Below are 142,788 nucleotides of genomic sequence, written 5' to 3'. Positions count from 1 at the left end.
AGCCCTTCCTCCTTCACGCTAACCACTAGAGCCTGAATTTCCTCAAAACCTGCTCACTCTAATTTCCTAACCGCAGACTTGCTGCAGCTGCAGCCCTGTTCCACAGCGGTCAGAAACCACAGGAGGAATTTGGGTCCCAGCGCGGCTGCCAGACGAGATGTGAGGGCTCCGGTGAAGGGAGAGCTGGAGCATCTCCTGCCTCCCAGGAACCTTCTGAGATGAGGAAATGGAAGGCAACTCCAGATCTGTTCCATGCTCTCCCTGTTACCCAGCACCTGAAAGGTTACATCCAGGTGAATCAAGATTTCAAGCGCTATTATCCTGATTACAGAGGAAATTAATGAGTAATAATTTCAAGAAGGGATTTAAAATTTCCATTTTCATTTTATTGTCAAAGTAAATATATTTCTTATGAAGAACAAAAGAAAATATACAGAATTGTAACTTATGTACACTGGCTTTATAGGCATTTTTTGTTTCCAATTTACACAAATTTGATACGTTATTAAAAGATATTTTATATAGATATAGCATCTATGTACAGTTTTATTTACATACATTCATAGGATGTGATATAAACCAGTCAATAGATGATAGTTCATTTATATTAATTTCTAGAGGACAAAAGGAATGCATTTGCCTTAGCTAGACCTGCTGTTCTGGCACAGCGCGGGCTCCTGCTCTGCCTAGCGCTAGAATCGCAGCTTCCCATTTCCCATTTTGCCAACAAAAAGACAAACCGATGCCGCCTGCGAATGGAAAGGAAATGCAACATCCATTATGAAATTGTTCCTAATCACTGAATTCTATTTTCTTCTAAAGCTTCTTACAATCGCCAGAGTTCAAAAGGAAAAAAACAACAGAACCAAAATGAGAGGAAACACAAACACAATCATTGCCTGCTACCATCTGATTATTTGTTTTAATTCCCTTCTTAGCCAGCTACCACACCAATTTGTTTCTTTTGGCTATTGTTCTCATCCATTCGCCCACCCCAGCTGCATGGAGCTCTGACATGGCTGTCGGCAAGGAGAAGATCACCCTTGGACCCAGATCTCATGGTGCTGTCCCCACCATGCCACGATGCCTCCCACCCACCCCTGGGTACAGGTCCTTCCTACAAGACCCTGCTGGCCAGCAGACAGAGACTTTAGCTCCAATGAGCAAGGCGATGGCTCGCAGTGGATGCTCGGGATGCCCGGTGCTCACCAGGACCACCGGGCACCTCTGGGGCTGGTGCTCTGGTTTCTCCCCCAAGATCACACACGAGGACAGAGGCAGAGACAGAAGTAGAGCTCAGCCATTCTCGCAAACATCTTCCTGCTGCTTTAGTGCTAGACAACAGCTCTTCTGCTAAAGACAGTGGATGCTGCAGACCAGAGCCAAAGGAAAGCAGTGTTTCCTTCAATGCATGGGCATCCTTCACCCCACAGAGGAAAAGGACAGGAGAAGCATGCACACAGTACGCACTCAGCCACGCCAAAAGGCTCCACTTCAAGCCATTTCATCCATCCTGAGCTTCCAGGTTTGCTTGGGATATTCCTTTGCTTAAATATATATATATGTATGTATGTATGAATATATATACATAAATACTTATATATAGCCCTAGCCAAGGAAAAGGTAGATGTGAGCTGGAGAAATCAGAGAGGCACAGAGGCACATTCCAGCACTCTCTATGCCTTGCCTCCCTGTCCCCAACTCCCACTGTTCCTCCTCCTATAGCCAGCCCCCTACAAATCCTTGGCTCAGGCGACCCAAAAACAAAGGAGTTGTTTTCATTTCCAAAGGAATTTGCTGTTTCCAAACTGGACAAATAGAGCAGCTTAATAAAAACTCACAATGAATGGCCTGTACATGAGCAAAGCCCTCAGGAATGCCAGGGCTATAATTAACTAGCAGCAAGCAACTCTTACATTTTCCTGTGCAGCAGAAAACAGCTAAAAATAAAACACTATAATTTCCAAAAGAAGCAGCAGCAAAGGAGGGAAAGATAGAAGGAAATAAGGAAAATAACATCCTTAAACAAAAAGACAAATAGGAAGAAGCATCCCCCTCCCCTGACCCAAAAAGAACTTCATTCTCATATCATCTTTAAAAGACGTGGGATGCTCGGACACGGTGGTATCAAGTAACAGCATTGACTGTTCCGTGGAGACAAATAAATTATCACTAGAAATGTAGTGAGCAAAGTGCTGTCGTCGGCTGCTGTGGGATGTGCTGGGCGGGAAGGGGAGAGCGGGCCTGGTCAGTTCACGGAGCGGATGGAGCGGTTGCTTCGTGGGAACCGATGCACCTTGACATGTTTGGACAAGTGGTCGCTTCGAGCAAACTTCTTCTCGCAGACGGGACACTGATAGGGCTTCACCCCCGAGTGGGAGCGCCTGTGCCGGGACAGCTCATCTGACCTGGAGAACCTGCAGGAGAAGAGAAGCCTGGTCAGGGAAATGGGTTTTACATTGCTCAGCATCTCACAGCAGAAAGGAGTCCCCTGAGGCCACTGGGACACTCCACTTGTGGCAATACCTGAACAGGCAGACTGAAAGGGACACACAACAGGGCCGGTCTGGCCCCAGCCAGCAGCAGTGATGGAAGGAAACACACAACTATCAGCCTCATCCCACATCAAATCTGGGCTCAGAGTAATGCATGGAGGCAATGTTTGTACCAACCTTGTCCTAAACCCAATAGCATAGGTACAGCTCACCAAAACCAGTGCTGCTTTTGATCCCTCTGCCAGTCCCTTTCAAAGCCTGTCCCACAACCTCTCCCCTGCAAATCCAAGCATGGACACTTCTCACACAGAGATAATACCCAACATCCTGCATGTGAGATCTGCTACAAGCTCCCACAGACACAAGCACAACAGACACCCAGTAATTGCACCTAGTTTGAGATGGACCCACAGATAACAGCCAGACAGAGCTACCCAGAAGCTACATGGCTTATCAGATCCAGCAGAAACTTTGTGGCTTTCGTACCTGCTCCTGCAGGCTAAATAAAGAGCTATTAACATCTCATACCAGAGATGCTCAACATCTTAATGGCCATTAGCATAGTCACTTCATGGGTAAATTGAAATCAAGATCGAGCATTTAATCACCAACGACTCCCAGAGTCATTTCAATTTGAGCTATTTTGCACCTTCCACCTCCCCAGAAAAATGCCCAAATAGCCACCATGAATCCTGAACTTCAATCACTTAATTGTTCGCTCTTAACAGCAGGGCTGGCTCTATTTCCAGCTTGGACACTGGGAGCCAGAGGGTTAACTAATAATGTCACACTAAAATAACCCTGTCCAGATGGGTACAAAAAAATTTGCTGCCTGACAAAGGGCAATAAAGTGTTCTGTTGCCAGAGCAGGAACAAAGAGTAGCACAGAAAGAGGGCTTGCAAGAAATGGTATCAGCTGTTTATTTACAATAAATAAATGAAGTCATGGGCACTTGCTGAATAAATGGGGGGAAGAACATGTAGAAAACTGTGCCTTTCTGGAGCAAAATATTTCATCACCAACAGAGTGAACACGCTTCTTATGAAAGGGGTAAAACAGGACCTCTGGGCTCCTGTGAATAAGTCCTTCATGCACGAAAAAGAAGTTTCCACATGAAGGTTGTAATGAGCTCTGATATCCCAGTTGAGAGAGAGGACACAGGCACTGGGAAAGCTGGGAGTGTTTTCCTGGGTTCCTGCAGCTCTTCAGCCCAGTGATGCAACCCAGAGAGTGTTCAGCCAGCACAAAGCAGATGTGGGTACTCGCTGTGGGTGAGATATGGCGTGGACCCATCATTCCCAGGAAGATTTGTAAGGGATATTCCTTCACCCATTCTCTTGCCTTTCTCCCTTTCCTTGCTTTGGTACCCCCATGGTGAAAGAGTCAAATTCACCAATAAGAGCAACAGGCAGATGCCCTAATGGAGCCATCAACCTGTTCCTTGTCTGGGACATAAAGACTATGACAGAGGTTTCTCTTCACCCCTAGTAATTGCACATTTGCTTTCTCTGGCACCCATGCTTCTTCCAGCCATGGCTTCCCAAAACCACAGTCTGCACCTGGGAGCAGCGAGGCCAGGGATTTCTCCTGAGTCCTTAGCAGTGAAATAGTCCCAGCACTGCATCCCTGGAGGGATGCTCTTGTAGAGCTATGGATGAGTAGGACTTTCTGGAGGGGGCAGGATGTTGCCTATATGGACTGCCTCAGCGGGACTCAGTGCTGTGGCTAGAGGTGGCAGCCACATCCAGGGAAAAGAGGGAACAGAGAGGGAAAAGAGCCTTTGCAAAGAGCCATCTTCTTGCATACAGGATTATCACCCAAAGGAGTAAAACCAGATGTGATTGAGTTGCTTTGTCCCATGTCCTTGGCCATCGAGATCACCATGTGCAACAAAAGTGCAGCAGCACATGGCTAATCCTGCACGAGAGCTCCACAAGTGCATTTCGGTGGGAATTGCATGGATGGTGGAGGAGCAAGAGGCGCATGTCAGGAATGAGCTCGGATGAGTTCATCCGATAAAAATACACTGTGCCTCATAACGATGTCCTTAGCTGAAGAGGCAGGAATGTTGCAATACTGTTCCCCAGCAGTCACGGAAAGATCAGCTTACAGAGGCCACAGAAATAAACCTCAAGCTGTTGGTGTGTTTACAGAAAAACAACGCAAAGGTTAGGACAAGGAAGCAGGGAGGATCTGGCGGCCTCACTCTGCAGTGAAAGGGTATTTGCAGCACGTTCTGGCGCTGACATCACCCCAAGAAAACTGCAAATAATCCCCAGTGGTATGCCAAATCCAAACAAAACCCATGTAAGTGCAAGGAGCACCTCACTATCCCGAGTCATTGGCGTTTCCAGAAGGATTCCTCCTTCTAATGGAAGGTGGAGGGATCTGGGCAATTCCACAGCAACGAGAAGACTCTACTTCCTCCTTCTATCTGGTGGGACCCCAAAGGACCTGTAACTTGAAGACAAATCCTGGAGTTCCCTGATGTGTAGGACATGTCCTGTGTCTCCCAGCTGTGTGATGACACTGCTGTGTGGCTCTCAGGGCAGGAAGGGTCAATAGCTTCAGCATGGTACACCATGGTCGCTACCATGGCCACCAGCCATTGAGACTGACTCAGGCTATACCTCTTCTCCACAGTAAATAGGAGGCTCTAGATTCATAGAATGGTTTGGGTTGGAAGGGACCTCATATCTCATCCAGTTCCAACCCCCTGCCACAGGCAGGGACACCTTCCACTAGACCAAGTTAGTCGAAGCCACATCCAACCTGGTCTTGAACTTCCATATTCATCTTCCCCATCCCCAAAGCTCTTCTATGGCAAACTAGCACACCTCCTACACACCCACAAACCCTTTTGCACAGCACCAGCAAAAAAGGCCAATGCAAGACGGCTGCCCTCACCTGTCCCACACACGATCCTCTCTATGCTTGTTTGGCCCCATACATGCTCCCAACCACATGCATTACAAGCCTTTAAACCCTCCCTACCAAGCCAGGCAGAGCTTGTACTGCCCGGTGTCACATGCAGAGCAGGGAAGTGCCACCAGCCAGAAGATGCACAGGGCGTTGAGAGGCGATTGCCTAATCCCTGCAGCCTTACAACTGGAGCTTTGTATGCTGCTGCACCAGGGGAGGGATAGAGCTTCCCCTGCTCCATGCCACAACATGGCTGCTGGGGACCAGCCCACGCTGCAGCTCTGATTTTTGGTCTCAGAGCAGCACTAACCAGAGGTTGCCGTGTGCCAAAGGTATAAACTGGCACGACATGGATCAGTGCGCTGACCGGTACAGCGCGGATCGAACGCAACGGGTCACCAGCCACCGATGCGAGCTCTGAAAACAGCTCTTGCCCTGTGCCAAGGAAGGGCACAAGCCAACAGGGTTCAGCCTCCTCTAGGGCTGAGGCTCTCCCACTGTCCTAGGGGTTAGCAAAAGCGTTTGCTGTGTGCACACCCCTACCTTGGTGCATATAAAGCATGCAACTTCACGAAAGCAGGGCTGTCCAGAGAGCTGGGAAAGGTTTAACCCCTTCCACAGCTCAGCCAATTGGTGCTAGGCAACACTTTGTCTTGTTTTAGAAATTACTGTCTTCAGTGAGGTTAGGTCTTAAGTGCCTTTGGTGAAAAAATAAATGCGCAAGCACAAACTTGCAGGGAAAGGAGGAGGAAAGCAGAGCCCAGCAGTGGTTTAGGGCGTAAATTCATCTGTGCTGATATAAAACTGGGAGCAGACAGCGAGTCCAGATGCATTTGAGTTAAGTCATGTGAGATCACAGCTCTCGCTGAATTTCTGGAAAAGGTAAACAAGTTTTATTGATGAAAGGGGACTGGTAATGCAGAGCTGGACCGGCTCTGGCCTTTGATGTGGGAGCAACGTGCAGGGGATGTGCTGCAATCTCAGGCTCGTGCTAAGGATCGCTGCGAGCTCAGGAAGTGACTCCCCAAGCGCTGCCTTTCCTGCTGGCTGAAAACCTCCCCCTCAGAGCAGAGCCCTTACAAAGTTTGGGGGTGTTGGGGGTCAGGGTATCAGCCTGGGCAGTGAAACGCAACATGACAAACAGCAATAGAGTTTGAAAAGCCCTTCTAGCTGCTGTTCGTGCACAGAATACATGTTCCTCATAGCTGAGGTGAATAATTTCTCATCCCTCTTGGGTTCCTCATGTTTAAAAACGTGTGGCTGGCTGAGAGTGAAAGCTCAGGGTGCTCCTGACTGCAGGACCTGCACATCTCCTGTCTCACCTCACCCCTGCACCCTCCTTCTGATCCACACCATTCACTGTAATGCTGGGAGAAGGCAGGCACCCCTCTGTAAACTCAATCTCCATCCCTTACCACGTCATGTTTTTCCTACATGTTCCCCTTGGTTTTGCAGCCTGGGGAATGCCAGCTCTGTAATAAGACAGAGCTGGAAAAGGTCACCCACAGGCTCCTGATCCTGAGCCACAGAATTCCCTGTAAGCATTGTATAAACCTCAGCGTGGATCAGACAAACCCTCACGTGCCACATGCATCTGTCACAAAAACGAGAGGTTTGCTCACATCCCAGCACACGGGAAGCCAACACGACACCCACAGGCATGTTTGCAGGCAGGAGGCACATCTGCTGCCTGCACGTACTCTGGCAACCAAATCAAGAGGAGCAAGTGCCTCTACTGCAGGTCGGGAGCAGACCAGCCTGTATGGGACCAGTGAGCTAAATAACATGGCTTAATGTCAGTGCATCCTGAGCAGTCCAGCTCATGAGAAGTGCCACCAGGACAAAAGGAAAGAGAATCACCACCAGTTTGTAGAGCCACCATAAACCGAAAAGGGAAAGAAAATAGCATTGATCTCGGCGGCAAACTTCAGACTGGCCCCATTGGGGAGCAGAGACTCAGCCCCACTCTGACCTTTTCCCTCAAACCAAGCCAGCCATCTCTAACTGCTGCGTGTCTCACATATTCGCATTTTTACACAACCCTCGCCTGTTACTTTTTACCTCGTCTGTTCGCCATGATCACAACCCATTTCCTCATTAGACATTGCTCGCTGGAGCTCTACAGGATATTCTTTTGAAAGAAATCTGGTTTAATTTACTACAAGGGAGTTAAGATTTTGCTTTCTCCCATCCTCATTTGTGGTGCTGTGAATTAACAGTTGCCAGCAGGCAGGCTCGTAACGCAGCTAATTGGAACGAGGGAGGAAAGCTTCCATTAAGGTTTCCTTAATATCAAAAGTTGACTTTTTAAAAACAGTTTCAGTTTTTCAACTAGTATTAAAAATAAATGAGTAAATAAATAAAATATATCAAGAGATGCCCTTTGCAAAACGTTTTGCTCAACCAAACTGCAATCTCTCATTCAAGCAGTGCTTAACTCCACCTCAGCCTTCTGGTTCTGTTGTTGCATCTGACAGCTTTTTGCAACTTCGAGTGGCACCCACTCATTTTTCTGAATCAAGGCAGAGAATAAAACCCCAGAGCATGCCAGGCTGTCACTGCCAGCATTTACAGGAGTGGGATGGAGCGTGTTTACCATGAAACTGCACAGAACACTGCTTCTAACCACACTCGCTTATCACAGCCCTTCAGTGATCACATTTAGCCCTGTGCAGCTGTGCCACATGCAGTGATTCTGCCCTAAACCATCCACTTCGCTTGCAGCCCTCAGCTCAGAGCAGCCGAGGATCTGCTGCAGCTTGCGTGTTGCAACCAGAGCAATATGAACACAAGCTCTTTCTGGTGGTTATAAGCTTAATCTGACCCTCTTGGAGTGAAATACAAACTATGATGAACTAGTTTTGACGACACTTAGGTGCCAGGCAGGGGATGCTCTGCTAGTCCATTTATCAAAGCCCATGGATCACCTAACAGGAAGAAAAAGGTCTTAATTTTCAAACCAACCGGACAAGTTTTGGGAACAGAAACACTTTATAAACCAGAGTGCAAACCCACTTGCTCAGCAAGTTAGGTCAAGTGAGCAAAAAGGGGAAAGGGGGGATTGGGCAGCGCTGTACCCTGATACTGACCTCCATCCGCAACCCGGCCACGTGCAGGCGAAAGGCTTTTCTCCTGTGTGCCTCCTCAGGTGGGCTTTCAAGTGGCTGCTTTTCGTGTACATCTTGGTGCAACCCGGGAAAGAGCATTTGTGCATTTTAATGAGTTCTGCTGCAGGGTTCTTTTGAAATTTCTGACCCATGATGATCCCAGTCTGCCCCGGGATCATGCCTCCTGGCCCAATTGGCTTGGCAGCGATGGGGACGGGAGCGATGCGGACAAACTTAGAGGACAAGTTCAAATTGGACGACTGAACTATCTGAGGCACAAGGGCAAATGTCTGTCCTTGGATGTTGACTAGGAGCTGTGCAATTTTAATGTTCTCTTGTGCTGGTCCTTGGGAAGTGGGGCTCGTGTTGGATTCCTGTTTGATCTGTACAGGCTGAATTTGGAGCATAACCGGTATCCCATTCTCCAGGGACATTCCTCCATTTGAAGCTTGGCCACCTTCCGTTGTTGAGCTGCTCAACTGTTCATTTTTACTCTCTTTTAAACTGGCGCTGGGTAACATATGGTCTTTTTGCTGTAGCGAAGCAACAGAAACTTGGCTGCAAGCTCTCAAGTCCTTGGTCTCACTTTTAGGCCTTTCTTTGAGCTCCAACTCCATGTTCTCCTCCAGAAATTCCTCAATTTCCTCAAGCGTGGGCTGAAATGGTCCTGAGTCTTCCATATCCACAGCAAATTCAGGCAACCTAAAGTACTCCTCTTTCACTATCGGCTGAAGTCTCCTTTTGTCCCACCATGATGCCGCGGCGTTCCCCAAAGATGCCTGAGACAACAAGTAGTCTAAGATACTGTCCTGGCTTTCTGCACTGGACGTGCTTCCATAGCTGGAGCTGAGAACCTGGGAGTCAGGGCTGGAACAAGAACAAAAGCTGGACGAGTCACTGTCATCTTCGGACAGGGGAGAGGGCAGCATTTGGTAGGACCTCACCCCTGCTGTCATGTCCCCAAAGTATCCAAGAGAAGATCTTGTAGATGAAAAGGATTCATCAGTAGGTAGCAAGTGATCCACCATTCCTGGACGATCTCTTATGGATATCCCAACAGCATATACCAGGCGGTGAAAGTTCAGGTGAGAGCCTGAGTGTAGGAAAACAAAACAGCAACAGTCAGAAGTCGGTTTAATCATTTATCTCCATGTACTAAGGCTCGTAAAGCCCTCTAGCCCGCAGGAAAGGCCAAAGCATCCAGCCTCACTGAGTACACATGCTGCTACATGCTTTGATATGTCTGTACCACCCCCTAAGGACTGTCAGGGCCAAAGCATTTCACAGGATTGCACCACATATTTGCAAAAGAATTCTTTCAGAACTCATTTCCCAACTGTGTGCGCTCTGGATTTACATAATATTACTGGTGAGAGAAGATAAATGATGGGCTTTCAGCTAAGAGGGAACCCTAGAGCCAAAGAAAAGAATGGGCAGAAAAAAGAAAGTGTTGAAATTTTTACCAACAAAAAAAAACACCCCAAAAATGTAAAAAAGGAGTTTATTGCTGGTGGCCATAAACACAAATCCTTCCCTTGTCTCTTGTAGCTTTCCACCAACCTTATTTTTAACTTCCCCAGTTCCACAAATATAGGCTAATCAGCATAATGCAAGGATCAATCTGTCAGGAGCCAAAAATATTTACTGTGCTTCAGCATCTAGGAGGCGGATTTTCCCCTCCAGATGTAATGAATCAGTGTGACAACGTCAGCATCACCTGCACTGCCCTTAATAAGGCTGGTGCTGCACTGAGCTCATTAACCACGGCCTGGCAGGCCAGTGGGTGGCTGGTGTCACCTCACCGCTCCATACTGCTCTCCGGGTACGGAGGTTGAGGTGATCTGAACCTCGTGCTACACTGGGAGGGCTCATACAGACCCCCGGCACCTCAATGTGCCCTGACCCACAGCAAGTGCTCCAAATTTCCCCCCTTACACCCTGCAATGCCCCATTCATGCGATCTATAATCCTGCTGCAAACCCATGGAGGCACGTGGGCAAAATCCATCCTTCCTAGCACGGCCGACAGTCCTGCGCTTTCCCATCTAAGCCATGCAAACTTCCTAGGAAGATTTATGGGGAGGCGAAAGCAGGGGGGGAATCTGTATATTTGTTTTCTTTCTCCCCCCCCCCCCCCTTCCCAAAGGAAAAATAAATAAATTGCTTACGGATGGAGACTATGCCTCTTAGAGAGCAAACGCAGAGCCCTCCAGATGGAGCGAACACTGGCCCTCAGTCATCCGCTCAAGGTGACTGATTGAAAACAGAGCTGTCCATGTGCATAATAAAACAACTCTTTCTGTGGAAGGTATGCGGGCTGCAGAGATAGGAGTCATTTGATCAGCGTATGAGGGTTTGTGTGTGTGTGAATTGGGAGGCATGTGACCCAGCGCGAAGGAAATGCCAGTCAATCTTGTTACACGCTGTCATTTTCCACAGGCTCTGCCGCTGCGCTTTGGACGCGCTTTGCCATGAATAGTCAATAGCTCCCAGTTCTGCGCAGGGAAGGGGATGGTTGTTACTGCTATTGCAGAGCATCCTTGCTGCCCGATCTCCACATTTTGCCCTGTCTTTGCCTTCTCTGGAGAAGAATCAAAAGGCATCTTACACGCTCGGTGCTGCAGCAAATGCAGAGCGAGGTATTTTACACAACACCCTTAAAGAGCTCCATCCCATTGGCAGCACTTAATAATATTCCATAGGAAATGGGGGGGGCAGAAAAAACTCCCAAACCAAAATATAGTTCTTAAAGATACAGCCTCCTCCTCCATACAGACATGGAGGAAGTAGGGGCAGGTTGAAAGAAAGACTTAAAAGTGAGATTGCACATTTTCCTGGTGTGCACAGCCTGTCAGTCAGCAGTGCCTCTGAACTGATAATGAAATACCCACATGTGCTGAACACGAGGAAGTTCACACAGAGGTTAGTGGCTCTGCTTTGTGACCTTAGCCTATAATCATTTCTTATAGTAAAAGTGAGGAGTCAGAAGAGCTGAACACACAGGGCTTCTTTTTTTAAGCCTTTGCATTGATGGGAAGTTCCTCCAGAGCTGAGCTCTTCCCAGTTTGCAAACAGAAAGCACAACCTGCTTCTGAGCAGTTTGCATTGGCTTCCAGTCAGAATTCACCCAAGCAGCTCGTTCCTACCTTGCACCAGAACCTGCTGACTGCCTCATGAGACGTGGGGCAGAAAGCAGGTCTTGCCCTCAGATGGTTTCTGATTATCCTTCCTACATCTGCATTGTTCCAGCTTGAACTTCTAAGGAATGGTGAGTGAAATCTGGACTGGAATGTGAGGTTTCTCTAAGGAAAGCTGCGTGTGGGGAAGGAGCGTGCACTGAGAGCAGCTGGTAAAGTTATTTAAAACAGAAAGTTCAAGTTTTCTTTAAATGCCTGCGAGAACTAGGAAGCCACATACCAAAATATCCATATATTTCACTCAGAATAGAGCTAAGCTGTAACCTGAATAAGGGCTTAAAGGACTGGGGGGGGAGAACAACAAACCCCCAGCAACTGCTGTGCCTGAGGTCCCTTGGCAGCAAACAGCCGGCATGCGTGTTCCCCATCTCTTTTGACAAGGAGCAATGTCACTTGGTGTAACCAGAGTCATTTTGAGAGGGGACTGTCAAGAGGAAAATAGATCCAAGAACATCACGGGCCAGATCTGCTTTCTGTGCACTCTCAAAACTTGCAGAACAGCCAAGAAGATTCTGGGGAATGCCTGGAATGCAGGATCAGGCCCGGGCTATATTTTATCCCAAAGGCCAGCCTAACAACCAGCAAGCTTTCATCCTGACTTTGCCTGAAGACACAGCCCAAACCAGAACCAAACAAACCCAAACAAGCCAGGGCTGTGCACGCTGCAAACACTAACAATGCTGTTTATATGAAGCACTTTCATCTCTAGAAGCCCTGCAAACACCTCAATAGGTGCACAAGCCACCCAAAACCAGCCGCTTCTCAAGTGAAATACAGCAGCTGCTCAGCAGCACGACTGCCTCCAACATTTAAGAGTTCCTTGGGTTGTTATGATGTCCTTCCTGCCAGAAACATCTTGTTCTGCTTAAAACCTGTCCATCTAATCGCCAGCTAAAGAAAATAACAACAACCTCCCCCTAAAAAAAACAGAGAAGGCACATTCTGACTCACAGTAACATTCAAATGTAAAGTCCTGGGAACTTGCTGAGGCATGGGACATACTTCCCAGCCTGTCACTTTTGGATGGTTGGAGCAGCACAACCGATCCCACAGCAGTTCATGGGCTCCGATACACTGACACCGGTTTCCTATGTGAACTGCGACAGCTTTTTCTAGTTTAAGACTAATCTCTTCAGCGTTTTCTCTTGTTCCCTAGAAGACCTTAAATCTCTTCAGGCTGACTCCTGCTCCACTGCCAAATAGAGCCATAAACCAGGCACTGAACCAGGCCTGGCGCTTCTAAGGAATTAAACTAGAAATGCATGAGGGGGGGATTAAAAAACCCTAAAAAATAAATGAGTCAATAAATATAGAAGCCAAGAGCCAGGAGGAAACCCGTTTGCTTCCATCTGTTGTGTAAGGTGGCTGCGCTGCTCCCTGGACATGGGGGGGGAGGTTTGTGTTTCGGGTCTCCCCGTTGTTTTTTTCCCAAACCAGCCTCTCTGGGAAGCTGCAGGAACATTCCCCAAGGCTCATTTTCTAGAACTATCCCCCCTCCACCCCCAAACTGTGGTTTCCATGCGAGGAAGCCCCATCCCAGCTGGCGGAGCCCCCTCGGAGCGAACCCCCCCGGACCCCCCCCCGGAAACGCTGAAGGGGGGCAATTCCTACCTCATTATAATTGTTTTCCTGCTCCCTCCATCCCTTCTCAGGAGGTTTTGAGGGCCCAATCCCCCCCTCTCCAATCCGGCGCGGTTCCCTTGCCGCGATACCCGGCATTATCCCTTCCGCCCCCCCCGCCTGTCACGACACAGCTCCAGCATGAAAACAACCCCCGAACCCCCCCGCTGCACGGCCGGTGGGGTTTGTGCCGCTGCTCCCCGGTCACGGGGCGGGGAGGGTGGAAGGTTAAACACATCCCCCCCAAACCTCCCCCCCTGTAACGGGGTGCAGGGGGGCCGCTGGCGGCATGCGCACCCGCGTAATGCTCCGCGCCTCTCGTACACCCTTACCTGAACTCCTCAGCGGGCCGGGAGCGGGGAGAAATACCAAGAATAATACCAAGAACGAGCAGAAGGCGGCAAAAAATAATGGGAAAAAACCCAAAACAAACAAACAATCAAAAATTTAAAAAAAAAAAAAAAAAGGAAAGAAAAAAAAGGAAGGAAAAAAATCCCACAAAATAAAAAGACGCAAAAAAAAAAAATATATAATTATAGAAAATAAAAATAATTAAAGAAATAAAGGCGCAGAATCGAGCGGAACCAGCGGCAGGAGCCGGGACAAGCGGCCCGCGGAGCGGCGGGCGGCGGGCGGCGGGCGCAGCTCCCCCGGGAGGCGGGTGCGCGGCTGCGGAGCGCGGCCCCGCTCCCGTAGTACTATATCCCCGCTCCGGACGGGAGCCCGGCGGCGGCGGGGGAGGCCGGGGAGAGGCTCGACCGCGTCCGCTGCCCCCATTGGTCCCGCCGCGGCGGGGGCCGGACCGACACCGGCCTCAATGGAAGCCGCGGCCCCGCCCGGCCCGGCCCCCGCGGCGGAGCATGGGCGAGTGGCAGCGCCTGCGAGCGGGTCTGTTTGTGCTCAAGTGTGCGAATCCATAGGGATGTGCGCTCCTCAACTGTGTAAATCCATGGGGAGCACGCTCCTCAAGTGTGCAGATCCATCTGCTGTGGGGCACGCAAATCCCTGCAGGGATGCATGCTCCTAAAGTGTGCAAATCCCTGCAGGGATGCACGCTCCTAAAGTGTGCAAATCCCTGCAGGCTCCTGCAGTTTTGCATGCTCGTGGAGGTGTGTAAGCCCTTGGAGGTGTGGAAACACCTGGAACTGTGCAAATCCCTGCAGGGTTGCTTGCTCCCGATGCTGTGCAAATCCCTGGATGGGTGCACAGTCCTGGAAGTGTGCAAATCCCTGGAGGGATGCACACTCTTGGAGTTTTGCACGCTCCTGAAGTGCGAAAATCCCTGGGGGGTGCACAATCTTGGAGCTGTGCAAGCGCCTGCAATGATGCACGCTCCTGGAGCTGTGCAAATCCCTGGATGGATGGATGGATGGATGCACACACTTGGAGCTTTGCACACTGCTGGAGTTGTGCAAGCCCCTACAGGGGTGCAAGCCCAGAGATGTGTGGAGGCTCCTGGAGATGGATGAGCCCCTGGAATGGTGTAAGCCCCAGCCCTCATACCTGCCCCTTTCCTGCTGGAGCTTGATGGGGTGATTTCCAGCATGCTAGAAAGCACTGGGCGTTTGGGGTGTCCCCCCAGTATTGCAGTCATTCAATAGTTTTTCATAGAGATACACACATTTAATTTTATATATATATACACATAAATATATGTGTATATATACACACACACTATGGTTATACAATGCTCAGCATGGATCAAGACCCATATTTAACTCCTGCAGAGGCAAAGCCCAGCAGAGGAAGCCACGGGGATGCCAGCTGCAGCATCAGAGAGATTCTCTGCTCAGCCAGTGGCTTTTCAAATTCACTTTCCCATTTTTCACATCATTGGAAATGTGCACTCCAGGACACCAGGATGCAGCCTTGTGACAACGGGTCTGTGCACCCTTTTGAGGGCTACGAGGTGACCCCAGAGGTGCTGCCTCACCCCAGTGGGGATGGACCTGGGGGTGCTCAGAGCTCTGCTCTCCTGCACAGACCTTGCTTTTCTTCCCAACGTTCTCTCCATGAATAATGCACAAATACACACTCATCAAATTCCTAGATACTATATTTATACAAACACATCAGGGCCAAGTTTTGCATTAGCGTAACGTCACTGATGTAAAAAGCATTACATTGGTGACAACGCTGGTCTGAAGTATTTTTACCCAAAATAGATTTTTAGCAAACCTTCCTTTTCTGCTTTTTCTCAATTAAAACCCTTTATTCCCCACGTAGGTGAAGTTTAGTTTGATGCAATGCAAAGAGATACAGGTAGAGCTAAAATCCCAAGCCCTCAAGACTGGGCTTAAATGGAATTTGAATGGGCAGCTGTACAAATAGGAAATTCCCTGATGATGTTTATTACCATTGAAACAACCATCAATTACAATCTTAATTTTCATAGAATCCCAGACTGGTTTGGGTTTGAAGGAACCTTAAAGCTCACCCAGTTCCAACCCCCTGCCACGGGCAGGGACACCTTCCACTAGAGCAGGTTGCTCCAAACTCCGTCCAACCTGCCTTGAGCACTGGGATGGGGCAGCCACAGCTTCTCTGGGCACCCTGTGCCAGCACCTCAGCACCCTCACAGGGAACAGCTTCTGCCTCAGAGCTCATCTTAATCCACTCCTGGAAGTGCAGCACTTCTCAAACTGTGGTCTGATTTACTGATTAGTTCTTTGAAGCCCTTTAACAGATGGCACACATCTAAGTTGTGCTCAAGGTTCTGGAAACACTATGAGCCTTTATTGACAGCAGGAGAAATGCACAGATCTAAGCAGATATAGTGAATTCTGATCACTTCTGGCTGCCAACTTTCCCTGAGAACCAGGGGTGACTGTAGGACTGGGACAGGCTTTGCGGGAGGAGGTTTTGTGCAGTTGTGACCAATGTCTCACAACAGCATCCTTTATCTGGTACAGAAGCAAAACTGAGCTCCTGCTCCCTGCTATAAAATACATTTCTCCTTTTCCCTGTCCCATCATTTTGTTCATCACTAAGAGATTTCCTTCCCTCCATTCATCTCTTTACCAGCTCCTTTTAAAATCTGTTATTACCTCTGTCCCGTGATCCTGCTTGGGGATTTTCCACTCTTTCTGTTGCCACCTTTTGGGAGAGAACTTTGGTCAAACTGGTTCCCCAGCTCAGACGACCTTTCCAGCATTCCTACAGCCCAGTCAAACACTGGGGCTAACGCAAAGTTAAGGTCCTTTTCATTGGCTTTTGTCTGGTGGCTGTGTGCTAAAGATCCAGTCAGGAAAGGCAAATAAACCTTGGCATTAAAGCCTTTTAAAATTTCCATGGAGATAATAATAGCACTGCATTAGAAAGTTAAAAAGAAACCGTAGGCTGCACTTGTTCCCGAGCTGTGCCACGTAGCGCAGACCCATTAAAGGTGGGAAAAGCAGCAAAAGGCTCCACAATTTACACCTAAGAATTGTTTGGCTCTGCCCACACTTTGCCTTTCCATAGGAGGCTGATTTCTCCTGCCCCAGGTTTTCCCATCTTCCATAGGCTGTTTGCACAGCTCTGTGTTACAAACAACATCTTGGTTTTGAGGGTAATGGAAGGGGAAGTGTTTGAACCTCATAGATGGTCAAAAAGAGGGATTGTGCTGCACAGGGTCAGTGCTTTGCTGCTGTTAGATGTCACCTGTGGCATTTCTGCCCCAGCCCCTGCAATTCACTATTGACTGTTGCAACAGGCTATTAGTAACCCCATGAGCCAACCAGCCACTTGGCCAAACAGGGGTTAGTCAGGCTGAATTGATCACTTGCACATTTCCATGTGATTTTCAAACCAAAGCTGCTGAAAGAAGAAAAAGAAATGAAAGAAAAAATTAAAAGGAAGTTCAAATTCTATTTTGGATCCTTGCCATGTGCCCCAGAGCCGATGGTTGTGTCAAGCTGAGCTCTGATGGGCTGCGGCTTTCAGCACCAGAACATTTACATGGACACAGAGGGAACCAAAAAGCCTGTCAGACTCTCCAATGCTGTTTATGACCACTTTAACTCAGCAGTCCTTGACACTCGTAGATAAGGACTGTGAGTTCTCTCGGTACTACAGAAATATTGACACAAAGAATATGTTTATCCCTGGCTGTCGTTCCACAGGACAAGGTGGAAACAGCAACAACAATCTCAGGACTTAATTTCTTTGGCCTTGAAAGGGCATCTGTGCTGCAGGGCTGACAAGCTATTGATTTGTTTCTTTCCTTTCCTTCACTAGTTCGGGAATTATGTTGTCTTTTCAAGGCAGAGCCATAGGTCCAGAGGGAAATGAGTTGGAAGAAACTCATTTTAGGGTTTTTTATGATAATACCCTTTTGGACTATTAAAGACAGTGGGGAGCTGGGACAGTTCCTGATTTTCTCCTAAACTTCCAGTTCATTAAGATACTGAGAGAGAAAATGCCAGCTGATTTCTGGCTGCTGTTTCTCTAGGCCATCTGTAGCCAGGCCCAGCTCCAACCTCAGGTTTCCGTGCACAGCTCCTGCATTTTAATCCATTGGCAAAAGCATCCACAAGCAGAGCTGAAGCTGTGAACATTGTGAATGTCCGAGGGAATCGGACCACATCTTCAGGGATACGGGTGTGCTGAGTGTGTGACAGACAAGTTGTCCCATCGCTGCCTCCCCTGGATTGATGGTGAGATGAAGCAGGAGAGCTGGGGCTTAGATGTTTAAACACTGGTCCTGAAGCTGCCAATGCCTTCAACGTGACATGAGGCTCATTGCGAGAGGTTCAAGAGCAAGGGGAACAGCGAAGCCCCAGCTATTGCTCCTGAAGATGACTTGGGGACAGGAAGGTCTATGAGATGTGACAAAACCCACTGATTCACTTGGAGGAGATTCAGCACCTACCTCTGTTCATCCAAGTTTAAGCTAGCAAAATAGACTGGAAAACATACAGGAAGATGAGTGACATGAGGAATGCTGGCTCCAGCTCAGGAGTGCATCTGCAATAAACTGTATTCCCCTGCCCTCTCCTGGAAGGAATACGACAAAGCTGGGTGCGTTTGTGCTGAGCACTCCAGGGAAGTGGCTCAAGGCGGTGAGAGGAGATGGTGATTTTAAAGACAGTGTTTACAGGAATGAACAAGTATGACCATGTTGTGTCCATGGTGCGTTGCCAACACCATGTCTGGCAGGAACTGGCGCACCACTCCAGAGAATGTGAATGTTCTCAAGGAAGAGCTGCCTGCCTGTCTGGCCGTTTGCATTGAATTGGGAAACAGAGAGGGTGACCCAACCCATGGAATCCTCTTGCTCACCTTAGATAGTAAACACAGAGATGAAAACACATGAAACTACACAAAAACATCAGTAACCTTCACTTAGGTCACAGCAGAGCATTGCCAGGTCAGAAATACACCACCACAGCACCAACAGGTACTGGTGCAGAATGGGCAAGTGGGACCCTATCACTTAGCCCATGACATGGTGAGAGCCCAGCAGGGAGGTTGACTCAATCTCTTTGGAGCTTATAGAGACAGTGCCAAAGTCCGAAATCCTCAGAATTGGGAAGATCCAGGTCTGGGGGTCTGGTTCTAAACCTTCAGCTCTGATGTTACTACTAACCTTCCAGACACACAGCTCAGTGACTATATGATCCATTTCCACAGATTCACACCTGAATATATCAGATGTTTTTGCAAAACTTCCTTCTTCTCCAGGCACATGAATTACATTCTTCTTTTTCCTTAACACCAAACATGCCAAGTAATACTAGCCCTGTTCTACAAAGGGACTGATGAGCAAATTGCCGCTCTTGAGATAATAATGGGAGCATGGAACCACAAAAACCAAGTGTAGAAACTCTATGAATAAGTCTATAGTTCAATTGTTAGCATAGGACTATTCATCAGGAGCTCTGGAAGGGCAGGGTCAACTTTATGTGCACTATATAACCTCGAAAGTACCTCACATACTTCGAGTTTTCTTTGCACTTGTATTTCATCAAGTCTTCCTAAACCCAGCACAGAGGTATGCCAAGATTCTCCAGCATGTTGGGCAGGTGAATCACCTCCTTGCAGCTGGGTTGCTGCTCAGCACAGGAGCAAATGAGACCACGCATTGTAGACAGGCTGTGAGCAAATGTTGGGGGGGCACTGTCTTTTAAACCTGGGCTAATTGCTCTGTCTTCATGATGAGGGAGTCACTGAAGACCACAACAGACATGTGTCTCCACCAGCTCCACAACTGGTTTCTTCCCCTGCTCCACTCGAGTCTAAGTCCCCTTTGCTGAGTTTGCAGTTTGTTCAGCACGTCTTTACCCTCCCCTTCATTCTCTTATCAAAGAGATGAACTTCAATAAAGCAATTCCAGCTGCCCCAAAAAGAGAGAAGATTCCTATTTCCTGCTTCATTACAGGGGTTAAGAACAACGTTTCTGTTCATCACAGAAATAAACGTTACATGAAAGCTGAGTTATATCCCTCCTGTGACTAATGTTCTAGCTTGTTTTCTAAACTTCATTCTTCATGTGCTTTTTCCCCTCCCCTCTTGTTCTGTCTTACATTTGTCCAGACTCCCGTGTTCCTGAGGGACTAATTACCCACTCAGCAGTTCCTCTCAATTGTAATAGTTGGCAAAACTCCGCTCTTCCATGCAAGCTTTCAAAATCATTCCTCAGTTTATTTCAAATAGCACCACTCTCTGGAGCTTCTTCCCAATTCGTGTCACCCTGGGTTGAGATTTATTACACCGCTGTTGAGAGCTGCCTGCTCTGCTTGTCACAGGGCAGCTATTCTCAGCAGGATCATTAAAAGCAAATAAACAATAAAAGCTCAAGCAAATGGATTGCTCATTTAAAATATTAGCCATTGTGATGTAATCTTCTGTTTTCTCAGCTAATGAGTCCTTAGTAGCAATGGAAGCAACGAAGAAAACACTGAATCAGACCTGGATTATTCATCCTCAAAATACAGATGTGATCCCAGCAAGTGTTTTCATTCACACCAACCTCAGGCTTGTTGGAAAGTTTGGGGCGAATTTAGTCATACATCCTGTGATGTAAAGATGCACATTTCTTTATTCTGTAGGTGTTTGGGAGCAAAATATTCACCCCTATTGGCGTCATGAGAAATAACAGAGAGCTAAATTCAGATTACTGGCATTTTTTCTCCCACAAACATTGCTTGAGAGGAAACCACAACCTTTCCCAGTTCTGCTACTATTAAATTGCCTATACAGCCAGAAGCAACTCACCTCATCTCCTTGCTCTTTGGTTTCTCCACCTGTTCCCTAAGGATAATAATCTTGACATTGTACAATACTGAACAAAGTGATGTTTGTAAGATGCACTTCGATTGTCTGGTGAAGAATAGATACAAAAAAGATGATGACAAAGCCTTTTTTTTCAGGATGCTTGAATTATGCCAATGGCACCAGAAACATGGCAGCTCCTGTGAGAAGAACCTGCTAGCACTGAATGGGAGAGAACATCACATCTTAATGATTTCATTCTTCCATGAATGGATCTCTACTTAATGACATGCTAATTCATTTTATTCTAGAGAAAAGATAAGTCTAAACCTCTGCACATCACCCAGTATTTGACCAAGTGGACCTGGAATCTGCCTGCTGCAGAGGCACAGTGCAGCCACCTCCTTGGCTCTGAAGCCAATTTAACCCCAATGCTTGGGCACTGTTCAGATCTGGACTTGCATTGAATTGTGATCACCCTGTGCACTAGCGCAGGCAGTAGGGCTTCTCTAGGTAGCACTGTGGCTCCTGTCCATCAAGTATCGACCCTCTTATTGCAGTTAAGCATTGATATGCAAACACGTCAGAGAAAGTTCACTATTGTAATGCTCTTTGCAATTCTGGTCTAAGTATCACAGCCCCTAAAGTACATACAGGCTAATTCCTGCCCTACAAAGAGCACAGTGTTGCCACGCCAGCCCTTCTTCTCACAACCTCACTGGCACAACCAGTCAAGAAAACTGATTTTGCCTTTACACCCAGAAATAAGAGTTATCACTATCAGAGAAGACAGAAAAGATGTTGCTTCTGGGATGTCAGTTTTTTCACTTCTAGCATACAAAAATCAATCGCAATCACAAGTGTAAGTTATTTGCTGATGAGACCCACAGCACCACCAGTACTAACCAGGGGTTTCACTGGTGAGCTCAGCAGAAACTAAAGAAATCAATTGCAAACCCTGGGTCTTTATCAAAATTGATCTGGTAATTAAATATTTACTTTCAAGGCTTGTCTCAGTCCTATTTCCAGCTCAAAATTGCATATTTTTTAAAGATACCTTACCTCTGCATGTTAAAACCCAATCTCTCCCATTTTTGTAAGCCTAGCTTTCTTAATACAGCTTTCCACGTATTATAGATTCTTCACCTAATGAGCCATCAAAAATGTTCCTGTTAACATTGCAGAGCATCTTCTCTCACTTTCCCTAAGGCATTCACCACGTGCAGCAGTGCCCAGGGAGCAGCTACCACCGCACGGCGCTGAGCTGCTTGAAGGAGCGGATGCTGGAACTCCTCCTGCTGGATTTACAACTCGGAAAATCCCAGTATTTCCAAAATGAAAACTTGGGAGCTATTCTTAATGTGTCAGCACCTTTTTAGGAAGAATCCAAGAACTGTCTGGGCATTCATATAAAAATTTACACTGTCAAACACTCCTTCCTTCCCCCTGACCTATGTGCAGAGCTGCCAGATGGACCCTAGGATGGGCCAGCACACAGCCAACTGAATCAGAAACATCATTTCACCCATCTAGGGCTGGAATCAGCCCACTTCAGAGTGGGTCTGGCAGATGTGAAATGTCAGCAGCCTCCTCACCAGCGGGTAGGTCCGGTGAAGGGCCGGAGAGGCACAGGCAAAGCTTGTAGTGATGCCAAGAGGTCACAATGAATCACGTCCTGCTGAGCAGCGCAATGGCGTTTCACAACACTGGAACGCAGCAGGCTGGGGTGCCTTGGGGCATGGGGAAGTCTGTATTGCCCCAAGGATGTGCCGGTCTCTCCCTTCACTACAGCACTGGGAAACCTTCCCTACTGCAAGCAGTCAGGAGGAGCAGTGTGCATCACCCTTATCTCACCATGGCTGATGGGTGTGAGGTGAGGCTGCTGCTTCAGCTGCCACTGTTGCCTTCAGCAGACCTCACAGAATCCCAGGCTGGCCTGGGTTGGAAGGGACCTTAAAGCTCATCCAGTTCCAACCCCCTGCCACGGGCAGGGACACCTTCCACTAGAGCAGGTTGCTCCAATCCCCTGTGTCCAACCTGGCCTTGGACACTGCCAGGGATGGGGCAGCCACAGCTTCTCTGGGCACCCTGTGCCAGCGCCTCAGCACCCTCACAGGGAAGAGCTTCTTCCTGATGTCTAATCTAAACCTCAGCAGCAAGCATTCAAAATAGCTGCTTACAGATAACGTATTCCTATTCTCCTAAGCAGTGCCACAGGGATGAGCACCAAACCACAGCCAGCAATTTCCTGGCACCCTCTGTTGTGCTGCCTGCTGCATCTCTGTGATAACCAGTATTTGCTTGTGCCAGCCTGAGTCCCAAAGGCATGGGAAAGGCTGTGAGTTCTCTGGAGTTTTATCTGTTCATAGGCCAGCATCAGAGGATGCTCCTTTTAGAAGCAACTTCCATGTGCTCTCAGTCAGAGGTTTCTGGAGCAGCAGGGATTTGCAGGGAAGAGCCATGCATGGAAGCACACCTCCACCTCTGCTGCCATTCAGTAACTTATTAATCGTGCTGCACGTGTCGAACCAGAGGCAGCCGCTGCAGCAGCACGTGGCCAGGCAGGACCCTGCCCGTCCCAGGGAGAGGTTCAACATTGCATCCTTTGACATCATTCCAGCAGGATCCAGCTCAGACATCTGTCCCGAGCAGAGATTGCGCATGTCCCATTCCCCCCCCCCAATAGAACAGACATATTATGCAATGCTGAAAGGCTTTACTAAGGAATTGGGCATAACCATGGCTCAGTACCACCAGGATCAGGCCTTCAGTGCGTAGAAACAGTAAGAGTTTGGCAGTAAAATTGGTGCAAATCTGCCCCAAAAGGTGTTTAATAATTTGCCTTCAGGCGAAAACATTTTAAAGCAGAGGGGACATCACTGTGCAGCAGAAAAATGATGGACAGAAGGCCTGTTTGCATTGGGTGGAGGAGAGGGTTTTCATCTTGTTTGAGCACTGCCTGGTCCCAATGGGCTCAGGCATTCTGTTTCCCAGCAAGGGCAGAGCTGAGCCTCCCAGGGCCATATCCAGGTATCCTGGGTGAGGCCTGGCTGCAGCATGGCTTTTCTGGAACCAGGGGATGGGAAGGTGGCCCAGTGGGTGAGATGGATCCTTATGTAAGAACACAAGCCAGCAGAAAAGCTTCATCCACCCAGAGCAAGAGGTGCAGGAAGGAATAAACACGATGACAAAAAGGTCACCTTGAGCAGAGGCTCCTGAGCTGCACTGGAAGGCAGCCTCCACGTGGGACAGGGCCAGTGTGAGGATTTGGCACTTCCCAACCCTCTTCTGGAGCCCATCGGGACCCAGACAGGAGATGAGAGATTCTGTTAATTCAATCACTGCAGCCGCCTCCTCCCTCATCCCCACTTTTGGGAAGAAAACGTGCCAGGAGCCTTCTTTGACTGCCTCCAAGCCCACGTGCGGGCTGAGGAGCCACATGGGCTGCTTCAAGGGTCTGTCTTGAGTAGTCGTACATTAACGGTGCTGCAGGGTTTTCCATCTGAAAAGGAGATCGAGCTGTGCCCCAGGATGAGCACAGCTCAAAGTCCTGGGTCTAACACAGCGTATGGGGAAGAGAAGCAGGAAAACTGCTGGAGATAGATTGTGTTGGGCTTATCCCAAAGTGATGTTATACATTCACACAGGGAAACTTAGAACAACTTAAGAGACCTTCAGGTAGGAACTGGGCTCTGTTACTTCTGCTGTAAAAAAACATAGATATATTGTAGTGGTAAAAACTCCTAGTTTCACCACTGAACTGTGCCAAAGGCAGAAATGGTTTACAAGATGCCAGGAAAAGTATCAAGCAAATAAATAGGAGTCTTTTAACTTGTCCTTGAGAATAGTTTAGCCACAGGCCAGGCTCAGAGAGCACTGTAAGGTTGACAGGAAGCTAAATAGGAGGATAACTGAAATCTAAACACTGACTTTACAAGACCCTTTCCCAGAGCCACTACGGATCTAAACAGCCTTAACAAGCTCCATTAGATTTTATCTGGGAAGCTTAAAAAATGGGAACTGGCAAAAGGGGCTGGATTGGAAGGACAGGCACCAGATTGCTTTTCCTTCAGGGTACAGTTGGAGCAGTAAACGTTAGCCTGTGTAACACATACATGAGGCAAAACGTGCATGTTACACACACAGAGGGTACAGCATGACAAGCGTTTTCAGCCTGTTTTCCATACCTGGAAAGTGTCCTGCTCCTATGTTGAAAAGGTCCACAGTAAGACAGAGGCTGCCAAGCTGAGCTCAGACCAAAGCTGTTCCAAAAAGAGGTAATTTACCTTGGACATGCTATTGCTGACAGGGGGAAAAGACATGAGCAGGCAGCGAGCAGAGTCCCTCTCTCTCAGGGCATTCAAGGGTGATTCAATGGCTTAGCCTGGCACAAGCCTGCATTCAGCAGAGTGAGATTGCTGCCATGCCCAGAAGAAACTCAGATGCTCTGAGCACTTCCACCCATATTTCCACAGGGAAAAGCCTGGGGTTGGGATATACCTTACATCTCCAGGGTGTACAGATAGAGTTAGCAATCACAAAGAACAACTCAAGAAGCCACTGTAAGACCTGCCCCCAGCCCAAATGCAGCAAAGCTGATGCTCTCTCCAGACAGTTCAGCTGCAAACACAACCTGTAGTAGAAGTTTGTCTCCTGTTGGAAGAAAATGGGCAGAGTCTGAACCAGAAAGCGGCTGAGAGGCCAAACAGCAAATCACCACAGAGACTGGGAGTGAAGCTGGGGAGGGTGCCGATAGGGGGTCATGGTGGCAGAACATGGGAGGTATATATTAGGAAACACATTTCCATGAACTTCATCTCCTAACCTCTAAACGTCTAAAACTCAGGCATCAATCAGTGCATGAGCCATTCACCCATGGCTGTCAGTAGTCAACAAGACACATTCAGAAGAAAGACAGGCATTGAGAGCTCAGCACAACAAGAACTGAGTCAGGAGGAGTGACTTACCTAAGCCACCAGCCTCAGGAGATGCCTGCCTGCAGCTGAGCTGGGGGGAAAAGAGGATTTTTCTACAGGCTGAAGGCACCCATGGGGAGCAGGTGTCAGTAATGACAGCAGTCACACCTAGGAAGAGAAAGTAGCCAAAAAAAGCACAGTCACATTAAGATCAGTATTAGCATCATTGCTAAGAGAGAAAGCCCAGCAGAAGGGAGAGCATTTCCGGGCAGGGTCCTAGGTACATAAAAGGAGCTAGGGGGACCAGGAGCATCTCGAGCACCATAAACTCAATATTACAAGAAAGGTCTCTCAACCCTGCTTTAGGAAAAAGAATCACCCCTCAAATACCCACCTCCTCCACCAACGTCGGCAGCTCTCAGGAGCTAATTCCACCTGCGAGCAGTGATGGGACAAGTAATCTGCAAGTTGTTTTCAGGTGAGAGGCCTTTGAGTTAACAGCAAATACAGGCAGCTGCCTGCTGTATTAAATGAACTTTATTCCATTTGCAAAACAACATGAGCTCTGCACGCTGCCGGGTCAAACTGTGTTGGAGGGATCTGACTCACTTCTTGCATCAGACCTGCAAGACAGTGAGTCAGGGATAATCTTAAATACCCCAATCAGCCCCCCAGGCCTCCATAGATCTGTTGCCTAAATTTGTCTCTCTCTGGCAATCTCTCTGGGAGATGAATTGGAGGCTCATTCAGCACAAGTAAGAGGTGGGAAATAGCAATAGTTATCACTCAAGGAGGTGGCAAAAGGAGAAGGAGTTAAGGGATACATACGGAGGAAGCAGGGAGGAGTTTGCACTGGGGGTTACTGTCTTTGCTGCCCTTGGTCCATGGAAGCCAGAGTGTGTTGTGGTTAGATGGGAGCACTGGTGCACAGGAGAGTATCACCGGACAAAAGAAAGAGGGGAAGTTTAGATTAGACCTTAGGCAGAAGCTCTTCCCTGTGAGGGTGCTGAGGCGCTGCCCAGAGAAGCTGCGGCTGCCCCATCCCTGGCAGTGTTCAAGGCCAGGTTGGACACAGGGGCTTGGAGCAACCTGCTCTAGTGGAAGGTGTCCCTGCCCGTGGAAGGGGGTTGGGACTGGGTGAGCTTTAAGGTCCCTTCCAACACAAACCAGTCTGAGGTTCTATGATCCTATGAAATCTCAGCAAGGATTGCCAGATTTATGATGGACCTGGTCAGGCCATCCAGGAAATGGGATCTGGCCCTGACGGAGAAGGAGGAAACTGGTGGTGTGGGAATGAAGGAAGGAAGAAGAGCCTGGGGGTGACATGGAGCAAAGAGGAAAGGTCCAGGGCTTGTAGGTGTGCCCTGGGAACCTTTGCATGGGACTGGAGCAGGGAGGGCTGGGAACACTGGTAAAGCCTCAATACTCAAACAGTGCTTTTGCCTGCTCTCTTGGGGAGGAATTGGAGACTAGGACAAGACTGAGGAACTACCCATCTGGAACAGACCAGTGGTGCCTGCAGTCAAGTACCCGGCTTCCAGCAGGGGCAAAATCTGGATGCTTTAGAGGAAAATCTTTGATAGCATCCCAATTCCAGGAAGAGTGCAATACTTCAAGTGTATTGCTCATGGTGGGATGGCTACAGAACCGTGGCAGGGCAGACAGGCTATTTATAAGCATATCAGGTGTCAGCTGAGCTCTTTGCACTTTCTATAGATTCTACGTCTATATAGTCTGATGAGAAGGAACACAGGCAAATGAGCGCAGGCTAAAGCAGAGGTGTCCTCTTAATATGTATGGCCCTGTGCCCAGCACTGCTTACAAGGGCTCTGCAAGCTGAGCAAGATCACGTTACTGAGAGCACTGTGAGAAGGAAGGGGGGAGAATGCTGGTGGTGATGAGGCGTTATTGGACAGAGAACTGTTTGCTCCTGAAAAAATAAGGATCCAAACGTAGTATTCATGGATGTTTCACTGTGCTCAGAATCTTCTAAGGACATGCTGTGCCTAACAAAAGCCAGCTGAAGGGTTAACTCTTTCATCTCCAAACCTGCTATGGGAGTGCTAGAATAGAGATTGAAGCACAAACAAAAGATGGTAGTTGCTCCAATTAATGTTCCAGCTTACATCTGCTCTTTTCAATCAGTTGAAGTCTGGTTTTGTCTGGAGAACAGCAGTGCTGAGCAGAACCGTGCTGGCTTCTTTTCTGCTTAGCCGGCTATTCCGATCTGTCTTGGTCTTTGGAAACATCTTCTTCATTTCACAGAGCCTATTGCGCATTGATACTTGGTACGTGCCCACAGACTGTGTATAGGTTTCACTGCAACAGGCTTCAAACCTGGGTTTCCCACTGGAGGGAAAACTGACACAAGAAGATATTTTATAGATCTGTGCATTTCACTTGTTTCATCTTCACTTATCGGCAACTCAGTTTTCTTCTGCATTAAAAGGCATTATCATAGAGCAGATGGAGGTGGATGGAGAAAGGTGACCCCGGACCTGTTCCCCTTCCTGCTCTGCTCAAAGCTCACTGATCCCTCACCTCCCTCTTTGTAAAAAGACCTTTGAGGATCTGTGTGTTTCAGTTACACACAGATGAATAATTTACAAGTCATGGCTGTTGCAATAAACAAGTCCTGCTCTGGCCAGGCACCCCATGGCTTGTCTTAAATATCCCTCACTTTGCCAGAACCTCCGTGACAGCAGCATTCGAAAGCCTTTAAAGGAGAAGCTGATGAAGCAAGAGCAGGGTGGCATATCACAGCAGCAAACAGCGCTCACAGCAGGTATTCCTCTTATCTCTGAGCAGGGCATTGACCTGTTGTACAAATCCAGGTAGGAAAACCACTGGCAAAGCAACCCCAGATGTAATATTTGCCTAAGAGGAGACATTACAGTGGAAAACAAGCTATGGGATTTGCTGACATCCAGGTGGGGAGAACAGCGGGCATTCACTCAGGTGCAGACAAAGGAATAGCAACAGGATCATAGGATGTGGAAACTTCCTAGCATTTCCAAGTAATAAAGCTGCCATTGCATCAGGAGCATGTTTGTGTTGTCCATGATTCCAGCTAAACAGATACAAGACGTGGATTTGGGGCTTGCCCCACCAAAGACCCACTGCAGAGCACTGGCAGAGTCACTTTGCTTCTCTGTGTCCCAGTTCTCCACACTTAAAGTAGAGATAAAAATAGGTGGATCCTCCAAGCAAACAGCCAGGCTGGCACCAAACCGCTGCTGCTGCTGGTACCCAGCGGTGCCTCATTCTCTGGCAAGGGAAAGTGGATCCCATGAGCTACCCTGGGGATATGAGCCACAGTTTTGGATCACAAATAGCAGTTCCTGTACAAGCGTCTCTGGAGAATGAGGTAGACAGGGCTGAAACAGCTCAGGAGCAAAGTGAGTAACAGGGTTGTTTTTATCTTTAATCCATTCCACATGAGCAGAAGCAATTTGGAGCCATGAAGCATGTGCTTCCCTCTGCAGCTCTCAGAAATCAGCATGACCTATAACTTTACTTTATGAATCTTTTTTGGTCTGCTCCGTACACCCCTGTTGAAGGAAATCCGTGTGCAGGGCTTTCAGGATCAGCCTGTTTTACCACCACAAAGCTGCAGTTTTATTGTCTCCTCAAGACGATCAAAGCACAGGCTACCACTGAAAGGGGCAATTCCACCTTCTCCCAGCCCATGTGTCCCCCTTCCTCAAGCCATCATGGTGATCATAATAGAAAGGATCTTTTCCCCAGGCAGGGTACTTTTCATCTGGATCAGTTCCCATGCAGTCACAGGAGCTGTAGTTTTGCCACAAAGCAAGGGCCAAGAAAAGGCTGGAATTGTGCCTTTAGAGCTTAAAGCAAAACCATGAAGTTGCAACCTCAGGTTCCTGGGTCATTTGTCCCTGCAAAAAGCCTGGATTTATAGCCCTGGTTAGGAAAGTCTCCTTGGCTGCAGCTCTGTGGCTCTCTTTAAAATGGGCCAAATGCACACTCGTGGGTCCCACAAGTACTGAGCTCTGAGGGAAGTCTGGAACTAGTTACAGTTTTCAGTTTGGGATCAGGTCTAAATGGTTATTCAGAACTGGCCTTGAAATTGCATCTATATCATCACAGGACAAGGGGAATGGCTTTAACCTGACAGAGGGGAGATTGAGATGAGCTCTGAGGCAGAAGCTCTTCCCTGTGAGGGTGCTGAGGCGCTGGCACAGGGTGCCCAGAGAAGCTGTGGCTGCCCCATCCCTGGCAGTGTTCAAGGCCAGGTTGGACACAGGGACTTGGAGCAACCTGCTCTAGTGGAAGGTGTCCCTGCCCGTGGCAGGGGGTTGGGACTGGGTGAGCTTTAAGGTCCCTTCAAACCCGAACCATTTGATTATTCTACGATTTATTTATACCCAAACCAGTGGCCGCCACCCTGAGCCCAAGCTCAGCCTCCCAGGTCTCACCTTCCGTTGTATGGAGAGTCTGTGAAATCTCCATCCTTAGGGGTTTTCAAAACAGCTGGCCAAGGCCTTGAGCAGCCTGATACGACTGCTTTGGGCAGGAGGTTGGACTAGAGACCTCCAGAGATCCTTCCCAAATGGTGGTATTCTGTGATTCTGCCATCTCCCACTGCATGTGCATCAGGCTCTGCTACACCATCACCACTGGCCTGGCCAGCATGCAGCCTTCTCACTGACTGATCTAGAGGTCAGGGAGCCCAAGTCCACCATCTCTACCTGGCATTGTCTGCGTTAGCTCAGAGCAGACAGAGCTTATCTGTGTGCAGTTGTCCGAGGAGCACGCTGCTGACAGTGACTACAAGCAAGACTCCTTGCCACCACAGCATGCACTAGAATAAGCTTTGCTTTGCAAAAGAAACTGGCCCAGAACTGGCGAGGATCCCAAGATAAAGATTGCAGAACATTTCTCCTCGGCAGGAAGGAGTCTGCATTCTCAGCAAGAACGAGTGTGAAATACAAATCACAGCACTTGCTGCTGTTTGCCTAAGTCATTACACAGCGCCCATGAGTACCTACAGTAAAAGGACGGATGACAAGGGCTGTCCTGTCATTTCCATGTGGCCCTTCAGAGATTTTAGCAGCTTTCATTCATTAGATTGAAATCAGATCAGTTGAAAACACACCACAAATTCATTTTGGATGAAACAGCCCAGGAACACACCAGGGGCTTGGGACCAGTGGTAGGACACACAGATCTGAGTGAGTCCTGCTCCACCTTCCCGCAGAGCCCCGCTTTGGGATCATTTCTTCAACCCAGAGGATGGGCCACGGTTTCCTGGTGCTCATCAAGCCTGGAACCTCATCTGTAAGGCAACAGGGACATGGAGAGGCAAGAGTGGGCAATGCATAAAGCCAAATCTCCAGCCCTGGCAATACGAGGTTGCTGCCATCTCCCGGCTGGCTCTGGCCATGCAAAATGTCACAGTACACATTTTTCCAGCTGGAAACATTTGCCTTGAGATAAAAAGCTTTCCTGACTTCCCCTTCTCCCTCCTGGGATGCTCCAGGTTCTGCAACCACACAATTGACCAGGAACCAGGACCAAGAGTTCCAGAGAAAGAAAAACCTGCTGATCCATTTGGTACTTCTGTGGCGTTTGCTGTTTGCTGCCAGGTTTTTCTCTTTGAGTGGTTCAGCTTGCAGCTCACATCACAGAAACTAAAGGGAAACGAACAAGTCCCGTTAAGAAGGCTCAGGGAGCTGATGCTCAGTGACCTGTGCAGCATCCTGGGGACACAGGGATTTTCTCTTAGTGATAAGACTACAAAGGAATATTTATTTATCTAGATACTTATTCAGCTTTCTTCTCTGGCAGCATTTCTCAATCAGCCATTTCAAAACGTTTTGCCAGCAGTTCGTAACCCCTGCAGCACCTCTGTGGTAGAGATCAGCATCCACACGTCACAAACAGGGTGACTGAATGGAGAACACAAGTAACCCCTTCAAAGAAGGAATGAAGGAGCAAAGAAATGATGATATCCTGAATTCCCAATCCCATGTCCCAGCAAACCTACCCCTACAAGCCTCCAAATCTGCAGATATCCTGTTGGAAATAGAAGCAGCATCCTGCCATTCCCATTATGCAAACTGCCTGTCTTAGCTGGGCATCATCTGGACACTGGATGAGCCCCAAAACCATAGTGGCCTGAAGTGACATGATACAACCCAGAAACCCCTGAGGAGCTGCAGCACTGGTCACTGCTCAGCCCATTTTCCCATGCTGTGTATTCCATTCACTAACCAAGTTAATGGTGGCTAAGAATAGACCCCAGATGTCCTTCTGGCCTTAAAAACTTCTCTGCCCTCAAGGAAATGCAAAGCCCAAGTGGCTTGTGGAATGTGTAGGGCATGAACAATAAGCCAAAGCTATGAGGAGTTTGCACATATCCAAGAATTCACCAAAAATCTCTGCTTTTAAATAATCTCTGTTCCAGTTTGGGGCAAAAAGTGTTTAGCAAAGATAGCACAGAACAGAGCAATGGATCTATAAATTAATCCTTCATTGAGATAGAGATTATGCCAGACAGAGCCAGAGCTGTTCAGATGTCTGTTTTCTGTTACCTAATTCTGCAATGTTACCACTGTGACAAATTCACAATTCTGTAATAGACTGCTATTTCTGAACAAAGACCATTTGATACGATGCCTTTAGAAAACTGCATCTTAAGTGCAATTTACTACTGCATTATTTTGGGGGGAATAGGAATTATTGTATAGTTCCATTTTATATACATAGTCCCCAATACATTTGGGAAATTTCACAAAACACACTAAAGAGAGCACTGTGGGGTTCTGCATCACTGCTAAAAATCAAAGCATTCATGTGCAGAATAAAGAGCAATTTCTTTCTGTATAAGCATTTTCCTTCTGTTGCCTGAATCCAGGCTCTTGATAATCAGCAATTACAGAGAAGAGCTGTAACAATCACATGGCAGTTTGCACTTACCAAAAATCATGCTATTTATTGCGTGAGTTATTCAGATGGAGAAAGCTCTTTGGAAACCTACTGGTAAATGAAAAAAAAGCTTTTTCAGAAAGCTGAAATTGTATTAATAGTGTCTAAAGAGTCCAGAGAAGAGCACAATCCAGTTGGAACTGATGTGGTCTTCTCAGGAACAGGAAGAAGTAAATATGGGGATTTAAGGATCTTTTCCTCCATTAAAATGTATTACTTTTTAAATGACGTGTTACCAAATCATCTTTAGAATTATATGATATTCTGGAAGGTGATATTTGGGCTTCTATAGCACCATTTGCTATAGCACTGTTAACCTCCAGTAAATGACAGTTCATTCACCTGTACCACACACAGCCCCCAAACTCTGACAGTTCAGATTTACAAACAGAAAGACCAAGGCAGAGGCTATAAAGTGATAAATTACAGTTACTTCCACAACCAGGAGCTTCAGCTCCCATTTTCTCAACCCACTGCTTTGCTTGCAGAGATGAGGTTAAATACCCAGTTCCCATCATGAAATAATGAGTAAAGAACCCTGCGAGCCAGGGGGACCTCTTATAGCACAGAGGTTTTCTTCCTTTTCCATGCCAACATCTGATCTCCGGTGAGCTGCCTGCTCCGGACACCTACCCATGAACCTGTGTTGCAGCCAGGCAGGTGATATTTTGAAGCCTCTCATGATGCCTGGGTTCGCGGAGGACCTACCTGGCTCTGCCCCGCTCCATTGGGGCAGGGACACTTGTCCTGGGCATAGGGAACCTAGGCCTAATGCCAGAAGGGAGGAATGCATCCCTCCCATGCACAGGTCAGATGCTGCCTGGCAACAGGAACACAGGTTTCCATGGCACTGCAAACAAGAGAACAAGAGACGGGAGAGAGCCCAGAGCTGAGCCGAGCTGCGGCCACATCACATCCATGACCACATCCACATCCATGACCACGGCTCCCCCGCGGAGAGGAGCCCTGAGGAGCTCTCCTTTGGGTGAGAAACCGGAGAATAAAGGGGTGAGGGCAAGCACAGCAGTTTCCTTCCTGTTTTCAACATCAGATTCAGCGTCTCGCTCAGACAAGTGGAGGTGCTGGTGTGTGTCGCTATGCACTAACCCTCTCCTTCTCCGTGGGAGAGTGGGAGGGAATGTATTGGGAAACAGGGCACATCTGCCCCTGGAAAGGCTGCTCTGCAGCTCCATGTTGGAGTGGTTTCCCAGCAAGCACAGTGAGCCTTCCCTGCAAGCGATGGGATCATTGAAATCATTTGAGTGTATAAAACAGAGGCTCGTCCAGTGCTCCGGGAACACGGTGGATGGATTTGTGCTGGTTTTGAGAGCTGTTTGCTTGTTTACTTTGGCAGGTTTTTTTCTGCAGCTTGATGCTAAGGGAAAAGGGCTGAATAAATGTTTCAGTAAATTAAAACCACGAATGTCTTATCTATTGGCTATTGGTATGTAGCTACTGAAACATTAAAGTGTCAGAGGCAGAAAAATATATGTCAAAGGATTCTGTCAACAAAGCTACTTTTTTATTTGCATTATTGAGCTTAATAATTATAGTTCCCTCAACTAGCACTTCTGTAGCTTTTGGCATTGTTTCCAATGTGATGTGCAAACAACCTATTAAAAAAGCCCAACAACCTCAAACAAAAAATACCTCGATAAAGCGAATATTTATAAGTTAATCTTAGAAACGGACTCCTATACTTGGCTAAAATTCTATTATAAGGCACTTTTTATCTCAAAGGGTTGCACTGACAATTATTTTCCATATGCCAGTATCCTCTGCTAGTCCTGCTTTTCAGTCCCATTCCCCGTAGCAGGAATTTAAATCAACCGCATGAAGATGTTTATGAGAATGGGTTTAGATTATAGAACCAAGAAGTGCACTAAGAGGGCTGAACATCCCAGTGTTTGCTGGCCACAAAGTGTATTCAATGGAATGCTGCAGGCATTTGCCTTCCTGCCCCTGCCCTGACGGGGTTTTCTCCAAAACTCACATCAGCAGCAGGGGTTATGTTGTTCCAGGATGTAGATGAGGGACCCCTAGAGAAAAATATCCCATCGTGTTATGCAAACAGGAAATCTAACCCACACGTCAAGGGGGCTTTTGGAAAAGGATCTTCGAGAACTGAGAAAGAGAGAGAAAACATTCGGGATGTATCGGAACAGCCTAAATTCTACCTCGGCCTCTGTGTCTCATCAACAACGAAGGTTCGACACCTCCAAAGAATAAGATACTAATTGGGCAGCTGCAGAAACACAGCCAATAGGAACCACAAAGCACGAAGGGCGTACATAGAAATTAGGCCAGATGAGTTTAGCTCAAAATGCTTAAAAACTGGAGGCTGTTCAGAGCAAGAAATGATGCTCTAAAATAGCCCTAAAACCAGTGCGAGCAGAAGAGGATATATTCTTGCGTGTCTTATGCCAGCACAGATCAGGAATGGTCCCAGCAGCAGAATTGCATCAATTCACTAATACCTCGCTGGACCCAGCTTGCTGCTTTTGTTGATGAAAGGGCAACTTTAACAATGGTGTATCTGTTCTTTGTAAGTGAGCTCATTACAATTACACCTTTTCCCCTAGGAACCATAGCAAAGGCTACAAAAAGAGACAGGATTCAGCGAAACCAAAAACTAACATTCAACAGTTTGCCAGCCTAAAATCAAACACGACAGAGTTCCCTGCAACATGTCTGTGCAGTCCAACAGCCGTTCAACCTTATTGCAAGAAACCCGCAGTGATGAAGCAGTTCCTGGTAAGAGCTCCAGGGAGCACGAATGTTGCTTGTGAACCAACAATAGAAGAATGAAAAAGTATGGGTGTGTATCAGACCTGGAGATGTGGGTGGAAGAACAGACAAGGGTCTTGAGTTGCTTGTTATCTCCAAATTGGATTGTCTTTGCTTTCCCATCAGTGTATGTCTAAGGGGGACTGTGTTTTACACAGCTTTCACATAAGCCAGGGATGAACATCTCCCTTTTGGGGTCAGAACACAAATATTTTCCAGTTGACTGAAGCCTTCTGTTAATTCCTACAGACACAAAAGGCTCAGTGGTTAAGATCCAGAAAGCCCCTAGGCCCATCAGTCTGTAAAACCTACTGCATCAGTTACTGGCAGGTCCCAACTGACTGATTTGTTTATGGTTTTCCTTGGGCCAGGGTCAAGATTGTCATCTGCACATACAATGTCAACATCTAAAAGTCTCTTTTCCAAAACTGGAACGGAATCCCAGCTTGTGGTGCCAGGTAAGACCATGATGCTCTAGCAGCTTTTCATTGTCAGGTCAAAGGAGAGGCCTGTGTTCAGACTCTTCTGCCCATCCTCAGACAAGATGGTAAACCAGCTTCAGACTTAGAAGCATCCCTGGCTGAAATCCTGAGCTGATCAGCAGATACGGTTAAGTGACATCAGTAAATAGCACAGAGGTCTCAGTTATATCACTGTCTTCTTATAAGCCATGTCCAGCTCCCTGCTCTTGATTCAGCACTGTTGGACATTTTCCCCCTTCAGGTGGGATGCAGCAGATCAGAGTCTCTTTGCACCAATCCTGATATTCTGCCTTGTGTCTTCTACATCCTCATCCTTTTTTTGCAGAAAGCCCAGAAAAGGATGAAGAAAAAATAAAGAAAAACCCATTTGCAGTTCCTCCAGATTTTGATATATTCACAATAAGGGATAAGGAAAGACAAAAGGCTCGGGAGGTACGTAAACATGCTTTAGGCCAGTGTATATACAAGCAGTTCACTGGGGCAGGCAACCAACCAATATAACACCAAAATTTAATGCATGAGAGAAATAGTAGCTGCCAGATTCAGCTGAGATTCCCCCAGATCAGCTTCAAGTCCACGATGAGATCTTAACTTTACCAAGAGCAGATCTAAGCACAGCCTTTCTTGTTGCTGGTTTAAGCCCAGCCGGTAACTCGGAACCACACAGCTGCTCGAACACTCCCCCCCTTCTTCTTCATCCCCCTGCTCCCAGAGGGATGGGGAGGAGAATTGGAAGAATGTAACTCCCACGGGTTGAGATAACAACAGTCCAGTATCTAAGGTATAATACAAAACCACTACTACCACCACTAATAATAATAATGATAAGGTAAATAACAAGGGGAGAGGATACAATTGCTCACCACCCGCCGACCGATACCCAGCCCGACCCGAGCAGTGATCAGGGCCTTCCGGGTACCTCCCCCCAGTTTATATACTGGGCATGACGTGCTGTGGTATGGAATACCCCTTTGGCTAGTTTGGATCAGATGTCCTGTCTCTGCTTCCTCCCGGCTTCCCCTCCTCCCTGGCAAAGCATGAGACTCAGAAAGTCCTTGGTCAGAGTAAACATTACTTAGCAACAACTAAAAACATCGGTGTTATCAGCGTTGTTCTCAGGCTGAAAGTCAAAAACACAGCACTGCACCAGCTACTAAGAAGGACGAAAATGACTGCTATAGCTGAACCCAGGACACTGGTGCAAAAGCTGGATATTGTCACTTTGTTTACCTACTTCAAGGTAGATTTACCACTCATTCATGTTCCTTGAGAAGATACCTGCCAGTGCTGTTAGCATTGATTTCTATATAAAGTTTTGGTGCAAGATCTCTTGCTTTCCACTTTAAAAGGCTTGGCTTTCTGTTTGGGAAGCTGTATTCCAATGTTGGATGTGACCACCTTCTGAACTGCCAACAAAAGAAATGGCTGGGAAGAAGGATGACATGGGTTTCATGACTTAGGTTTCTCTCCATAAAATAGGGAATTGCAACCCACCAGGCCAGAGAGCTGGGCCCCGGGTATGTCTCTATTTCTGCAGTAAACTTTCCTTAGGGCATGCCACCCAAAGGGAGAGGTTGTCACATCTCTGAGAGGTCTGATTGCTGCACACAGTTGCAGAAGCCAGGCAGTAGTGTGGAAGCAAGAGGTCTTTGTTTCTAAACCACAAAAGGAGGGCTCCAAATGAGCTTAAGCAGCCTCCTAACTTCATATTGATGACTGATATAGTCTGGTTTTCTCTCGGATTGAAAGTCACTTTGTAAGTATGGGGAAGGTCTTAGGAAGTGCACTAAGGATGTCTGCTGAGCAATGTCCTCAGCCTAGCGCATGTCCAAACTGTGCAGACAGCAACGAATTGCACTTCAGCCCATGTGAAAGCACTGAATGTGAAGAATATTTTACCATCCAGAAAGCTCTGGGATGGGTTTAAACAGATGCCCTCAATGTGAACTTGAAGGTTTACATGCCTTTGTGACAGTTGGAATAGTCAGTATTGAGTGTGGGCTGTCCTCTTGTTCCCTTTTACTAGGGGACTTGAAGGATGAATCTCTGAAAATTTCCATTCTCTCCCAGGAATAACCCAGGAAGGCAAAATGAGGACAGTGAGTAGGTACAAACTGGCACAGCTGGTGGCTGGATGCAGAATACAAATCAACAAACTAATGAGAACAAATGCTAAGAAAGGAAGCGTTTTGCTTGCCTTGAGGGAGAGTATCACGGGCATTAGTCAGATGAACCAGGCAAACGTGCAGCAGCAGGGGATCAGGAACCTGCAGATTTCTAGACTGTGAATAACCCCTCATGCCTTTAAACCCACAGCAAACAAAGCACACAATAAAACTGTCCACATAACTGCCTCCTCATAGGAACGTGAAAGGATGAAGACCATGAAAATCCATGAGAAAATCACTTACTCCACTAAAGTAAAAGCAAAGCAAAAAGGGTTAAGGCAAGCTCTGCAACAGGAGGAAAAGGAGGTGGCTGGAAAACAGGCAACAAATGAAGAGAGACTGAAAGCTCTTCAGGAGAGTCTTTTACGGGAGATAGCCTCTAAAAAAGGTAGGGAGCAGTTAGTATCTTTGCAGTGGTGCTGCTCAGCTGGGTGACAGCCTAAAGCAAAACTCAGAGAGGGGATGGGAGCAGCAGTTAGTTCTGGCTGACTTTGGTGAGCTCTTGTAGACACAACAGCCACACACTGCATCACGCCAGCCTTTGTGGGTCTGGGCCATTTCCATCTCATATCTATGGAGCATGTGTCACCTCCACTGCCATTGCCTGGGTTCCACCATCCCCTGTGGCCTTCACAGTAGCTGGGAGCTCTCAGATCATGGAGACGTTAATACTAAGCTGACTTAAAGTTCGATTTTAGCGGATGTGGGCCTCTGACATGAGGAGTAGCTTTGGTATTAATGTCTAGAGCACATTAACCTTTGTAAGGACTGGTTTTACTCCACAAAAGCCCATATGAAACTGATCCTAAACAAGGTCAAAACTACAATATAACAACCTTTATTGCTGGCTCCAGTGCCAGCCACATCTGTGCTCATAACAGCCTACATATCCACCGTGTTTTGCTTTGGCCATATTTCTTTCTCTAGTCTGATCAACTTTATCTCCCTATTTCAGATTACCCAGTAGAAAAGGAGACCTTCCGTGACTACGTACATGACAGGAGAGAGATATTTTTACTTGAGGTACTTGGCTTTAAGAACGTTACTTTCTATTAATTTCTCTTCCCTGCATTGCTTTGGTTTGGTTTTGGGGTTTTTTCCCCCTGAGATCCATTTCCTAGAGATCATACCAAGGAGGGGCACATCAGACCTCATGAACTGATTGTCCAAGCCCTGTGTTAAAGACACTCACGGTCTATAGCCCAGCAATCCCCAACCAGGAAAGAACAGAACATCCAGCAGCACCATCCAGTAGCAACTATTTCATTGCATATTATATATTGAAATATATTATCTATTTAGTATATATATTATATATATACTGACCTTTTGGCTCCTGCTGTCCTACACATAAATTATAGCTGGGAGCCATTCTGAACTCAAAATAAGGAAGCCATGCTGGAATATCCCCATTATTCACCTCTATTGTTGTGCTGTAACAGATGGAATAAATCTTTGTCAGCCAGGAGTTAATGCAGTGCTGGGATTTCTGGTTTCTGTCTTTAATTTCACCTTTTATTTGCCATGCTACTTCTGAAATATCTCCTGGCCTCTATGTACCTAGTTTGCATTAAGACAAACATACCTTGGTTTGAAATCCCTACCCTCTCCACCACTAACTATAAGGTAATAAGGTAACCAAGAACAAAGCTAAAGCAACATACCTTTAACATCAACCAACCAACATGACTGTGTTGCCTTTTGGGTTCATTTCAGTATGGCATAACAGTAAAGCAAGAGGAGATTCAAAGGCTGGAGAAGATAGCGAAGAATGAGGAAAGGAAACTGAAAAAGGCTGAATACCACCTGAATAAGGATGCTGCCATTTTTGAAGAGTTCCTGAAGGAAGACCAGAAAATCTGTGTTCAAACTCTGAAAATGTAATGGATGTTGAGGGAAACATCCATGTGCTCCTTTGTGCTGGACACAGGAGGTCTTTTGCTTGACCTCCTGCAGGGTTTTGGCTGGCAAATCCTCTATCCTGAGCTTGCCTGGAATTACAGCCCTGGTGGCACTTTCTTCCTGCACAGTCAATGAAAGAGAGGAAGAACAATAGCTGGGGAATCCCCTCACTGCAAAAGCCTTTAACTTGGCTACAGCAAAGGAACCTGCTGCTGACCCTACCACTTCCATCCTTCTCGCAACCACTTCCTCTCTTGCAGGAGGGAGATGTCTCTGCCTGAACCCTTACAGCAGGAACAGTCCCTTAAGTGGAGCCAGATGAGCACTTTGTTATCACAGGGGCAGAGCAGCAATTGATGCTCAGTAGCAGCCAAATTAGGAAGGTTTTAACCTGGAAGCATCACTGGGCCCCCATGCTGTCTTTGCCAAGACAGGCAGGAGCCAAGCACCTCCTGGGACACACGGCTAGCAGGGATTTCTAGCACTCCCCTCACATCTTTTTCTCTGCTTCATAAGCACCTCAAGTCACTCCCCACTTCCTGCTGAACTGTTTCACAGCTGATGTTCATGCATTCTTCCCTAGGGGTGCAAAAGAAGCTGAAAAGAAGACAAAGAAAATATCAGAGATCCAGGCTGTCACTTCCCAAATTGAGAACCTCCAAAGGTAACGGCTGCACACTATTCCACTATTCCTGCCCAGCCTTTAACAGCCCTCCCAGCGCCCTACCCTCCCAGCCCTCGGGAAACAGAGAATTGGGAAAAAGGTTTCTAAGAATGTTCAGTTTTAAGAGTTAGAGAATCCCAAACTGGTTTGGGTCGGAAGGGACCTTAAAGCTCCTCCAGTTCCAACCCCCTGCCACGGGCAGGGACACCTTCCACTAGAGCAGGTTGCTCCAAGCCCCTGTGTCCAACCTGGCCTTGAACACTGCCAGGGATGGGGCAGCCACAGCTTCTCTGGGCACCCTGTGCCAGCGCCTCAGCACCCTCACAGGGAAGAGCTTCTGCCTCAGAGCTCATCTCAATCTCCCCTCTGGCAGGTTAAAGCCATTCCCCTTGTCCTGTCCCTACAGGCCCTTGTCCAAAGCCCCTCTCCAGGTTTCTTTAGGTCAAAATGTCTCAGCATTTGTTTTCCAGATGCCAGTTTTGTTTCTAAAACAACTCAACCAGGTATTTTGTGATATTTTTTAAAAGCATAAATATCACAAACCCAAAACGAAATGCCCAGTCTCACATTAAAAACCAAACAAAACTAAGTAATAATGCATTTTAACGGTGACCTGAGGAAAGACGTAAAACACTATATAATTCCCATTGTGAATTGAACTGGCAAGATTTCTCATCCATTTTCAAGGAAAAATTCCCAAACCAGCAAGCTCAGTGCCATAGCAAGGGTCTGGCCGCAGGGATGTGACCAGGCAGCATCCACATGAAGCACCACAGAGAGCACGCAGGGCAGGTTCCCATTTGTCTTTGCATGTCCATGAAGACATGTGCCCTGTTGTCCCTTCCCTGGCTGATGCTGAATATCAGGAGTTAGAAAGAACCTGTTTCAACAGGGAACAAACTGCTAACAAACTCTGTCCCCTTCTCTCAACCCAGTGATATATCCCAATTCACGATCGACCTGCAGGAGTACGAGATGTACAGGAACTTCCTCCATCAACTCTCTCTCAAAGAGTGGCAGGGGGAACACAGCAAAAGGTACACAAGCACGAGGGATGTGAAAACAGCACCCAATGCTAGAGAAGGAGGTGCCTCACCTCCCATCACTGCAGAGCAGGGTGAGTGCCAGGGAAGAGCTGCCCACCCCTCACTGGGACAGCCCCGTGCTCTAAGGGTGCATCTCTCCTTGCCTCCAGGCCAGGATGGGATAGCCGGGACAGATGCTGTCAGTCCCTGCAGTACCAATAATATGGATGTGCCAAGTTTCCTGCTGTCTTCAAAGACTTTGACTGTCAAATCCTTGCGGGAGATCAAGCCACAGCTCATAAACTTCCTAAAGCCTCTGTCAAAGAGGAAAATGTAAGTAGAAGACAATGCACACAACAGACCGAAGTACTGTAGAGAGCCCTCAGCTGACTGGGAGTCAGCATAGAAGAAACCCACTCCTCAGATTTGCTGTGAGCACAGAGATCTGGGTCTGATTGGAACAAGTCAAAATAGCAGTAGAAATCCATCAGGTGTGTGAGTCAGTACCTATGTACCTCCTCCATCCTCAAAGACTCTGCTCAGAGCCTTGCCTGAAGAACTTGGGGTAGCGTTGACATAACCCCAGGAAGAATCATAGACCTTCAAATAGCTGCCTGTTGTTTTGCCATTAATGAAGGTTTGAGGCTGCTGTAGACCCACATTGCATTGACTGCTTTCAGTAAGAGCCTTCAGGCAGTACATGCTGGGGTGCAGGCAGAGAATCACTGCTGTAATGTAGGCAGGGCCAGCCCAAAAAGAGGAAAGGCAGGTGGGACTATGAGACAAGTATGTCCAGGTCCAGCTTCTTGAAGCAAATAAAGCAATTGCCTGGAAAAGCAAAGCATGAGTGGCTGGTGAATCTCCTAAGGCCAAAAAAACTGGCTATCGATTCAGTTTGAAGTAAATCATTGCTGCAGGGACATTTCCTCTGCCTCCACTCAGAGCATTGCAGATTCCAGGTTCTCCCAAGCCACTGCAATTACTGGGCTGCTGCCACATGGCAGGAATGTTGCAGACACAAGTGGGGCTGGCACTGAGATGATGCACATGGAGGTTCTCACCCCTCCGTGGCACAGGGGATCAGGTCCAGGTGAAGGTGATGAGCAGGCTTTGCTGCCAACAGGAGTAAACAGCAAAGCAAACACCAACAGTGCTCCTCGTTCACTAACACGGTCTCCTTTGAGCTGTCATTTCTCCAAGGGGCTGATGCACAAAATGCTTTTTCAGGATTTCACTGGAGGTTGCAGAAACCGAAAGCAGCTCGGACAAAGATGAGGTCAGGAGTCTCATGGTGAATATTTACATTTTCTGCTTGTCCTGTGTCATTTACTGATTTCTTTCACCTTCTTTCTGTTCATTATGCTATTGAGGAGTTACTATAGCCACCACTTGCCAAAAACCTACCATCATCTCAAAGCTTGGCATCCCCCAGTGAGGGGGTTGGACTAGATGATCTCCAGACGTCCTTTCCAACTCTAATGATTCTATGATTCTATGATCCTATACCACACCATATAATGGGAGATTGGGAAATGAGTGAAGTTGATGTATTTTCAAAGGAAAACCAAAAAGAGGAAGGCAGGGACTCATCTCATGTGTTTTGCACTCCAGGACCCCGAGTTGTACTTTACTGATCCACAACAACTGCTGTCTTTTTTCACGGAGATGAAGGATGAGAACTTGTCCTTCATCCAGAAATCCCAGGAGACAGAGGAAAGTCTGGACAAAGTTCAAAAGATTTTCATCACCACGCATGAAAGCATGTAAGTGTGATCCCGCAAGTGGTGGGAAGGGGTCCCTGTGCCCCAGCTCTAAGCAGAAGTGACCCCTATTCCTCTCACTAACGCTTCACCATCAGGCTGCATGCTGCAGACCACCTGGAATGCTGCTCACGCAGCACACAACAAAGACTCTTTCTCACACCTTAGAGCCCAACTGCAGCCCATCCAATTCACCACCTTGTGTGAGCCCATACGAAAGTGCCCCCTCTAGGAGGTGGGACTTGATCTTGGGACTAGTTCCTTAGTCCTCAAGGCACAGGCTGGGGAACTGATGCATTCAGATCCTGGAGCAAACATCAGCCAGAAGTACCATGTAATTCTCATCGGGAAAGATCAAAGGAAGACACCAAGCATGTCCTGGAACGATCCAGACCAGCACCTATCCCAGCTCAATGCAAACCCTTCCTAGAGGAAGCAGCAGGGAACCCAAGTGTATTTGCAATATAGTGTTTCAGTGACAGGTAGACATATGTATTCCCATTTAAAGTGTAGCTTGTCTCTTTGGGAAAGTTTATAAAGGTAATCTACTTGCCTCATTAGTTATTATAAAATCCTCACTGTTCAGCTTTGCCACTTGTCCCTCCCCAGCACCAGCGCAGTGCGTGTTATTCCAGAAAAATCCCAAATTCCCTCTGCCTCGGAGCTGTGGGAGCAAGTTCCCCAGGAATGGCACGAAGTGTTACCTCCATCTGCCGGCAGCAGGAGGGATGGTCCCAGGCTGGAAAGCAGCAGTTCAGGAGCCGTGTGTTTCAGAGATGCCCTTTCGATATCCGCCCTTTCTCTTCTGGCCTAGGGAGAAGGAGTTAGCAGAGCTGAAAGAAGAGGTGGCCACCCTCAAGTCCTCCATCGCCAAGGAAGAAGAGAGAGCAGCAGATATGAAGCTCAAAGCTCACCTCTTTTCCTCTGGAGAATGCAAAGCTGATGACCAGGTACATGCTGAGATGAAGGCAAGGGGGGTTAGTGCATAAATGGTTCGTCTCCACCAGCCATACCCATCCTGGGAAGAAAGCAGACAGTGGTTGCATTGGGGAGGGATCAGTGCTATTTCTCAGCAATGGAGCTACAGCAAGGGCAGGTTTGGGGCATTACTGAGGAGCAAAGTGATGTGTCTGCTCCATGCAGTGCCATGAGGTGGGAATTGGGCTCACAGAGGCAACTGGGCTGCAACCCATCCCAAGCCACAGTGAAGCTGGGGAGATGAGACCAACAGGAGAATGGCTCCATACATCCATCTATCCCAGACACTGGTGCTAAGGAAAGAGGGAAACAAGCAGTTGAGCTTTGTTGAGGGAATTAAAGTGCACTGATTTCCTCTGCTTTTGAGCGATGTTGTGGTTCTACCGGGCAGATCCCAGCCGTGCCTCTCACCACATCTCCCCTCATCTCTAGGACAACGTTCTTGCAAGCCTGAGCAAGAAGGTGCAGGAAGTCTATTGCCAGTGCACTGGGGAAAGTGAGGGAAACCTGCAGACAGTGCAGATGCTAATGGTGTTAGAGAAACAGCTCAACGATTTACTGGACATCCTGGAGAGAATCCCACCAGAAAAGATAGAACACGTGAAGAAACTCAAGGAAAAAGAAAGGAGGTTAAAGTAAGACGGGACACTCTTCTGGGAATGGGGCCTTTACCTTTAATGCTGACAGCCAAAACCAAAGCCACAGATCAACCCAGGAAACTAAAAGCCTGTGTGGCCAATCCATCCCATTTTACTTCTGTAAGGGCTTCACATTCACAGTCCTTGCATGTCCCAACCAGTAGCCCACAGCTGCATTAGAAAAGACCTGGAAGCTACATTAGAAAAAGGCAAAATTTGGAATAATGATAATAATAATAATAGCACAAACAAAAGCAGATTCGAGGATGAGAATAATCATCTAAAGAAGACAATTTACAGTAACAATATTTAAACTGACTAAATAGATAAACTACTGCTCTGTAGTTATTTAACACACTCAAGGTCTGACATGCCCTGATACTCGATCAGGCTTCGGTAGGTACATAAGGGCATTTGTCAGCAATGCCAGCCCTCAAATGCTTCTTCCACAAAACTCTTAAGTTAAATAGTAGCCAATTAACACAATCAGTGTAGGTTGAGATGAGACACATTCCCTTTGGCTCACACACATGAAATCCCCCCTCACAAATAGCAAAGATGCTGCTGGACAGCTGATTGTATCTGCCCAACCCCAGGTGAATCAGATCCAACAGAGAAAAACCAAATAGTGTGAGGATTTAAAGCCAGAACAATGACATTTTCCTTCCACTTACTCTTTTTCTCTGCATCCTTCTTCACCTTTGTAGTAGGAAGGGTGTGATGCTTCTTCCTGATGTTCTGTGAATGGTTTTGCATTCTTAGCTTACAGAAGAAATAGGACACATATTTATTCTACTCTGTGGAGGAAGGAGAAGAATTCAGGGAGGAATCTGACTCCCCAGATAAAAAGCAAATCCAACCAATGAAAAAAAACCTTCAAAGAGCATTTAAAACTCTCTTGAAGATCACAAGGTTAAGAATTCATTTCTTCTCTGCCAGAATGTTCCATAGCTCGAGCCCATTTCTGTTCCATAGCTTCATTTCCATAAGGAATTGGAGCTGGTTAATAGCATCAGCCTCCACTGTGCCCATTTAGTCAAAGTAGCTCCACGGGCTACACGGTTGCACTGCTGAGAACTTCAGACACAATAAGCATCATTCACCCACAAAGCTGGTGAGCATCCTGGTCAGCTGTAGAGTGTATGTCACCTGCTGAAAGTGGTACAGAGCATGTTTGCAACAGAGAACAACCATCCAACATCTCCATTTGCAAAGCGTGACATGCTTTTTCCAGCCCTCACTCCCGAAAGAGCAGGATCAACTACAGCAAGTGTTTCCCTCTCGCCACCTTCCCAGCAGCAGAACTCCAGCTATACCCAACCCGTGTGCTCCGGTAGTCCTACACTGTTAGATGTAACATGTAATGTTAGATGTTGATGCTGTGTGTCAAAAGCATATTAAGTGCATTTTATTAATCCTTTATTTGCTCCCTTCAAAAGGCTCAGAGAGGAAAAGATGAGGCAACAGGAGCAGCAGCAGGAGGAAAGATTGAAAAAGGCCCTGGAAAGGTCGAAAGCAGCTGTGGAAATGAAGGTAAGTGCAGTAATCCATGGGACCCCCTCACCAAACAGCCCACACCAGGAAAGCCGGGGGTACCTGAATGTCAAGGGTTTAAGGGAGGAGTGTTACAGTTTGGGGGTGGCACCCACACTCATGTGTAGCCCAGCTGACAGGACTGATGTAACTGCTGGGAAGTCAGTCACACTGCCAGTTATTCCAGCACAATGCAGGCTTCAGGCCACAGCTCCTGGTGCACATTTCATGGGTCAACACGACAGTGAGGACATGGGCTATTGAGAACAGGCACCACAAGTCCCTGCCCTTCTGCTCAAGATAAAGCAAGAGGGTTCTGCAGGCTCCCTCAGCTATTTCTTTGGACTTCCAACTTGCCTTCCTCACCAGTACAAATCAGGCTTTACTCAGAAACCAGTTGCAGGTGCAATAGCAGGCTGTAGAAGCTGATGCACAAGCACATGCACGGCCTTAAAGTGCTTGACACTCATTTTCTAGCAGAAAAAACCACACTTAGACACACTGAAACCTGTCCAGAAGAGAGCAAGGGGCCCCAGCCCCTCGAGCAGGAGCATGGCAGCGTGACTCAGCGCTAGGTGCGTGGTTCAGACACGCTGCCCCAGCACAGCGCTGACACCGGCGCCTCTTCTTCCTCTGCAGACCAGCAAGAGGCTGATGTTTCGCTCCGTCCTACCTCCCAAGAAGCCAAAAAGAAAGCCCAGACAAGAAGAAACAGATCAGGAGAAGGAGGAACAACTCTATTACTTCACCTGACAGCACAGCCTCACCCACAGCGTGCAGGGCTGATGCTGCTCTAAGTTTTTCATAGATCTACATGCTTGCTCAGTTGATCACTTCTCCTACCCCAAGATCCCAGGAGAAGGTGCTATGTCAGAGCTTCTTTTCCCCTCTACTGATCTTTCACCTAAATAAATGAATTTAAATTGTCACATTTTGCTTCTCAGGTTCCTTCAAGCAACAATGCTTTTCTCATGCAGGTTTTGATGCAATTAGCACTACCCCTACAAACCTGACTAGTGAAATCTACCACAGCCCTGGTAACAGTCTTTGTTAAGGCACAACTAAGCCAGGCGCTTGCCAGACATTTATTAACCACAAATCTGGAGAAGGACTATAAAAAACAAAGGCTAAGCGTAGCCTTTAATCCAAAGGATTGGTTTTATTACAGACCAGCCCACTCCTGTGCAGAAGACGTAAGCAAAGGAAAACCAGCAGCTCTGCAGAAATCAAGCTGCTAACAATGAGCTTTTTGTCCATCCATCCAAAGAACACCACCCAGTGACAAACTGACCATAAAAAAAAGCTTTATTAACCCTTTTGCACCATCAGTTCATCAGGTATCCATTGCCAGCAATGGAGTCCAAGCCAAGTGATCCCATTTTCGGCCCCAAGAGGTTAGCACTTTACATTCACTTACAAAGCTGAGTGAGGTACAGTTTCAGAAGTAGAAAGATTTGGTTGGAAGTCCCATAAAAAGATGGAGTGTTCCTTGGCCATTGTAATAGATTCAGAACTGGTACGGTCCTTGAGAACAGCGTAATGCTAATGCAGGCATCGGGAGCTCGAGGCATCTCAGCTTCCAGGGAGAGCATGGTGACCACTAGAGCAAGACCCAGTAGTCCCTCCAAATGATTCCTCCTCAATCCTTCTACCTCTCAGGAGCGGACTCCATGCTGCAGCCACAGCCACCAGGTAGAAGATCTCATCTACCAAAGAGTTTGGTTTGGAAACCCAACCTGAGAGGGTTAAGAGATTCCTGGACATAAGCTGTAAACTCAGGCTGAAGAACAGAGAGACCTCAATGGTCTGTTAAGCTAAAGATAGAAAAATAAAAACTGGTTCAACCAGAGGATATAATACTGCCTCAAACCAGGATGTGAAGGTGAAGGTAACCTGTATGTTTTTTCTCTCTCCCCAAGTCTTCAACCACAAAAAAGCATTTATCTGGACACATACATTGTTCAAAAGGCACAGGAAGTAAAAGCATTTCTGAATGACCTCGTGTGAATTCAACACCAGTCTAACTGTAAAATAAATAAATATGTGCAAGGTTAGAAAGATCACAACCTTCTCCTGCATGACATATCCTATTGTGTAAAAAAAATACACATACGTGCATACACACACCTCATTGAGAATAAAAAACAGTACATACACCCTCTTAGCAAACTCCTATACATCATTTGATAGGCATTCAGTACATCACCATAAGAAACATTTAAATTACTACCTTAAAATGTAACCAAAGGTGGTTTTCTTGTTTCCTATACAACCCTATAGTTATTTAGGTGTCTGCAATCCAGATAAGTACAGTACATACAACCTCTCCCCCCACCCCCAAGAGAAACTGCAGGTTTTCAGTGGGGCGAATCTTCCTACGTAACAACTGTCTCCCCTCATAAAAACACTCTTGACCATGGCATAAGTCTGTAAACCAGTTGGAAGCTCCACGTGTATGTGACACTCTGGGATAGCAAGAAAGAACAAGTGTTAACAGTGTTCCATAAAAAAATCCCCAACGAAACAACCCAACCCAAAGTAAAAAGTTAGAGACCAGTTCACAGGTAACTTGGCAGCAGTTTATAGATGAGATAAAAATCAAGGTGCTTAAATTTACGTGACAGTCAACATTCCTCCCCAGAAAGGGAACACAAAGATGAAACGAACCTCTCGGATGCTGTTGGACTCCTCACTCCTCACTTGCAGTGAGTACAGTTCTATTGCAGTTTTCAAGTTTTGCTGGAAGAATTCAGCAAAGTATTTGGGATGCAGGAGAGAGGAAAGGGAGAAACTCAACATGAGCTACAAACTGATTCACAGCTAAGGTAACGTTTAGAATCTAACTTCCTAAAGCAAAGATTTGAGAGCATCTCATTTTCATGGCGTGGGACATTCATTTTGTTACGTGTGACAACTTTAGTCCAGTTTTCTGCTAAAACACAGGGGCCAAACAATTACTTGTGTGTATGTGTGTGTGTGTGCGTGGAAGAACACTTGCAAAGTTTAGCTCTTAATTCCTCAATGCCACTGGCTCCAGAGGAGAACAGCAGAAGGAAGGTTTGAACTGTTGTAGGCAGGATAAATTTGTACGCGTTAGCTGTAGAATACTTGCTTTCCTGTGAAAACAGTAAATATTACCTCAGTTTGAAGTTTAATACAGTACTTCTCCCTGAAACAACACTGTACAGCAGTCTGCCTCAGCCTCGCCAGCCTCCAGGCAGACAGGGTATCTTACACAGGCACATCAAGTGGGATTTACAACTTGTAAGAACATCTTTCAGCTGCAACTGTCCCTAGCAAATTGCAAAGAGTGCAACCATCATCCAGTATTCCTGGTTTTCCTATTTTCCTTGGAAAAAGACCCACCACAGTTATCTCACTCTGTCAAGACGTGATTGCTCAATTTGTTTTCAAGTAACTCTTCTTAATAACGGTCATTCCAGATCCTGTAAGTTTATTGTGCTTCCAGTGAACTGAGAGTTATCAGAACCTGCATCATCTTCAGTGGAATTGTGTGGTTCCTGTTAAAGCAAACAGACACCATGAAGAGGTCAGTGCTTTCACTTCTCGATGCTTTTAGTGCTTATCAGTAAGACTACCTTGACATTTATCCAACACCAGCAAAATGCTTTGAATGGTCTGGAGGAAGGTTTTTCTTTGGAACACTTCAGATGAGCATGACTAATGGAGATCAATTTAAAATCACTATTTGTTTTTCCTTTCTTAACTCTCTACGATGGCCAACAATCCTATCACTCTCCTTGTATTTCTAGCTTTATATCACAGTAAGTGCTCCTCTCAAATACTAAAGCTTTATTTTCTATCCAGGAGAAGCACACTTGGTAAGAACAACTGCACTCACAGTCTATCAAAACCAAAGCCCCAAATGGTCAAGTAGAAAATGTGGTTTATGAACATGCCAATCCTTCACTGCTCAGTTCTCAACTGCTCCTACTCACTAACTTGCAGTTTACCAGAACAGCACGTAACAAAACATTTACACAAGAAGCTGTATGAAGTTTTCTGTGTTCAAGCACCACTGACACTCAGTAGTGAACAAGGGCGAGCAGTGAAACACAGACTGCAGAAGTGAGCAGGCTTTTTAACCTAACTGCCACCCCCATACAGACACCACTGAAATCTAGGCTCAAGATTTCATCTCCCACTTCCCTCCTCTCCTGTAGCCTGTTACACATCAATTCTGATCTTCTTTCTTGACCCACTTAATATCTGCAGGATGGGATCAAGAAAACACGGATGGGGCACTTCAGTAGTAAATGAGTAAACATTTAGTTACTCATTATTCAGAAACAGGAAGAAAAACGACCACCTGTGACATGTCAAAGGTTGGTAATATAAACAAGATCAATCTTGCAGTGCAGCTCTCTCCTTACTGCTTCCTGTAAGTGAAATTAAACTCCCAATGCAAAACAAGGTATTTGCATTAGGCTAAACACCAGAGCGTTCACCCTAAACTGCCTTCACTTTCAAGCTAGGTAATAAAACCCAAGGGCTCTGACATGCTGTACCTGAAGTATGTGAACAGGTAAATCCACTGTAAGCTGAGAATGCGACGAGGAAGACTGAGAGCTCAGTTGAAAGGGCAGATCCCCCTCTCCTGGGGAATCATCCTGTGAATACAGAAACATGATGCAGTTACAAGACCTTTGAGCATCCCCGCACAATGTGGCAAATTTCACTCGGCCTCGTCTGATAAAACCACTCTACTAGTAAGGCCTAGAGCCACAGAGATACCTGGAAATGTAACTGCCACTTAAATCAGCCCTTGAAAGATCACCATGCAAAATGGAAGTTTGCTAAAACTCATCACAAGTGTTCCCTCCATCAAGAGTATCCAGCCTCAGAAGTTGAACAGGATGTTCCTTACAGCTACAGTGCCCACATTGTGCTATTGAACCAGCTCTGCTTTTTGGCATTTCTAGATATCTCTAAAGCCAGTTTCATATGAACTTCCAAGGAAAGCGTTTCTTGCAGGCAAATGCCCTAACGGACACGGTACATACCACAAATCTCAAGATGCCATCTTGGGGCAGTAGCACCCAAACTGGCAGGTAGTCAGGTTCTTCCATAAATGTGCCAGTTTGGTTAACAGAGAAGATGAACGTGTTTTTCCTCCTCAGCTCTTACCTGAAGAAGCTGAATTTGCACATACTGGGCTCCAGTGGCAGGGTCCCTTATTGTCAGCCCTCCATTTGGCAGAACTATGTTGCCACCCAGTCGACTGCTAGGAGTGGACGATGAGAAGTTGGTAGGGCTCACTTTACCACCCTTGCTTTTCCTCTGACTAGAACCAGATGCCCCTAAAAGAGAGCAAGTTTAATATTGAGATGGTCAGAAGCAATTTGCCAAAGTTCCCTGCTAGTAGTTTTCAATTTGATGCAGTTATCTACACTACACACAGATGCCTGCCAACACTACAGTATTATTAAGCCCCATCTGATAACTGCTAAAAGGCCAGACAGCAACCAGCTGATGAACTCCAAGCTGACTGAGCATCTTTTTACACAGAATCCTTTAGGTTAGAAAAGACATTTAAGATCATTGAGTCCAACCATTAAACCTAGGAATGCCATTAAAACCACATGACAAACTGCTAAGCTTAGGGCTCACCCCTGTGGTAGCACAGAAGTATCAACATGTTTGTGGAGTTACACAAAGGAATTAAGAAGTAGAACTGCATTTACTATTTTTAATTTTGCAACTCATTTCCTGAGAAGTCATGTTCATCATTTTTCCAAACTGTAAAAGAAGCAGAGTGAAGCTCATCTATTGTCAGTAAGATTCCAAGGACTGTTAGGTAGAACAGGCTACAGAAGTACAACTATCATGATGTTAAGCATTTTCCAGTTTAAAACAAGATGAACCGGCTGCTTGTATGACAAAAGCTGAAGACCAAAAACCTGATCAAAATAAATGTAAGGATACAAACCTGCCAGCTGTTCCAGGTTTTGGTTTGGTTTTTAAATCTATAGTAAACAAAAGGCTTGGAAAACTTCCTTTTAAACACTGAACTTCCCTCTACATTGTTCGTTCAACCTGCTAAACCTATTTATCCTTCCGTGTGATGATGCACTGAACCACACAGAATGTATGCAGGTAAGCCTTTCACAAATACAGAAACATGACAGTGCTTAATCCAGAACTAGTCTCTTAACTCACCTTAAAAATCATCACCTTGATTGTCAGAGGTGGAAGGTCGGAGAGACAGCAAGGAAGAACTAAACTGTGTATGTGATATTCCACCCCAGCCCCAAGGGAAGACACAACTCAAACCCCTGAGCTCACACAGACCGCATTTGATCTGACAATGTAATGGTGTATAGCTCACATCAGACAGCTCTGAGTCAAACTACAGTTCAAGAGAAAGAGGATGCATCTGAAATCATGACCTAAACCTCACCCTGCACAAGACCTCTCTACTAAGCTAAAATCAAAGAGAGAGGCTTGAGTAGTTCTAGATAACCAAGAAACAAATTCCTTAACACTGCATGAACAGTGACTAAGTGAAACACAGAAATGAAACAAATCCAGCTGATCTTTTCAATGTCTGTACTGAGTAAAAGAGAACCCAATAGGTAAGACCAAAAGCACGGACAACAGAAAGCAAAGTGATCTTAATCGTTTTTTTAGTAAGAAATTATAAAGCAGATTAAGAGATGGAAGGATAGTGTCTTGTTAACGCTCCTGAAACATGTGGTGCAGATCTCCTTGTCAGCTTACTGTGAAGTTGATATTGCACAGAATGTGATTATCCTGAGTAACAGATGGCACACCACATGCACAATTATTGTAACTAGCAATGAAGAGGATGGGGTGTTTCAGGATGTTCTCAGATACCTGCTTCCATTTCACTGCCAAACCCCTAAATAACTGTATTTAGGAAACTTCACAAAATCAGTGACTTCTCACCTGTGCTGCTCCCATTCCCTTTTTGTTTCCTTTTCTTGGCTAGCTGAATGGCTCTGTAGTCTGTCCTTGCAGATCCACTGCTCTCCTGGTGAAAGAAAAGAAAGCCAAAAGATGTAAAGTTTTCTGACTGCAAGAATTCCCTGTTTGTACTTCCTCTCTGGAGTTGAACACAAAAAGAAGTTAGCTCCACGTTTACTTTGTAAAGTGAATTAAAAGTTAAGTCTGCATTAACACAGTAAAGCAGAAAGGGAAGAGTACTCAAAATGGGAATGAGGACTGAGATGAAGATGTTTCAGTTACTCTCCCAGTCCAAATCTTTCCCTGGAATGAAATGCACAAGATAGACCACATATTCTTGGGAATTCTTGTAAAATCCATTTCATTCTCAGACAGATGGATGCTTATTTTTTAATCCCTTAACTTTCCCCACCAGAAATCCAGTGTTTCTTAAGAGGACTTATTACCACCCCCAATCTACTTCTGACAACCTATTCAACATAACATTCTACATCACCAAAAAAAGCCAAAACACATGATGCACAAAATCTGAAAGGTCTCCGTAAAAGGTATCTCAAGTCATCCAGGGCTAAAATAAATAGTTACTGCATACCAAAAATGAGCTGCCAGTCACTGTGCCAAGGTCCATTTCTTTCTGTGCGCTGTAGCTCCCTGGAGGGTTGGAGAAGACAAACTGTGTCACTACTTTGCTGCCCTCTTGTTGACCAACAACATCCGAGCTTGGAAGCAAATTGCGTTCAGCTTTAGTTGGTGTTAGTAACTCAGGCACATTGGTACTGCCGAGGCTACTAGAAGGAGTCAAAGTGGCTGTGTCGATGGTTAGGTTATTGCTGGATGTCAAACCGTGCACATCTTGGCTGGAATTCCTCACCGACAGGGATGCTAGGGAACCCAAGGCTTCTGCATTCACAGTCTGTACATCATCCAAATTTAAAGTGCTTTGCTGTAGAACTGTTGTACTGGTTCCCAGCAAGAGAGAACTGTCCAGGCTCTGCGGCATATCGCTGCTCGTCACCAGTATCAAGGGGTCGACTGCCTGGCTCAAAGAACTGTTACTGACAGGGAGGTTTCCACCCAGCGTTGAGCCCACCGAAGCGACATCAATGGTGACAATTCCAGAGTTCACCAGTGCCATGTCTGTTGCAATTCCAGAATTGTTACTAGACACGTTGGAGAAGAGGGATACGAGGTCTATGTTGCTGAGATCGCTCTGTCCCGGACTAGTGAGTTCACTGCTGGGTGTGAGGGAGCTCGTTGCTTCGAGCTGAGTTAGGAGATCTGGAAGAGAAGGGGTTGGTTCTAAGACAGATCTTTCATAGGACAATGGGGAGGAAAAACATGAATGATCAAAGCAGGAAGCTTCAAACTCAGCCTACTGAAACATTTCCCAACTTCCCTGAAAGCAGATCTAAGGACAAGAAGCTTACTGAAGTTCACTCCTTTACTGAGAAATTTCAGTTGCAAGAGCACTTCCCAAAAGTAACACCAAGGCAGTCCAGGCCAAGTTAGGTTGTAGAGGAGTGGGAGTGCAAAAAGAAGTGCTTTTAGTCCTTGCTCATATTTTCCATATGGCATGGAGAAGGAGCAGCTCTGCTTCATTCAAAAAGCTGCAATTTGTCACAGTTTCCCAGGTCAAGCTTGAGCCTCACTTTCTGATACTCAGTTAAAGGTCCCACTGAAAATTTTACAGAGGGAAAACCAACTCCAGTCTGGGTGAAGAGTCCGTCATTTCTATCAATGGGGCTCAGATTTCGACAACAGTAAATACACATTTTCCTTAATAAAACATTCCGTCTTTCCCCTGCACCCTCCTAGAGTTTGAAACAACTACTTTACCTGGGCTGAAGTTATGCTGTTTGACCATGTGCGTCTTCATACTGTGTTTGGAAGTGAAAAATTTATTACAGCTGGGTACAGGGCAACGAGTCTTTAAGGAGTCCACATCCTGAAGATGTTTTTTGGAGTGAATATACAGGCTACTTCTTGCTGAAAACTTTGCACAACAGCCTGCAAGGAGATATACAAGGCTTTAAAGTTTCATCTGATTTCAATGTGATGTTCATATTTAGTGCCTTGACAGAACAAACGAGAGTAGCTCTGCAGAACTCTATTTGCTACTTTGCAGCGCCAGTGCATGCATTCAGAGGAATGAATATATATTTCATATATGTATTTTACACCAAGGACATCTGACTAGGTAGGATTTTTTGAGAACAGTCACCAATTCAGTTACGGCGTCTTCTGTTCAGTTTTACCTCTTCAAACTCTGTTAGAAGACTCCACTCTAAATTGTCCCAATCCTGAAACAAGCTTGTGTTTGGGGAAAACACAATCTTTAGGCAACATACACACCAACTACCAGTTAACACATAAGAGTGGAACAATACCTTCTACTGGACACTCAAACGGTTTTGTACCAAGGTGAGTTATACTGTGGCCTTTCAAGTGTTCTGCTCTAGTGAAGGACTTCCCACAGCCTTCTACCGGGCACATAAATCTCCTGTCATCTTCATGTTTCCTACAAGGGAAGGGAATTGCCATTGGCATGATTAAATCCACTGCTGCTCAAGCAACCGGAAGAAAACCAAACAAGCAGTAAGTGACTTTTAGGACAGTACAACCAGAAAAGGTTACCTTTTATGTCTCAGCAGCTTGGACATACTGGTGAAAGACCAGCCACAACCTTCAAAGTCGCAGATAAAAGGCCTTTCACCTTAAGCAAAGAAAGGTTATGTTAATAATCTGATAGGGACATGCACACTGCTACTGGAAAACCTCAAAAGCTGCTTAAATTGAACTCATTTAAGACAAGACAACTCAACCACCCTCTCCCGCTATTCGCTGCAGAGTACTGTGAGGTCCCTTCCCTCTCAGACAGTCTGAGCCTTCTTTCACTCCAGGCTATTGCCTCTTTCCATATACATCAGGAAGCACAAATAATTAATGACTAATCCATCTCTTTTTAATCTGAGCCATCTTGAAGATGCTTAAATAGCCAAGAACAGCATTATTCAAAACCTAAACACAACTGAAATGTGTTCTCCTGCTTCCATGACCTGTGGTTGTATGTCGACTACAACAGTGTGAACTTGTACCCCACCGCATTTAAGAACTTTCACTCAACAAAGTGACACTTAGAAAACAGTTCTTCCAGCAAACTGAAGCCCATGTATTATCTCCCATATATCTTCCCAGCTCCAAGTCACCCTCACCTGTGTGGCTCCTCATGTGGATTTTCAGTCGGCAGGCTTTGTCATACTGCTTGTTACAGCCAGGGAACGAGCAGGAGAACTGCTCCTGCTCTCGGAAGTGGGCTCGATTGTGGGAGAATAATGCACTCACTGTGATAAACGTCCTTTCACAGCCTGGGGAGAGAGAAGGGGAACAGCCCATCAGCTTCATATAAAATTGAATCAGGAAAACATTTTCTCCCTCCCAACTTTTAGCGAGGGACATTCATGATCCTTCTTCCAGGATATTACATCCTGATACACAGAAAAACCAAACAGTGCAATCCTAAACTACACTACTCCCAGGGATTGTGGCAATTTAGCCCAGGTGGGCAATCTGAATACATACAGCCTGGTTTAAGGCATACCACTAAATACTCATGCTGTGTTCCACAACAGCATAAAGCCACGTGGTAAACTGACCAGTGAAGGCACAGCACCCTCCCACTCCCAAACTGTCATGGAATCACGGAATGCTTTGGGTTGGAAGGGACCTTAAAGCTCATCTAGTTCCAACCCCCTGCCACGGGCAGGGACACCTTCCACTAGAGCAGGTTGCTCCAAGCCCCTGTGTCCAACCTGGCCTTGAACACTGCCAGGGATGGGGCAGTCACAGCTTCTCTGGGCACCCTGTGCCAGCGCCTCAGCACCCTCACAGGGAAGAGCTTCTGCCTCAGAGCTCATCTCAGTCTCCCCTCTGGCAGGTTAAACCCCTTGCCACGGGCAGGGACACCTTCCACTAGCCCAGGTCGCTCAAAGCCCTCTCGACAACCGAGGTGACCTGGAGCTGGCTCTTCCTCAGGACTCGGGGCGGGTGAAAAGGGTGCACCAGGGAGGACAAACGAGCTGAGCGAGCCGGTTTTGGGGATGGCAGGGCCCGCGGGCCCGGCGGCGCTGGCTTACCGGGGAAGTCGCAGCGGTAGGGCCGCTCGGGCTCCAGGTGGCTGCGGCGGCGGTGCGCGGCGAGGCGGGCGGCGCTGGGGAAGCGCTGTCCGCACAGCTCGCACTTGTGCGCCGCCTCCTGCTCGTGGGCGCGGCTGTGGGCCCGCAGGTTGTAGACGGTGGTGAAGCGCTTAGAGCAGCCCGGCGCCGCGCAGGCGAAAGGCCGCAGCTTGTCGTGCGAGTGCAGATGCCGCCGCAGCTTGTAGGCCGTGGCGAACGACCAGGCGCAGCCCGGCACCGGGCAGCCGAAGGGCCGTGCCGCCGCACCCCGGTCCTCCTCCCCGCCACCACCACCACCGCCGCCGTGCGCCGAGAGGCGGTGCAGCCGCAGCTGCTGCTTGCGGGGAAAGGCCTCGCCGCAGCGCGGCTCCGGGCACGGGAAGGCCGGCGGGGAGCGCGGCCGCGGCCCGCCCGGCGGCTCGGCGGGGCTGGAGGAGGCGGCAGCGGGGGGAGGCGGCGGCGCGGTGCCCGCGGCCTGCTCGGCGCCGGGGCCCAGCGTGAGGACGCCGTTCTCGATGCGCACCACCAGGCTCTGGTTGTTGATGGTGATGGTCCCCGAGAACGAGCCGTCCTCCGCCCCGCCGCCATCGCCGCCGGCGGGGGGCAGCGGCGGGGGAGGCGGCGGCGGCGGCGGCGGCACCGCGCCGGGGACCTCCTCCTCCGGCGGCGGCGGCTCTGCGGGCGGCGGGCCGGGCTGGGCGCGCCCCGCTTCGCCGCTTCCCGGGCCGGCTTCGGCCGCGCCGCGCACCACGTTGAGGACGAGCAGGAGCCCGTCGTTGTCAGGCGCGGGCCCCGCCGGCGGCGCGCAGGGGCTGGGAGCCGTGCTGGCCTCCGGCTTCTCCTCCACCAACAGCACCGGGAAGCTCACGTAGAGGCCCGACGCCGCGGCGGAGGAGGAGGAAGAGGCGGCGGCGGGCGGCGGGTCCCAGTCGTGCGGCGGGCGGCGCGGGGCGGCGGGCGGCGCAGCGGGGCCGCCATGTTGCGCGCCGGGCCGGGCCCGGGCCGCCTCCGCGGCGGGCAGCCCCTGCGTTTCCATCTTGGGGGTCCCTGTAGCAGCGCCTGAAACCGGAGCCGCGGGGCGGGGCTGGCGCGGGGCGGCGGGGAAACCCGGAGCGCGGCGCTACGGAGCGGAGCGGGAGGCGCTGGGGAAACCCGGAGCGCGGACATTACGGAGCGGAGCCTGGGCTGCCCCCGGGGGCTGCTCGGGTCCCCTCTCCCCAAGGAGAGGCTGCCCTAAGGGCTACCGGACCCCAGCGAGGTGCTGCACAGCAGCTTGCACCTTTAACAGTGGCACAATTGGAATTACTTCAACATTTGGGGATTATTCCGGTATTTGTCCATTCCTATTAATAGCAAGGAAGAGACTGTGCCAAATAGTGCAAGTCCAAGCCTGCAAACCACATTTAGAGAGGTGCGATAGGTGAATATTTTAGCAAAATATCCTATGGGTAGGCAAGACGCTCTAAAATAACATGCTGTTACTCGGGTCAGTTGAACCTATGCAAACAAAAGCCTAAGGATTCACGTAACGCATAAAAACTATTTTTCTCGCATGGTCATTTGGCTCCTGGCTCTCCAATACTTAAGGAAAAGGGAAAATTATCCTGTATTTGCCATGGAAATCACACCAGGCCCCTCCTGCTGTGGGACCGAGGAGCAGTCCCAGCAGATGGTGCTGTGATCCTTCCACTGCTCACGTTATTTTTCCTTCCACTGAGCTATTCAGCATCAACCCTCCAGCAGCAAGGATGGGAAGCTGCCGTCCCGGCACACTCAGCTCCGGGGAAGCTGGTACTTCTTGCCATGGAGCTCATTATAGAAATCCACTGCCTCTACATCCACTGCCTGGATCAGATCTGACACAGTACCTACATAGATAGACAGCTTGAAGGCTGCCATCCCCAAGTTGGGTTTGTCCAGCAGTGAGATCAGCTACCTAAAACCAACATCAGCATCCCCACAGAACAACAGCCCATTCACAGTCCCAGCTGCTCTGCAAACAAGTCGAGAACAGATAAAACAGGGTTCAGCAGAGCTCAGAAAGGGAATCTTCACATTGGGCTTGTGTATGATTTCTGTATGCTGGAAGCCACCCATTTCATCCCAGGCAGTAACATGTTACTGCTTCCCTGGGCCCTTCCAAAGTTACTCCAAACCTCAGTCCATTCACATTTGTTAAGGGTTGAGATGTGCAGTTCAAAGGCCAAAGCAGATTTAAATGTATACACATGACTGTATATACACTACGCAGTTAAACAACAGTAAATGTGAGCAACTGCTCATCAGTTCACTTTCTGATGCCTTTCTGTAACCCGTTTTGCCTTACTGATACTTTAAAATCTGAATTTCAACTGGTAGCTCTCGTATAGCACTCGTACATTCAGGCTCTATGGCTCCCTATAGACAGACCAGAGTTACAAACTCCCAGGGACTTAAGCACCAATAAACACAAGTATACTTGCAAGTTTATATCCTCTGGTCAATAAAGCTGCAGGGATGAAAATAAGGTTCCTTTTTTGTCTGTGATGTGAAGGTGAGCATGCTGGCAGGTACCCCAGTACCAAACAAAACAAAAGCTGAAGGATTCATCATAAGTATTTCATCAACAATTTGTCTTTGGTGGATTTTCAACTCAGAATTAAGATGAATCTATGGAGCAGCTCTACATTGCTTAGAACAGTGTATTTTCTGGTTGTTCCTCTTGACAAAAGAGTACCCTAGTGCTTTTGGGCTATAAAAACCGGAGTGGTTTTGTACAACACCAAGATACTAACTTTGGACCCAGGCCAGTGTGGTTGTTACTAATAGGTAATGTATAACATATGTCAAAGCAAGGACTGTCAAATCTGGCTGGCAACTACTCACATCTCAATCGTATAACTTGGCAGTGTGGGCGGTTTTTCCATAATATAAAGCACTTCCCATCAACTGCAGATTGCACCTCACAGAAGGCTCAGTTACAAGCAGATGCCACTCTCGCTATTCATCTGGAGACATATAACAGTACGTGAACAGAGTAAAGAAATGATTTGTGATTCCAAACAAATGGTTTCCTTTACCTGGCACCTGAGGCAGTACAGCGCTGCAGTGTGCTCACCCGGCAGGTAGCACAGGGCCCAACAGTTGTATAGCCTTGAGACCCCCCAGTCCTGTGGACAGCAGCTCATCACGCCTCATCTGCAGCAGGCAGTGCAGGTTTACCTGTGTAACCCCTTTCCCTTGCCATTCTAGTTCCTTTCCTTACAATGAATAGTTCTTATTCAAACATTGTTCCAAATATGTTAGTGAAAAGACCATCCCTGACAGATGCAGGTTTGCCCTATTAACAAGTTAAAGGGGAAGAAAAAGAACTCACATGGAACAGACATTTACAAGGCTTTTATCATTTGGCCAAAGAGCAAAACAGGGTATCAAGGAAGCAACTTCAAATGTATCTGCAAGGACAAAATTGCACTTGGAATACTGCTAATGTTTAACGGCTTGCTCCAGGATGTTCTCATCCACCACCTTGTGAGGGAGAGTCACCTTCAGAGTGGCATTCTCCTTCATTGCTTGGCAGATCGTTTCATAAGCATAGTCATTACCCGACCAGCAGCGTCTGGCAACCTGTCAGACCAGAAAATCAATGGGTGTAAAAATCATACATTTCTCTTGCCACATCCATCTTGCACAACATTTGCGCAAACACCAGCACCCAATCTCATGGCAATAAATCTTTCAACCAGTTTCTAGTTTCCTTACTGATTAGAGAAGTGATTTTTGTAATATCTACTTCATTTTTAGGAGTACTCTTTGGGTAGACTTGGTACATCTTCCTGGAGAAACATACCATTGGACAGATACATGGCTTGTGTCAGGTACCTTATAAACTTTACTAAATTCCCGCACTAAAAATCATTGTGCACTCAATCCCAGCTCTGTAAAACTAGTACTTGCTTTAGAGAAAAATGTCATTTAAGCAACTGACGCTTTTTGTAGTGGGATAAGGCAAGAAGGAATTCTGCAATTCTCTTGAGAAGTAAAACAGAACAGATCATATCAGTATTGGCAAGGAACTCCCTCAATACATCAAGTCCTTGTGAGGTTACATGACTGAAACACACCAGGTCTTGTCCTTTAACTGGACTGTTCATCAGTATGTTGTGTTTGTTGACTTGGTTCCCTGCAAATATTGAATCAAAACCTCTCTGCCACTTCAGAGATGGGATCCTAGTCTTAAACCCAGACAGGATCTATCTGGACACTAGTGGAAGGCAAAAACTCTAATGGCAGCAGGGGCTGGATGTGCTGGTACTTAAATGACAGGTCTTCCAAGATACCTAGATCTAGAAGTTTGGAATAGACAAGACTAAAGTTCATACAGTTGTCAACTGTATTATGTAGGCAAGTTACAATGCCAGCATGTCTAAGTTACAGTAAGCATGCTTGCCCTTCTGCTTAAAAAATAACAAAACACACACGGAGATGTGGAAATTATTGGGCTCCAGTATGTTGTAAAGTCAGAAGGGGTGGTCCCAACACTTTACAATGAGTTCCTTACCCAGGAATTATTCAGCCACTTTTAGCACTTAAAGTCCTTTGAAGTTGGTTGGAGAAAAAGAAACCCAACCAAACAAAACAACTCATTGATTCCAGTAGAATCAGGCTTATAACCACCCATATTAGAAGCAGGAATAGAATTAGTCTCTTGGCCCTAATAGGGCTATTCCTGGGGAACAAAAGCCACGTGCTAAAAACTCCTGCTTGAGTGCTCATATTCCCCATTCAGTTAAAAAAAAAAAAAGAATAGGAGCACTGGAACCCAAGTACCTAAACAAACATAGTCCTGGATGCAGGAAAATCTTAAAGTGAACATATATAATGAGTTTTGTTTTGCTTACTCCATTGGACACATCCCAGCTGAGCATCATCCTCGCCCGTTCTTCAGCCTCCTTGGACCCATCCAGCACCAGGCCAAATCCTCCATTGATGACTTCACCCCTAGAAAATATAAATGTAAGAGAATTAAATCAAAATCATTCAAACTAATCCCACAGAACTCACAAAAGGAGGTGATTTGTTCAGTTGCAGTGCAAGGATGAGAACATGGAAACGATGCTGAATAAGAGACACTATCGGTGACCTGTTGTACTTACACACACACACAAAAGGGGGATTTAGCAGAGCAAAGGCCTCATTTCCTGACATGCAGCAAACCTATTTCACTTGTAATGCCCAGCTAGCAGTCAGCATCTGCTCCAAGCAGGGGTGCCAAGCCAAGCTTGTGCTGCATCTCCTGAGGACTGTACTGGGTGTAGAAACACAAAGAAAGATTAACCCTGCTGATGGGAGGAGAGTTACCTATCTCGGAGTATTTTTAACATTAAGCTGTTCATTTGCTATACTACAGCCTGCCATATAGATAGGATCAGGAGGAGGACTGTGTACTTATTGAAGCAGACAGATGGATCTATTTATATTCTCCTGAGACAAATATGAGAGCAGAAGTATCTTATTAAAAAAGTGTTAACCACCACTTAATGCACATCTGCCTTGATCCTTTCCAAAACAGCCTTCACTTTGAATGAGATACATAGATGTTTAAAGACATCAGTGCCAACTTTACAGGAAGCAGACTTATTGGCAGAAGAAGAACAGAAATATATTAAAACTAACAGATTATACTTGGGAGAAATACCAGTCTGGTTTGAAAAGGACAGGGAAAACACGTAGAGCAGAACATCTTGTCTGACTTCAGAGCCTGCTCAAGTTCCTGTTTCATTGCATATGGTGAAGAGCAGAGAATGCAGTTGGATAGTTATCCATTGCTGTAAATCTATGAGAGTTCTGGTGTTATAACTAAGCATCAGCAATACTTGAGGGATGGGGCACATCATACAACACCCCATGGTATGAGAAACTACCCATGGAGATCCCTGGAGGCAGGATGTTGTCTTCTGTGTTATATAGTTAATAAAATAAGTTTTCTTGCAGCTGACAGTTCTCACAGCAGAATGTCACTGGCTGAAGCAGTCTCTCATCTTTAACAGGAAAATTTGAAACAAAGTCATGTTTTCAATTGAGATGTTTAAATATTTTAAGCTCTGACTCTTTAAAATACTGTCAACACTTTTCAACCTCAAATTTAACTCCTAGGATCTTTTTAGTGTGTGAAATCTTTCATTAGTTCTGCTCCGAGTCTCATTTTGGGATGAAAACCATCTAAACATCTGCATTTCTTGCAAATTCTGCTTTATGAACAGCTCAGGTTGTTGCTGTCTTCTCCAAAAGAGGGGACCAGACTGGATGACAACATTACAAATGTAATTAGGTGAAGAGCAGGGCCAGTTACCTCACCATACTCTGTTGCTTCAGTGCAGAGATTAAATTAGCACTATCCTTTGCTGTCAAAGTACCAAGCTGGAGTACACTTATGAACATCACTGATGCCATTGCAATGTAATTGGGATCACAGGGTGATCACATCTCAAAACAGCCTGTTGGCAACATCAGACAATAAAATCAGACCTCTGGAACAGTGCTTCATAAAGCTGTTCCATACAGGAAGATGGGGCTCTTTCGGTGGCAAAGATCCCTTCTGCACACAGCATCCCAAGGAGCATCCTTTGAAGCTAAAGCATAAACAGTGAGCATCTGATCTCACTCCATAAATTTAGAGCCTCTCCATTGATTTCTGTGGCGTTACTCCAGCGTAAATCAGAATCACTCAGCAGAATCTGTCCTACTGTCTAAAAATCGCTCATAAATCAAGTGCCAATGTTTGTTAGGATGGATTTTCTAGCAAAACCTCTCACTTTTAAAGGCAAGCTCTAGGCCTTCATTACCATTGGGTCACATTTTCAGGTAATTAAAGAAACATGTGGCATTTTGACCTAAGCTACCTCCTATAATTTCCAGATGTCTCCTTCTAAGGTGATCAAAGAAAACAAGGCCTCTCTCACAATCAAGATGTCACACTGTCAGCAGTGCAGTTTGATTCTGAGATTGCTTCTGCCTTTTTGTTACTGCAGGTTACTCAGGCTCCATGCTAATGTAAACCCCCCTGCAAATAAACAGGCAGCAAGAAATGAATAACATTCATTTGCTGTAATTAGAGCCAAGACTGTTAATCTTAAGTCTCTCAAACAGCGCATGTGATGCAGATTCCAGCTAAATAAATATTAATCCTGCTTTTTCTGTTTGTCCCATAAGAAGAAAAACCAAAGCAGGTAAAAGGCACTTCTCTAGTCTCACAGGGAAAACATGGCAGCAGAGAGTAATTTGTTATGCTTGGGGGTTTGTTTTGCTGCTTTCACCACCTTTAAATTATTCCTCTCTTCCTCCTGTAGAAGACAAAGGGCTGTAGCCTTTAACTAGCCAGGGTGGTACCTTGATGAGTTAAGCCAAGCAGAGCCCCCTGTTGTGCCACAGCTCTCCAGACCCCAGCATCTAATGACACAACATTGTCACCACCTCTTGAGTCTCAGCATGGTGTCTTAGTAAGGCTCATGCAGAGACAAGCTCAATTTTCAGGCTCTTCATTCTTCACTGAAGCACAGTGATTTAATCAAGGGGCTATGATTTTTCCTGAGAACAAGGTGAGCAGATATTGTTCCTCAGTGACAAGCTGCTAAGCAGCCATAGGAAATGTCAGAAAGGATAACCAAATCCTTGTTTTCCGTTGATATTTCTATTTCAGGGAATAGCCACACACTAATTTCTGATGTACCACATAAATCACAGCACCTCTGCTCTGCCTTGGGAAGGGCTTCCTTCTAATGATGTAACTCCACCTAAGAAACAACTAAAACAATAGAACTGAGATTGCAGAGTGGTCAGTGCCTGTTTTCCAGATGTAAAGGGCAGTCTCACCATTCAGCCAGTCCCTCTTTGAATTGGTCAGAGGGCTAGAAATGTGCAGGAAGAATTGGCCTTACAGAAACCAGAGAGATAGGGAATACAATCATTTGTATCTTTGAATTAAGCATCATCAATGCACAAAACATTTGTGGCATAAGCAATTCTAGTAATTAATTACAGTTATCATTAAAATATCCCGAACATTTTGCACAACATGTAGCAGACAGTTATTTTCTTTGCTGGTATTTCATAAGCAGATATTTTAAAAGGCTGAACTCAGCTAAGGCAATTCAGACAGAACTAGCCTGCTGCTGGAGTCTGAAATGACCATAGTAGGAAAACATTCCAATATGTATTTTCCATTCAGAATTACGCAAGTTGTAAATAAAATCCTGGCCATGGTGGGTATTATCACTGAAATCAGTAAAGGCAAATTTTTACTCCATGTGTCTAAGCCCTCAGAAAGTTTTCCTATCCCATCATTCGATTCTGCTCTCCTGTATCTGCTATTCAACAGCTACTTCACTGAAACCAAAGGAATCAGAGTACAGCTGAGGGAATTCTCCATCTGACTTGAAGGGATATTTTCTAGATTCGGCTTCATCCAGATGAATAACAATTAAGTATCATCAAATGTCTCCTTGGATAACAGCTGCTACAAGTTCTTTGGCTTGCTGTTGGCATATTCCAGAGCTGGATGGAACAGGGAAGTGGGAGGGTTCACTGCAATCTTTAATAGAGGGTTGTGCCACTTTTGACTGATGGCACCACCAAATGAAGGCTTGACTTTCCAACCCTAACCATTCTATGATTAGAAATGGGAAAGACTTTGTTGGACTAAAGAACAAACCAGAACTAAAGTCTCTGCAGTGTGGCCAGGCTCTCCTTTTCCTTACATCTCTGCTAATCCAGAGTAACCTTTTAGTGGCATATGAAGGAGATGAGTTTCTCCATATATACTATTTCATTCATTCTGCTTCTCAGCCTAGGCATTTCTCTTAGCTCTGCATCTGATGTGAAAGAGGTGTTTAATCCAGTCCTTACTTGTCTTTTATCCTACCAAGCATGAGCAAGGAGACAAAGACTGGGGGTTTGCTGGCACCTGAGCTGGTTTGTATCAATAACCCCTCATTACGCTTTAGCACATGAGCATTTATATAGGGGTCTTAAGGTCACAGATTTAAATACAGCTTAAGAGAAAACCTAAACACAATCCATCCACTAGCACTCTGGCTGTGCATGTGTGAAGACAACTTTGGAAGCAGGATCTGTTCAAAAAGACCATGGCAGACTGTCCTTGTTTGGCAAATTAAGTCCTTCAAACTGAGCTGTGGCCAATCTCCAACACACTTTTTGGAGACATATGGGCATTGATTTACAAAGCCTGATACAATATCACATTTTGTCTTCTGATACATCCTTTCAGCCCTTGTTTCCAAACCCATCCTTCCCATGATCACAACCACTCCAGTAATACATCTTTTCTGCAATTCCCCTCCTGCCTCTCCTCCCCACACGTGTACACAGCAGTGATAACAGGATTCAGAGTCCAGCTTTAGAAACATGGGTAAGTAAGTTCTTACCATCCAACTCCACCCCCGTTGTGCAATGCAACCCAGGTTGCTCCTCTGAATGCATCTCCTACAAAGTTCTGTACTGCCATGTCTAGGAGAGGAGGAGAGGAAAATAAAGGTGTTATGGATCTGATGTGCTGCATTCAGGTTGTTGTTGTGCTGCTCGCTTCTTCCACTGACACCTTGATTATCATGGAATGGCTTTTGTTGAAAGAGACCTTAAAGCTCATCCAGTTCCAATCCCCTGTCATGGTCAGAGACACCTTCCACTAGAGCAGGTTGTTCCAAGCCCTGTCCAACCTGGCCTTGAACACTGGAGGGATGGGGCAGCCACGGCAGAGGTGCTCCAGCCTTCTGATCATCTTTGTGGCCTCCTCTGGACTCAGTCATGGAAGAACAGGCTGGACACATCCACATGGAGGGTTTCAAAATGGGGGGGGGGCACCTGAAACACTACACACCTTGCAGTTCTCGGAAGCCTGAAGTATTTTCAGATCAGACTGCAGAGTTAATTCGACTCTGTGCAGAAAGCCAGTCGAAAGCTAAGGAGCTGCATTTTGGGGACAAAGCTGGGATAAGATATACTGGCCCCGATTCTCTGGACATGGGGGAATTTTAATCCAAACATGAACTGTTGAAATAACACAGGAGGATTAATTTGTTTAAAGAAATGAAGAAAAAGAATTTAGCAGACAAATGTAATTTGACTAATGACAAATGTACGATTTCCACTGAAATTCACTAGAATTTTGTATATTGACTACAATTTGTGCTAAAATGTAAACCCAGAGATGTAAAAAGAGATACAACTCAGAGGATAACAGGGTAAAACTGAAAACATTTGTCCAGATTTAATTCAGGATGGATTTAACAGATAGTTTGCTGGGCTTTTAACAGCAAAAAATGAGACAAACAGCAATATCCCCACCAACCACATTCACAGACCCACAGTTATGTCTCTGATGGAAAAACGAGTTTACTTGAGCACTAAGCTATGTTAAACCCTGTCAAAAGCCCCATTATGGCATCTTTTATCTGGCATTATGTCACTTTAATAACCCAATTATCATAATTACAGTGCTGTCAGGAGGGAGTGGGAGAAATCAAAATCCTCATATTCTATAATGTACAGATTTCTTCCTCAGTCACTAGTGTGAGAAGAGTGGAGGTTAGACAAGGAGATGGCAAGTGAACTAACGATGCAGTAACATGCTGCTGCTTGGCTTTGATAAAGGTCACTAACTGCAAATGTCTGTGCTGAAACACACTTTGCAGAGCAGCAATGACCCATGTTTGCCAAGGATCAGGCTGAGGAACTTACTGTAAAACACAATGAGACAGGCAAATGCTCTGGAAAATTCCCGTGTGCTACAGAGGAGCCAATTTTGCCTGAACCAGCTCAAATGTGGTGTTAAAACAGGAAAGAAGGGAGAGAGGAACACCTAAGATGGTTGGACTTGATGATCTTAAGGGTATTTTCAATCAACCTAAATGATTCTACGTTCTTTTATTACCTCCAGTGGTTCATCTGGTAAAACAGGCCTGGTTTCAAAGACCACTGAAATCAGTGGTCAACAGGCTTTAGATAAGCCCTTGGAGATGGCAAATGGTTTGTGTAAACCATAAAATGCAAAGAAAAACACATAGCATGATGAGCAATGGGGTTTAGCAAGCCTTGTTTCTGCTGCCCTGAGGTGGAGACCTGACTTTGGATTGCTGTTCTCTGTGCAGCTGCACCATTTTCTCACAGCTTGTCAGAACCAAGCATTATTCAAGGCATCTATCTGACCTATTAGAGTGAGCCTACAGGCTCAAGAAGTGTTGAAGTGAGACTGACAGACACAGCTAAAAGCCTCGTTTCATCAGGAAATCCAGTTGTGATAGCAGGGAACTTTTCTTCTTAAAATTGAGCCGTAATTTGGTTCTATTATGAATTGCCATAATGGAAGTAATTCAATATACTCAGCTACCTCTACCATAATTTCTCCTTCAAGAGCAGCTTGTAGCCTCCTGTCTCACACCACTTTGTGATTGTCAGTTCATGGCATGCAGGAGCACTACTGGGCTAAAGCTATTATCATCATTTCCACTTTATGGATGGAAAATTGAGGAAGATTTAGGTTAGAAATTGCTTAGTACTTCACTCATTTTTTCAGGTCTCCAATCTGATATTTCTTGGGTTAATTTCTCTAAAGCATCATTTCATCAATTTAAAAGCAGGGTCTGGTTAGCTCAGGGCAGGAGTGCAGAATTAAAGGCTCCTTTTGTATAGCAAACCTATGTGATTTGCCCACAGTCACACTGTAAGTGAGCAGCAAGGCTTGGAGTTGAATTCAGAATGCTTGGCTTCCTTTCTTATGCTTTTACTATGAAATTATGTTCCCTTATGATAAGAAAAGTTCCTTTCAGAAACTTCAGCCTGTTTTCCAAGTCCTCAGGCAATGAAATTAACACATCTGTGAATCTTTTTGCTTTAAGAATAATACTGTTATAGAGCTGATTTTTTACCTTGTGGATCCCAAGGGAATACAGCTGTAATTCTGCTCAGATCCCCTCTTTGTAACAATGAGGTGCAAAGTCAAACAGAAGATAGAGTCCTCGGGCAGACTGCTCTCCATTTACATCCAGGTAAATCTGGTGCATCTTCATTGAACACTCAGCACTTTTCTGGACCTCTCCTATTTAAGTAGCTCCACATTCATCCCTATCACTATCAAATCCCACAAACCTTCTCAGGAAATCTCATTAATCGGGATTAAAGGGTTAAATAAAAGCATTTTAAAAGTTTTGCATAAACCCCCAAATTCTCTTGTAAAGCAATTCCCTTGTTTGCCCGGACAGACAAGCCTCAGCTGCTCTGCTGACCTGCACAAAAGGCTGATCCATCATAGATGTTTGAGGTTTCTCTGTAAGGACTGTCAGTCCCACTCACATCGTGGTGATCTCGGCTGAGGACTACTGGAGCCTGCAAAAAGCCAAGGACAAGAGAACAGAATCCTTCATGGACTGCAAATGCTACCCAGGATGATAATTCATTGAATTTACTTCTGTCTTCAGTCATTTCAAACCTCAGCTTTGCCCCTTTCCTAAACCCCCTGAAACACCTTCTCTGCCTGTTATTTACTATAAACCAGTTGTTCACATGCTGCTGATGAAAGCCACGTTCCTTTCATAACTAAGAACAAGACAATGCTTCTATGCCAGTGACATCCTCGAAGGAAGGCAGGGAGAAGAGGGGCAGCCATAAGGTTATTTCATCTGAGCATTTCTTTGCCAGAATATCAAAGCCATTTCAGTATGTAAAAATCTTCATTGAAAAATAGTTCTTTTTTTGCTGTTGAAAATGAAAATTAACAAAATTTTATGCTTTTTCAGTCTTTTGGAAAACTTCAAGACTAAAAAAGTTAGGAGTGAAAATCAGTGATTTCATACAGCTCAAACAAGTCCATTCTCGATCAGGAATTTAACTGACAGTCTGAGTCTAGATCAGCTTCCAGGTCATCATTTGCCACGCACGAGGTTTATACAAGAATAATTCATTCTTGGCATGGTGTGGTCTGGAATTAGCTGGCTCTAGTTTATGCTGGCAGTGAATTAGGACATCATTGAAAATAGACACGAGCACCCAGCTTGCAAGAGGAGGAATGGAGATTTGCAGAAACACAGAACGGACACAACTAAATCCAAAGGGCCTGGGAGTGTGACCTGGTCAGTCAAAGCTCCAAGGGAGTGCTCAGTCTGGTCGGGTTTATTTTTTGAGCCTAGCTTGCAGTGACGTTCATTTTGAGTCCTGAGAAGGTCAACAGCATTTGAAACACTTCAACAAACATTTTCGGAGTAACAAAAAGCAGAATGCATTCCAGCTAAGAAAGGTCTAAGTTTTACATGAGTTCACTCCTTCAAAAAGGGCAATTCAGCTCTAAGAGAGATGGAGATGAATGAGTGACAATGCCTTGGTCTGATGCTGCTGTACACACAGTAAGTAATGGGAATAATTATGGAGTGATGCCCTCAGGATATGGGATCCCATGTAACCAGCAGGCACTTCTGCTCTCACTGGTTGAAGCTTTCTTCTTTCCCACCTGCCAGCCCAGTCGCAGATATTAAACACGATTACCAAATTGCAAAGACAAAATGACAAACCTTAATCCTCCCTTCAGAAATGGCTCGATTAATAGCCACGGCTATAGACACACGACCCCTCTGATCGGAATATAAGATTCTAGCTTGAGAGCCAACAACCTAGAAAACAAGAAGGCCAGAATGATTGATAAGGTTCTCTGTGCAACTGGCTTATCTCAGGCCCCAGATGAATGGAGTCACAGTAGTGACCCCTTCCCTTCTGTAGGAGAAAGTACAGATTATTTCTTCATCAGCATCCAGCTTCCATAAAGAAATTAAAATCCCTCTTTGTACCGAGTTTTATCTCCACTCACACAATGAGATGTATTTCTGTATTTAGCTGCTACTGTCCAATAAATCCCACTTTTTAAATCAATCTGATTGCTCGGCTATAATCCCCCTATCAACAAATCCCTTATCAAACAGCTGAGAAGTAGAGGTTTGGAACTGGCAGTGGTGGGCTGGAAGGGAAGAGAAATCAGGAGACAAAGAATGGCAAAGAACATCTGTCCTGCACAGCTATGCTCCTCTCTCCAGCTTTTACCCCAGGGACAAATCTGGCTTCCAGATACGGAGAGCACATGAGCCCTACAGTGTTATCCGTTAGCTTCACAGTGACAGCCTGCCCTAAAAGAAAAACAAAGGATGCTTCACTGGCATTCTGCTTCCCACTGTACAAAAGGACGGCAGGTCTTTGGCCTCATCACCTGTTTTGTAAAGGGTACCAAGAACTACAGGCATGAAGAGGCTGAGCCAAAGCAATGCCAAGAGCGACACTGTGAATAGCTCTGAAAGAAAGGTAGTTACAAATGAGATGGAAAGTGAATCATTGATGTGTTTCACTCCAGATATGAGACTAGGTGTTGCTGGGTTATTTGAACATTTCCAAATGAGGAAGTGAAGGAACTGCTTCAGCTCACCCTAAAATCCTGCTGTGGAAAGAGGTTTCAGTTATCAGCCCTGGGAGTTACAGGCAGTGATTTCATTCATGCCCATTCCTCCTTTTCACTCCAGCATTCAAATCCTGCACTGAAGGAAGTTGTGCACTTACCAAGCTGTGCCTTCCAGCTTCCCGAATCCAGCGGATGTTGTCATGGTACTGCTGCTTCACAGATGTGCTCACTTGCCAGAGAAAGCAAGAAAAGACGTTTTGAAAATGAATGCAATATGCTCTAAGTTTAATTTAATTCATCTGACAGCACTAGAAAGTCAAATTCTACTCTCAGATACAAGCACGCATATAGGAAGTGCTATACAGAATCTTCTGTGCAGCTGACGCAGTAACTGGTACCATACAGTTAGAGGTAGGTACGAGACGTCACCCAGGAGACAGCTGGAACAATAACTCCCATTCAGATCTTTAGCAAACTAAATTAAACCTTGAAATATGGGTTACATACTGTTCATTCCTGTTCACCTGGCTTGCTGCCTACTAAATGCCAATCCCTTTCTGAGCCTTTGCTAAATTAGTAGCTTTAGCAAACTCCATGACATTGGGTACTACAGGCATCAGGTAGTAAATAACTGCTTGAGTCAGCCAGCAGAAATTCCCAGAAGCAGCTGGCAATACATACTTGAGGATAAGTTTCACCAGCGCTGGGATATAGATCTGTAGCACAGCAGTTGCTCTGTACTAAGTGACCCACATGAATGCTTTTATCCCAAGATAAACCTGAGATCTCTTGCCCTACAAACTGAGGTATGTTGCCTCACATTATTATGGAACACAAACTGCACAGGAAAACTTATTATGGAGTAGTTACTTTATGTGTAAATCCACCCTATACCTTGTTTATATATATAGGCCAGGTTGGATGGGGCTTGGAGCAACCTGCTCTAGTGGAAGGTGTCCCTGCCCATGGCAGGGGGTTAGAACTGGATGAGCTTTAAGGTCCTTTCCAACCCAGTCTGGGATTCTATGATATGTGTTTTCTAAAAGAATTACATATAATGATTTTATATACTCCAGCTTCTCCTCTCATTTTCATCTGTGCCATCCCATCTTGAAGATGTCCCGGGTAACTGAGAAGAGTGTTTAGACTGTCTGCCCACTAGGCAGTATGTCAGCAGATATATGTAGTAAAACTAGAAACAAGGAAGAGGAAAGGCAAGATGCTCATATTTAATCTGAGTTAAACACACTGTTAAAAGGAAGATGTAAAATATGCTCATTCCTGCAGAGACAGGCCTCCACACAGAGAGTTTTAATGACCCTAAAAAGACCTGTCAGTGCTTTAGGGGTTGGCTCCAAGTGATGGCTTCTAAACTCTGCAACGAGGATTAACATGTCAGCTCATAGCTTTGCAGGGAGGGAAAGATGAAACATCTGCTGGTGCTGCTCTAGTGGGATTGTGCTGCCATTCATAAGCTTTAAGGAAGTATCTTCTAGAAAGTAATGGGTAATATTCATTTAGGTTATTATAGATATTTAATGAGAGTTTACAGGGGTTACTCTAGAAAAGCAAATAGAGAATGAGTTCCTTTTTCACTTTTATAAGCTATCTCAGAGAGTACATATCATGTTTTACACTTCACAGTGCACAAACTTAGAGAAAAGATCTTTCTGTCTTTACTTCTATAGAACATACCCAGAAAGAAGCCAGATGAGAATGCTGGCTACAAGGACATGTCTCAACACAGCACATCTGTCCCTCCCAGCCAGCTCCAACAAGCACTCATATTCTGTCCTAAACTGTGCTGTGTCCAAAGTTGGATTTCAGCAGTTATCCCTGGCAACGTGAAGAATCCTTCCTTTTATTTAGTCTTCAGTGATGTCTTTCATGAAAGAAGCAACAAATATTTCAATATTACTGATTAAAAATACTATGCTCGCATCCCAGTAAAATACACTTTGGATTTGTGACCCGTTTCCTTCGGATACCTTCTTGATTCTGAGAAGCACAAAGTTCCACCCTCTGGAAAGGGAAAAGCTGAGGACTTCAGTGCTAGGGGACAGTGACATTTAAATCTGAGTCTAGTGCCCAGTTAGTGTAAGAGTAGGCAAAGGGATAGGAGTAGGGCCTTCCACTGCAACCTGCTTGACTAGGATTCATGTTTGCTAACACAAAATGAGCTCTGTCTCAGTTCCCATTCAAAAGCAGGGGATAACAGTAATAGCCCACTTTCAGGGATGTGTTATTCCTAGATACTACAGTAACATACAGAGCCATGCAGATCCTCCAGATTGGTTCCACCAGCGAGTAGGAACTGCTGTCAGTTTATTAGCAACTGACAAAAGGAAGTCCTCAAAATTGTAATCACAAATAAGTGACACTGGATGGAGCACCACACCCAGGAAACCTGGTTTCATGCTCATCTGCTCACCAGCATCTTAAATCCCTCCCTAGATTCCCTCACCTCCTTCACCTGTGAGACAGGGCAAAGCAATGTGACTTCTTTAAGGAAACCTCTTGGAGACCTGTTGATGAAAGATGCTGTTTGCCTTGAAGTTTCAAGGTGACAAAGTGCAGGAAAACCCTTAAGAAATTAAAAGAAAGGCTCTTAGCCCAAATTGCAACTATAGCTTTGGGATCACTAACGTCTCTACATGGTGTTTTATACCTACTGGTTACATTCCTTACAGGAGTTTGGAGAACAGCAAGATTTGCTGCCCATGTGGAACAGACAAAAGACTCCTTTCTGTGGTTTCAGCCAAAAGTTCACACATTTCACAACTCTCTGCTTCCTTTTCTCCCCAGAAGAACCCCCAGAGTTGGGGCATGGGATGGTGTCTTACCTCCCTGACGTATAGACTCCTCCAGCACAGACATAGCAATGGAGTCAGTGGTAGCAAGATCCTGTGGGTCACCTGAGGTACAAACCCAACGGAATGGCCCAAATCCCAGGGAAAAAATGTCCCTGGGAAGAGAACATGCTTCATTAAGAGATAGCTGAAATTCTTTCCTTATTTATGCTGGCTTCTAGCAGTGCTTTTCTTTCATTAGCTGGAGACAGAAGAATTTGAAACATTTTCAATGAACTAATCTAAACAGAAGCATCAAGGATCATTAATTGAGAAATTAAGCAGTGCTGTTCCACACAGCCATTGACTGGAATATCAAATACACCAGGTTTGTGATAGGAATATTGGGCAATTCAGTGCATCCTCAGATGAAGTGCAAGTTTTCTTCTGTTTCATCAGATATACTCTCCCTGCTGCCTGGTGGTTTTGTGCTTAACCCAGGCTAATTGATTGCATCTTCATTCTCAGACAAGTGCAGGTTCTGAACAAGTGCCTGAGTCCAAACTCATTTGCTGTCCACATTGCTTACACACAATAGTAAGACATGCTTCAGTTGAGTTCCAAGAGAGATCTAATCTGGTTGGTGCTTTACTCTATGTTCAAGCTCTGATTCACATGGTATAGGCAAGTTAAGCATGCGTCAGAGGCCAAAGTGTAACTCTAAAGAAGGTAATAAAAAACATGAACATGGTGTAAGCATGATGCTTATAACCAAGGGGACATCTTCCTAAACCACTCTGGGCATTACTCCAGAGTGGAGAAAAATAATACTAACCCTGACATAACACCTGTGAGATGAATTTTCCTACTGCTGTTGACTACTTTTCATCATTTATAGTACATTGCAAGGTGTGCACTAAGTGGAACCTCTGTAGTAGTCTCCCCTGAACAGAGGGGGTCACAAGGGCCTTGAGTGCTTTATTCCAAGCTCTCCCCAGCATACCCCATGATGTGCTGGACATAGGAAGGGTATCGGAATTCTGTTTTATTGGCTCCTCTTTTCTCAACATCAGCACCTATAAAAGAATTTAATAGTCAGTGACTTGGGGAAGAAAAACTATAAGATGTAAAAAAAGACTCCACTTGGATTCCTGTGAAGGCTTTATCTGACCAGAAAGATGGCCAGAGGTCTCAGAATGAGAGAGACTAAAGAGTTTGCATAACAGTGGCCAGCCCTATCAAACCAAAATATATAACTGGGAAGATACATGCAGGATTGTCCTTATTTCCACCCAACAACTCCAGGATCTACTCACCAGCTCTTTGAGCTTCCAAGAGAAAAGCATTGCCATAATCCCAAAAAAACATGCCCTTGTCAGCTAATCTGTTAATAGCAGCCACTTGTCTCTTCAGACTGAAATAAAGAAGGAAACGTTTATTCTTGAGATTGATAAAATATCAAAAAGAGAATCAATTTCACTTGCAAGCTTCTAAGTCCGGAGTAGTTCTTATACAGTAGAGACTACTCCTGAAATAGTGGGTAAGTGATGCCTGCCAGACTCTGAGTGATAGCTGTATATGTACAAAGTTGGGCTTTATTAGTACTTTAGCTCTACCCCAGATTTCTACCGAAATATCAAAGAACAGAAACTCGTTGTGAGCAAGACAAAGATGTGATCACTTGCAGAGCAGCTAAACTTAAAGCTTAAAAACAGGTATCACCAAAGGATTTACCTCTCTTGTACCAGGGTCCGGAACTTCCCTGGGTTGGTGGAGAGGAGTTGCTTTCCTTCCTCAAAGCCAAGCTGTACCGGATAGTACCCCCCATTGAATGGGTTATGACACGAAGTCTGGTCAGATCCCAGATCCACCAGCAGCTCTCCTGTTGTGTCCAGCTCATGCACCAGCCTCTCCCTGGGGAAGACAGTGAATGGCGTGTTCAAACAGAAGCTGTCATTTCACATTCTAGCTCCTCATCCAGGTGAACTTCTTCCACCCCAAGAGGTTGTTTATAAAGGTATGCCCTTGCCCGGCTAAGTCTTTTTCTAGCAGTCATGAGATGGGAAATGATGGTGCAACTTTTATGCTTTACATTTACCTGTTCAGGAATGCTGATAGAAGAGCCAGATACCAGTATGACATTGCAGTCTCAACCCTTGGTATATGTTATGACAGCAAGATTTACCACTGGACAAAGGCTCAAGAGTGCCAGAATTTCCATCCATCATCTGATTATTTTTACTCAATCAATACATCAATACTTCTAAGCTTCACTGAAGTCAAAGACATTTTCTTGCTATCCAATTAGCAAAATGTTAGAAGGAAAGGGATGAACTCTTTCTTCATCCAAGGAAGAATCTTAGGGATTTCTTTCCTTAATTCATTGTTCCATAAGCAAAAGAGCATAGGGAGCAACTGGGAACTGGAACACAAGGGTGAAGACCCCTTTTTTGACAATACAGTTTTTCATGAGCATCTCAAGTAATGAACTCAGCACTAAACTTAATGCCTCTTCTTTTCCAAGTTTGGAAACTAATTCCAGGTTGACTAACAAGCCAGAGCATTAATATATCCATTATCCACATATACTACTTACCATAGATCGACCACGTTCCCATGGTAACCCAAACTAAGGGCAATTTTATTCTTTCTTGCATCTCTAGAATAGATTACAAAGGTTGAAGAAAATGACTTCATATAATTCCATCTTGCAATGTACAAATCACACAGTCAAAGCCAGCAAAGAAGCCTGTATGTAGTTTCCAACACTCATCTAGGCAAAAGATCTTTCAACCTTTATGTAATTGTTAATCACTGATTTCAGAAAGCTTAAGTGATGCTTCAAGTGTAGCATGATTTGTAATTGCTCTATACGTATTAATGAAACTGAGTGAAGACACATTTAACAGATATAAATGATATGAAGCTGAATAAAGACACATTTAACATATATAAATGATATGAAGGTAGTGGCTTGCAGTGAGCATTGGTAGTCACTAATAATGACTGCTGCTGCCTGGAAGGATGGATTCACATTCAAAAGCAGACCTGGAATAAGAAGAGGTGTCCCTGAACCCCTCTATTAGTACATTAAAATAGCACAGTGCAGAAGGATGTCAAGTGTGGATGAAGAAGCAGAGATGAACTCACTGATTTATGATACAAGTCATACCTAAGGCGAGCAATGCAGTGGTCCAGGTTGTTAGAGATTTCCATCAGCCATCCCTGCTTGTGACGCTTCAAGAGCGCCGCTTCATCAACCTAAGGGAAACAGCAGAGATCTTAAAACCCCCGTTTGCCCCATCCAGACACTTCCACCTTTAGCTTTTCAATTAGTCTGCAAGAAAGAGCAGCAAATAGGTAAAGGGAATAGTGCTGCCTTGGCCTTAAGAATATGGAGTCATTGTTCAGAGACTTAATTTTTACCTCAAGGTTTCTTTTTTACACTGTATGTTTTACTCCAGGCTCGAAGCAAGAAAAATCCCCAACAACCTTTAACACACCACTTCCCAAAGTATTTTGCAAACCAAAAATTATCCTTAAAATTGTATAAGAGGTAGTATTTTCTCACCAACTTTAATTATTCTTACTCTGTCTTTTCATTATTATACTGGAATAAAAAACCCAAGAAAAACCCAAATAAAACAAAAGCCAAAATGTTTCCAAATTATTTTTCAAATCTGGCTATTTTCTGTGAAAACATAATTTCTATTTAATTGTGGAAATATTTCCTTTGATCAGCTCAGAGACAGATGTTTCTGCCTGACTGCCCAGGGTGAAGCGATGGTTTGCTGAATAAAATCGACCCTCACTTTTGTTCTTTGACTGCTGGTTGAAAACCTCCACCAAATATGGGAAAGAGAAGAGGAAAGTGTTTTCTTGTCCCGGCTGACTAATGCCTCTGAAAACATGGAATGGATCAAAACAAAACTACATCTTTAATTCCCTCTTTGAGCTTGGAAGCTCCAAACAAGCTCAATCCCAAATCTGTGCTCAGCTTCTGTGTATGTCAGTGTGTACATGCATGAGAGACAGCTGGATAGAAATATAAATGGATAGACAAACTGGGGAGGCTTTGGCACCGATTCCATATTAATGGTTCACTGTACAAGCTTGCACATCATTAATACATTTATCATGAGCTATCAGTGGCATAAAACAAGTAGAAAAATGAATTTAAGCCAATTTTCTATCGTAGCAACGGATTTAAACACCCACAGTGGTCTGTGTGCATAAGAACACATAAACTGAGTATCTTCCAGTATTCATTAAAGCATTTTTATTTCTCTATAATCCACTCCCATCATTTCCATTCTGTTATTTCTCATTAACAAAGTATTTAGATGTAAATTAATTAAGTTCTGTATTCAGTAGGCGCCTGAACACCAGGAAACCTTTTCTTTCCTAATTATTCTTAGCATGAGAAACCTTCCAGCATTTCCCACATCAGCAATAAAGACTCCTTCCAAAAGCCCAGATTATGATAATATCAGTGTCACTGCCAATGGAATTACTCACTGAAGTCAGGTGCCGTGGGGGACAGCTCCTTTGGGAGTTACTTAAATCAGCGCAAGAGGAAAGGTATTAAATGGTCTGTATGAATTACAGGAATTGGGTTCATTTAAACCTCGGTATAACAGAGCAGATCTATTTAAATCTGTTACCACATCCTACATGTTTTACTTCAGCCCTGACAGTCTTAGCCTTTCACAGACTCAAGAAAACTAGCTTGTTTTAAACCACAACTTGCAAAACATGCTCATTTTCGATCAGCATCTCAGTAGGTTTAAAAACCACACAAAGATGATGAGCTGATGTCAGCTCCAGTGTGACACTAAAGAGCTTTAGTGCAGCTCAGAGGAGATGTCTGGCCCTCTACACAATTATTTCATAAATGACAATCTGCTTCATGTCAAACAGGAGAGGTAAAAGACTTGCTCCATTAATCCCTTCTGTCTGAGCTTTGGAAGCCCTGGCTGACAAAATGACATCTCTTGCACAATTCAGCAATGCCATTTGCATAAATAGTTCCTTAAATAAATAATATGTACATATATATAGCTATCCAGATGTGCTCCTGAGACTCATTTCCGACAAGGATCATCTCACAGGAGATAAAAACCAGGCAATATTCAGTCTCCCGAACAAAATCATCTGCAGCCACAGAGATGAAAAGGACAAAGGGCTGCTGTGAATAGCATTCACTGGAATCTTCCCTTTGTATTCCAGCATTTGAAAGCTCATGATGACAGAGTAGAAGTCTGAATAAAGATATTTTATTCAATAATAATTTGGTCGATAATAAATTGAATTGATTTAATTTGCAGGGAGCACCTGATGAGATCTCAGATACTTGCCAAACTCCTGTGCTAACAACACTTTTACACCATCATTGTAAAACAGATGAAATCTAATCTCAACCTCCCCTCTGTCACGTTAAAGCCATTCCCTCTTGTCCTGTCCCTACAGGCCCTTGTCCAAAGCCCCTTTAGGCACTGGAACTGCTTTCAGGCCTCCCCAGAGCCTTCTCTTCTCCAGGCTGAACAAGCCCAGCTGTCTCAGCCTGTCTCCATAGGAGTCTTGAAGTTTAACTCTAATCACAACATTTTCTGTTTAAAATTGTTGCAGGGTTTCTGTAGTCCATCCCTCCATCTGATATGTGATAACAGAACCCTGTGATCAGCAGAATAGCTGAAAAATGCAGGTTATTAGAACCTAATATTGCTTTTTAATATGAAACTGTATTTCACTCAAAGCTTACAGGTATATATACTTACTAAAATTATGAATTTTGGTGTTCTGCATTCTGTATGATACTTTCGGATATCTGTGGATCCAGTGGACCCTATCATCCACTATTCCAATTGCTTGGGCATTAGTCTTCAAATCACAGATCATAGAATAGTGACGGTTGAAAACGACCTTAGGATCATCTAGTTCCAACCCCCCTGCCATGGGCAGCGACACCTCACACTGACTGGATTATCTTTGTTTATATGAGGAAATAGCTGGATTACTTTAATATATTTGGAACAGAAAAACATTACATCAGGACAAAAGACTCTACAAAGAATATATACTGTAGGTGAGCTTCAGGGAACACAGTACTCTCCCTGCCCATGTCAGGGGGGTTGGAACTAGATGATCTTAAGGTCCTTTCCAACCCTAGCTATTCTATGGTTCTACTGCAGAACTTCATCCCCATCAGCATTTTACTTTAGCAGAACTTACCTTCACTGTCCACAAACTAGGACTCTCATAAGTGCTTGTAATTAAACCTCACCATCTTCATATGAAACCAACCTTAAAATTCTCAGTTTTACAAAATCCCATTGACTTCAAACAATCAAACACCAAGAACTTCATTGTCCCAATCTTGATGAGCACATCATACCAACACTTTTAACGGGTACTTTCCATTGCACCTGATAAGGGTGCAAGAGGCATTAAAGGCTAATTGCAATGTAATTAACACCTTTTTAACACAGACTTCTTTGGCATAAAAGAATGCAGTTCCCATGGGAACGGCCTGTGGCGGTTACACCCTTTCACACATGAAATGAGGGTAGCTCAAGCACTGAGAATGGCTCATCTGACAGCATCATCCTGCATTATTTGTGAAGCAATCACAAGAAGTTACAGTCCATATCCTACATTCTGATCCAGTGAGTGAATAAATACAGAGTGAAAAACGCTCTGCAAAGGACAGACAGTTCTATGAATAGAGTAATTTTTATTGAGTTTCGCTTGTCAGGGTTACTTGAGGAACATGTCAGATCAGGAGAATGAGGGTTCTGATTCGGCACACGAAGGAGAGAAGACAGAATGAAGGCAGCATCGCTCTCACCTCTGCAATGATCCCCACACACCCAGCAATGACTGCAGCCTTAGCTTGTGCCCCACTCATCCCTCCAAGACCAGAAGTAACAAACACCTTTCCAGACAGGTCTTCTGCCTTCAAGTAGCGACGGCCTGCGTTGAGCACTGTGAGCTGCACACAACACAACACAGCCATTACCAGGAGCTATTTTTCCTGCAGTTCCTGACATTCAAAGATCTTCTGTCCCTTTTGGAAAGACGGTTTGAAAATCAGGGCTCATTTGGACTATGAAACTGGTTTAATCTTTTTAAAAGGAAGCATGTTAAAGTGATGTTATGGTCTGTCCTGGTTATGTTTATTTCTCTCACAATGAAATAGAATAGGATAATTAGTGGTTGCCAACATGCTGCTCTTGGGGTATAGAGACATATTTAGGACCACTGCAGAAAATAGCTAAGGAAAACAGCTAAGAAAACAAGCTAAGAAATGTTTTTCTCTAACACATTTGGTCAATTCATACATCACTTACATACGAGCTCAGATTGAAACCTTGATTCCTTCAGGTCTGTGTGCTGGACAACATGCCATGGACTGAGTGGTAGGACAACCCATTTTTCAAGGAGCAGGCAATGAGAATTTCTTTGGTAGCCAGAACATTGCCTTAGAGCAATCCAATCCACCCCAGTCACCAGCCCACTGTGGGAGACACCCTCCTCCAGAAAGTATTCACTAACAGACCTTTCCCCAGTTTCTTACCACAGTGCCATGGACTATTCCCTGAGGCCCAATGTAGCAGTAGCTCCCTGCAGTCATCTGACCATACCTGGCAATAGCAATGAGCATGGTCACACCACATGTACCCAGGCTGGAATGAATTCTGTACATGTCTATGTATCTTTCTATTATAACAAAAAAACCCCATCTCTGCTTTGATTTGTTGTTAAAGATTTGCTATTATCAAATTACAGCTTAAGTTTCTTGATTAGTGCTAATATGTTTTTGGAGGAGCATTTAAGTCCTTAAATTGAGTTCAAAAACTCATGGATCAAAAAACTGGGTGTAAACTTGACTTGGAGTTTAGCATAGTGGCTAGGAGACAAGGACACCCCTTTTCACCTTGTTGGCATCTTTATGCCACTGGCTTTCAGTGCTTTTAAGTCACATAATCACTTTTGAAGTTGTTAGCCCAAAACAATTCTCCACATTGCTATGAAATTCCCAGGAAAGTGACAATGGATATTCTCCATTCACATCCTTTCTTTTCTTCCAGCTTCCTTATCTGAACACACACAGCTCTCTAGTGGTTTTAATTTATTCTCTCCACAGTACACAACAGAACAACAATCCTGTGCCCATCAACTAGATCAGCAGTAAAAAAAGGAGGTAATATTATATACATATATATATACACATATATATATATAAGAGCTTTCTACTTCAAAGCTTCCTCTCAGTGTGAAGGAATGTTTCAGAACTTGCCTCTTCTGTAGACTGCAAAATAATTGCTGCAAAGTGGAACTAGCCAGTGCTATAAGTAGGTTATGATGGAGGCTTCAGGCTGTAATTCAGCCAAATCTCACACATAAACCTAAAGCTAATTCCCAGCAGACCTCGATTACAGCCTTATATATGTGGCTGAAGATAATTCAAACTCCTACGTGATTTCACTGAAGCGTGCATTAATGCTTTGCAGCATCAGGACTTTATGCAGCACAGTTGAAATCCATCTGCACTAGAAATTTTAAGCAGCCACTACTTGATGCCTGAGTTACATTTTAGTTAAGTACTTGATATATTTTAATAGTGAGATATCTTCTTACATTGTTACTCCCAAGGCAAACAGCTTCTCATATTCATCTCTGGAGGAATAGTTGGGAATAACCTAAGCAAACAATCAAAAGAAAGCCCACATTAGCAAGTTAAGAGATTTAAGCAGATCTTTTTAACTTACCTTTCTCTAACTATGGTCACACACATAGAAAGACATTGAAAACAGGAGGAGTAATTCAGGTGTTTTATTCCATGCATTCTAGTACTAGAAAAAGAGCTGTGTGGTCTTTCTGGCAGTGTGACTGTAAAGGAAGTTCTAAGGAAAGCAGTTCTCTAGCCACAAAACTAGCCTGCAGGGAGATAGATATTGAATGGCCTAGAAGACTGGCAATGAACCATCATGTTCACTTGTCCAGCTTGCCTTCCAAGGAAAGCAGTCCAGATACCTGAGCAACTGATCAACAATCATCTATTTGCCTATTTAGGACTTTTAAATCTTCCAAACTGAGCCTAGCTGAAGTGTTTTGGTCAAGAATATGGACAACTCAGGCTCAGCCAGAACAGAAGTTATCTAATAAGGAGAGGATCGTTCCTCTGCATCAGCAGATCAGCACACTTGAGGTGAGAGCGACTGTACTGGAATAAGTGCTGCAGAATTTGGACCCCAGATTCTCCTTTGTGCTGGTGTAAGCTCAGGTAGCATAAATAGTATTTTAATTCAAACACTTGTAAACCAAAGAGAAGAGGAGGAAAAAGAGAAAACAAGATGCTAATACCTACCATGCCATTAGTAATGATTAATCGAGGAGCATAGTGATGGCTGGGAAAGAGTCCTAGGGGATGCCCACTGTACATCACTAGTGTTTGCTCTTCAGTCATCTCTGACAAATAGTGCATTACCAACCAGAACTGCAAAGGAAGGCAAGGAGAGTGAGGGAATCTGCATCTTAAATTCATGTTTCTGTGTGAAGCCGCTAAACTTTGAGTATGAAGACAGCTATAGAGATAATGAGCTGCATTCACATATGGAATAACAGCCAGAGCTCTCAACACATTCTTGCTTTTAATGAAGTGCATTAAGAGATATCACTCAGCAGGAAACATAAATCACCAGCTAGAAAAAGTCCAAATGAGCTCCAGAATCATTTCTCCAGTACGAACCCCAGAAATCCTTCATTTTTAAAGCTGTTCTATTTTTATGTTGAGATTAACCATTTGGATCTGGCACTTTCCTGGCTGTCTTTCCAAGGCCAAGCTGCAACATTTTCCCCATAAGAGTGATTAAAACACCCATGTATATTGTTGATCCTAACCTGAAATGCATAATTCAGCATCTTCTAGTGCTTGTCATCTTTTCAACAAATAGGTATAACAACGTGCACTAAAAGATAAAATCATTTTTCTTCTCAAAGATGATAATTCAGCTTTCATGACGGAGAGTGAACAAAGTCCTTGGGGCACCCATGAGTGTACAAATAAATGCATCTCCACTCTTTATAATTCAATAGTTACTCCTGACATATGTCAAAAAGTAGGGTTTGATCATGTAAGCTGCCTACACATTTGACTCGCAACCATCATTGTCTATCACAAAGCACATTATACTCCACAGGACTTTTAGGATGTGACAACAAGGCCTGAGAGGAGCTTTCCCATGTAATATTTGAATTCCAGCTTGAAACTAGAGTTTCTGAAGGGACACAGAGACAAGGTTTTGAATAAATAAAGGAACTGCTGATGAAAGAGACAGCAACATCAGTAACAAATAAACAGAACCGCTTGCCATGGGCACTTAACCTCTGTGGTTGTGTCTTTGATCTGATTTAAAATCAGTACAGATTTGAAGCCAGTCCTTTCTAACCCAGTTAATTTCCCAAAGAGCAAGTTCAGTTGAACAGGAGTTTGTCTTGCTTTTTACATGTTGCTTTTGTTTCATGAGATATGTTGAATACTCAAATTCTGGTCCTAGGGCAGAACAGGTAACCAGCTGAACTCCCCATTCTTCAGCAAGCTGGGAAAAACACTGTAATAAAACTAGAATCTATAAGATAGATCATTTTGCATTGAAAGGCACAACAAGGAAGGAGGAAGCAAAAGCCTTTCCTAGCTTAAAGAACAGTTCTTGTTGCAGACTTGTAAAGTTAACTCTAGACATGGTTCATTCCTTTAGAATTATTCAGAGGAGAGGCCTGGATGATATAAATGGGTGATAGAAACCAATCTGAACCTTTTCACTAGGAATTTTGCAATGATTTGCTAAAAAAGCATGTTGTTTTCAAGCTGCAAACGGAACAAAATGTTCTGTCATAACGGAATCATTCATGTAATTGCTACTCTAAGTAAGCAAAAACAAAAAGGTTTTGTTTGTTCTGCTGCAAAACAACTGCAGGTCATAGCTCTGGCTTGGATGAGAACAAGAGAAAAGAGAGTATTTCAGACTTTGGCAGTGTTTCTACTTCACCTTGCAGCCCAGCATCTGCATAAGGGATGTCAGTCCAATAGAGGCTGCTATATAAACTGCCGGCACTGCTCGCATCAGAAATGGTGTAAAACTCATGTAGTTAGCAGGCATTAGTTAACTGACATTTACTAATCAATAGACAAAAAGAAATGGTGTGCATTGCCATGGTACTTTTAACAATTCGGAACAGTTTTGCCTCAAAAACTGCCCAAGACTTCCATTTAACTCCCATTTCTCAGGTTAGGAAACTGAAGCACGACACAAGGTTGCATTTTCTTAAGTCAACGCCTTTTTATTCCATTACTTGCTGTGAAAAGTATTCCAAAAGTACCAGAAACAAGGAAAATATACACTTTTTTGTTACCTAGAATTCATTTTGACTTTAAATTTATCTGTGTTAAATACACAGGCACATGCAAATACATCAGAGAAAGAACTTATCTTTACATCATCATACACAGCTTGGTCTGTTTATGGGTTTGTGTTTAGCATTTCTGTTGGGCTGTCTGTGCTCTCCTTACTAAATAAAGCTCTCCCTGTCTATGCAGTTCATAAGGGAGCATTCCTCTATCCAGACAGGATGTTTTGGAGTGTTTTGAGACAACAACGACTGCCAAGAATTATTACAAACTGCCTAAGCAGAATGTGCATGGGGGAGGGTGAAACTGGTTTCATGAAACAAGCTGCACAAGCAGCAATGTCCTACCTGTGCCCAGTTGCTGAAGACCTGCCCGTTCCCTCCATAAGTCACAAGCTCCTGGGGAAACTGGAAAAGACAATTTATAACAATAAGGCAAACACTTTTCTGGAGCATTTCACATTGTCTCAAAGCTGGTTTTCTAATCTCAGTAATAAATCTTTTCTAGGGCTTATTGTAGCAACTCTAAATTCTTGAAATCAGAAAATACCATCATAAAAGTGATTATTTAAGAAAAAAAAAGAAAATTCCTTTTCAAAACAAGGTGTTTGTTGTTGTTACAGTAGTATTTTGGATGCGGAATGCTACAAAGTGGTTCTTTGATTGCAGTTTCCATATCAGACATCCCAGTAAGTTCCTTTAGAGGGACTGAGTGAGCTTATAGTTTGGTTGCCACTGGCATTTACAGCTGGAATTGTCTGAGCAGCAGGGACTAGCTGCATCACCTCTCCCCTGCCACTTGCAAAAAGATGCTGGGTAGCGCTTGGAAGGACGGACTCTGGTCCTGTAATCCTCCAGTCAATCTGTGCTTGAGGGATGAGCTTTCAAAGTTCAGGAAGCATCAGCATTGGTTTTTCAACCTAAGTTGTAGAAGCAATGAATTAAGAGCTGAGCTCTACCTATCACAGACAGCAGCTGAGCTCCTCTCTATAGTGGGAGCTGGAGTGAGCCTTGCTGGTGGTGTAGGATGCCCCAGAGGTCTGCATTAGGACCAGCACCCACTGTGCAGAACTCAGAACTGCACACAGCAGGAAACTAAAGAACTTAATACAAAAGACTCTAAAGCCCAGGAATCAAAACACAACCACAAGTATAGAAGCACCTTTAGTCCCTTGCAGGCTCACAGACATGGATGTTCTAGCACATCACCCATTAGCTACCACAGTTAACATGCTTAGCTATCATACAGCAGCCAGGTCTGCATGTTCAGGGGCTGGAATGGACCTTGGGGCACAGAACCAGCAAAAGGCCCATAAACAACTAAAATTCTATTCAATCCATGGGAAGAGGATCATCTGCACAAGGATTAATCTCAGCTATATGCCTGAATTTTTCAGGTTTTATGTGAGAGCACACAGGAGTAGTAACTTACAGATTTGCTGCTGCCCTATGAATCCAGCTTATTTTCACTGTACCTTACCTGAGCCACTGAGGGATCCAGATTATTCATGATCATCAACATAATGGCAGCAGCTGATTTGGTCTTGCAAGGGTATTCTCCTATGGGGTATGCTCTGAAACAGTAGGCACAAATTAAGGAAGGACACTGACTCATGAGGGCAACCACAAGAGACCCCACAGCAAGTCAGGTTTAACCGTTACCAGACCAAGCAAAGAAAAAACCTGCATTCAGCTCATCTACTGAATCAGTTAATCACAACTGGTAAATACGGTGGCCAAGAGCTCTCATTGCTTTCAACTGGATTATTCTGGGGAGGCTGGAACTGGCCTCTCTAATGCAGTTGGCCAGGCCAAGCAGCTGCATCCTGCCATGCCAAGGAAAACAGCATCAGTAGAAGTTGCCTTCAGGCTCAGCAGCTCTTGTTATTTAAGATCCTAAGACACCCAGTTTGAATTTCAGCCCCAAAGCAGCTCTCAAAACCTGAAATAGTTTGGAGAAATATGGACCTTTTTATTGAATAAGATGCATTTTATGTAGACAGTTGAGACGTGAGGCATGGGAAACACTCCCAAAGGTATTCCGAGTCAGGTTTCCTACCACTAGTGTGCTGCAGTGCCAACTGCTGCAACCATCTCGCTGTTATCTTCTCCTTCACTATTTGCCATAACAAATTGCTCCAAAACTTCTATCCTAGATTTATCCTGTCACTCTTCATGGCAGGGCCATTTCCTTTGCTGTGTTTGCACAGTTCTCGGTCCAGTTGTGCTGCAGCCTCTAAGGTATGACACCAAAAGGCAGTCTAACCATTGATGAAGAGTTTTGCTCTTTCCCTTCTGTAAGCAACATCACCATTGCAGATGCTGGAATACCTAAAGGCAGATAGGATCATCTGACATGGTTTCTAAATGATCTTCCTTTTATTGGACCATCAATCTTCAGTGGCTGGACACTTGCTTTGTACAGGGAAGACAGTTACACTGGAAAGGTTCTGGAATATATATTCTACAGATTTAGTAAATGGGCTCCTCCCATGATCATATGCACTTTATCCTTGCTTTATACATCAGGATACTAAACCAAATGCCTTGTAGTCATTGCCAAATCAGGGCGGAATGCATTGGAGTGTTGCCACAATACGTTTTTTATTAGTGTTTTCTGCTTTTCTAAGCTTGGTGTGATAAAACAACAGGATTTCTGTGGAATGATACCAATGCATCAAGAGGAGGGATTTCCACATAATATTGCTCAGAGCATAAGATAGCCAAAGTTCAGATATCAGCTGAGTGTGCTGGTATGGGAACATGGCTGTTAAATGGAACAGAATCAAGTTGGACTCTGCTCCCTGGGACACACAGAACAAAACCTACCAGACTACAGAGAACAAAAGGCATTTTTTTAATCTGAGACTGTAAGAATCTATTAGTGATCAGTGAAATGAAGCTATCAAATAGTCACTGATGCCAGTGATGGAAACAAGCTGGTGGACTGCCTCATGAAGCCTACTTGGAGTCCTGGTCAGGACTAGGGTCCTCTGAAGTCCAGCTCTGCAATATCTTTCTGACAGTCTTCCAGTTGTCTTCCCCTTAGCTGAATGCTACAAGGGCTGACTCCAGACTAGTATGGGCAGCACAGAACCATGGATGTCTGTGGAAATCAGAGTGCTTTCTGGCCTCTTGCTTTATTCAGATTTCTGTATAGACATTAACCAGGCGCCTGCTGGATGCAAAAAGGAATCCATCAGTCTAAAAAAAGCAGCTAGCCCCTGGCAGCCCTCTCTGGAACTGTTCTGCTTCACAAACATTAGCCCCATCAGCCCTAGAATGAAGTGATGCTCCAAGATCAACAGGCACAGCATATTACAGACCAGGGTCAGACACAGGTTCTAATGATAGAAAAATGTACTGTCTTTCTTTTAAGCCCAGAAAGTCTTTTTTGTAAGACTGGGAAACCACCAGCCACTCACAGCAGGCCTGAAGCCATCCACTCATCTAGTCTTGCCTCTTGGTCCAGCTGAGACTTGACTTGCAGCAGCTCAAGTTTTCTGTCCAGGTTGCAATCACAGGTCTCTGAATAACGACTGGCTTTTAGAAACTGAGACATGCCCATGGGGCAGAGCACCTGGGATCTCTGTGTATGGCAAAGCTGGCATTACCAAGCACACAACCTTGCACAGTCCTTTCCCTGCGTTGAGAGGTGCTGAGCTTTCCAGCAGTGAGACTGTCCTGGCCCTGGCCCAGCCTATCCAGAAAGGTGCACACTATCTCCCTACTAGCCCCATGGGATTCACCAGGACAGAGAACAGGATGAAAGCAGGAGGATGAAGAATCAGTATTATGCAGCTTTACAGAAGAGCATCCCAAAACATGCAGTATCCCTCACTAGAAATGAAACCACTGATATCTAATGATACACAGAGCATCCAATTTATTCAGATGAAGCACCTCATTAATATGTTTTGACATGACTTCTGCAAGAGGTAAATTAAGACACAGCAATGCTACTATATAAAGGTCAGTTCCACCTGACCTTTAAAGGTGGAAAGGTGGTAACCAGCCAAATACAGTGCGAATCATCCAGGCCTTACCTCATCTCGATCTCTGGAAAGAACCTGTACATATAGATGTGGCCGTACAGCTGGAGCTCTTCAGCAAATTCCAGTGCCAGCTTCTTTTGTATTTCAGGTGGGAAATAACGCAAGGCATTGCGCAAAGCCAGCTGCCAAAAACACCCAGAGACACAAAAATCGAGGTAAAAGAGAAACGAAGGTAAGTGGGTGGCCCTGAACTTTAGCCAGACTCAGCTGGAAGCCTGCCTAAGCTATCACAAGGATGAGATGATTTAAAAGGCCAAGCTCACACCAGGGGAGCTCCATTCCTGCTTTCCTATTGAAGTGTTTCCACCTGCATCTTCTGTAGATTCAATTCCTGGATACATATAACCCTCCCCTTCCCACCCCAGCCCAAATCTGCATGGAAAGACCTTGGAGATTTGTTCAGTAGAGCTCAATCCCAATGTCAGACATGGATGCATTCCCTCTCACAGTGCTAGGGGGCACTGAACTACCAAGGAAAACAGTCAGAATTCCTTAGATTGGGACCCTGAACTACAGACACTGAAGACCTTCAAAAAGGGATCTCAGCCCTGAGTTATGTGACATACTCTCGGATGAAGATGTTCTTGGGCTAAGCCTCATTAAAGTTTCACTACATTGAGCATCCTAATGTATTGCAGAGAGTGGTGGTTTACATTATGTTACTGATGCTACATGTATCCCTTCCAAATCAGCTTACATGATTAATAGGCACTGAATTAAATTCTGCAGATGATACTACGTGGCTTATCCTCTCTGTTGTCTTCAAAGACATTAGCCATGGTTTGCAAAGTACAGTATGTCCTTTTGGATGAAAGAAACCATAAATAAATCACTATCTTTAGTAACAGGCATGTATCTGTATTCCATGTCCCATTTGATTAAAACCATAATGAGAATAAAGATCTTGTAATCTTTGAAAAGCCAATTTCATGCAAAGATGCTAAAAGATCTCATAAGTTCGCTGACAAGCGGTGACACTATCCAAATGACTTTTAGTTGAGATTTACAAGTCATATGGAATTCCACATCTTTATTAGGCCAATTTAATAGCTGTAGAAAGGGACCAAGCTTGCTTCTAAATCCAATAACAGTCTACAAAACCACCAGGAAATCCCAGTTTTGGAGAGGGCTGTTATAGCAAGGATGCCCCATGTTTGTGATACCTGCTGTTGGCATTTCAAAGAGTTGTGAAACAAGTATTTTCTGTAGGAAGTGAAGAGGTGGGCTATAGTACAGGCATCAAGAACCATCCATCCTGGTAAGAAGCCCTGAAAAGCTCTCTAAAGCCCTCAGCTTGGTCAAACAGCTCCTAATTCAACATGACTATGGTCTGGCTCTTACAGCTAGAGCTCTCCAGCCCCTTCATTTGAACATGCTGGTCCCACACACCTTAAAGCACACTGAAACAACAACATCTCAATCTCAAAATGCCCCATACCAAAAGGGTTTTTGTTGGCACACTTGCTGCTGAACAGGCCTTCCAGTCAGACCCTTTTACAGCAGTGAAGCTATACCAATGTACACCAGCTGAGGATCTGACCGGTAAACCCTTCCAAACTACATCTGCCATTCCACACAGAGAATGACAAGGGGAAAAACCTATGTACCAGATAAGAAAGTTCAAATTCCATCTTCGAGCACCACCTTATTCTTCTCCAGTTAGATAAGCAGTCATTTTTCAGGGGCATGTTATTAATGAACACAAAAATGCCAGCCATACCCACACCATGACAAAATATGTGGGGATTTTCAAAGTCATTCTCAGAGGCAAACAGCCACAGCGAGTTCTAGATCTAAGGAGTTTCTAAAGCAAGAATAAAACCACCCACATCCCTTACAACAACAAACCCAAGAGGAAACCATTGCCAAATTTGGCATTTTGACCGCACAGGAGAACTATTAGGATAAGTGTTCTGCTTCCAGCCTGGCAAGGATCACCCAGGCTTTGATCAATACATTATTTGTATTTATAATGAAACTGATGGGCAAATATTTTTTTCTTTGCTCTAAAAATACAAGCAAGCAAAATCTGTTTGGGTTTCCAAATGAATTCACTTAGTCTGAGCCTCTATCCTATTAGTGTTACATATCAGCAGAAGCCTGAATTTTGATGATGCAAACATTAATGAAACATGAACTTGGACGTGACATGAAGGATGGGAAGGGCACCTTGGTTAGGCAGACAATAGAGATCTTATAAAAGAGGACTAAGACTGCAGCTTGTTTAGCTTAACTGAACAAAGGTGACACTTCATTGCTGTCTCACTGCAGGATAAGTGTCAAAGCAGGAAGGAGCATCAGGAAAATGCTGAAGAGGAATAAACAGTTGTGAATTGCCTATAAATGTAGTCCTGAAATTAGACTAATTTAAATATAAGAGACTCTGAAACAGTCTCTCAATAGGAGAACTGGGCACTGAAAATTGCTTAGATAGAGCCTGGCTCCTTTATGAAAGGACAATTGCCACATGCATCGGGAAGAATCTTGCATATTCATTATGGAGTCAAACTGAATAACCTAAGGCACTCAAGGAGCAAATTCAAATAGGCTGATCACCATGCTTTTGTGGAGAGGCAATACAAGGTCATTATTTCTTACATTTCATTAAAGCTCCATAAAAAACATTATTCTAACCTATCCAGTGCAATGCAAGCATAGGATGCAAAGTCTTCCTCTTCAATCTGCCAGCTGGATCTAATATTTGACTCCCGTGTTTAAGCTCTAGTCACTATTAGGGTGTCTTTTTCTGTATTCACTGGCATTTACACAGTCAAACATGATCCTGCTGCTACTCAATCAAGATTCAGACCTGTCAATGTCAACAGAACCCATGAAATCCTGCTCCAATCAATCAGCTGTAAATATCTTTGTTGGGCGAGTCTCTTGAGGAATCAAGCATACCAGCCTCTTCCCTAATTGGTGTTTGCTGAGGAGCCAGGGCCTCTTCAGAAGGAAGATCATTCATTTCCATTTTATACCAGCATCATCAGGACTTCCGATTGAAGAATCTTGAGATGCTCAAACACTGAGATGTGCAGGCTCAAAGGGAAAAGGGAAGCATAAGGAGAAGAAGCAACTAGCTTAGCTCTACAACAGTCTCATTCTTAGTTCTGCCCCTTTTACACTGGGGATGTTACTTAACTCCCACCCATCATCTTCTGCCTGATGATATCCAGGCCCAGCAGCAATTGTAAAAGCAAGATCATTGTTTCATGTATTATTCTTCCCGATAGGCCCCAGTTTGGACCAGCTTAGTTAGGAAGTAAACACGGTGAGTTCTGACTGACCATCTCTATAAATACTTTGCGGGCTGTGAAATAGCTTCTCAAGTTCTTTATCATCCAGATGCTCCAGAACAGGAGCCAACAAGTTGGCCTTCCCAATCCACATATAATCTTTTAAGAGCAGCCTCATTTCTGAATGTGTAAAGCAGTCATTAAGGTCAAGTGTCCTGCTGCTTCTCCAGAAAGTTGAAGAACTTCAGGTGCTACATGACTTCACAGGCTCTGGTTGCAGCTCTTTGCACTAGGATGTCATGAAGCAGCAAAGTCCAATTGTTCCTGAAGGAAAAGGGGAGCAAGCAAAGTAACAAAGCCAGCAGAGCAGGCACCTCAACAGCCAGGGTCCAGCCTCACAGTACCTGCAGAGGTGAGCAGGGCAGCCCAGGGATGGTAGCCAGGTTCCACCAGGAGTCCAGGTCACCAGGCAAGATCACGGTGATGTGCAGGTGGGCAGCCAAGCTAAGAGCGCAAGTCAGGACCAGGTCTGGCAATGGTCACCACAGAGAGGCAGTGCCCAAAGATCACCAGGAAGGCTCACAGCAGCAAGCCAGCCAGGTTAGAGACCAGATCAATGAGGTCCATGGCTGCGCACAGGGATGCTCCAGTGATAGAACTACAGACAGACACATCTCCAACACAACTGAGACTGAGGTCCTGGGTCTGAGCTTAAATGGAGCCCCTAAGCCTATGGGCAGAGGGCATGGGTGGAGATCTCAGGTGAGGCTCATCAAGGTCATCAAGGCCCATTAGTGACCTCAGGGCCCTGTGACAGATACACAGGTGACAGATGATGATGCTGGGGCAGCAGGAAGACTGCAGCATGACGTGGCTCTAAGATACATAAGGGAACCACTGCACGGATGAAGGTGTGCCATTGTTTTCTGATTCTGAGTGACACTGAGAAGTGCACATTCTTCCAAAGCTGCTCCAGCTTTATTGGAATGTCACTGAGCATTGAGTATGCAACATCCTTGTTCTGAAAAGGACACCCCATGCATAAGATTTAAAGTGTAGTTTCTTTGCAGTGTATTTACAGTAAAATACAAATGCTGAGAAACAGCAAGCCAGGGTTTCCTGAGCTGTGGAGGGAAAAAGGGAGGATGCGGCTGTTCCAGGCTACAGACAAAGAATGCGAAAGGAAGAGAACTCAGGAAACATAGAATCAGTTCTGAGAAACAGCTTGATTTATCCAAGAAGATTAAAGTTGGTATGATAGGAAAAATTATATACCTCTTCAGCAAGCCCCAAAACACACAGAACTCTATAAATCTCCCAGGATTTCTATTATAACCACAAAAGGAGGCCCAAGAAAATAAAACATTGGCAGTGCTAAGGTTTTTTATTGAAGAAAGCACTAAAACTGGGCTGAAGGCATGTGGAGAGAGGGACAAATCCTGAGGAAATCAGCAGATTCATTATCATTATTAACTGCATTTCTGTCAAAGCTCTGAGTACTTCAGTCAGAAAACAGTGTCACACATCAAGACAAGCCTCAATATGCTCAGCATTACACACTGTCAACAAAAGCTGGAAGCCTGTCTCGAGGCTTAAAAACCAACCCGTAGTCAGACAACCTTTCTGTCTACATGCTTTGCTAAGTGTGGAACAGCTCTTAAAAAGAAAGAGATTTGACCTTTCAGATATAAAATAAATACCAGCTGAGCCTCTGACTCTGTCAAGAGTTTAAGGTGGAGGATTCAGAGTAAAATAAATCAGAAAGGAAGCTTTTAAATCTCTAACAGTCTAATAAAAAACCCAGCGAGCATGACCTCTTATCACATGTGGTAGGTAATACAGAGAGATGAGGGTAGGATGTTAGGCAGTAGACTGGGGCCAAAAAATCAGCCTACTGCTGTCCTGCAACACTTAAAGGAGGCAGGAAACTATTCCAGTTTCTGTACAGGGAGTGAGGACTTTGTCATTACCCAGGTAAAGGGGAAGGTTTGGCATCCTTTTGAGAGATACCATCTCCTACCCTGCAACACAGACTCCTTCATGCTATAGTAGGGGAAAAGTGATTTAGCAAAGGCAAGGAATAAAATGGAGATGCTTGGCAACATTCTGACATTGTGAAGCTCATTTCCCTCTGCTTTATCTTCAGAGCTGTCACCAGGACCCTCTTCTGCACACTTGGTAGCCACAGTTCATGTGTCTGAGCTGTCCCAGGCACAGACAGGATGCCTCAGCCATGAATGCTCCTGACATTGAAGTAAATCCTCATTGGATATCTCCCAGCTGTTCCTCTTTCCACCCTTCCCCTAGGCTCTCCTCGGCTTGTGGAAGTGGACTTTGAAGGAATTTGGCTGCTGATGCCAGTGGGGAACTCCCACGAAGGCAAAGAAGTTGTGTGCAGCTTGTTAGGGGGCAGGAACTTCTGTGCTCTGACTAGAATGTCACACTCTACGGGATGCTACATGTGATGAAGCACAGACTTTCAAACTCAGGATCCCACCTTATCCTCTCCCACACAAATTCCTAAGGATCTCCACCCATTGACCATTATGTTGTGCTGCTGATTATGTTTTAAATCTCTAACCTGGAATAATGCAATGATTACTTTAGTGTGTGCGTAGGCTATTCAAACAAAAAGAGACTGGAAAAGAATTACACAACTAAGGACAAATAATTAACTCAGCTCCGTACAAACTTCCCTAAATTCCAGGATTCTCAGACTACTGCTAAAATAAAATATCTTTGGATCTTTTATGCAAATCTACAGATGTGCAGCTTGTACCATGATGGCAATTCATCACCTTTGATGCTTATTGTATTTGAGAGCTAGCTTTTACTCCCATACATATGCAGTGGGTTTGCAACAGCATTCGTAATTTCACCCTCTACAACAATGCTGGATTGACAGCATTGAAGTCTAATGCCTCTTGTTTAGCCATTAAAATCATGGAAGCTCTTGTGCAGCAAATCTCCCTCATATCATAGAATCATGGAATCACAGAATGGTTTAGGTTAGAAGAGACCTTAAAGCTCATCTAGTTCCAACTCTCTGTCACGGGCAGGGACACCTTCCACTAGAGCAGGTTGCTCCAAGCCCCATTCAACCTGGTTGTCTCTGAGGGAGGAAGAAAGCAAGCAGAAGAGCTTCCAGTACTTCATCCCATTATCCGCTGGAATCATAATACCAAGTAAATACATTTCCCGCAAAGCCCACACTCAGAAAAGCATTTGAGGCCATCAGAAATCCCATGTTACCTTTTTCTCCTGGGCAGTGAGATTAGGGGTTCTTATGGGTGCATGGGGTATTCCTTTCCTCCGACCTCTGTTTTCAGGCAAAGGGTATAGAGGAAGGCCACGACAAATTTCCTTCAGGCTGGTCATAGCTGCTGAGGAAATACAAGGAGGAAAGGCACTGCAAACTGGAGAGGTACAAGGAACAGGAGGTGCAGGCAAGTAGGATGCCAAGGGATTCAGATCCCTCCGCTCCAAGTGATCGGAAGATCTGTCCTCTGGCTTCTGCACACAGGCCTGTGAAGCCCAGAGGGCAGGCGGCAGAGGTGACCCTCCTCTCCCCTCTGTGCCATGCCATTGGCTCTTCCCTCCTCCCCCAAAATGAATGATTCACAGTTTTGCGGATTCCCTGGGCGCTTTGTCACTAAGCCACTACAGCAAACTCAGCCACCTTCCAAATCATCTCATTGCCCTGGTGTCCTAGTGAGAGTCGTGGTCTGGAGCAGGATCCTTGCCTGAGACCTCAAGGATTGGGCATTTACATTTCCATGCTTTAGGAACTAACTAAATATTACTCACACCACTGTTCATACACGCTGTTCAGCTGAGATGGGCATTCTCTGTTTGACACCTCTAGGTATGACCTGTTCCTCAGATGTCACCCATTCATCTTCTAGGCAACAGCAGTTACCATTGACAACCCCTTAGGTGTAAGCTCCTCAGGCACAAATGGACTTTAGAAGCATTAAACTGGAAATGTACCCATTGGAAATAGTGGTTTTCTCAGGACAGGCAATAACTGGGAGGACAAATAAGGGTTTTCAGTTCTAAGTCATTTTTATACCCTACAGTCAACAACAAGTAGAAAGCCGTATGGTACTGCCACTCAGACATCACAACTAAGTGAATATACTTCACTTTGATTTCCCACTTATACTGCAAAGTGAACTCTACTGTTCATTTGGAGTTGTTTAATAACACAGGAGCTTCTTGAACTTTATTACATCCATGGAACTACAGCTCTTAGCAAGGCAATTCTCTCAAGTGCCACAGTTTAAGCTTGGTGAAATTAACTAGGAGAAATACTTCAGTTAGGAACGAGCCTAAAACCTGGGAATAAAACCCCGCTGCATTTCCCCACAAAGGCAGCGATCAACAAGCGATGACAACAAAGCACAGTTATTAAATGACAGCATCTCATTAATGTCACATCGCCTTCAGCTCTGGGACATGCTGCACGTCCCCAGCTCTCACTGGAGATGCTTGAGTTGAAAGAACTGGGAGCATCCCAGGGGAGCTGAGCGTGCAGCAGACTCAAACCTCTGAAGGATGCTACCTGTCATTTGTGGCAGGAGAGGTTTGGCTTGTATTTATACAGTGGTTTAGCTGCTTTCAAACAAAAGGCAAAGACAAAAAGGAGAGGGAAAAGAATTCTTCATATTTAAAACATTTCTGCTGGGCTTTCTTATTAAAAACATACAAAAAGCAAGATAAAGGTAAAGTCAGAAAATCTGCCCCCAAATCGAGCTAAATAACCCTGCCTTACATGAACATTCCCACCCCAAAGGGAAAGAAATCTTTCCTTATTCTTCTTTATGACCCACATCCTCCAAATCCCTCCAAGGTCTGATCCTGTATGGGCACAAGAATAACCTCGTCTACATCTGGACTTCCATCAGACCTGCTTCCTTCTGTGACATCAAGAAGTGACTGGCATTATACTGCTGTGAAAAGTGAAGACAGAGAGAATGAAGCTGGGGAGAGACTCACTGAAATAAATGGTTTCTGGGGCTGAGTACTTTCACCCCCTGTTCGCTGCATGCTGGAGCCTCTCTGTGCCCTTGGGAGCTTTGTGATGGAGTTACCTGAGCATATCCGACTCCAGGGTCATGCCCGGTGTTTGGTGTGCCAGTGATGCCCCAGCAGACACCCCGGCTTCTCCAGGAAGCCCCAAGTCCCCTCGCTGCCAGGTTTGTCCCAGCTCATGTCTGTGATGATGGAAAGAAACCCTGCGCCTGTGCCCGTTTGTGCACCTATGAAACCCAAAGACCCCACCACCACTCTCCCCATGTCCTGGGGTGCCTTTGGGTACCGGGGCGGGGGATGCTCCGGGCAGTGCCCGGCGCAGGGCGGGTGTCGTGCTCCGGGCGGGCGGGCAGAGGGTGCTGCAGGGACAGCGGGCACCGGCGGGCCGGGCAGCGCGGTGCCCCCGCCCTGCACACACAGACACAGACAGAGGGACAGACACCGGCTCCTGGAGGAGAAGATGCGGCTGGAACACAACGCCTGCATCTGAGCGCGACAAGGACCAGCGCAGCCGACGAGGAGGTGCGGAACCTACCCATCCTCCTCCTCCTCCCGGCAAAAAAAACCCAAGCACATATAAAGAGCAGGAAGAAGATCACATGTTATAATAATCCCCTCTGCAGCCACACAGGACCAGAGAGGAGAACTGCCCAGTTAGAACTGAGAGATGTACTAAAGGCTGAAGGGAGGCACAGCCAAAACCTGAAGATAACCAGCCACCCTCGGGAGGAAGGACCCCCAGCCCAAGCGCTGCTGGAGCAGGAGGGAGGAAGGATTCCCCACCGTCCCCCCCTCTTCCCTTTCCCCCCTCTCTCCTGGCGCTGGGCATCGCACCTCCTCTCCTGCCCTCCTGCCCGCCGCAGCCCCCAAGCCCCGGGCAGAGCCGCGCTCCGGCGGCAGCGGCAGCCGGGACCTCCCGGGCACCGGCCCCGGCCCCGAAGGGCTGAGCTTGGCTTCGCTTTTCACTCCCTGGCGCTCGCTGTGTGAAGCAAATCCCTTGGAGGTGGGGGAGAAGTGGCTTCCGTGACAGCGGAGGGAGAAGGGAAATGATATAAAATAAAGCAAACCAAAATACAAGAAAAGAGAGAGGAGAAGAGCCAAGAAAGCACTTGCTTCTCATCATCTCTCAGGGAGAAAAGCCAGCTCCGCTCTTCTATGACCCTCCGCTGCAGGGAGCAAAGGGAGAGAAAGTCCGGGGGTACCCTGCTAAGGACGCGCTGCCCGGACCCCAGCGCCACCGCGGCTACCAGCCGGTGGGGAAGGTCGCCAAGGGGAGCCCAAGCAGAGCCAGAGCCAGAACCGAGCTCCTCCGAAAGCAAGGAGCAGAAATGAAAGTTTTCAAATAGCATCCAACCACTCGCCAAGGACCGGACGGAACGGAGCTCACTGAGGCACTCAGGGATGTGAACGTCCCCGGCCCGCTGCATGGAGAGGGGTGAAGACACCCAGAATCCTTGTTATTTATTTATTTATTGGAAGCAATGGATGGGTGACACCCAGGAGGCATCTGAGCCCTGAGAAACCCACACACACACACACACACCAAACAGCTCTGGACCCAAACGAGAACAAGAAGAATGAGGCGCCAGCCTTGACCCCTGCACTGAGAGGAAGGTGAGCAGGGAGAAAGCAAGCAAGCACAGAAAAGCCATGCAAGCACCAAACCTGTAGGTTACTGCAGCTCTCTTTTGCTTCACTGAGGACAGCTATTCTGCTGACAGCCATGCAGCATCAAGGCATCATGCTGATTGTGTTCTTGGAATATTTTATATCTGGCCATGGGGAAGCAGGTAAGTGAAATAAATCAATATTGCCATTCTGCAACAATTTATCCTAAGTTGAGCAAGGGGAAAGGGAACAGAAATCAGAGCAGTTGGTTAAAAGAACTTACGTTAACATCTTTAGTTTAGATTGGATTTTTACAAGGAATCTGTGTTATTCAATATATATAAATGCTTCTTATCCCTTGCAATACACAGCTTTATAGCTCAGTCTCTTCCCAAAGGCTTATAATAGGATGTACAGTTTAATACATCCTTAAAAATGAGTGTTATTTTTGTGAATGAAAGAAGAGTAACAAAAAAAGAGAGAGGGAGACGGATTGAGATGTGCTGGGTATTTGTTTTGAGGATGAAACACTGCCTTCCTAGTCAGGACAAGGGTGAAACAACAACATCCTTGGACAGCAGCACTGGAGGAATCTGAATCATTCTCTGGTAACTCTGTTGTGCATCATTAAAAGTCAGAGACACTGCTTAGGAATTACTATTTATCCAAGCCAGCCAATTCATTCAGTGTATTCCCTGATCTCACAGTTAGCATGCAGTGGACAAGATTAAATTAGCATCAGAGGAAAAATGGGTTAGGACAGAGTCCATTCCCTACACTACCTGTGCTGTTTAAGAGATGGATTTAAGGTATTTTCACACATTTACAATCCTGTCATATTATCCCGTGACTCAATGAGGAAAAAGCCCTGTCTATCACAACATGACAGGGAATGAATGGAGGGAGGACACGTACCTTAGCCCTCTCCGTGTCTCATCTTGGGCATTCCCTGTTGTCCCAGGCTGGGACTCTCCCTGTAGGATACATCTGTTGACACACAGCACAGGAAGGTTGGGGAGCTGGCTGGTGAAGCTGCTGATGCTGTTGCAGAAGGCACCCTCTTACAAACTAGCCTAAATCTGCTCTGCAGCCAATTCAAAAGTGAAAATGAATCTGCAAGGAGATGCAATCTGCAGCTGACTGCTTGGAAAGTGAATTTGAGGGGAGGGAGTGGGTTCTGCATGGAGCTAAACACACTGAGAGTAACAGTGTAGGACATAGGGAATAACAGCAAAATAATTGGATATTGAAGGTGATGATACTAAGGATTCAATGTCGCTTCAAGTGAATATATGCTGCTGGGTCAAAAGGTTGCACAAACCATCAGCCTGTGAAAGCACAAGGGTTACCTGTTCATTTTATATTATTATTATTATTATTATTATTAAGCAATATAAAAATCTTGAATTAACCTTGAATCTTTAGAGGTCCTGTTACAGGCAAGGTCAGTACAGCTCAGACTAAGGTTACTCTGGATAGTGCTTAGTCCACCTGTGTAAAATGATCTGGAAGTCTCAGCCTTTTCCTGAGCAAAGACATGTACAGGGAAGTATGTTTTGGACATACTTTATCAGCCTATACAACAAACTCTCTTTTCAACCCTATAGCTGATCCCTCCTGATCAAAAGCAAAACAAATCAATGGGGCAGCTGTGTGGGGAACACATGAAGTATAATACTTGTGGGGAATACAATATTTGCCTTCTGCCATCTCTGTGCAGAGAAAACAGCCTGGATTGTCAAGATTGGCTGCATGGATCTTTAAATATAATGCCAAAGGAAAACAGAACACCTTTGTGGTTAGGCTGGAGAAGTCATTTAGGTTTTATATTGCGAGATGCGACACTTGGGTGCTCCTTCCTCTAGTCTTATGCAGGTAAGAGCATTGTTCCCCTCAAATAAACTCTGCAGTGGTCTGAAAACTCCTGCATATTGGGACAGTTATTAAGACAGGTTTCCTTTGCTCTGGGGTTATTCAGCTCCTCTATAAGTGAAGCTGTAGGTGTTGGAGTCCATTGTTGCTCCAGAAGGGATGTGGGCAGGCAGAATGCAACTGGCTGCAGCGGAACAGAGCCCAGACCTGGGATCTTACTCATCTGTCCATGCCGCAGGTCACGGAGGCAGCTTGGTTTTGTAGCATATTCAGCACTCCACCTCTGGGGTATTTATGAAGGCTGGCTCATTAGCTCCAGTTATCAGGACTATTTTAGTGCAGAAATACATCAGGCTACTCATACATGGATGAAGACTTGACAAACTTATTTAAACCAAATAAACAAACCAAAGGGTCTACAGCACTTCTGTTGTAACGGCATGAAGGTGTAAAGTTCTAGGTCTGATTAATAAAAACTTGAGCCACTCCTGTCCCCAGGGTGCTTAGCTTCAAAAGAACACCTAAAAGTTTTTGGTTATTAAGAAAAAAGCTAAACTGATGTAGAAGAAGAGAAATCCGGGTTGGACATACATGCTCAAAGTGCTCCATCAAAACCATAGCAGAAGATGCCCAAAGGTTTTAGTGTTCACATGTTGCTCAGAACTGTGAAATTCACTCTCCTGTCTCATGTAGGAGACTGAACGCACACAAACATAAATTTGAAATGGAAAAGGAATAAAACTTCCAATTCAAATCAATTCAAAGTATTAGGCAGCTTTCCAGTCACCTCAGCAGGCTTTGACTGAGTGGTCATACGACCTTTCGTATGTTGGGTATCCAATGGAGGGCAAATAAACCCCTAAAAACCCCTGAACCTGTTTTTAGTTAATGTCTATAATGTTCTGCTGCATTACAAGGCTCTGCAGTAAGAGATGTCTGTTTGAGATGGTGTCCCAGGAGTATCAGTAGTATGACCTTCCTTGAACTGTGAGATTCCCAAATCATCGGATAATGCCATTGTTCTAATGTGTGATGGGTATGTGCCATCGACCTGCCACTTTGTGGCACAGCTCTGAGGGACCAGAAAACAAACAAATAAATTAATCATACCATACCATGGCCATCCTCTATGGAGTAAACCCATCCTCTATGGAGTAAAAGCTCATCAACTCCATAATAACATGCAGCGCCCATGCGCAATCAAACTGTTTAGTTCTTTATGAATTATTCAGTGAGTCCTCCTGGCACTTGGGTTGAGTTGTTTGTTCTCCTGCTGCTGTTTCTCTCCTGCAGCAGTCTCCCCTCACTGTCCAGATTCCACGTTTCATGTTGTTTCCACAGAACCAGTGAGTGATGGACAGGCTGCACCATCCTTGTGGCCAAGCAATGTTCTGCCAATTGATTTCTTTAAATACAAAGCTTTTAATCGACTGCAGATTTTGTTTTCCAGCCTCTCTCCTCTCCAACTCCCTTCTGCTAATCTGCACTTTGTTCTTCTCCCATTTTCCTAATGACACAGCAGTTCAGACAGGAACTGTTTATTGATGTTGCTGCATTAGCAGGCGGAGAAAATCAACCTTCTTGTGACTCTTATGCAAGAGAACCACCACAGTTTTCTTCCTTTTCCAGGTTCAGACAAAACCAAAACTCAATACAGGACTAATAGCCCATTTATGGGAAATATCAAAAGCAGCCATTCCCTTTGAAAAAAGTTTCCTTTTTACTTTCTCACATTCTTGTCTGCAAAGCTTCCCCTATATATGTCCTTGAATTTAGAACTCCTGCATCTCATTTCCTCCAGGAAAGCTTCAGTGGTGTGATGCATCAGCAGAGATGGACTTTCTTTTAATTACATGCTATATTTATCCATAACCCAATAGCACTTGCAGCATGAACACATTCTTAATCAAAACTAAGTAACCTGACCCTTAGAGCTAATGCTTGTTCCAAACTCAGTTGTAAGATCAGTCCCATTAAATTCTCCGGAGGCAAAGACGACACCTTTCTGCAGCACTGAGCAATCACTGATCAGGTAATATCCAATCTCCCTTAAACACAGAAATTGCTGGGCTTTCCTTATTTCCAATAACTTTTACCAAACACCTTCGGCATGAACATGAACCTAAATGCCACTTGCAACGACATTCTTCAGGCTCATTGTGTTTTTGCTGACTTGCAAATGAGAGTCCTTTCTCAGGCCAAAAAGCCTCAGAGAAATTGCAAGGAACCTCCCAGATAAAATCTCTGAAGCTCCTGGTTTTCCTCTGTACATGTGCCAGGCTCAGACGGAGTAAGAAGTTCATAATCAGAAAGAAAATACATTGAAATGGTCATCAAGCAGTCGGGATGGTGTGAGAGCTAGGTGGAGGATCTCCAGTAGCGCCAGGAATCACCTGCTGAGTTGAATTTGGGCAGCAAAGAACAGAACTGATAGAGACAAACATTCCCATCTTCTCCCCTTTCCTCTCCAGCTGTCTTCTGCAACTCCTCTCTCATGAAAATTCACCTCTGTGCTGGCACAGGGAGTGGTGGTGAGACTGAGGAGGGGCAGCTTTCATTCCTTTGGTCCAAGGAATATAAGGAGCACATGTAATTCAGGCACTGCTGCAGCCTTCCAGTCTCCTAGGACTTCACTGGGATACTAGACAAAATACTTGGCAGACCATTCCAACCACTGGTGGAAGACAACCTCCACCAGGAGGAAACCTACTGTGTCTCCAGACATCTCTTTCCTTCAGGCTGCTGCTTACTATGTCTGCAAGGCAAACACGTTAAGTGCAAGTTCCTCTTAAAGTGGCTTCCACCTGCTTCTAGGAGTAGTCAAGAGCATTTTTGGATGATCTGCTTCCTTGCTATCTGAAGGTTAAGACTACCTTATGCTCTATGTAAGCTAAGACAGTGCGTACCCTCGGTCAATGGGATTCAGTGGACATAAAGCAACTTTGTTTTGTGTCCTAATCCTGGGAAGCAAAATGCGTGAGGTGTTTTCCAAAACAATGCCCATCTCTGACCTTTCTCTTACGGCCTATGCAGAAATGTCATGAAGGAGCTAAGGAGAGAAACAACTCAGAAGCAAAACTCTGCATGTTACACACTTTCTGAGTTAGGAACAAAACCAAGGACTAGATTTATTAAGAAATTCCCTCAAAACATGTTTTTCACCTTAAACATTCCCTTTGGAAAGAGGGACATCGGTTTCATTCAACTACATTTACAATTTGAGTACTTCTATAGGGCTGAATCAGAGTCTTTTCTTTGACATAACTTGCTTCTAAACTAACTTTGCTTAGGGAAATGCTGAATAAAAACCAAGGAGGGATTTTAAATGTTGGCCGAGACTGTTGAACTAATAGCTGACCTCTGAACTGCTCCTGGATTACCCAGGGTTTACGGTCATCCTAGGTTTCATTGGAAGGGTCATTTCCTGTAGGACTTCCATCCAGCCATCTGACTTGTGACCTCTTGGATTAGATTTATGACCTTGCAAGGTCACTCTTTAACTCCTTCTAGACTGTTAAGTTGCAAAGAGGACGTTATATGTCATTAGAAAAGCAGTTTTCTCCAGCATGGCAAGGTTTTGGAATGACCTTTAATGCCAGTGTCACAAGACACCACTGATTTCCAAACAATATCAAAACTTTGTAGTTATTCCTACCCTTTTTAATTTAGAAGTAGTTATACAAATTGAAGATATTCCAAATTTGCCAGTATCTGCAAATTTGACAAACAAGTCACCTTATTTCCATGTCAAGGTATTTAAACAAGAGAGACTTGATTTTAAACTCTTCTAAGTATTAACAACTCCCACTGATCTCAATAGGAGCAGTACAAACTCAACATCCCTCAAAATTATGCCAGTAATGTACAATTACAGGAATACATGCTTGCTTTATGTGTTTGTATGTAATTAGTGTTTGTAATTTGTTGGGCAGGAATAGTCTCTTTCCTTAATGTATCTACAGTGCGTAGAACAGTTTGACTTTGCTTTATGGTAACAATGAAATTAAATGCATTGAACAGATTTAATCCTATATAATTTAATATATAATTTAATTTAATACTAATATTTGTATTTAATCCTCTATAATTTAATATAGAGCTTTACTGGAGTGAAAGTAAGAAAACACAAGATTTCTGTGGTTAAACATGAAATGCAATAGATGGACACAACTGCATTTTCAACAGATATATCAAAGTGAAGCACCATGAGCGTGAATTTTCTAAAGACTTCAGTTTCTGAGTTAGGCGCCAAAACCAAGGACTAGATTTATTAAGAAATTCCCTCAAAACGTTGTGTAAAAAGATGAATTAGCTCTTATTAGAAGGAGTCCTCTTGGATGCCAATCCCCAGATGAGGACTCCAGCCATTTGTATGGTCACTTGTGTTACAGCCTGACAACTGTCTGAGAAACCCTCCTTGTTGTGTTCTTTGCCTGTGTTCCAGATCCCACCAGGCTCCGAGCCTTCCGCTGCAATGGCCGTTCCTGCAACCCTCCGGTGGGAAACCTGGCAACAGGGAGGACACCAGTCACCCTCACCACGTGTGGCCAGAACAGCACAGAGCTCTACTGCTTCTACCCAGACCAGAATCTCCTCCATCGGGTCTCCCACGGCTGTGGGCAGCCTCGCTGCACCAAGTGCAATGCCAACCAGCCTGATAACTCCCATCTCCCTGCTGACATGACGGACGATTTCTTTGCAAACCCCATCTCCTGGTGGCAGTCTGCCCAAGGGGTGCACAGGGAAGAAATCAGACTGGACTTTGAAACAGAATTCTACCTGACCCATGTCATCGCTGTGTTCAAGTCACCTCGCCCAGCTGCGATGGTGTTGGAAAGATCCCAGGACTATGGGCAGACTTGGAGGCCCTACAAGTATTTCTCTGTCAACTGTACAGCGACTTTTGGGCTCCAGGATGATCTCATTGAGGAGGGCTCCATGTGCACGTCCAGGTATTCAGATGCAATGCCCTGCACCAGAGGAGAGGTAAGTAATAACTGAGGTTTGAACTGAGTTTAATGTCAAACAGCTGAGGACTGGCTGAAAATCAGAGAGTATGTACTCAAAGAAATGCCATACACACAAATGAAGAAAGGTCACCCATGCCCAAAAGCTTTGTGTTAGAAAATGAAGGGGAAGAAGAAGAATTATATATCAATGAAAACGAATTGAAATGCTTTAAGAAATTTCTTTTATGAGAGTTGCACAGCATAGGATTAACATTGCCTAATTTTACATTGCAGATGCCAGGAACTGAGGTAGAATTCCAACAAAATAAATGTAAAGAAATACACATTTTTAGAGTCTGATCTACCCAAACTGTTTTCCTGCTTTAGGATGACATGAACTGCATGGTCTTTCTTTTTCTTCTCCATATAAAAAGTCCTAGATGATTGGATGACTTTTAAATACATCCTTCCCCTAGGTTGAATGTAGAATTTCTTGTTGGGGATGACCACTCTGATTGCATCAAGCCATAGGCTCCAGAAATGAAACCACTTAGAAACAAAGTGGAAATGAGCAGCCAGGTTTCACTATTCCCATGGAAAAAGGCCCTCCCTTGGTACCAGTATTCTGATGTGCTATTAAACATGTGCAAAAGGCTTTCTTTTAAAATCAATGTACAATTGCTCTGATCATTCGTCTGACAAGAACACTAATGATTGCTTAGTATTCAGATACTTAATTTAGTTATAATGGTTTTCATTCATCAATCTTGAAACTTTTCAGACGGCAAAGAGGGTAAATATCATCAGTATTGTTTTATGAAGGCACAAAGGGAGATTATAAGACATTCCTATAGCCACAACAGAAGCTGGAGTCCTTTCACTTCCTTCTCTCTTCCTCAGAGAGGTCACAATCCTCTTGGTTTCCCTGTCTGGAAATGATCATGCAAGTTTGGCAGTAATACTTTGCTGCATATTAAGCTCAGGTGTGAGGTGAATGGTCCGAATAGGCTTCAAAACCCACAGTGGATTCAGCAGCACACTTCAAAATGCACTTGAGAAAAAAGAAACTAGTGAACTACACCTGAGACAGGGAAACAGCAGTAAGGACTGAGTCCCTCTTTGTGCAACAAGCTAGGAAACATCTCTACACAGTAGAAATCTGGAGCAGATCATCTGACTACTGAACTGCCTTGTTCCTGGAGTAGTAATTCTGCTGGTCAGTTATCATGAAAACATGATAACATTTAAGTCAAATACATCCAAATGTATTCTGCAGAGAGATTACAGTTTGCCACATCAACACACAACCTAGGCAACTAATATGATTTCCACTCTTGTATGCCTTCCTATCAAAAATCTGGGAGCACTTTGCAAGATGCATTTAATGATCTCCAGCACCACCTCAGGGTCCTGTTGCCTTTCCACAGATGGGGAAGAGGAGCACAGAAAAGTGTTTCGTGGTAAACCAGGATAATTCTGGTTGAGTAAGGAAAAGAATACAGGGTCTGAGGTGAATGCCTTGGCCTTCCATGCAAAACAACTCTTCCTTCTCTAGTACAGTGTCCCCTGTTGCCCTGCACTATGTTGGCTTTTGTGCTTACTTTACTTTGAGGAATATCATCCAGACCATGTGTTGCTGCTACAACAAATCTGAGAAGTGGATGGCAAAAAATCAAATAATAAAACATTCATTCAACACAAGCCTTTGTGATAACAAGTGTCAAAATGATTCTGTCAACTTGGGCAGCAGCTACACTGAAATGAATATGAGTATGATTAAATCAATCAACGCTGTGGTAGTAGATGTTAGAAAACACTAGTAAATAGTAAGCACAGTTATATATTTACAGGTCACTCTTGCAGATCCCCAATACTTTCATCAACTGTTACATGAATTCAATACATACAGAGGTCATTTCCTCCAGAGAGCTGAAGATTTCGAGCAGCACACAGGAATCTGTATGGCAACTTAACAGAGAACAAGACAAATATTGTTTTCACAGCACATTAACCCAAAAGGATTCTGAAGTTCTGGAACAGACTTTACAGAGGCCTCTTAATGAATCCATGACATGCCACTATGGCAAGGGTGCAAAGGCATTGGGCTTTTCAGGTCAGCAATGTGACACAGCAGATTCTTTTGTGAATGCAAATAAAGGAAGGCAGAGTGTAGTTATTTAAAGTGGTACCTGATCAGATTTGCCTGACACTGCTACTGTCACTAAAAGTCTCACAGGAGCTTTGCCCACGTGTCTTAGAACTGCCACTTTACACCCTATTTTGGAGATGTCACGAATGCCACCAGGGCATCCCCTCAAGCACCGACTCCAGCTGACTTGGAAGGAAGCTGATAGAATCCCTTTCAGTCATTACTTTCTGCAGTGTTCTCTGCAGTGTTCTCTGCTTCTTTTCCATCTCCACTCCAACCTACCCAATTACTGATCCTGGAGGAGCCGTGGATTGCTGAGGAGGTCACATCACAAGCTGACAGCATTTCTGAAATTGTCAAAACCATTCCAAATTAAATGCTCATTAATGGTCTGAAATAAATGCCAGTTTGCTGAGGGGGCTGAAGCGATTTCTACCCAATGCCACTCAGGTTTTTCTTGGGCATTGTCCTGTTCTTGCAGAGAAGTGACACAAAAGGAATCAAAAAAGAGACATTTACCAAGAGCACTTTGGTTTAAAATCCATGTGGGACACATCATGAAACAAGATTTCAAGTCAACTGGCTTCCAGAACTGAGGATGTAGGTGTGAAAGGAGAAGGTGGTAAAGCTGCAGTAACGTACATGCATCTATAAACTGAGATGCACCTCCCTAAGGCAGCATGTGCTGGTGGTCCTCCGAGACCACTGAAAGAGGCTTTTCCTGGGAGCATGATGGAAAACTTGGCAGAAGAGAAACTTTTAGAAGACTAGAATGGAAGCAAAAGACATTTGGGTGAGTGATGTGAAAATGTCACAATAGAAAATATCACTAAGTTCAGGCATATGCCTTGTCTCTTGAAGATCACCCCTTCTCTTTCACCTCTGACAGGGTCACACATCTCCATTCCATCCAGATAAGGTAGAGCTGAGACAGAAGGTATCATGCATTGGGGAAGTCCTGTAGAAATGCAAGGAGATGACTTCCTAATGTCTCTTCTGCAGTTTTCTTTTACTCCAGCATTTACTAAATCTCTTACTCCTGTTGAGATCCAGAGCACTTCTGCAGCTAGAATCTATCTGAGATCCTAGATCCCCCCTGGAGCCTTCTCTTCTCCAGGGTGAACAAGCCCAGCCCTCTCGGCCTGTCTTCATGGGAGAGGTCCTATGCTCATCATCTTCAGCACATCAACCTTCAACATAACATCATGAACTAAAACCAACCCCGCCTTTTTAAGATCTGTTAATCTACTGTAAGTGCATCTATAGGCATCAACTGAGAACTTTCTTACCTACTTGTCCATCTGTTTGTTTTTCTTGTCTAAAACCTCTGTGCTACATACTCAGGAGCCTAAAATGGGCCTTCAGGTCAGCTAATGTAAATCAAGCCTCTGGCCCAAACAAAAGGGGAAATGACCACAACATTGCATCAGACAGGAGTGGGATTTACAGTTTTAACATCATATGGGGGAAACGGGGACCGAAATATTTCAACCTGCATCCTGACAGCACGTGCATGCAAGGACCTGAGAAATTAAGAGCACGTTTTTAATAAACTGGAATATCAGAAAATGAAAACAAATGTTCTCCTCCATTGAAGAAGATGTTTGCATGGAAGGAAGACATTAGCATGCAAAGTAGGGTAGAACACTGACCTGCTTATAACCACCAGACCCAAGAGGAGACCCTTTCCCTACTGGGCCTGGCTAGTGGAAGGGAGTTTTGAATCAAAGGCTGGTTCATTTATGTGAGTGTCTGTGTGACAGATGACACCAATGAAGTGTGATATAATAAACCCATTACTGGAATTCACTGGGGGCTGGAAGAATTGTGTATGCCTGAATTAAGGAACTGGTTTCTATGGCAACATGTTAAGTGTGCCTTGCACAGAAGACCTGTTCGTTCTCTGTTTTGTGTCCTGTGGTGACCTCTTTAGGGACAGAAGTCCCCAGCAGTGCCTTTTGTCAAAGAGGAGTGGACTCGCTTTGTAGCTAAAAGACTTTTAATCACTCTTCCAAACACACTCCGTGAATGCCAGATCAAGACATGTTGTGATGGGATGGATGCGCTTCTGTCGGCTTCAAAAGCCACCAGGTTGCTCAGACAGAAGCCACAGTCAACCCCATTGGAAGGCCTTTTCCTCTGCACTGGCACTGAAGACCTCTGCTGCCTTTCTCCACCTACAAGGACTCCCTGAGCAAGTTGTGGCAGGGAGGGACCACTGCACACAGACACCAAACCAGGCCAGGGCTCTGTGGAATGTATGTGATCCTGTTCCAAGGACCTACATTTTTTGCTGTCTTTTCTCAGGCTTCTCTTTTCCTGTATTCATGCCAAAACCTTTTGATAAACAAAGGAGGATCCCCCGCACACACACACATACCTCATTAAGTGGCAACATCAATAATTCAAGAGGTCACCACTGAGGCTTCGGTGGCTTCTTCAAGGTCTGATCTCATATGGCAATGGGGTCACTGAAAAGAAACATGCTCAGCACATCACAAGGGTGAATTCCTAGTAGCTAAGATGCAAGGGCAGGGTCTTGCACTGCAGTGAATTGTCCAGCAGTCACCAGGACTGGCTTCTCTAAGTTGTAGGATGCTCGGGTTATTCCGACTGCCAGACGGAAAGGATTCCAGGAGGGATTAGTCACTAGTGAAGGTAAGTGCCCGAATGTTATGACTAGGGCCGTCTGTTCAGCGTTTGCTTTAACTTGAACTGCAGAGGAGACAGAATGCAGAGGCAAGTTGAGAGGAAGCAGTTAACACCAGCAGTGTAAACAAGCAGACAGCACTGCCAGGCCCTGCTTCCCTGGAGGAAGAATTAAGGGGCTCAAGGATTTGTCTCTGAAGGGAATGTGAACTGACACTAGTCCAGCATTCCCATCCCCAGCAAGTGAACTTCAAGAGGGCACCAAGTGTCCTACTTTGACCTGGTTTGTGATGAGCCATTTCAGAGACATTTGGAAACATATAAACCAGCCGGTTTATAAGGTTTTTTGGGCATTGCTTCTGCATTTCCTGAACATACAAGGCAGCAGATATCAAACGAATGTTTCTTCTCACCCTGTTTTATCAAACCTCAGTGGAGTTGCAGCCATTACTTATTTTAAGTTCCAACTGTAAAAAAATTCTTGTCTAAAATGCCATAAATCTTGGAGATTCATTGCTGTCATTGTCAAACTCCAGGCAAAAGAACACTGAACTGTTTGCTCTACACTTGTCCACACATCACTGTCATGGTGAGACTATACACACAGCTAGGTCTGTTCATGTGTAAGATTTCAGACAAGACCTAGAGATACAAGTGGCTCCACTTACAAGAAAAGGATGGTTTCCCATGAGAATACAGCTTGGCTGACATTGGTTGATGCTGACATTGATGGGTTGTTTTACCTTTCCCTGACAACTCAGCAGATGGAGTGAAATGAGTCTCCTCGTGCTCAATCCAGTTCCCAGTCGGGCTGTCTGCATCACAGAACTTCTCATGCCACCCTTTGCCATTTCAGAGCAAGTATCATTCCTCATAATGACAAAGGACACTGCACTTTGTGAGTGGGAGCTATGTAGAATGAAAGGAATTTCGTCCATTCCCTGTATACAGACTGCGAGCTGAAGGGTTTTGTGCCCAATAGTCTAGATTTTGCACTCCAACTACATTCCCTGCCTTGATAGAAGGTCCTGCTTCTCCCTGCAAACCTTGCCTTTGTACATGGATCTACAGATTTACCTCTGGGCATAGCCTGAACCTACAGAATACATTTTGTTTGAGGAAGAGAAAAAGACCGCATGGCTCTTCAGATTTGTCTGCCTCTAACTGCAATTGTGCAGTCTTTCCCCATCATCATCTTGGTAGCAATGCCTAAATATTAATATTAATGCCACAATGACTGGATTACTGGAATAACCTCAAAGCAAACACAAACTGCAGGGATATTGACCCTCTCTGGTTTAGGAAACAGAATGAATTCCAGACGCCACTGTCTTGGTAGTAGCTGAGTCTATCCAGATCGATTTAAATAATCAACTGCACAAATATTTCATTAACAAACTATCATATTCTATACTGGCTTCTAAGTTTTACTCTCTGGAAGGGCAGAAAAGCAGTGGATTGTGACTAAAAATCACTGTTCCGTGAAGCATCAGAATGAGCCTTCAAATTGCTAAGAGAATAGCTAGACTTTCTTTGTGCTCCAACAGTATTTCCAAACAGGAAAAAGACTACTTAGTGAAGACTACTGTACCACAAGATAGAAGAATTAGTTTTAGCCAAGGGGCTCCATCAAATGAATCAGAGGATATTTGCCACTGGGCAGGAAAAATTCTGAGACAATTGTTTACTATTCCTTTAAGAACAAAATCAACTCACATGAAAATCTCTTAATGAAGCGGATTTAGAGCTGATGAGAGTTTTTATTGCAGCTTCCTTCTGTTGGGCCTAGAATAAGCACACAGACATTTCTGACCTCATTAACCTGATTGTGTGCAACACGATCAGCATAGCTTAAGGATGGTTTGTAATATCAAATTCTTGTTCTGCACAGGATCTTCTTTTGTAGCAGGCCATGCATTGGCACTGCCCTCCAGTTATGACTCAGATTCTTTGACCTCAGGCTATGAGCTTGCAAGGGGGAACCTTTGCTGTGTCCACATCTTTTCTATCTAATACTGGCTGGAAGATCAGGTTAAGAAAACAGAATTATCTGCATCAGGAATGGCGAAGCAAAGGATATGGCAAGGAATCAAAAATCTGAAACCCTGTCTCTGGAATGAAGATGCTCTCTTGATTGGCGGTAAAACATCACCCCATGTGAAGCTGTGCCAAATCGTGTACAGCAAACCCAGGCCTCGAACAGTAGCTACCTTTCTAGCTTTGCACACTGACAGCATTCTCCAGACTTCCTTGCTCTCAGAAAGGTCAGGAGAGGACAGGGCAGTGACCATTTTTTGAGGCGCAGCCTGATTGACTTTTGAAGATGAGAATGACAAATATGCGCTTGATAGCAGATATGCAGATAAGCGTGAATGTCCTACTCAGCGTTTAGCTCCAGTGGCAGCTCCTGATTATAAGGGAAACTCAGGATGTAGGATGTATTTCCACAAAGAGTTGAGGCTATAGAGTTGCTGAATACCCTCTACTTCCACCCAGTTCAATGGAAGCAGAAAGATTTCTAAGGTGTCCCTTAGCAGAGCTGGTCAGCATCAGATTTTCTCTGCTCTGTGCACATGCTACTTGTATGAAAGCTGCACACTGGTGTTTAGAGAAATGACTGGGACATTCAGAGCAGTTTGTTACAGCAAAAAAAGAACAGAGCTTGATACCAGATAGCAATTTCATTAGATGAGAAATAGCTTTACAGTGAACATCATGGGAAGCTCTTTTCAGAGCTTCTACCTTCATTAAAAGAAAATAGTTTTTTATTCATTGCAGTCTCTTCATGTCTTTTACATGAATAGAATGGGAAACTGCACGTTTGGGTGGTTATGTCTGAGGAATGAAAAATGAATCATATTTCTGCCTTTCTGCAACAGGCAGAAGTCAAACATCCACCTGTACAGAAGGAATCTGCTTCGTAGGCTTCAGAAACATAAACCTTGTGAACTAAAAAAACAGGAACAATTTGGCTTTGACCAAACAGTCACATTCCCAACCCTGTCTTTTGGTCACAGTGATTTCTCTTCCTTTTTTACAGAAATGAAATGCTTCCCTGTACCATATAAAATTATCAACCCATCCATACAACCACCACCAATCTGGCTCCTAATTCAGGAATCATTTTTTCTTAGGGAACCATAAACCCAAAAACATTTATTTAAAATATAATCATGTCTTTTTAGTACAGAAAAAAAAAAAAGTTTAGTGGTTTGGTTTTGGGTTTTTCTTACGTAAATTATGCATTTATAGAAAAATAATTCAAGCCATGTAACGTGAGATATTAGATTTGTTTTAAACATTCCTCTCACTCTACAATTACTTGAATCAGTTCACGTAGTAGACTAATAAATACAACTTATGGATTGTGACATATTGCTCTTGCCAGTAGGGAACACATATGTTAAGGAAGATCTAATGGTTGGCACTTTAATGTGAGAAGAAACCAACCCAGTATTAAATTTGAGCCAAGAGGTGGTGATTACATTATACTCTTCCTTGTGCTCAAGGGTTTTAACCACCAATATTTCGAGGAGAACATGTCCTCCAGGAGGGAAGAGAGAGGGAAATTCTATTTTCCAGTTTTATGCATATATGAAATAATGCTGCTAAACTGATTTAAATACAAAATAAAGCTGTGTTACATCTGTGCAAAATGCAGCTCACCTAAACCTACCGATACTGGCACAACATATCTGCTTTGTCTCTGCTGATATAAAATGTCTTTGTTTAAGTAAGTCCTCAAGAACTTTGATTTTACAAAGTTAAGGAAGGCTAATTCCTTAGTGGCTGTTGAATCCAAGAACATATAAATTCCACTCCCAAAAGACTCCACTAGTGTTATGCCACCCAAATCAGATCTTTAACACTTAACAAGTCTTGCCTTGGGAGAGATAAGGACAAGCAAATCCAATCTCACCACTGAGCTTATTCCAGACAGAAATGTGTCATGAATTAATCATACAAACTCCTGTACCTCAACTGGAATGGAATACTGTTTTTATTCTTAAAAGGATGCCACAATCCCTATGGGACATCCGAGTTGCTAACATCTGTACTCACAAATAATGTTCAGAGCTCTAAGAGGATATGGAAAATGCCAAAGTAACTCTCCTCAAGAGATGTAAGGCCAGAAACTAAAATATTTGCAAGACAATAAACCCAAAGGGAACCCAACCTTCTTCCAAGCTGTCAAGCAAAGAAACACAACCCAATCCAGCCTTGTGAAAGCAAATGGTCCTGTGCCGAGAGAAAAGCACCCAACAGCTGCTCTTTTGCCTGAAGAACTCAGTGCTGTATGGATGCCATTAAGGCATGGGGAGGATGGAAAATTGCCTGGAGATGCCAAAACATGAATCCATCTCTTTAAACTTACCATACTGTGTACAAAATAGGTTTCTAGTAGTGCAATACAACACAGAATATTTCCCTCTCAGGTAACACAGCATAATGCAAGACTATTGTCATCAAGCAGAAGTATAATGCCAGAGATATTGAGTAAAAAGAAGCACTTTGGCCATTATCTAGTCATTTCCTACAGAGAGGCCCAGTAAAAACTCTTGTTCTTCACCTCATTGACCCTTTCTGTCTCCTGTGAGGAGATCCATAGCTGTTCACAGCTGGGATCTCTGGGTCACAGAGACATTAAGCCTCTTGCCCAGCCTTGTTTAAGGAGGTCACTGCAGGACCAGTGCAGATCTTGCAGAAGCTAATGACGTATCGATTACCTTTATTCAGATGTCTTGTCCTGCAGCACAGTACCCCTTGCATTTATGTTATCAAGCCACTGGTCTGTGGGCATCCTCCAGAGAGCTATCCTGAAAGGACATACCATTGTTACTAAGCATATCTATTAGAGAAGCCATGGACAAGAAAGGTGAGTGTGAAAGCAGAGCTTATAAAATCCAGGAACTCAACAGACTGCTTTACCCTTGATTTCTCTGGTTTATGCCAATTTAAAACAGTTTCACAAGGACTTTTAACCATTAATGTCCCAGCAGTTAGTTTTTAATCCTGCTTTAAGACGTCTGAGCTCTGCAGAACAATTCCATCCAGTTCACTGCCTTGGTCTTTGATTAACTGCCCATGTGGAGGAAGATGTGTGTGTCTGTACACAACCAGGCCCTCAGGACACTGAGAAACCCCTTCACCTCTATGTGGTGCACAGGGGACTGGGAAGAAGGAGTCGGGGTTCATAAAATTGGTTTCCACTAGAAAGATCAGACCTGGGGAACTGGGAAGCGGAGACTGGGGCTTTGTCTGTGAATCCATCAGTAAGAGGAATGCTGGGCACCTGGACAAAGCAGAATGGGCCATTTGCTTATGGTTCCATTGCCTGGGGGAATGTAGACATTGAGGTGGAAAGGCCAGGGCTGTTTTGTCATGGCTTCATTGCTCAGGGGCATGTAGGCACCTGCATTGCACAGCCTGGGCAATCTGCCCACAGCTCTATCAAACAGGGAAACACAGGCACCTCTGGTCTCACCAACAGGGCTGTTTGCAGCTTTGTAAGTAGCTGACAGTGTAAGAGAAGGGAAATACAAGAGAAAACAAGAAACCAAACAGAAAATGCAGTGGGCAGGTGGGAAATGTACCACTGCTTTGCTGTTGTACAGCCTGGTGTAGTTCTGTGTGAAGCCTGGCAGCTGATTCTGTTAGTTTTAGGGGGTTTATCTCCCTATGTGCCATCGACATGCAACAGAATTCTCTTCTAGGCATGTCTCACAAGCTCTTTTCTGGCTCCTGCAAGCAAAAAGGAGCAAAAGGATTTTATATGCTGCAAGTATTCAAACTGGTCAGTTCACTAAGAAAGAAAGAAAAAGAAAAACACACGAAGAGAGAGAAAGGGGGAATCCCTATGGAAACAAAAAGCTTTCACTCCACTGATGGAGTCAGTCAGACAGGTACTGTCACCATTTATAAAGCAGGGCCAAAGAACCCCAAGGGCAAGTCCCTCTGCTATGATGGAAAAACTCAATCAAAGTTGAAAATAGCTCTCAGTTTGGAGTTAGCATGGACGTGATAGACATCTAATCCTGGGTATGAATGCAACCAGCTCTCTAGTCTGCTGAACAGCAAGAAGTGACTGGGCTCAGTAACCCCAGGGAGAGATGTTTAAACTCCTCTCACTTAATTAAAACTCCTTAGTTATCTCACTCCTGTGAGACAGGCACTTCCTATCTCACGGGAGTGAAAGCAGGTACACAATCACTTGCTGTGGTGTTCTGGGATCAGTCACAGCCCCACGACTGCTTACGCAGAGTCTTCTAAATAGGAACTATTACTGAGTATCACCTTGGGATGTTTGCTGTGTATGCAGAGTCCTACATCTATTCTTGGATGTCTATCTTCTGTCTTTCAGGTGATCTATCGCGCCTTAAGTCCAGCTAACAAGATTGAAGACCCCTACAGTCCTGAGGCTCAAGATCTCCTGAAACTCACCAACCTCCGCCTCCTTTTGTTGAAAAGACAGGAATGTCCCTGCCATAGTTTGGGATTGGTGGAGAAACCCCAGAGGTTTGCTCACTATGCTATTTATGACCTGATCATCCGGGGAAGCTGCTTCTGCAATGGGCATGCAGAGGAATGTGAGCTTGCCAACAGGACAGGAGTCATGGAGAATGTGGTGAGTTCTAGACATTCACTGACTTACTAGTGTTAGCACAAGCATTGTGCTTTCTCAGCCTAACTGTACATTTTGTGTAGGATTCTGTTCAAGCCTCCCTAAAAAAGGGCAGCACTGTCAATCCACATCAGTGAAACCTAAACCACGCTGGGAAAAGATTTCTTCTAATCCTTGCTGCAGTTTCTATGATTCTGTGAACAGCATTCAGGATGTGAAATTAATTCCCCCTCTCTTTTGCCCATTCAGCTTAAAATAAGACAAAATATTTTATTTTAAAACCGAATCTTGTAGGAAAATGATTCTATAGTACTATGGACAGTCACTCCCTGGTCAGTCTTTCATCTGTGTTTGACCCTGGATGTGCAGAAGTGAGCTGTGTTTGTATGAGAAGCTGTGATTCAGAGGGAATGACTGCTGTCTCCTTTTTGATTTACCTGCAAGTTTTATATAGGGGAACTGTAATAAGTCACAGGGGAATCACAGAATTATAGAATCATGAAATGGTTTGTGTTGGAAGGGACCTTAAAGCTCATCCAGTTCCAACCCCCTGCCACAGGCAGGGACACCTTCCACTAGAGCAGGTTGCTCAAAGCCCCATCCAACCTTGCCTTTAACACTGTCAGGTTTGGGCCATGCTAACCAAATATCCAGGTACATCTTAAAACATACATCACAGACAGAATTCAAGCTACTTTAAACTAGTCAACACTCCACTGGTTCCGGAAGTCTGTCTGTCTCTGTAATGGGTTTTGAAAACCAAAATAACCCTTAGAACTTTAGTCCCTGGTACACTCTGACGCAATAGGCTCAAGAAATACATCCTCGGCTAATTTCTGTCCCTTTAGATATATGGTACACTTGACATTTTGGTTTATCTTCTTCTGGAATGTGTATTCATTGTCTTCCTTTCAACTTTTCTAGGTTCAGAAGTAGATACTGAAAGATAATTAGGACTGTATGAGTCTGACAATACTTGCAAAATCATTTCTGCATCAGTTCCATCTGTGGTATAAATCTGATTCAGCCACAGTATTCTAGCACTAGGTGATACTATCAATCAGATTCAGTTAACTATAAATATAAATATAGACTCATTTATTACATAACTGTGGGGAGAAAAGCTGTTTAAAGAGTGCATCCTCCCTGCTGCAAACTGTTAAATATACACATAGCGAAACCAAACAGCTGAATAACATGCTAAATGAATGCAGCTGGAAGAAGAACAAACACTGTCCCTCAGAGAAGGAAAACACAACATTGTGTATATTACTGGCATAACCATTGTAAACTATGACTGGGGTTTTTTTCCCCACTAGTCACAAGGGAATAGAATCTTTTTGTGCCACAAATGACTTCATGGGGCAGAAGGTGAAGTAGTTTTGATGAATTGCACTTCATGAGTGACTCATGTCCCAGGAGCCAAGAGGGTGGATGGATCACATCATATGCAAGGCCCAGTTATTAGCAAGTCTTTGCCTAAGCAGTTCAAATGCAACAGTGAGAAAAGTGAGAAAAGCCTTCCTGTTATGTGTTGCTCTACAGTAAGTTATTTCTTCATTAAGTTCCAATGAAGTACGAGCTGTTAGGTTTGGGATCTGCTTTCATGACACATTTTAGCTGAGTCCAGGGGTGCTCCAGAGCAAAGGTTACAAAGCAGAAAGCACCCATAGACACAACACAAAATCTAGACCAAAGTCCTTGCTGTTTGCCAAACATTTCACAATTCTCCTTCTGGTCCATGAGAAGCAAGTATGGACAAAGGAAAGCAAATGTGGATTAGAATGGTTTTGTGTAAAGCATTAGGGGTTTTTTACTGGTTAGTTATTGGTACCTACCCTGCCAGGAAACTCTTACAAGTGGCCTCGGATGTTTCTTTTGCTTCTTTATCCTGTTTACAGACACAAACTTGACTCCCTGTGGGTCTGATCCTCCCCACTGAAGCAAATGGAAAGTTTTCCACTTACTTCAAAGGGAGCAGGATCTGGCCCTAAGTAAATTCCTTGTTCGACATAATGGAGGTTACATCAGGTAAAGCTTGTTTTTCTAAAGGAATTTTGTAGGTGGCTTGGCTGTCGTATCCTTTGCAAATGTTACCTCCTCTTCAGATACCTCGTGCAGTTTTGCTGATAATCCCCAGCTCAGTTTCCACATTATCTGATCCAGGCTGTGCCAGTCTGTGTGATGTCCAGCACTCAGAGATGCAGGAACTGCACTCTCTTGTCGCTGGCAACTCAGAAAGTAGGTTTTGTTTAAGAAAAAGTTACTCTGTGCACATCAACTATGTAAGCAGTGTCAGGAATGTTAAATAAATATCACAAGACCTAGATCACATCAGAATAAATTCTAGATGCAGATCCCTGTGCTGTTTTTTTTTTTCCCTTGAATATGGACTTCAAGCTCTGCCCATAATGATCTGAAAACATAGAAGATCATATAAATTACGGAGCAAAAGGTAGTCATGAATTACATGAACTACATGAAAAGAAAGTGGTGTTGCTGACACCTTTGCTACCCGCAGTGGACCAAAGCACTTCACAGGAATCCTTGTGGGAACGTGCAGGTGGATGAGGAAGTTTCAGGTATTTGTGTTCAGAGATGAAAAAGAAGCTGACGGGGGAGCATCATGGAAAGGTTCTCTTTAATTTTAGTGGATAGTTGCAGTGGGTTCCTAGTTTCCTAGGGTGAGATGTGCTTCAAAACCATGACTCTAAATGACAGTTAAGTCAACTAGATTGTCCTCCCCTCCCAGCAGAATCAGCACTTCTTTGCTTTACAGGCATTCCGGCTGGAACAGCAGGGACACTTGTAAGCAGTAGTTCACCCAGTTCTGAACTGATGTTCAGGTAATGTTAGATCTAAAATGGTTCCAGGGACCGTTCCAGGGTGGTTTAGTAGTGCCTATCCCTGCTTTTCCACTGTGCTTCTACCCTCTTCTAAAAATCATCAGTGTGTTTGATATCCATGCAGGTTCTCCATGAGCTCCACTGAGAACCTGTGGTTTGCAGCCAGAGCATCTGGCATTCATACCACCAACATGATGTTTTGAGTATCTATGGTTTAGAGAACAACCACAGTTTTGACGGTATGATCCATGTCATGGTTCACTCAGCAGGAATTCTGCAATTATAAAGTCAACAAGTTTTTCCTACTTTTTATTATTGTTGTGGAAATATCTTTTACTACTGGAGTCCAAATCAGAAAAACATGCCTATTGAGGAATGGCATTTAAACACAAGCCTGAGTGCTTTCCTCAATCAGGGCTCAGTGTAGATCCACCCATGCAGAGACTCATCTTGCTTATAGGAAACTGTCTCTTATTTTGTGGGATGTGGTAGCAAACAATTTCCTATCTGATATTATTAATCTTTAAGCAGCTTTTCTTAAAAGCAATGGCTATGGGGGAGCTATTTAAATGCATTTTAATTTCATTGCTTAACTGCTGTCTTTATTAGTATTTTTTGTTGTTTTAATCACTTAAGCGATGTTCTTTGCTACTTTCATCTCTGTGAAAGAACCATAATAACCCTGCTAGTAAAAACATTTGATTGGAAACACTTGTAAGTGTATTTTAGGGTTGGTAAAATAAGCCTTCTAGTTCTTTTAAGGATTGTGTTTCACATGAAAGCTACAAGAATCTCTGTGTGTGTCCAAAAGAGAGAAATAATTGCTTCATCTCACAGCTATCAGCCACCCCTTGCTACCAATACCTCTCTGATGTCCCATTGTACCACATATTTCTGAGGCTCTTTCATTTAAGCTCCATGCAGTGTAAACTGTTCCGAATTGAATTTGACACAGCCACCAACACTAGGAAGTTGCTGTGATGTGACACTCATAGAGGCTGCTGGATTTGGCCTCATACATTAAGTCCTTCTGCTTTAAGCTCCCTTGGGACTGAACAGATTGCTATGCTGTTTCTGTCCTCAGCTCACCTACGTGTTACTAGAACAAAAGTTTTCAGCCTTTTACCAAGGCTTTTCAAGGCTTTTCAGCCAATTCACTCATCCTCAATAAATCTCCCAGGAATTCAAGCAAATCTTTCTAGAGTTGTTCCTTGTGGGTACCTGGAGTTTGCATTTTAATGCACACAAAATACAGAGCAATTTTGCACAGGATTATAAAGAGATTCCATATTGCCTTTGGAGCCTTCAGGCATTTAGGATCCTTCTCTTGATGTGCAGAAGTTTTCTGCTAAATCATGGGCTTTCTTGACTTTTTACTCCCTTCCTAGATCATAAATTTGGCTGGTCCTGACTCTTTTCCAGCCCTGTCCTTCCCCACTCCCCAAGCTGCAGCCATCTGCAGAGAACTTGCAAAAACCTATTTTTCTCTTGGCTTCATCTATTCCATTACTCAACATAATTTCACTTGAATGGGAGCTATGCATGCTGCCAAGTTCAATCCATATGGAGGCAAAAATTCAGAGCTCCCAGGCCCACTTTGGGAGTGGATTTTCAATCACACCCCCCTAGAGCCGCTGTGGATTAACCAGTAGAAACCCAGCTAAGTCGAGACAGTTGCTGGGGTTAGCCAGACTTCCTACAAAGTAAACGACAGTATTATTTGCCTGTTGAATGAACAGGTCATGTCCATACTTCTCCCAACTGTTCACAGTGTGGTAACCCATTATGCCTGACCTGTAAACCCGCAAATCCTTGTTCATATATGGGAATCTAGAGTTTCTCCCCTGAAAACTAAATCTAGGTCTTTCTACAGCAAAGGTAGTTCAGTGGCATCAGGAACAAAGCCTTGATCAAGACCAAACTCACTTGTGCCATGCAGTTTCGGGAGATCTGAACAGTGGGATTTACTCATTGTGCTGAGATTCAGACATTCACCTATTAAAATACTGACCCTCGCTTCCCTTTCTGCTTCCTCCATTCTTAAGACACTCACTAAAAGCTGGTTCCTGCTGTAGTTCAGGGGCTGCATTTCAGAGTGACAGCAGTTACTTGTATGCAGTTTGTTACACACCGGTTGTTGGCACTGTAGGTAAAAGTAAGAGGACAGCCTAGCCCAAAAATGGATAAAAACCAAGCTAGCATTCAAAAAGAAAACAAGGAAGCAGAAGAAATGTGAGCTAAGGCACAGGCAAGTATGTGTGTAAAGGCTGATGGAGGTGAATTCAGAGGATGGAGCTGTGTCTTGACACAGTCACAGCTGAGTTATATCCCCTTACATGAAGCATGAATTTTGTACCTCTTCCAGTCTATTTGTCCTGTTCTTTTGTTAGTGTTCAAAAAGGTCTCAGTGGTGCCAGTCTGGATATTCAGCTAAACACTATCACTGGTTTTCCTTCACCATTACCTATTCAGTGAATTTGGAACCAGCAGCAGCTCATTCACTCACCGCTACAGAGACCAAAACCTGTATGGGCTCAGGTGGCCTTGCCACAAGTGTCCCAGCTCCACTCACCCTTGCCAAGTTCCCCCAGACTTCATTTACCAAAGTGACCAAGTATGAGCCAGAAATTCAATTCCCTCAGAAAACACCCATATGTGTATTTGGTTTTAGACACATACACTTGTTAGACCTTCTGCCAGAAACCAGTAACTTACATATAGGAAAATAATGGCTATTTTTTCCACTCCTGATTCGAGAAGGAATTTGAACTGTTAACCTACCCATAGCAGGCACTGTAACCTGGGACTTACTCCCAAGCCACCCATTCTTTTAGGTCCTTGTGAATATAGAAAAGATAACGGCCTCTTAAAAGTCAAATGTGCTCTCCTCAGAACCTGATGTTGAAGGATTGATTATAAATGTACATGGATACATCTCTGCATTTGGACAGACAACAGAGCCGATGTGAACTGCAAGAGAAACAAAGCAGTGCAGCAGACACTGTTTGGTATTTAAGCACTCAAAATGACCCAGAAAGAGCAGTTTTGCTATAAGCAGGTAAGGGACCAGCCTCTGATGTCATTGCAAACTGCCGCATCCAAAATTTCTCTGGCAATATCACAAAGTGAATACAGAGCCCAAAGACAAACATTTTCTCTGAATCAGCAACAGTTGCTCTGTTCTGGAAGGCTTCCAAATGTACCCTTCATTCATTAGGAAAAAAAAGCCCTAAAATAGACTGAGAAAGAGCAACAACCACAACATTTACTGAAAGGAGAAAAGGTAAAAGAAACTATAAGGGTAGAGAGAAAGCACAAGGTGTCAGGTATTGTACAGAGCTGAACAGAGTTTAAAACGTCAAACACATTGCAGGAGAAGCAGATGGGAAATTTCCACTGGTTCTCTCAGCTGCAAATCAGGAATCAGGTGAAGCAACTCTGTGCAGTCAAAGGTGAATAAGTATCATGTCATTTCTTGGACCCATTGCATGAAAGCAGAATATGGTTCTACACCATTTGCTATAAACCAGCCACAAGTTACTGAGCTCAATGGAAGAACCACTGGATGAAATTGATGGCTTAGTACAGCAGGTCAAGCTACATCATTGGAACTGATCCTCCTGGCATTAAGATCCATGAAGCTATAACCTCTTTTATGTCCTGATTCAAAACTGCTCAGGTGGTAGATGTACAAATCAAAGCCTTTGGCAGCAATACCCGACTTGTAACAGCACGACTGTACTGTGAGGCAGATGAAGGAACTAATCCAGATTAAAGATACTAGTGCCAAGGGGAAAAAAGGCAGTTTTAGCTTTTGTTTTAACATGGTTTAGCCTCAGAGCCCAATTCACACGTGACTCAGGGCATGATGCAGGTGATAGCATAGAAAGTAGTAAGGAAAGCAGAAATGTCTCAAACCAAGATTGCCCCAAAGACTTTACATGATGAAACCACAGCCTGAGAACATAGTTGCTGTACCTAAATATTGCTACAGGCCTAAATACTTTTGTATGTAGGGATCAGCGTATGTTGAGTGATGCAGCATCACATTGAACATTGAGGATAAAGTGAAATATGAGAGATGTAAACCAGAAATCTTCCACATCTCAATCTCCTGTACCAATACATTTATATGTATTTATATAAATCAATGTCATAAACTAATCGGGCTTTAGCTGAACACTGGCTAGGTTTTGTAACTGAGGGCATGGATCTCATGCAAGCCTCTGTTCCTCACACCTTGCTTTCAAGCTCATTCACCTGGATTGCCAGCTGCAAATCTAGAAAGCTGAAGCATTTTTTGCTCAGATGCCTCCTAGTAATCAGATATCCTTAAGTTTCCAATGACATTAATTCAGTGCAAAGTACTGTTATCAGGGTTCTGAAGGCACTAAAAGGACTTTAACAGCCCCAACCAGCTCCACCTGGGTCTCCTGCCCACCTCTCTGTCCATTGGCTGGGGTGTCCATTTAAGCTCAGCTCTGTGCTCTCAGTCTCTCTTTAAGCTCTGCTGCAGATGTGTGTGTCTGCATTCCTGCCTCTGCCTCCTGGATGGATTGGGCCTGTGCTGTAGGTAGTTTCCCTCCTGGTGGACCCCTTTGCATGTGTTGTAGCTTGTTTCTCATTTTATCTCCTGGATGGACTTTAAACCTCTGTTGTGAGTCTGTTTCTAGGCCTGTCTCTTGCTGCTCCTGAATTGCCCCTGGTCCATCCCTTGCTGTGTCTGGGGCTGCCCCCTGCTTTCTAGAGCATAGGAAACTATCAGTGTAGTTCCTCTGAATCTGTACTTCTCTATCTTATGGTGGCAAGACCACCTCTGTGTTCCAATGAGCTCCAGTTCATCTTGAGGTCTTGTATTGGGTAGAGAGCACAATCCTCTTGAGTTTTGGACCCATTTTTGTGAGAGATGTGGACTTCAGCAGTGAATAACAAGTCAGGGACATGCCTGCTCTTTGTGTCGGTGTTGAGTGTGACTCTCGCATTCCCTTTTCCCTAAGCAGATATCCCATTTCCTATTTTATCTGACAGCTTCCTGTATTTCATTCTTGTTCTTTCCTGGACTTTGGTCCCTGGCTGCCTATCCTATCTCTTCCTCTCTAACAGAACAAAGTGGTTTTCTCATTACTTGCAGCCACTTCACCTATCCTTATTTCACCTCATGCTGAAGTGTAACGGGTCCCTTCTACAGCTCAGTTTCTCTTGCATTAACCAGTCTTTCTGCAATGGCTGCTTACCTCCATGAATCACCTTCCTTGTGTGTGTCCTACTTAAGCTGTTTGCTTTCTTATCATCCCCGACTCCTTTCTGTACTTCATTGTCACATCATGTTGCACTCTCCTCATTAGCTGCTTTCACCTACGAATGCTGTCTGAGATACCCACCCACAGATAACCCATGGCAGACGTGCTTTCTCTTCCATTATTCTCTACCTTTGCCCCAATACCCATCAATTCTTTTTTGTGTAGGTTTAAGCATAAGGAAAAGGTTAGTCCTCAGACCAAACACTTTCTAAAGTTCCACGCCAGCTCCACTATTGACTTCTGCCTGCTCAGAGCTCTCCTGTCTGCTGGCTGCTTGGCTTTTCAACCCTTTTGTCTAAGCCAGTCATCCTTCCACATGTATTTGGGAAACTGTTCAATAGCAGGGATCACAGGCAGGAAGCTTCCTTTATGCCTCACAACATGCCATTCCTAGATAGCCTCAAACTACAGTTTGCAATAAACCAGTGGGCAACAAACTAATGCATCTACTGGCTGGACTCTTCCTTTCTCACTGAATTTTCCTGTTTACTTTCTGAATAACTGTTCCTGAGTGTTCGCACCATCTGTGCAGTGCACTGTAAGCACAGGCTCCTGTGGAATAATGAATATTTGATCATGTCGTTAAGGCTAACCCAAGATTGCATGGTTTAATTCTGCCAATTCCCAACTGTACAATCCCATTTCTTTCATGTATTCTTTTTAACACAGTAAATGTACAGTTTGTGTGTATATCTCTCAAAAACCAGGGGGCCAACTTACAAATTTTACACTGAAATACACTTTTGTCCTAAGAATTGACTGGACCCAAGGTTTTGGCTCTAATATGAGAATGAGCTGTAAAGTTCAGATAGTCTGAAGTTTGGGACCATTAAAACTTTTGGTTCTGGGTCAGCCTCACTTTATCTTCTTTCTCCTGGTCCTCTTCTGTATTCTATGGCTTCTGAAAAGCAGTCGCTGTGCCTACTGGAGGGAAATCATACTACTACATACTCTACTACTGAAGAGACAAAACTAAGCAGGGAGAAGGTCAATGCTGCTGCTTATTAGTATTTTCAGTTTCATCTCTAATTTGTCATCCTATTTAGCGCTTGAACATGGATGGTCCTTTCCAACCCTAACTATTCTATGACCCTCTTGTGCAAAGGTCTGGAGAAGCATCACACAATGTGCTATACTCTATCCTCCTGAGGTTTAGCGGTGCTGAGCTCTGACAGAAATGCCTGCCCTGAAGCCTGTGCTCAGTGTTCCGTGAGGAGGCAGCCAACGGCTCTGCGCTGCAGCAGAGCTGCCAGCTGGCCGCAGAGGGACGGTGGCCTCAGCTGCAGGCTGGCCCCTCTGCGAGCTGTGTGACATATCTGCTCTGGGAGGATTAAAACCAGGGGAGCGGAGGGCCAATTGCTGCAGGGAGATGAGCCTGGGGGCAGGGGAGAGCATCCATACAACTGCTCTTTTGAATGTCTCTCTCTTGATCCCAAGTTACCTGCTATAGAGGGAGACGGGGGATTGCAAAGGGAAAGTCTGACTTTCAGGAAAGGCTATGGAGAAATGTAACTCACATTGGTGGTGAGATTAAAGGATTATTCAGTTCACACCCCAGTCAAAATGAAATTTCAGCCTCTGCTTTTTGTGTAACGTGCTGTGCGCCAGAGCTGGGACAGGGGTTACTGAGCTCAGCATCCTCTGCTGCACACAAGAGGGACCAGTTCAGTTCCAGCTCTAGAACAAGTGCCTCCTTACAGGTGAAATAGCACTAATTACAACTTCTTTTGTGATGAGTGTAGAACATGACCTATAGTACCACCTTTCCCTTTCTCCCACTCCCTATGCTTCATATTTCGTCAAGTAATTTCTCCAGGAAACCCTTTCTCTGAGGTAATGCAAGCACATATTGGACTCCTATTTCTTAAAGAAATAAAATATAAACACCCTCCTGTAAAGCACGTCTTGAATGTGACTTGATATTAGAGTCCTGTGTGCCAAATCCGAGTGTATAGTGGAACTGGCTATTATGTCCCTGGCGTGTGAAATGACGTGAGCAGAACCCATTTCAACAGTAAATTTCTGTTTGAAGACGGGCTCCATTCTTCAGCCATTCCATCTTTTGCTCATTTTGGTTGAACATCTTCCAATTTCTCATTTATCTGGTAATAAAATGTTCTAAACTGAACACAACTTTGCAGGTAGAATTTGCCATTCACTTGGAGCCACAGTGCCCTTAATTACACACCCAAAACTTTTACTGGGCCTCTTCTGCTAAGCTGTTTTTGTGACTGTGCTCTCTTTCCCCTGACAGGTCCATGGGAAGTGTGTGTGTAGACACAACACTGCAGGAGACCACTGTGAGAAATGTGCACCGCTGTACAATGATCAGCCTTGGAAGCCAGGAGATGGAAAAACGGGGGCACCAAATGAATGCAGAAGTAAGTGGGAAGGAGTTTACTGATCCAGGCTTTCAGGATGAGCACCCACTGTGCCAGCAGGCAAAGCTGCCTAACAGACTTCTGTCTTTTACACTAAAGGTGCTATTACAGAAATGGGATAAGTGGCTTGTCATTGATGGAAAGCTTCAGTCTGAATGTTGCTTTACTGCACCTGATTACTGGGGCTATTGGGAAGTGGAACTTACAAGGGAGAGATCTGTTCTTCAAGCAGCTGCATCCCTTCTTGTTTTAGTGTTCCATGGTCTTATGCGGGGCTTATGATACCATCAGGTTGGTCTCACTGTAAGAACACCACACAGCTCACAACAACCCAGCTTCTCAGACCCTGCTGGGACTCTTGCTCTGTGTCTCAGTTCCTAGTTTTCATGAAAATCAAGGCCTGCAGGCACATGGAGTGTGTTACATTCCAATACTTCCTCCATGATTCACAGTAAGAAAATGGTATTGCTGAAGATCAACGTGTGGTATTTGAAGATCATCAATGGTATTTGAATGGTATTACTGCCTATCATTTAAGCCTGAAGTACCTTCTGTTTGCCCCCAGAGTGTCGCTGTCACAACCATGCTGACAGCTGCCACTTCGACCTGAGTGTGTGGCTGGCATCAGGGAAGCGCAGTGGTGGGGTCTGTGACAACTGCAGGCACAACACAGAGGGACACCGGTGCCAAAGGTGCAAACCGGGGTATTACCGCGACAGAGGGAAGCCCATGTCTTCTGCAGAGGTCTGCAAACGTAAGTGACTTGTTATGTGTGGTGAAGACACATGAATGGTGGAAGAATCATTAAAAGAATGATTAAAAGAAAGAAATCAGTAACTCCTATAGAAGTAACTCATGAGTATTGCTACCCTTGCTTTGTATTCCTTTCCTAAACCAGTTTTCTGATCAGCGGACATACTTCCTGATTTTCTGTGTCTATTTCTCCCACTGGCATCACATATCTCTTCTGTGATAACTGCTACAGTTGTCCAAATGCATTGCATCCTGGGGACAGATACATGCGCATGTTATTTAGCTGTTTTCTGCATCTCTTGAGACCGCGCCTATGTATAAGCTACTGTTAAATTCCATTTGATCGTGCAACATCTGTGCACATATATACCTATAAGACTGGCTGCAAGAGGTGTAGGAAGCATGGGACCATGCATATCCACCTGGGAACAAACAGATCAGGGCTCACTCAGACTTACCTCTGGATTCTACAGCTGTATTATAGGGTGTCTGCCCAAATGAATTGCCTCATTAACACCTCAGCAGGATGTGTAAGGAAGTACCTCAAGCAGAGAGGCACTAATGGTTGTACACAGAGGGTGTACAACCCCTGGGTCAAGGTAGTTTGCACCCAGGCAGTCTGGAACACAGCCCAAATTTCCCTTACTTAGTGGAAATATTTCCTGAGTATCCTGCCAGGCTTCACACATCTGATTCCTTCTGGCATCTATTTAGGATGTTATTTCCAACAACATACATCATTCAATTTCTCCTTTTGGATAGTTTTCCTTCCCTATAGCTCAGACATGATTTGCCAGCACAGAGAGCTTCACCCTCTATTCTCATGGCCACTGGCATCATGTGCTTTTGAAGCTTTCCTGACCCTCTGATGTTCACAATCAAGATTCCTCTTAAGCACTCAGGGTACAAACTCTCCTCTCCCTAAGACTGTATGGTCTGTCTTCTACCGTGGCCCAATTCTAATCCTATTCCTACTCTGAGCAGATTTACTACAGTGAAATGTTGTAATGAGAATAAATTGTTGTGCCAGAAGATTAGTTTTCAATCTCATAGTGTCTGAAAGAATCTGGGTATGAATTCCTGTATTTAACAGCAGGGTGATGGTGTAGTAACCAACATCTTGCGTAATATTAGATAAACACTGAAGTCAAGGAGTGCTGGAGAGCAGCAAACAGGAAAAAAACACTGAAAACCAGCCTATCTGTGTGGAAACCCTAGAACAGCCTGCCTGGATGAAATGAGACCTTGACTCTACCTCTGCCTCTTTTGTCTGGTCTGGTTACAGGCTTCTCAGTACCCCCTGCCAATACTCTGCACAGCAAAAGAAACTTCAGAAATGTACCTTGTTGAATGAGCTTTATTCCTGCCGTGCCAGTCAAGCACAATAATGTTCTTTTCACCTGGGAACATGCTGCTGCCAGCAGAAGTTCCCCAAATGCGATTGTTTCCACTTTGACTTGCATGCTCAGGTCTAGATAGCTGCCATCCTGCTTTAGCCACCTGAAAGTGATGGGCCTTTTCTAGGTTGTACAGTCAGTGGAGAAACAGTGGGACCTCTAACAGTCTGAGGTAGATGCCTTAGGTGAGCTGAATTGCCCTCTAGAGGATGTCTGTTTCTCTTCCCTGATTTAAGTGGTAATCTGGACCACTAGCCTGCACTAGAGTTTCTGTTGGTTGAGATGAATCTAATGGGTTTGATTCAGCATGTAAAGGCATGCGTGGATGCTTGCCATATCGAGACAGAAGGAAAGGGTGTTGCAGTTCACTCTAGAAAGCCTCAGCTGTTACAGCAGACTGATGTGTGAAAGATGCTTGTACCTGTGTGGAAATAGAAGGCACTCTGCAGATGTAACTACAGAGTTAAGAGTAACCTGGGAGAGGGGTGGTTAGTCTGTGCCTCTTTTATTTCAGGTGAGGAGGAGAATTCCCACAATGTTTGACAAACTAGCTTAATAGAGTAGTGTTCTGTATGATGAAAGAACTGATCCCCAAACTTCCCCATGTGGTTTGCAGACAGTGTGAACTTCATTTATGCTGTACTTATGCAGAGAATTTTCAGGGAATATTGCACTGCTTTAGTTATCAGTGACAGCAAAACCAGAAACACCAACACAGACAGGCAGAGTTGTTTTGGTTAGAAGACTTAGTTTGATAGAGGGAAGATTTCACCTCCAGGACGATCATCAGCTACTTAACTGATACTAAACTGAAGGGCCTCATGCAGGATGTAAGATAGAGACCCTCTTCTCCATCCTTTTGGTTGCAGGTCCATTTCTCTCATACCTCAGCCTGCTGATCACACATAGAAGAGCTGCCACTTGTGGATTAGCATGTTTGTGAGGATTTACATGTAGCAATTCCAAGGCATCATCTCACTCTGAGAAAACCACACTAACAGTGCCAGACTAACAACACCAAATGAGAAACCCACCCACTGGGCAAGTGCTGAAAAGCACTAATAAACTGCAAACAGCAGACTGAATGGCTGATTTTGGTGAGAGCAACATGGTCCTCAGCTTCCCATTCTGAAATCGGAGGGGAAAATAAAACCCTCAATGGGAGATCAAAACTTGACCCTTGTGTACAGTAGATACACAAGCTGAGAAAGGCGATGTGATGAAAAAGCTGAATGAAATGCTGTGCTAATCCCTTTGAGAAAGCACGCTTGAAGAGTGCTCTGCCATCCAGAGCAAAGTCCAGGTTCAGCTGTGACATCCCCCTCAGGCTCCCAGAAAGTTAACAGGACACTGCCCAGGCCCAGATAGAGTCTTTAAGCATTAGTCATCATAATGAACAGCATTCTCTCTTAATCACTGCTAGGAAAAGAGGGTTGTATAACAATGGGATGTCCTGGCACTATCCAAACCACCCTTTGCTGACTCTCCAAAGACATTCTCTTGAGGGGAAAGAAAATATATCTGTTGAAATTTGACATGTAAGTGTGAATCTGCTATTCATTTTTGCTGCAGAGGTAGCCTGCCTCTGATCCTTTGCTTCCCCTGTTCCTAGCGGGATGAATGAGCCAGGTCGTGTGCAGATCCTTGTTTTGACACTGCTTAGATCTGTATTAAAAGGAAGGCATCAAAGAGCCCCAGAGCAAGGCACACACCTGCCTGTTATTGGGGGTGACAACACCCAATATTAAGTAGTTTGGATACAGACTTGTATGGGAGCTTTGACTCGGAAGCCTAATCATTTCCTAACCAACGGCTAGAAAAGCTGCTGTATCCTTGGCTCTTTCCTGTGGTTTATTTGGAGGCTTAAGGGATCCTTCTGAAATGGCACCATCTTTTGTACTTTTGTACTCAGCTTACCTTTGCTCAGCTTCAAAAATAATGCAGGCATGTAGAGGCATTAAAAAGGGTCTCCAGGAAAATGAGCTTTATTTTACTCTCAGCACAAGGGTTGAAAATTAAAATGCCCCCAGATGCACACACACACTGTGAAAAGCTCTGCTTCTCATCCTTTTACTCCTGAGCGGGGGGGGGGGGGTGAACTTCTAATTGTAATATCACAAAGGCCTGATCACATCTTGGTTCAAAGTCTGCCTTAATCAGCCTTGACCACACACACAGCTGTCTCTCTTATTTCCTTCAGTTAAGAAACAACATTGGCTGAGTCAATCCCCACATCTGACATGCTTTATAAATTGCCTGGATTTGGTCACACGCTCCAAAGATGCACATGTATATCTTTCACGTTCAAAAGACTTGGTTTGGTTTATCATTTTGGCTGTTCCTCATAACATAGTCTGCTCCTAGCTGTACCTCCTGCAGTATTATCAGACAGAAATCTCAAAGTCCACTGAATTACTTGGAGCAGTTGCTATTTTCCTATAAGTTTGAACCATATTGTGTTAACCCATATTATATTTAACATCTGTGTCTACTGACACGGGGAAGACAGCTGTGCTGAGGGCAGACAGACTTACTGAGGACTTGAGTGGAGGCTGCTGGATGAATTATTCATTTTTCATTATTTCTTGTCTCCTCTTTTACAGTAGCTTCTGACCAAACAAACTTAGCGTAGGAGTGAGACTAAAAGGCAAGAGGATGCTTTGTGATGCTTCATGCCTGATGGCCAGTGCTAAAGTACAATGATGAAATTGTTCATTGCACTGCTGTCAAGGGGAGAACCCAAATAAACCAGCCAGCTCTGAGCCAGAACTGTCTGCACACCGTCCCTAACATAATTGATGATGCCTTTGACAAACAAGGCCATTGTCATGTTGGCTGGTGTTTTGTTAGCCAGGGAGGCGGATGGAGAGGAAACCTAGGGTTTGCCAAGAGAAAAGCAGCAAAAATCAGCAGAGAAAGATGCTGTGTTGTCAAATATTGGGAAATGTAAAAGAGTGAGGTTTTGGAGACTTGCTTTTATGCTTCTTTGTGAGGTTTATCTGCAAATCTGATACTATTAAACAGATAAAACCCAGTCAGCAGCAGCTGCCCCTTCAGCATGTGACATGTGGGCTCTTATTTTGGGAGTTACCTTAGCTGCACAACTGGGATTTTGGCTGTAATGCTCTGGAAGCCAGACAATGTACACACCCGAGCTGAAATGCTAAACAAACACAGACTGAGCAAAGCGTTTGCAAGCCACTTGTATAACTCATCTGAAAGTGGTGTGCATTTATCGATTCAGCTTGCTCTCTGATCTACCAGGGGCTGTACCAGTTTCTAACTGGGGAATATGCCCCATGGTTCATTTGGGAACATTAGTTTTCCTGAACTGTAGCTCCAAAATGAATAAAAAGGCATTTTTTTCCTACCTCTTCCTCAGCTTCTGCCAATGCTGTCAGTCACTGTCCTGTAAGATTCTTCCCTTAGGGATAGGATGGGAGAAGGTCTCATCTTCCTGAATCAGGGTCTAGGCTCAGTTGGCGATAGGTAGTCTAATGATGCTGCTGATTTACCCATCTGCTCTGTGCCCTTAACTGATGAAACCTGAAAACCAGAAATAATATGGGAATAAAGAGAGACCCAGAAGTTGTAGAAATATAAGAAATTTAAGGTGAAAACTCCACAGATAGATCCTACATATGCAGAAATCACAGTGAAACCAGAAACCTGGATTTGAGCCAACCCAGATGTTGGCAACCTCTTCTCGTGGCTCAGATCTGTCTGCAGTATAGGAAGTATTTTCCCTCCTTACCCCCAAATATATGACATCAATGTTTTTCAGTGATGGACAGAACTATGTGTTTTCTCTTTTAGGGCGACGTAGTCAGCCCTGCAAGAATATGGGCAAAAAGAGTTCAAGTTGAGCAGCAACAGATCAGAACTTGCCTTTGAAACTGTCAGTGCCAGCGAGCACTTTGTCTTCACCTGCTCTCTAGAAGGGACAGCAAAGTCCCTGGGTTTGCTCCCAAAGTGAAGGCTGCTCTGTGGCAAAGAGGCGAGCTGCTGCCATCCGCCAAGCAGCTCATTGTGCCGGGTACATTGCCCATGACAGCACGTTGGTTTGCTGCCCTTAGGCTATTGTGGCAGTGTCCCTTGAAAACAAGGGGCTGAGAGCTGTCTACAGCAGAGTGTAATAAGAGTATTAAAAATACTGGCATAAAGAACACAAGGCATGGTGAAAAAATAACTATGTAGGAAGCAGATCATAAAAGAAATGCCCTTGAAACAAAATTGCTCACCCTTTTTCTTGTGCTATTTTCAAAGGGTATTTTCTTGAGCATCCAATATGAGTTTGCAGATGAAAGTGAATCTGTCCCTGCTACACTTAATGCTCTTACTCGTCATATACTTGTCTCTTCCCTTTGGAAAATGATGTGTGTGGAATCAGAGTGTTCATTCGGTCTCTTATCTGTGAGCTCATGAAGAAAAGGAGTTTGATTAGAAGCAATGATGGGTGAACTTCAAAAGCTTTGGAGCTCATGTTTGGTTCAGATAAGCATCCAAAAGGCTGGCCCCTGATCCAAGCTATCCAAACACTTTGGGTGCCCAACATTTAACTGAAAATCTCTGTTAAAGTGGGTCTTAACCATAAGAGTTTTCTTTCTGCCCTTTTCCAGATGGATGAAGTAGTGCTGTATTTCCTTTCAGTCCCTGCTACAAGCAAAAGCCAGGGCATGCTGCTTTGTTAATACAAAAAAGAGCTGAAATCTGAAGGCTGGAGTTCAGCTCAGTTCTTATTTTAATCAAATTAACTTTTTTCTGTACTAAAAGGATACATTTTAAATGAATGTATTTGGGTTTATGGTTCCCTAATTAAAAATGAATCCTAAATTAGGAGACATTGGTGATGGCTGATAATGTCATATGATAAACAGCGGTTTTGTGATCTCTGTGTTCACATGAAAGATAATGTAGGCAATAGTTATCATGTTTTACCTCATCCATGCTAGTGAATCTCTTTGCAAAACACTTTAAAAGTAAATCACCTGCAAACCCCTTTAAAAACAAACCCACAGTGGAGGCTTCCTGCTACTGCTGGTCAAGGTTTGTGCAGTAGGGAAGAAGTGACTTTCACACATAACTGGGTCCCAGTTGTACTTGTTTTGCTGTGCTTAATGAGTTAGAAACAAAAATAATATTGCAAATGTAGACTGGCAATGCAATGTTTATCAGTTCTGACTGAGAAGGCTCAGGGGAGACCTTATAATAGTCTTTTATACCTAAAGAGGCTACAAGAAACCTGGAGAGGGGCTTTGGACAAGGGCCTGTAGGGACAGGACAAGGGGAATGGCTTTAACCTGCCAGAGTGGAGGTTGGGATGAGCTCTGAGGCAGAAGCTCTTCCCTGTGAGGGTGCTGAGGCGCTGGCACAGGGTGCCCAGAGAAGCTGTGGCTGCCCCATCCCTGGCAGTGTTCAAGGCCAGGTTGGACACAGGGGCTTGGAGCAACCTGCTCTAGTGGAAGGTGTCCCTGCCCATGGCAGGGGTTGGAACTGGAGGAGCTTTAAGGTCACTTCCAACTCTATCTGTTCTATAATAGAGGGCACGAGTTTATCAGCCTTGCAAAGATGTCCCCATGGCACATGATCTCAGCCACCTCTTACCCTGTCTCCACAGCCTGCGCTTGCCAGCCGATGGGTTCAGCCAATGCAACCTTCAGCAGGAGCTGGCGATGCCACCCCAAGACAGGATTCTGCTACTGCAAACCAGGAGTGGCAGGTCCCAACTGCGATAGGTGCCTCATGGGCTACTGGGGCTTTGGAGAGCACGGCTGCCGCCCTTGTGACTGCGCCAGAGACTGCGACCAGCACACCGGGAACTGCTTCAATGGGTAAAGAAGCTCTTCTTCAGGTTCACATTGAGATGGGGTTCTGTGGAAGGAAACAAAGATGAACTGAAACACTGCAGCAATGGAGGGTGCGCAGTCATTTGAAAAGGTGGCTGTAAATCACAAAAGGTTTCTTCGATTCCATTTGGTGGCTTGCACACTTAAGTCCATCATATTATCTAAGGCAATCTAGAAATGATGACTTTCTGCAGTAATAATAATGGCAACTCCACAACTCCATGGAAATATATGGCTTTAAGCCATAATGGTTTTAAACTGACTGCAGTTTCATGGGCCCTGCAGGTTCCCTCAGTTCCTAATGGTTAAGTCACTAACTTTGAGTTAGTTAATTCGGTGGAAACAAACAAACAAAAGCCATACAGACACAATCCATACTTTTAAAAACGCTCAGCCAGCAGTGGTAAGGCCTAAGTAAAAGCCTAGATCTGTTATCTCTCTGTATGACATGAAGTCTTGCTCTTATTTGCACTCTCATCCTGAGGAAAGCAAGCTCATCTGTCTGGATACAGCCATATACAGCAAACACAGGCTTCCCACCCATCCTGTGTCCTAACCATGCCTTCTGGTTTACGTGTCCCCCCAGCTATGACAATGAGCCATTCTTTAACATCCCCATCGGGGGCCGAATCCCTGACCTTGTGCAAACACCAGCCAACGAGAGCGAAGAGGAGTGGAAATGGAATGACCACGAGCAGGGATTTTCTGCACTGAGGCACCCAGGTACAGCCCAGAGTCTGGAATCTTTAGTCTTCACACGGTGCCAGTTCTTTCTTCTCTCCACCCTGACATAAATTCCCCCACTCATCTCTAGCTTGTCTGTCCCCATCCGCAGGCAACATCTGCTAATCTGAACTACAGAGGTTGTTATTACACTTCCACTGTTATTTTCCAAACCAACTTTACTATTCAACTTTGGGTTTGGAAATTGGTGAGTCATGAGTAAGATTGTGCGGAAAAAATACTCTCCTTTTGTTGCTGAACTTCAAATGCTATTTGTAAAAAGGTGATGCCAGCCATCACTGAAAGGCACCACCCTGGGATTGGATTCTTACAAATCTCTTTATTAGTATCAGTTTATTAACTGTACAATAGACCCCATGAGAGCTGCATTTTGCTTGACAGTACCTATCAGATTTCAGAACAATTTACTCTGTCATCTAACAGGAAACAGATTTGCAAACAACTGAGCTCACTCGCAAACTTACTCTTAATGTCTATCCAGATTATGGGAGCTAGATCCATAAAACTTTATAACTGAGTATCATTTGCTTTTCTTTTCTCTTTCATGTCCTGGCTCTTCCCCAACCCTCTGTGTTCTGTGGTTCCACTGCTAGAAAAGTGTGTTTGCAAAGAAAAGGTGCTTGGAAGCGTCTCTGACTTCTGCCAAATGAAATACGCTTATGGTAAGTGAGTAGTAACATGTCCTCAAGGCACGATAATTGGGAGTGTTCTCCCAATGCATGTTGTTAGCTGATAGCTATGAAAAAATGACAGCACTGGCTAAGGCAGGAAGTAAGAGGTAGGATTTCTTCTGCCTTTTTTGACATGTCCAACTTCTGATCAGAACAGAATAGCATTTTTCATGCACGGTTCTATGGTGTCTTCTTTCCACCCAGCCAGCTTCCCTCTCCACAGCAGCAGGAGTGCTAGAATTGTAACTCTACATCAAGAATGAATGATAAAAACCTTGCATCTAAACCACCACTGGTTTTGCACTGGTTATGCAGGTTCAAATGGCCATGCTTGTTTATCAAGAACATATTTAATAGTGTGTTTTATGATCACCTGGTTCATGCCATCACATGAAGCAAGAAAGGAAAGCTTTGGGATTCAAAGGTTTGATGTGCTTGTGTCATGACACAACAAAGCCTGCTTGTGGGGCTAATCTAGATGGGATTACCCTGCCAAAAAGTTATGGGATCCTCTTAAATTAAAGGCACAGGAATTTATCACAGCAACCAGATGTTGGGCCACAAAACAAGAATGCTTTGCCTGGTTTGTTGTATGGAATTGTAGCCATGTGACATGCCTGCAGTCTGATGGGAAACTTCCTGACTTCCTTCCTGGAGAGCAGACAGTCCCTTCCCACAGGATGAAGTTTTTGAGAGGCCAGTGTTAAATCCCAACACAAGGTTTCTAACTGCAAAATATAAAGCCTGGAATCAGTGCACTTAAAACCAGGCTGTTATCTGCTGATCTGCTTTTTCCACCTTCCTGTGTATACACAAAAGTGCTTTCCTATGATTTCCAAGCATTTGACATCAGCCCATTAAAAAGTAGTTGCTAAATAACATACTGAAAGGATCAGTTAACTACTTCAAGAGGAAAATCAAGTTTTTCTTCTCCAAATTTATTTAGAAGAACCATGACTGAAGTGGACAAGCACTGCAATACAGCTGCAGTCATTTTTTTCATGTCTTCTTTCAAGGTGTTAAAATTCTACCTTTTAGCAGCATAAATCAAAATTTATTGTTGTTTTCTCTCTTGGTATGTTTTCTGGCAGTGATAAAAGCAAGAATCCTGTCAGCTCATGACAAAGGGACCCATGCAGAAGTTGTTGTGAAGGTGAAGAAGGTCCTGAAATCAGGCAAAGTGAAAATCGCTCGGAGCAACAGAAGCATCTACCCAGAATCCTGGACCAACAGGGGATGTACATGTCCCATTCTCAACCCTGGTAAGGACAAAATGCTTACCAGCTATTTTCCTTCCCCTCTAAATTCTGGTAATAATTCCTTATGGACACGAGCTATGGCTACATTCCTCAATTCAACCTTCCCTCTTGCTGCCTTTCCTGCAATAACAGCTTAGCTTCATCCAGGTTATGTATGTGCCATTTCATGTGCATGCACACTTCGATGTGCAGATTGTCAGTGCTGACTCCTGTTCACACAGGTTCAATGTTGTCATATGATTATGCTCAGGAATTACAACTACACACTGAAACAGTTCCAGTGGTCTTTATCACTTACAGATTCAACACTTCCAGGTGCAGATGACCAGGTTTGAGTCTGATCCACCTGACCTTTGTTTGAAGCCATGTAACTCCATGTGCTTCAGTAGCATTACTCTTGGCTTGTGTGACGAGAAGCAAAACTTGATCTGAACAGATGTGGAAGCTGGTATTATATATGAAAATAGCGAGCCAGACTTCCTAGATTATAACCTTAAGATGCAGGTAGTAGGGCCTCAAAAGAGAGGCCACATCCTTATGAAATAGAGAAATTCTGCATTTAGTTCTGTTTTCTTCTATTTATTGACTATTGACTGAAGTTTTTTCTCCCTCTTCATTTGTTTCAACTAGGTACTGACTACCTTATAGCAGGCCAGGAGGACTCTAGGACCAGCAAACTCCTTGTGAACATGAACAGCCTGGTGAAACCCTGGAAAGCATATTTGGGAAAACAAGTATCAGATATTCTTCGAACTGGTTGCAAATAATTTCTGCTTCAGGAGTTACAGAGCTGAACTTTGCCTCTTAGTAACACTGCAGTGAAAGGTGTAGTTAGCTCATGCGTTTCCATTCAAGATGCTCCTAGCTGAGGTGATGGAAGCAGACTTACCATCCTTCCTCATTTCACATACGTAGGAACATTGAGACATGACTCCTTTTCCCAAAAAGACACAGCCTTACCATACAACATTAACTAGTGCATCGTACATAGGCTACAAGTCAGTCCTTAATTTGATTTAAGCCTGGTTCCACACACCCAGAGAATCATTTTACAAGGCAAAACTAAAGATATGGACTAGTGTTTCCATACTTCAGGTCAGAGCCTGGTATTAATGTGTATAAGCTGCTTACACAATGCATTCAGTACTTGGGTGTAGTTTTCTTTGTAAGTGACCACTAACAGGCAGCAGCTTCTTTCAGCTTTACAAGTGGCATAACACTAAACAAGCACATCAAATACTATTTAAAGAGCTCTGATTGCTGTAACATCAGACTGCAGTTATGCCAATAGAACAGGTTGTTTTCTAGAAGGCAATATTATCCCATTGCTGAACAGGAACACACTAACGTGATTTCTCTTCAGACAAGGTCCTTTATAGATGTACGTTATTATCATCCATGCTTAGGGCTGCTGCAGAAACTGCCTTGGCTCAAACTTGATTCCAAAGCTAACCCTTACTCTCTGAAGTAATTTCGCTCTTTGCTGTAGTGCTTTAGTTTGTAACACCACAAAGGTTTCACAGCGATTACCACGAAAAAGCCTTAGTTAGGAAAGAGCCAAAACACATGAGGAAATAGCAGCTGCTCTGATGTTGGGATTGTGACACTATAAAAGCTGCGAGGCAGAAGCAGGAGGAAGTAAATGGACTGTGTATAAAATGAGGTAGCTACAGCCTCTGTGAGAGCAACCTGGTTATTGGAACTGTGCTTGAGACCACTGGCATTTGATTGCACTTAGTGCTTTCATTCTGCTTTATATCAGGTTAAGATATTGAAGCTTGGCTTCCCATTGCACCTGAGGATTATTTTTCCCTCCACAGAAGTACAGGAGTGATAACATCTGCACTCTAGGTAGAAGTAGTTCTGTTTTGCAAGAGCATCCTTTCTAACTCAATTTTACCATATAATAACTAAGAGGTAGCTGCTTAAATCATTCCCCAACACGGTACTTTGAGGAAAGGGCAGTTCAAGACCTGCATCCTCTGTTGAAGGACTCACAATCAAATGAAGCTGGTTGGAGCACATTTCCTCTTCAAATAAAGCAGAAACTAGGAGTCAGTCTATTTCTTCAGGGGGTTCCAGGGAAGCAGCATGCACACATGCTACTTCTGCATATTTCTTCTCCATGTCTATAATTGTTTAATGCTCCCAGGAAAGAGGAGATACCTTCCTCCAGCACTGTCTGACTGGCACATGGAGTACCTAGAAAAAGCTAACACCAATGCTGAATGATGGCAGTCTTAGTTGACAGCTTAGGCCATCAGTTCATTCTCTTTATCACCAGCTGCTTTCATGTCATTTCTTGCTGGTTTCCTTTTAATTTCAGACTGATTTAACAGCAGAAAATCCTCAGCTCATTTGGAAATGGATGACAGGCAGATATTTACAAAATACACCCCCCCACTTTTTCTCCAGCAGAGCATAAACAGTGTTTCTGCCTCCCCCTTTCCTCCGACTTCTCCCCTCTATTGCCATCGCTTTCCCTCTTTCACTTCATTATTTATTTGTTGTTACCTAAAGTGGTATCCAACAATGTGGCATCTCCAGAAGCCGTTTAATTACTGCAATAAAACACTTTTTAACCAAGGAATTTGGTTTAATTTGCAATGTCAGCGTACAGAAGTTAAGAGCATAGCAACTGCTTTCTTTAATGTCTCCAGAAATCATCTCACAACAAAGACTGACCAGTTCTCTTTCAATAAAGATGTGTACATGAATTTACAGTCTGTTCTAAAGGGTCTCCAAGACTAAATGAAAATCAAGTGTAGGTTTAGAACTAAGCTAAGGAACATGCTTCTTAACAGAGGCTGGTTTACCTGCGGGGGATCTTATTTAATGATGCTCATATTCCATTTTGGTTAGTACCACATTAAAGCAAACTCCCATATTCCACTCTTTGTGCCAGCTTGGTGATTTTGTGGGGAGGGTGAACATCTGCATAGTTCCTTAATGTGGGTGAAAAGTTATTTTTTAACATGGTAATTTACAAGCATTTCTAGCTATTGCTAGGGGAAATGCTATTTGGAATGAGAATATTGATAGCCTGGTGTGTTCTCTTGGGGGCTACTGTAACACAGCGATCACTGACTACCAACTGCAAACACTGTTGGATGCAAACAAGATAGTCACCAATATATCACGCATTTGGGATATCATGACAGTAGGTGATGCATACACATGCTTTAGAGAAAAGAAAAGAAATTCAGCTTATTTCTTCTCCTAATTTCCCATTATTTTGAATCTCTAATTTACTTGCTGGTACCTGTAGAGCTCAGTTGCCTTCACTCCCTCCATTAGTTAGAAACACTGCACCTCTTGTTCCAATTACTAGC

General features: G+C 44.7%; 5 protein-coding genes across 13 annotated transcripts; 2 read left to right on the top strand and 3 right to left on the bottom strand.

Annotated features, from left to right (window-relative positions):
- Positions 1-364: 364 nt before the first annotated feature.
- On the bottom strand, positions 365-14,049 carry KLF15 (Kruppel like factor 15). 3 transcript variants are annotated; one of them, XM_030501648.1, is made up of 3 exons: positions 13,674-14,049; positions 8,508-9,618; positions 365-2,417 (listed from the first exon to the last, which is right to left on the bottom strand). In XM_030501648.1, the coding sequence occupies exons 2-3, from the start codon at positions 9,551-9,553 to the stop codon at positions 2,249-2,251; spliced, it is 1,215 nt and encodes a 404-aa protein (XP_030357508.1). In that variant the 5' UTR covers positions 9,554-9,618; positions 13,674-14,049; the 3' UTR covers positions 365-2,248. The 3 variants fall into 3 exon arrangements, with proteins under 3 accessions (XP_030357508.1, XP_030357509.1, XP_030357507.1); XM_030501649.1 differs by lacking the exon at positions 13,674-14,049 and adding an exon at positions 10,693-11,019; XM_030501647.1 differs by lacking the exon at positions 13,674-14,049 and having other exon boundaries at positions 8,508-9,815.
- Positions 14,050-33,244: 19,195 nt separating this feature from the next.
- Positions 33,245-47,268, top strand: CFAP100 (cilia and flagella associated protein 100). 4 transcript variants are annotated; one of them, XM_030501504.1, is made up of 16 exons: positions 33,245-33,387; positions 34,985-35,156; positions 35,561-35,647; positions 35,997-36,103; positions 38,035-38,227; positions 38,795-38,862; positions 39,556-39,719; positions 40,325-40,405; positions 41,341-41,522; positions 41,601-41,763; positions 42,658-42,706; positions 43,042-43,193; positions 44,005-44,140; positions 44,601-44,803; positions 46,246-46,339; positions 46,979-47,268. In XM_030501504.1, exons 2-16 carry the CDS (start codon positions 35,090-35,092, stop codon positions 47,090-47,092), a joined length of 1,860 nt encoding a protein of 619 aa, XP_030357364.1. In that variant the 5' UTR covers positions 33,245-33,387; positions 34,985-35,089; the 3' UTR covers positions 47,093-47,268. The 4 variants fall into 4 exon arrangements, with proteins under 4 accessions (XP_030357364.1, XP_030357362.1, XP_030357363.1 ...); XM_030501502.1 differs by having other exon boundaries at positions 42,658-42,721; XM_030501503.1 differs by having other exon boundaries at positions 33,245-33,410; positions 42,658-42,721.
- A 358-nt stretch (positions 47,269-47,626) lies between these two features.
- Positions 47,627-59,125, bottom strand: ZXDC (ZXD family zinc finger C). 4 transcript variants are annotated; one of them, XM_030501498.1, is made up of 10 exons: positions 57,421-59,121; positions 56,500-56,652; positions 55,922-56,000; positions 55,675-55,805; positions 55,124-55,294; positions 53,880-54,565; positions 53,270-53,354; positions 51,488-51,660; positions 50,869-50,970; positions 47,627-49,860 (listed from the first exon to the last, which is right to left on the bottom strand). In XM_030501498.1, the coding sequence occupies exons 1-10, from the start codon at positions 58,493-58,495 to the stop codon at positions 49,774-49,776; spliced, it is 2,742 nt and encodes a 913-aa protein (XP_030357358.1). In that variant the 5' UTR covers positions 58,496-59,121; the 3' UTR covers positions 47,627-49,773. The 4 variants fall into 4 exon arrangements, with proteins under 4 accessions (XP_030357358.1, XP_030357359.1, XP_030357361.1 ...); XM_030501499.1 differs by having other exon boundaries at positions 51,488-51,657; XM_030501501.1 differs by lacking the exon at positions 55,124-55,294 and having other exon boundaries at positions 57,421-59,125.
- A 1,699-nt stretch (positions 59,126-60,824) lies between these two features.
- UROC1 (urocanate hydratase 1) lies at positions 60,825-96,909 on the bottom strand. The gene is made up of 20 exons (XM_030501601.1): positions 96,629-96,909; positions 90,132-90,262; positions 87,566-87,659; positions 86,434-86,493; positions 84,047-84,175; positions 83,317-83,378; positions 82,253-82,319; positions 81,524-81,667; positions 77,849-77,937; positions 77,273-77,335; positions 76,411-76,590; positions 75,993-76,090; positions 75,680-75,752; positions 74,731-74,852; positions 72,046-72,116; positions 71,016-71,114; positions 69,738-69,837; positions 66,882-66,963; positions 62,340-62,439; positions 60,825-61,065 (listed from the first exon to the last, which is right to left on the bottom strand). Exons 1-20 carry the CDS (start codon positions 96,752-96,754, stop codon positions 60,925-60,927), a joined length of 2,031 nt encoding a protein of 676 aa, XP_030357461.1. The 5' UTR covers positions 96,755-96,909; the 3' UTR covers positions 60,825-60,924.
- A 1,934-nt stretch (positions 96,910-98,843) lies between these two features.
- On the top strand, positions 98,844-142,348 carry LOC115614168 (netrin-4-like). Its single transcript, XM_030500568.1, has 10 exons — positions 98,844-100,200; positions 106,335-106,876; positions 117,999-118,262; positions 128,660-128,786; positions 129,352-129,540; positions 136,554-136,767; positions 137,369-137,505; positions 138,120-138,188; positions 139,289-139,459; positions 140,087-142,348. Exons 1-10 carry the CDS (start codon positions 100,134-100,136, stop codon positions 140,221-140,223), a joined length of 1,917 nt encoding a protein of 638 aa, XP_030356428.1. The 5' UTR covers positions 98,844-100,133; the 3' UTR covers positions 140,224-142,348.
- The last annotated feature ends 440 nt before the right edge of the window (positions 142,349-142,788 follow it).

This window comes from Strigops habroptila, chromosome 11, assembly GCF_004027225.2.
Source record: "Strigops habroptila isolate Jane chromosome 11, bStrHab1.2.pri, whole genome shotgun sequence".
In the NCBI taxonomy this organism is placed as follows: Eukaryota; Metazoa; Chordata; class Aves; order Psittaciformes; family Psittacidae; genus Strigops; species Strigops habroptila.
Note: the sequence above shows the minus strand (reverse complement) of the source record. Positions and strands in the feature narration are given on the sequence as shown.

Bases quoted from the DNA above. Each gene is read 5' to 3' on its own strand.
- ZXDC (XM_030501498.1), bottom strand. From the start codon at position 58,495: ATGGAAACGCAGGGGCTGCCCGCCGCGGAGGCGGCCCGGGCCCGGCCC. The intron at 55,295-55,674 runs GTATTGTTCCAC...ATCTCCTTGCAG, and splicing joins GTTTGAGTGTCCAGTAGAAG to GCTGTTGTGCAAAGTTTTCA. The intron at 53,355-53,879 runs GTATGCAGTAAC...TTCTTTCACCAG, and splicing joins TGACTGGCAGCTCATTTTTG to GAGAGCAGTGGATCTGCAAG.
- LOC115614168 (XM_030500568.1), top strand. From the start codon at position 100,134: ATGCAGCATCAAGGCATCATGCTGATTGTGTTCTTGGAATATTTTATA. The intron at 100,201-106,334 runs GTAAGTGAAATA...CCTGTGTTCCAG, and splicing joins ATCTGGCCATGGGGAAGCAG to ATCCCACCAGGCTCCGAGCC. The intron at 136,768-137,368 runs GTAAAGAAGCTC...GTGTCCCCCCAG, and splicing joins ACCGGGAACTGCTTCAATGG to CTATGACAATGAGCCATTCT.
- UROC1 (XM_030501601.1), bottom strand. From the start codon at position 96,754: ATGACCAGCCTGAAGGAAATTTGTCGTGGCCTTCCTCTATACCCTTTG. The intron at 87,660-90,131 runs GTAAGGCCTGGA...CTACTGTTTCAG, and splicing joins TTTCCAGAGATCGAGATGAG to AGCATACCCCATAGGAGAAT. The intron at 84,176-86,433 runs GTAGGACATTGC...CTTCCTTTGCAG, and splicing joins TCTTCAGCAACTGGGCACAG to TTCTGGTTGGTAATGCACTA.
- CFAP100 (XM_030501502.1), top strand. From the start codon at position 35,090: ATGTCTGTGCAGTCCAACAGCCGTTCAACCTTATTGCAAGAAACCCGC. The intron at 36,104-38,034 runs GTACGTAAACAT...GCCTCCTCATAG, and splicing joins AAAGACAAAAGGCTCGGGAG to GAACGTGAAAGGATGAAGAC. The intron at 41,764-42,657 runs GTAAGTAGAAGA...ATGCTTTTTCAG, and splicing joins CCTCTGTCAAAGAGGAAAAT to GATTTCACTGGAGGTTGCAG.
- KLF15 (XM_030501647.1), bottom strand. From the start codon at position 9,667: ATGATTAAACCGACTTCTGACTGTTGCTGTTTTGTTTTCCTACACTCA. The intron at 2,418-8,507 runs GTCAGTATCAGG...CTTCTCCTGCAG, and splicing joins TGGCCGGGTTGCGGATGGAG to GTTCTCCAGGTCAGATGAGC.